Source organism: Ylistrum balloti, unplaced genomic scaffold (genome assembly GCF_031769215.1).
Source record: "Ylistrum balloti isolate Yb309-2 unplaced genomic scaffold, AGI_CSIRO_Ybal_v1 Utg370910, whole genome shotgun sequence".
Taxonomy (NCBI): Eukaryota; Metazoa; Mollusca; class Bivalvia; order Pectinida; family Pectinidae; genus Ylistrum; species Ylistrum balloti.
In genome coordinates this window covers 104,272-248,450 of record NW_026782516.1, presented here as the reverse complement: position 1 = coordinate 248,450, position 144,179 = coordinate 104,272, and the positions used below count along the sequence as shown (strand labels likewise).

General features: G+C 36.4%; 6 protein-coding genes across 6 annotated transcripts; all 6 read left to right on the top strand.

The window, feature by feature from the left end:
- Positions 1 to 8,060: 8,060 nt before the first annotated feature.
- On the top strand, positions 8,061 to 27,805 carry LOC132559420 (tripartite motif-containing protein 2-like). Its single transcript, XM_060224033.1, has 5 exons — positions 8,061 to 8,088; positions 8,226 to 8,367; positions 9,932 to 10,175; positions 22,679 to 24,883; positions 27,653 to 27,805. The coding sequence occupies exons 1-5, from the start codon at positions 8,061 to 8,063 to the stop codon at positions 27,803 to 27,805; spliced, it is 2,772 nt and encodes a 923-aa protein (XP_060080016.1).
- A 4,427-nt stretch (positions 27,806 to 32,232) lies between these two features.
- LOC132559419 (uncharacterized) lies at positions 32,233 to 41,791 on the top strand. The gene is made up of 10 exons (XM_060224032.1): positions 32,233 to 32,269; positions 32,545 to 32,676; positions 35,099 to 35,293; positions 36,041 to 36,092; positions 36,694 to 36,784; positions 36,970 to 37,360; positions 37,922 to 38,200; positions 38,426 to 38,520; positions 40,626 to 40,700; positions 41,750 to 41,791. The coding sequence occupies exons 1-10, from the start codon at positions 32,233 to 32,235 to the stop codon at positions 41,789 to 41,791; spliced, it is 1,389 nt and encodes a 462-aa protein (XP_060080015.1).
- A 10,498-nt stretch (positions 41,792 to 52,289) lies between these two features.
- LOC132559428 (inverted formin-2-like) lies at positions 52,290 to 101,131 on the top strand. The gene is made up of 14 exons (XM_060224042.1): positions 52,290 to 53,013; positions 89,553 to 89,668; positions 90,642 to 90,801; positions 91,218 to 91,396; positions 92,342 to 92,421; positions 93,072 to 94,120; positions 95,420 to 95,559; positions 95,689 to 95,853; positions 96,073 to 96,330; positions 96,742 to 96,923; positions 97,374 to 97,494; positions 98,775 to 98,939; positions 100,195 to 100,279; positions 100,427 to 101,131. The coding sequence occupies exons 1-14, from the start codon at positions 52,290 to 52,292 to the stop codon at positions 100,867 to 100,869; spliced, it is 3,867 nt and encodes a 1,288-aa protein (XP_060080025.1). The 3' UTR covers positions 100,870 to 101,131.
- A 5,369-nt stretch (positions 101,132 to 106,500) lies between these two features.
- Positions 106,501 to 108,264, top strand: LOC132559434 (uncharacterized). Its single transcript, XM_060224049.1, has one exon. The coding sequence runs from the start codon at positions 106,592 to 106,594 to the stop codon at positions 107,735 to 107,737; it is 1,146 nt and encodes a 381-aa protein (XP_060080032.1). The 5' UTR covers positions 106,501 to 106,591; the 3' UTR covers positions 107,738 to 108,264.
- Positions 108,265 to 117,414: 9,150 nt separating this feature from the next.
- Positions 117,415 to 120,076, top strand: LOC132559418 (uncharacterized). The gene has a single exon (XM_060224031.1). The coding sequence runs from the start codon at positions 117,415 to 117,417 to the stop codon at positions 118,660 to 118,662; it is 1,248 nt and encodes a 415-aa protein (XP_060080014.1). The 3' UTR covers positions 118,663 to 120,076.
- A 7,683-nt stretch (positions 120,077 to 127,759) lies between these two features.
- On the top strand, positions 127,760 to 129,334 carry LOC132559426 (uncharacterized). Its single transcript, XM_060224040.1, has 2 exons — positions 127,760 to 128,713; positions 128,780 to 129,334. The coding sequence occupies exons 1-2, from the start codon at positions 127,760 to 127,762 to the stop codon at positions 129,332 to 129,334; spliced, it is 1,509 nt and encodes a 502-aa protein (XP_060080023.1).
- The last annotated feature ends 14,845 nt before the right edge of the window (positions 129,335 to 144,179 follow it).

Sequence of the window (144,179 nt, the reverse complement as noted above, 5' to 3'; positions counted from 1 at the left end):
TTCGAAAATTGGACGGGAAATCATTGACAAGTGAGACACATCAGCTACATGTACTTACTCCTACATTTACTTACATCCACCATCAACAAGGACAGATTCCCGTACATGTGAAACGATCAAATTTCCCCTTAATGTGATCATTTTTCTTCTTTCTTTTTTATTACAGAAACGATCCACCCTGTCGCAACCTGTATTGTTCACATATTGCTGGTGATTGAAAAATTAAAAAAAACAATCGCAGTTCTATATTAGAACTCGACAGCGGTCCAGAAAAACTTACAAGAGAGTTTCAATAGATACAGGTTGATATAGAATACGTGGAAGATGTATAGTTACCGCCATGATTTCACTGAGAAAACTCCACCTCCTTATTCGTTTAAAGTGTTCGACGCTGGTTCTATTACCATTTCCCTTCATTTCTCCATATTTTACATTTTGTCTGCCCAACCCCTATTCCCAGTTTGTATTTGGATTTTATTGGTGTTCTGTTTATCATTATTATTATTACCTTAAACATGTTCTAAGAATATGATTCTAATTCACCTTCCATACTTTTGGTCTGTGATATTACTGAAGTCATAGATTGATAAAACACTATATGAATCAGTTACTATAAGGAGACAGCGTGTTATTTCGGATGTTAGATTTATCAAATGATTAGTATGTTAGTTGTGAAAACCTTATATACCCCGGAAACTGCCACCGGTTCATTTAGATATAACTGTTAAGAGACCAAAGGTGAAATTTGCCAATACTCATCACTCCACAAGCATGCATTAACATTCAAAGGTCCTTCTACATGTATATTGTATTTAATTTCTTAATGTAGAGAGAACTTTGACACGATCGAAACCTCCAGGAGCAAGGTACAATGTATATCTCGATATATGTATGAAAACAACTGTATCATCACATATTAGACCTATGATTCTTTACAGAAGTTTTTGTATCTGAGTGTGATTTTACATATAGAGAACCTGTCCAGAACGACCACCTAACAGAACAATGAATGTATCCAAATTGGATGACATGTCTTCTATCATCACCGGAGGAAATTTGATTTGGGGGAGACATTTCCTCAGAAAAGATGACGATACATCGGAATTACAAGAACAAGGAGAAAAAAAACATACTATAATGACTTGATACACGGTTCAAATACTGTAAACCGAGGACAGGCGACAAGGAGAGGAGGTTTGGTCAGGTAAGTAAAAATATAATTTACAATATGTCACACGCCATGGGTCATTTCGCCTAAATTGTGTAAAAAAAATCACAATAACCGAAAATACTATCAACTAATTAATTGCTTTTGTTGTTATTTCATGTATTGACTAATAAAATATTTTCAATTTCATTTCAAAAGATTTGCAATCCCAATTACAAAACTAATAGCAAAGACAAAAAAAATTCAAAATATCCCGGATATATGAATACTAGTTTTGAATAACATACAGCTCATGTACACGGTATATAGTTATATGAATCATACCACCGTTAAACAAGATTGAAAAGAAGATACATGCACCTGAAACATGACTACTTCTTAAAATATCTTGCTGCCTGACAAAAAGTTGGCAGCCTATGACATTTATTTTACAAAACTGCCACGAATAAAAGAGACCAGGATTGTTATTTTAAAGGAAAATGATATTTATTTCCACTTTTAGACATATTATATGCATGCATCATACAAACAACACGTTCTTAACATGGATACCATGGCTTTTAGACGGCGGCAACAACATGACAGCTGGTATAAAGCTAAGACTGAAACTCATTAAGCATTCATAATGTGTCAAAATTACTCAGCTGGCAAAAAAAAAATTCAATATGAAATGGGACTTGCACTCGAGACATTTAAGACTATTTTACGTGCTTTATTATCCCACATATTAATCGTTTAATTATGTTTACACATCCTCAAATCACTTTGTAGATGAATGAAAAAAACGTTATCAAACAAGCTATAACATACCTATGTAAACATCGCTAGTCAATAGAACCTGCCCTGTGTAATCATTACAGCCGTATTCTCTGTAAGTTGTAAAAAGTCATGTGACGTAATCCAATTCTGCCCGGTAATCGACAATTGTTACGTATGTCAATAAAAAATTCTTATCAATGGTTAGGCAATCGGCTAAAGTCGGTTTAATCCGAGAGTACGAGGTGTCTTATGTTTTACCATGGGTGAGGATTTTAACAGCGTACATGTAGGGCTGTGATGCACCTGTTCTAAAGGAAACATCTGCATGTATAAACCTACAGGTAGGTATGATTTGTTTATTGGTGAAGTTGGTGAAGCTATACTGTTTTATCGACTCTGAAATGTTAACATGTTTATTGATGTAAGAGAGTAAGCGACGTTATCGTGATGTTGAACTGTACATTCCTGGTATGTATAGCATTTTCGGGAAACATTGCATGTTTCGGAAGTTATTATGAGTAACCTTTAAAAACACAATGTTAGACAGGCAAGTGGTTTACCGCTTGTCAAATTCCTTATCAGTCAGAAGTTAACTGAAATAAATACTTATTATAATATTTCTTTATTAGAAGTAAACATGGGCTGGAATATTATCCCGAACGATATTTTAATTTGGGACGCTTCATTCATTATTTAGACAGAAGTTCACTTTTTTGACATCATATATCAAACTTTGGAATGGCTTCCTTCCGATATTAAAAAAACCCTGTTATTTTATCAAGGTGGAATAAGACAAAATGCATTTGCTTAACATTTGTATGAATGAAATCTAGACAAACCACCACTTAGATACAGAGGGCCTATAATGATATTTACAAGGGTATCTCGGTTATCTCCGAGCTTATTGATTGAATATTGTCGCTAAAATTCCATTAATTACAAAAAAAGTTTCTAATCACAATATATTCCGCACGCGGTAACTATGTGTATGTCTTTGTTCTCGTTTCCTATTTTTGTAGTTGTTGTTTTATTTTTCTTATATCATGTATTACGTAACACTGACGTCGGCGGTATAGTTTTTACTAAGAATGGTGATGTTTTTGTGACATTTTAATGTTATAACTGGAGTTAACATTACTATAAGGACAACAGTAGTGCACGGTTTTAGTTACAGATATGCAATGGATGAAGGGACCGCAGGATAGGTGATTGATATCTGATCTAGACACAGTTATATTTTACATTGCCTTGTATGCATGGATGACGAACGATATTTTTCGCCAAACATCGACGTCCGGCGTCCGCTCGTCAACTTTAAATTTGTTTTCTTAACTTTGTTTATAGTAAGAAGACGACCTTCACTCTTTTATCAGTTTGGGATGACATTTTAAAAAATCTTTTAAAACAAACTGAAGGGATAAAAATAAAGAGTACTTAATGCATTGTGGTATGTATCACATAAACACAAGAACCACTGTGTATTGTGTTTCTCCTATAGATTTTCGGTTTATGTAAAGTGTTTATCAACAATTATTGAGAATACGAACACACGACATTATTGTCATAGTGAAATAATGGTTGTTGTAAATATTCTTATCTTTTTAAACTTTCTGATCAATAACACAGAGGGATAGTTGTAAAAGAACTGCTGACCACACATTTTTTATGGTAGCATTTTCGCTAAAAGTTTCATTACGGAGACATATCACATTGTACTTATATTTCTATCATTAAGAGTTGCAGAAAATAGCACGCGCAGCGTTTATACTCAATAACATTGATCCGAGATGAAAGTCGTACTCAAACACGTATTTGCTAATAGATAAATAATCATTAGTGATATTCCGCCTGGGACTAACGATGGAGAACCGGACTTGACCTAAAATCGAAAGTAGGGAAAAGATAGGGACACCAAAACAATGAATCTACAAACCCAGATCAGCATATTGATATTTTCAGTTGGTGAGGACAATTTCTTCCGTCATGATGTTTCGATTCAAATGCAAGAATATACGTGTTTCTTTTTAATTACAATCTGAGACATAATCTACTGAGCTTCACTCAGTTAACAACAGTTTAAACGTTTAAATGGGGTCAAGGTGAGAACCCTGTTTCTCTGTCAGCAAGTCCAAACGAAGACAATTATTATTGAGTAACTGAAAGCGTTTTAGAAATCCGTTTTCTTAGTTGTGTAATCTCCATAAACATAAACGAAATAGTGTTATCAATAAAAAGGCTGTGTAGCGAACCTGCAATCGAACTCTGCATATTTTTTTAATGTTATGATATAGGTCAATGACAAGATGTGAATCGGATGAGGAAAAATCACTGATTTACCTGGTAAAAGTACTTCATAGTTTTAGTGGTATATGTGGCCTTCAGTTGTGGACAACTTATAAACATTTCATTGGAACTATATATCACCTCAGCTTAATTAAATCAATAGTAATCCAATTAAATTTAAATTCAAGGTTTCTTCGGTCAGCCTGTGCATTTCATTGTAATATAAGAAGGTGTTTATTTTTTCATTTTCCTTAGTCGCTTCAAATTTTTCAAATTTTATCGCTGACGAGTCATAGTTTAATCCATTATATGGCTTTACTGTATCTTATCTATATTTGAATTAAATGTTGCTATTTCCATCAATGTCCTTTGTACAGTATCTCTCAGTTTACGCCGGCTTGCCTAGCAGACCCCGTTGTTTTATTTTAAGATGCGATTAACGTGGAATCTTTGTCTTTTCTCTGTAAAAGCTCCTTTCCCTTATGACTTTCTTGAAACGAGCTCTCTTTTGGCTTTTCACGGTGTTAAGGAAACGTTTGGGTTCTGTTCCCATGCTGTGACATACTGTTGTAATTAAAATGATACTTCTTTCACCTTTCCATTCACTCAGCATTTGATTTTATGGAAAGGGTCTGGTTAGCCCATTTGTCACAATAATGTGACTTCGTGGGTTGTATGCATTGCTACAATGGTTATGTTAGGGTAATTCGGTATGACGACACTATAAAAGCTCCCGTTAATAGACACAACACTTGAGAATACCGTCTTCATATATTAACTTGATCCTTGAGAGGAGCGTAAACCACACCAAAGGCAAAAATAATCTGCGTTTCGTATTCTGAAACAGCAGAGACTGAACATTACCTTCTTGATGTCGAGATGGAGGTTTGATTTAGATCGCTTTTATAAAATGTAGTCACAATTGAATTGCTTCATGGAACGTATTAATAGAAGCTGTCGTTTGGTAGCAATGTAATAAAAATGAAGTTTAATTTAAGTTACAGTTTTGCTAGGGAACTTTTTGTCATAACTGATTGTAATAAAAACGCCATTTGTAATACGAGGACTGGTTATCAAGTCAAAATAATTCGTCTTTATGATATTTGTTAGCACTGAAATATCATTAAGTCAATTCATTGTTTTGCGATAAAGATTAATGAAGTTTTGTAATACCCCGAACCAAAATGTCGCGTGGGAACGAACGAGTTTCGTGTGTTACAAACTGAGGTTTTATATTTCTATAGTCTTGTATTCTTTTGTTAGCAATACTGATATCATGTTGGTGTATGATACATGCACTTTAGTAGTTAATGCTTTAATATTTATTTCAAGATGTGGCGAGTATATCAGTAATTACAACTCTTATCATGTAACCATATTTATATATCCACTTCGGCTATTAGAGATTATAAAGTTCCGTGCTTATTTTTTGCGACATGAAGCTGGATGTGTTTGACGCTTGTTAATTTGCCTGGTTATTTTTAGGGTTTTTTCTTGTTGTATACATAGTTTGAGAACCTGACATTACTTACTTGGATTGACCAAGGTTTACATGGCGAGTGTCGTCCTATTTTATTGAATTTGAGTTTCGATTATAGGTATGTTGACATGTTGGTGTTTTCATGGGTTTTTTTCAAACTCCTCCATTGTCCAAAATCTTAATCATAAATATTCCGACTGTGGTAAATTGTATATAACATATATATATAGAATATAAGTCAGTAATTGTCTTAGAAGGTATCACGGTCAACTCTGGAAGAAGTTCTGTCTTGATTATATCAAAGGTCATTTTCAGGAAATATATAGGTATTTTAATACTGACAAATGAGAGAGACAACTACAGTGAAAGGATAACACTTCGATATATTGACATTAATTGTCTCTGCCTACAGTGTTTGATGTTTGGTTAAACTGGTGTCACTGCCTACAGTGTTTGATGTTCGGTTAAACTGGTGTCACTGCCTACAGTGTTTGATGTTCGGTTAAACTGGTGTCACTGCCTACAGTGTTTGATGTTTGGTTAAACTGGTGTCACTGCCTACAGTGTTTGATGTTCGGTTAAACTGGTGTCACTGCCTACAGTGTTTGATGTTCGGTTAAACTGGTGTCACTGCCTACAGTGTTTGATGTTCGGTTAAACTGGTGTCACTGCCTACAGTGTTTGATGTTCGGTTAAACTGGTGTCACTGCCTACAGTGTATGATGTTTGGTTAAACTGGTGTCACTGCCATGAAGACCATGAAGCTAACGATGAAAACATCCTTTATTGATGTGTTTTACACTTCACACTAATGTTAGACTATCGTTAGAGAATGGTCGGTCTTCGATATTTTCGATTGAATTTTATCCAACATGATTAATAATTCATTGGCTGTTCAAGAATTAATTATTTCAAATAAATGTCAACGTGAAAGTAGTTTCCAGTTGACATTTGCAATTTGCTGTATTCGTATTCCTCAGCGTATTTACTATATATCCATTGAAGTACTCCAATTTACTAAACTTATCTTTGTCTTTATATTCCTAATATTATTTTCTATATATATAAATGTCCGAAAGCAGATCATTTTATATCATCAGATTTAACGGACAACTGAACTATTGATTAGTGCGTGGTTTATCGCCAGTTAAATAGATATACAGAACACTGGGCCGTCAAACGAATCTGTATATATTGGTATATATTGGTGTGTACCATCAGGTAGCTGTCTGGCCCCTGTTAAGCATAGTTAGAGTAAGGGTTAGAGGGTAGTGAAAAAGAAATGTTGCCGATGACAAAAATCTGTCAGTAAACAATATCAATCTTCCCAGTCTCAACAAAACTAAAGTTGTGAAATGAAAGAGAATGTTTCCAACTTTGTTAAATTCATATTTGAATATTTTCGCTAACCGCTAGTTATCCCTAAACCAACCTTGGGTAACCGAGACCTGGTGTTCGTAAAGTTTGAGTCTGAGTTTTTTCGTCGGCCTTTGCTCTCTGTATCACTTTCGGATTCGGACAGATTTAGACCCGATGGAAGTCATTTCTGTCATTGGATATTGGTGACCTAAAATGATGTTGCACATTCTAAAAGCAAATACCAGACAACAGTTATATGATACAAAACACACGGATAACGCACTTCCAAAATTCCATTAAGCTAATGACAAATGCAGATATGGGTTTAAATGTGACAAAAAGTGACACATAAAATTTGCATACCAATCGCCATTCACTTATCAAAATATGATATATTCATTTGGTTATGGTATTATCTGGCATACTATAATGTCAGACAAGTGATGATGATCACTGGTATAAATTGGTAAGCACTTTGTGCTTGTCAGATATTATATGAACTTTGTTTACATTACTATTGAAGGGAACACGTGAAAGTGCACATCCATTGACGTAAGCATACGGAATAACATGTATGTGATCAGTACACATTCTGGAATGGGATTATATGTTTCCTTCTGACGCTGTAAAATATTCTGCATGTTACCGACCATGAATTCCATATTGCAACAGACACACACATACATGCTTAATGCTACTATGTAACTGTTATCCCCAAGGGCTTCCAGATATATTGAATGGGACTAATTTACCATTCTTGTTCAAACATATACATGCATAACTCTCTAATTCCAATTATTTGTAACAAAAGCAAAGAGAAATCCAAACCGTTCATATTAGGTCTTACATAATACGTGTACTTTTCATGTGACATGTGCACGTCCGCATGCACGTGGATGCCACGCCAAACTGATATTATTCCTATTGTAAAGCTTTATAATAGTAAATAATAAAGCAACACAACTGCAGCTTACATATATCCCCATTTTGCAGAAATAATCAATAATATGCATGAATCACCCCAATCAGACCGGGTTCGGTATACAGCCCAGCTATAGACCGTAATGGATGTCGCTTATAGAGTCGCCCATTGATTTCTGGGCTTGGCACTGCCAGCTCTGGCGCAGTACCTCCGCCATCGTGCTTTCATTGGTTTGGCTATAAACGTTGTTGCAGAGGATGCCTTCAGAGACAAGTCCTCTTACATAAAACTACTCAAGTGTTTCACTGGTGAGGATTTACAAACTTCCGGCCAGTTCGGCAGTAACGGCCTGACTGCTGATATAGTGACAATCAGATCGGATGTCACCATTATTAGGTAAGTTCGTTAAAAATGATGTAGACCATCACGTGTTTTATAGCATCCCTTTATAGAGACATTTGTTGTTTTATCTTAATGTTGTTATTTATTTGTTTATAAAGCATTTGATTATATAAATTATTGATTATATTGAAAGTATTTAGTTATGTTTTTCATAACACATCACATATGAAGCTTTAAATATTTCTAACATGTCTCAAGTATTATTTCAAATGGTTGTTGTGTAGTTTATCCCTATCGGTTGTTATCAAGTGTGAAATATACCTGTTATAATGGTCAATCAGCACTTTGCTGCATCTAGTCCATAGGGGCGAGAGGCTGACTCTAAAGAACAAGTCTTCCATAATAGGATTTAGCTGGCATACTAGGTGATGGAATATTTGAGTAAAGAGTTTGTACATGTATATTTATATAGCCTTTCCTATTCAGAATTATATGATGTGACAGATAAGGAACACGTTAATCCTGTTGTCTTTATTTTGGAGACTACAGATTCCTGAGGTGAAATATTTCATTTTGTGTCTGTATTTACTTAAAACCCGAAAAAATATTCATCAATATGTTCACACATAGAAAGTTTATTTGCATCTAACAATACTGTGAATGCGACACTTTCACTGTCACCTTATCATGTGTTATGTCTGTATTACCTGGCCAGCTGTTACCTACCTGCGCTTACCTGTGCTTTCCTTAGTCACCACACGTGCTGTTTGTCGCACAAGATCTTGTGTTTACCGAAATAAGTGTTGCTATGAACGGTGTCGTGTATTAAAACATATCTATATGAATTTGCCGTAGTGGTTATCCTAGCAACTTAAGTGGGAGCATTCTCTAACATAGCATAATGTGAATTACACTTCTGTATACCAATTAGTTTAAACTTACCGTTTCATTAGCCAACCATATAATATATAGCCGTCTGTTCAATCTTACCTATATGGTCCTATAAAGATATTCGAGTGAACACGAATTGTATGATCGTGCACTTCTTTCTTAACTATTGCCATGAAGTTCTACTGGAAACAGCATTGACAAGAATTCCTTCCTCGAGAATAATATCATTTCTGGTCATTTTGAATTATTTATTTTATTAAGAAATCTTGATATGCTGTCATTTGGTACAGGGATTTTACACACCAACAAGCTTATCTAAAAAATAAGTTTAAGTGATAATTCACGTATTTCAGCCTTTCCCTCAGTTTTTCGCTACAGCCAAGTAAATCGTTCCCAGAGACCAATAAAACAGTCTTGTTTTGGTGCTAACATAACCTCTAGCCGTGATCACAAATTGAATTTCTAATTGCTCTGAAATGATGTTATTGCCGTCTCACTTACCCTTGCATAGACGAATATGAATTATTGATGAAACTTTATATGACTGTCTCCGGCATAACGTACAGTTAAATACATGATCCTTCTCTGTGTCCAGTATTAATTTCCTGGCTTCACGCTTCTGACCCGGTGTTGATTTCCCGGCTTCACACTACTGACACGGTGTTGATTTCCTCCCTTCAGGCTTCTGTCCCAGTGTTGATTTCTTAACTTCACGCTCTTGTTCCAGTGTTGATTTCCCGGATTCACGCTCCTGTCCCAGTGTTGATTTCCTGGCTTCACGCTCCTGTCCCAGTGTTGATTTCCTGGCTTCAAGCTACTGTTCTGATGTAGACTTCCCGGCTTCACGCTCCTGTCCCAGTGTTGATTTCCTGGCTTCAAGCTACTGTTCTGATGTTGACTTCCCGGCTTCACGCTCCTGTCCCAGTGTTGATTTCCTGGCTTCACGCTCCTGTCCCAGTGTTGATTTCCTGGTTCAAGATACTATTCTGATGTAGACTTCCCGGCTCACGCTCCTGTCCCAGTGTTGATTTCTTGGCTTCAAGCTACTGTTCTGATGTAGACTTCCCGGCTTCACGCTCCTGTCCCAGTGTTGATTTCCTGGCTTCAAGCTACTGTTCTGATGTAGACTTCCCGACTTCACGCTCCTGTCCCAGTGTTGATTTCTTGACTTCACGCTACTGTTCTGATGTAGACTTCCCGGCTTCACGCTCCTGTCCCAGTGTTGATTTCCTGGCTTCAAGCTAATGTTCTGATGTTGACTTCCCGACTTCACGCTCCTGTCCCAGTGTTGATTTCTTGACTTCACGCTCCTGTCCCAGTGTTGATTTGCTGACTTCACGCTTCTTTCCCAATTGAGACTTCTCAATTTCATGCGTCTCTCCCAGTGTGACTTCCCAGTTCCACAATTCTGTCCCAGTATCGATTTCCCGGCTTCACCCTTCTGTCCCTAGGACATGTCCCAGCTTTGAGTTATTGGCTCTTATATCCTACTGCTGATGTATTGGATCCACATTTATGCTCCAGTGTTTGTGACCCATCCCCACAAGACTGTCTGTTGATTTCCTGGCTCCACACTCCTGTTCCAGTGTTGATTTGCTGACTTCACGCTTGAGGCTTCTCAATCTCATCCCCACAAGACTGTCTTAGCGTTGATTGTTAAGCCCCACAAGACTGTCTTAGCGTTGATTGTTAAGCCCCACAAGACTGCCTTAGCGTTGATTGTTAGGCCCCACAAGACTGTCTTAGTGTTGATTGTTAAGTCCCACAAGACTGTCTTAGCGTTGATTGTTAGGCCCCACAAGACTGTCTTAGCGTTGATCGTTAGGCCCCACAAGACTGTCTTAGTGTTGATTGTTAGACCCCACAAGACTCTCTTAGTGTTGGTCGTTAGGCCCCACAAGACTGTCTTAGCGTTGATTGTTAAGCCCCACAAGACTGTCTTAGCGTTGATTGTTAAGCCCCACAAGACTGCCTTAGCGTTGATTGTTAGGCCCCACAAGACTGTCTTAGTGTTGATTGTTAGGCCCCACAAGACTGTCTTAGCGTTGATTGTTAGGCCCCACAAGACTGTCTTAGTGTTGGTCGTTAGGCCCCACAAGACTGTCTTAGCGTTGATCGTTAGGCCCCACAAGACTGTCTTAGTGTTGATCGTTAGGCCCACAAGACTGTCTTAGCGTTGATTGTTAGGCCCCACAAGACTGTCTTAGTGTTGGTCGTTAGGCCCCACAAGACTGTCTTAGCGTTGGTTGTTAGGCCCCACAAGACTGTCTTAGCGTTGATCGTTAGGCCCCACAAGACTGTCTTAGTGTTGATCGTTAGGCCCACAAGACTGTCTTAGCGTTGATTGTTGGGCCCCACAAGACTGTCTTAGCGTTGATTGTTGGGCCCCACAAGACTGTCTTAGCGTTGATTGTTAGGCCCCACAAGACTGTCTTAGCGTTGATTGTTGGGCCCCACAAGACTGTCTTAGCGTTGATTGTTAGGCCCCACAAGACTGTCTTAGCGTTGGTTGTTAGGCCCCACAAGACTGTCTTAGCGTTGATTGTTGGGCCCCACACGTCTGTGTCTGTGTTGATTGTTGGGCCCCACAAGACTGTCTTAGCGTTGATTGTTGGGCCCCACACGTCTGTGTCTGTGTTGATTTAAAGACTCCATACGTTTGTCTAAGTGTTGATTTTTAGGCCCTACACGTCTGTCGTAGTGGTCATTTTTATGTCCCACACCTCTGTCTCAATGTTGATATTTAGGCCCCGCACGTCTGTCTCAAATGTTGATTTCTAGAACCAACATGTTTGCCTCAGTGTTGATTTCTAGACCCCAAATGTCTGTCTCAATGTTGATTTCTAGGTCTCTAACGTCTGTCTCATTGTTTATTTCTAGGTTTCCAAACGTCTGTCTCAGTTTTGATTTCTAAACCCCAAACGTCTGTCGTAGTGTTTATTTCTATGTCCCACACCTCTGTCTCAATGTTGATTTCTAGATCACAAACGTTTGTTTCAACGTTGATTTCTAGGTCCCAAACGTCCGTCTCAATGTTGATTTCTAGGTCCCACACGTCTGTAAGTATTGATTTCTAGGTTCCAAACGTCTGTAAGTATTGATTTCTAGGTCCCACACGTCTGTCTCGGTGTTCATTTCTAGGTCCCAAACGTCCGTCTCAATGTTGATTTCTAGGTTCCAAACGTCTGTAAGTATTGATTTATAGGTCCCAAACGTCTGTCTCAGTTTTGATTTCTAAACCCCACACGTCTGTCTCATTGTTGATTTCTATGCCACACAGATACCAACGAATGAATGTCGTTCAGAATAAATACATGTACTTTACGTTATTCTTAAATTATCAGATATAGGAAAAATATTGAAATCTATTTGATTTTTAAGTTAGTGCACTCCCTGCCTAGATTGAAACATCGGTTTACCTCAGTCGCCTCCTAGGTTACAAAATTTAGACCCTTATCATCACTGACGAGACTTTGAGGGACGAAACAGTTGTATGATGCAGTTAACTTCATTGTCTGGTTCTACAGTATGTAATTCTAAATTCATTTATATCAAAGATAAGATTCACTTGTGTGTCTTTTGTACAATCTTGAAATCCATGTACTTTAACGATAGGAATGAATGTTAAAGGGTGACAGAAAACGTTTGTTTAGAAATTACCTTCTTATAGATATAACACATCATAGTCAGGAACATATTTAAGTAGGGTGTGTAGATAAATCAGGAAAGTCAATTCCATATCCGGCGTAGTATCCATGGAGTAAACATATAGGAAGGACATGATGATGTGGGAAGGGCACGTCTCCCGATGGGATTGTTGATTTAATTTGTTTTGTTCCGGATGTCACATTTAATGAAGTTTGGCGATGTATATTCAGTACATACGTACATGTATTTAAATAGTCAGGGGTATAAATTCTGTAAGACGTGCATTAACAACCAAGAGTTATAAGTACTTAGATATGTCATTACAGAGTTTCTCATATTGTCCTTAATAGTAACAGCTCATTCATACGGTGACACAAAACAAACAGGAGACATTGTGATGAAATGTGCTTCAGTAGTGTTTAAACACCCGTCCCTTACCAGAAACGGAAAACGACTGTAAAAATATTTTCCATTTTTGTAAAGATGAAAATTCAGACTGTAATAATCTAAGCCTCCACGAATTACGTCTTGTGGTAAAAATTCACGTACCATAGCTTTGTAAACAATAAGTATAATGTGTGGTGAAGAAGCTGCAACTTCCGTTCCACACGTTGTGTTTACAAATCTATATAATAGTTTATAGCCGTTACGGTGAACAATGAGGAGGTGAAATATTTGTTTCACGTCCATGTCCTTTAATCGATTCTGGATCCACCCCTCTAGATCCCTTCTGCTTTTAATGCACTTTGTTGTAATATCATTAGAGGCTAAAAGCAAACGGTGACGCCTATGCTGTCAAAAAGAAACAAATATGTAAATAGCTTATTTTAAAATTATTTTTATTTAGAGATATAAAAATAAGATAATAACATAATGAATTAAAATCACACCATAGTTCTGTCTTATTTGATTATCTCTAATTTCATGGGTTAGATGTTTTAAAAGAGCTTGTATGTACAAGCTACAGGTGAATATCCATGCCTGATTTACTTACTTACTTACTTACTTACTTACTTAGTCTTACTCAGTCGTTACTGAACTCAGGACTTTAGACCTCTATATTCAGATCCAAATCATTCGTCTTAATTGTTAGTTTGTATTGGTCGCTTTTGGACGGTACGTAGGATTTATTTATACTGATATTATGAACCCCGTCTCTCCAGTGTTTATCCAGCCTGTTCTCAAAGGTGTTGAATGTTGGTGCCTGCCTATATCCTCTAGTAGTGAGTTCCATTCATTTACAACCCTTTGAGAGAATGCTTAAAATAAGTAACATATACAACTTGTGCAGACAACATGTTGACTCGTTGACTTGTAAGTTTTTATTCATGGAGGGTTCTCATGTGGTCAAACCCAACAAAGTCACAACTAAGAGTTAAAGGTCAATGTGTCACAAGGGTACTATAAAACCGGTAGGCGATTGACGTTTTTCGGAAGATGACTTTATTGATAGTAGAAGGAAGTTAACATCCTGTAACGTATCCTAATAGAATACGTCACAGTATAAATTTAGACACTAACTTATCTATAGATATATGTACTGGTCACCTTTAGATTGAGGACCTCATGTTAACGGTCTCCAAGTGATATCGGCGTCCTACTGACCATGTCTCCTCAGCTACACCGCACCAATGGCCGGTAAGGTTTAAAGTCTGTTATGGATTCCATATTGAGAAGAAATTGACCTATCGTTTACCATTGCCATACATAGCGAATGTTGTTTAATAATAATAATTGGAAAACCAAATTCGACATCCGTTAGAAACATGTTAGAAACATGTTGACACAACTTGTCACGTAAACAGATATTATAAGTTTTTTGTTATCTGGAGATAAGATATGGATATCAATGTTTTCTTGTCACTTATAGATATCATTAACAGTGTGTAGTACGTCATGATAACTAAAGAAAGAACCTCACTAATACGATGTCCCATTCTTTGTCCTCACTAATTCAATATCCCAGTGTTTGTCTTCACTAATTCAATGTCTCAGTCTTTGTCCTCACTAATTCAATGTCCCAGTCTTTGTCCAAACTAATTCAATGTCCAAGTCTTTGTCCACACTAATTCAATGTCCCAGTCTTTGTCATTCTTTCAATGTCATCGTCTTTGTCCTCACTATTTCAATATCCCAGTGTTTGTCCTCACTAATCAAATGTCCCAGTCTTTGTCCACACTAATTCAATGCCCCAGTCTTTGTCCTCACTATTTCAATGTCCCAGTCTTTGTCCAAACTAATTCAATGTCCCAGTCTTTGTCTTTCTGTCAATGTCATCGTCTTTGTCCTCACTATTTCAATATCCCAGTGTTTGTCCTCACTAATCAAATGTCCCAGTCTTTGTCCACACTAATTCAATGTCCCAGTCTTTGTCCTCATTATTTCAATGTCCCAGTCTTTGTCCTCATTATTTCAATGTCCTAGTCTTTGTCCTCACTATTTCAATGTCCCTGTCTTTGTCCTCACTAATCCAATGTCCCAGTCATTGTCCTCACGTATTCAATGTCCCAGTCTTTGTCCTGTCTATTTCAATGTTCCTGTCTTTGTCGCACACTTGTCACAGGGATCATGCATCAATTACGATCCGAATTTTAACTGAGAAGTTTTAATATGAAAGATAATTTGAAAACTTTCTATGGGATTGTGGATTGTCATGAAAACTTCCTGAGGGTATGAACTTCACCTTCCACAATTTAAATGCCTCAGGATCATCAGAGTGTTTGTTCCGTATTCCGGAGTTGAGATTGTTCGTTTCAATTCCTTGTTGATAAAAAGGAAGGAAACAGTTCAACTCCCATGTTCTTTGACTTCCTTACATATAATTCTCCGCCATGATACCTGGGGACCTACTTCACTTTAGAAATTAATAACACAAATGAAAACGTTTTCAGCATAGAATTTTAGCATTATATCTTTAGAATCTATATCTGAAAGATACTGTCAAATGGTGTTGTAATGGTACATCAGATACTGCAGATGCGCGGGTTTGTCATACAATAATAGCGTGGACCTACTGGATGCATGTCCCTGCCCTTCTCGTCATGTCTCCTATCTACTTGGCTACAACGCAGTTTTCCTCTCAAATTCTCTGTAGCATAGCAATAGGTTTCCTCTGAAGAAAACATATTTCAGCCATGCAAAGGAGTGTCGAAAGTTTTGTTTCCTAGGAGATTTGTTACCGAAAGGAAAAAGATTTATCCGTATTTAACTGATATTTGATTCACTAAAATCGGTTTGTCTGAACACTGAACAATATTGAGGGGGTAACGTGAAAAACGGACAGAAATTTAAAAAAAAAAACCACAACTTTCAATCTACAACCACAACTTGTCTGAGGCAGACATGTGTTGAGCATACATAGCATTTTATTAATCGAAACATCAGCTAATTTTCTTTGAAACGTGATTTCCCCTGCGTAGGTATTGTCTAGACAAGATCATAAAAGCTGAAAAAGCAATTTATAATCTGCCATACTGTGGGACAGTTGGGATTGCCAGCTTTACAATACGAATACTTCCGGTTGTTCCATGCAAGATAATCTTTTGATTAAAATTGTGGTTTCCATGATGACAATACAATGATGCCAAAATATCGAGATAGGCCATACGTTTCTCAGATAAGAATGATATATAATAGTCTATCAGTCTCGAGATAAGGATATCAGGTTCCCCTGGAACAAATAGCACAGATTTCGACATTTTGGAGTTCTGGTAAAATTCTGCACAATAGTATGACAGGACTTCACTGCTAAACACACACCGATATTTCTTGATAGTATAGACCATTCACACCACGTGACTGAAACGCTTCTTTGTCAAAGAAAAGACGTCTAGGGAATGAAAGAGTACCAACACTTAAATCAGTAATCTTTGTCTAATTCCTATCGACGTGCAAACAATCCATATAAGAAATGGTCATGGATATCCGTTTATTTCATTATGACATTGTGTCTGCATGAGTCTAGGACGAATGTTGCCTACGATCATATTTGATCCATCTGAAACCAATGAAAATGTCTAGAAAGTGATAAATGCTGCTGACCAGACTTTCTTCAACACTTCCATGAATACAGCTACATTAACGGTTCCCCCAGGAAGGGATTATTATATCGTTATTTGCTCAGAAACAAACTCGCATGTTGTTCCGCAAAGGTCACGCCAACAATATAGTTGTGTTACCTTTTTTGAAACGTAAGCATGTCGCAATCGAACGGCGTCATCGACTTTCTGAGCTGTTGGTGTGGTGTATCATTACAACTCCTAGAATCTAGCGATATGGAAATGTGAATGAAAATTAGTACTAGTCCTCATTGGTGAAGTAAAGGAAATCTCATATCTTGGTTTAAGAAGTTCAACGTTTTGCATAGGTTTGTATAAAACTGGCAGTGGGATGGAATGTCCTCGTCTTCATCACACGTCCTCGTGTATCTGATCTCGGTGTCGTAGTTGACATTAACAAAGCCGAGCGCCTCTTTCAGTGGGCAGGACTAGCAGACATCAATCACGTGTGTTTTTTTCGCTGTTGTGACGGCAAACTTTCGTTAATATTCTTAATTGTGACTTAAACTTCTATGTCCTACTCTTACTGTACTGTACAATGGTGTTATGTATAGATACATTCGTCTGGGTCCCTTGTCCCATAATCACTTGATAATGGCTCCCATAATTCTCCTGCTGCACAGCACGTGTGAACGGGATACCATATACGGATACTGAGTGAGCTCTTCCCAAGTCTTTAGTTTTGCTTTGTTTGTTTGGGTTTTTTTTCAAACTCTGACGATGTCACTTATTTTCCTTTTACTAATACGGCGCACTTTCACTATATTTTGATTTGATAGAAAAGAACACTGATATAATAAAATAAACGGTTTTTGACCTTTACACACTGAGTTATGTCCGTATTCATTGAAAGCTTACATGTAAATCCCCAAAAAATCATAAATAATACATTTTGTAATTAACTGTCATGCAGCAGTGACTTCAATTTTACAGATCCAAGGAATCACTTAAAGTCATTACATTTCACTAACGACTGGGACTTTTAATGTCAGTGAGTCCACTTAGAGCTTCAGATCAGATTGACAGACGTTTTACTGACATTAATAGAAATAGCGTAGGTAAATGGTACATCACTATCGCCGGAGGAAGGATGTGGATACTCTATAGACATGCTTGTCGTACAAATTGGTATATTTAAAAGATATTAATCAATTTAGCATTAAGTGTATACTAATATCAGATACTGGTATCTTTACGAATGGATTGCATTTCTTGATTTTTACCTATATACCTTGTCATGGTCAATTACCTTGGATAGAAGCTATATCGGGGAGACAGGTGACGTGATACCTTAAAATACAAATCGTCAACAACTCTATCGATATGGTGAAATGTATACACAGAAAATAATTTAGAAATGAAAGAGTATGAATTCACATATCTAATACGTATTCAACATTAATGTAAGCTTTGTTCAGCAGTTCTTGTACCATAGTGATCTTTTGCAGAACCGAGCACCTGTAAAGGCAGGCAGTGGTTCAAATTAAATCCGCTGAATCAGGGTATCGATCGATTTTGTACCAGAGATCGATGAATTCCTTCCCTGAATTATTCACGTTGAGAGTGTAGCACGGGATTAAAATATAACATTCCCGCGTAATATTTGTAGATTCTGTGTCTGTCTGAAGATGTTTCGGGATGTTCATACATCGTGTATTTCTACCAGACTGGTGTATTGATCTTAGACAAGAGGACTAAATTCAAGGATTGGTGACGTACTGAGTATTGATTTCTGTCCAAGTTGTTTCGGTGCATGTTCTGAAACCGGCATTCCGAAAGCCCTCCACATGTGTTTTCTAAAATTGATTTTCCGGAATACATATGCACATTAAGGACATTGGCGTGATCATGAATGACATTTCTGATACTGTTTGTGTACCGGTTATTTGTACAAATTGCCTCCAGGCGCCGTTCATGCCATTATAATATTATAATATCTTTGTTTATAATATTATAATATTGGAACGCCAGCTTTACTATAGAATAAAAGACCATTCCAACATGGACGTTTCGGATTTCGGAGACAAAGTCAAAACAAGGTAACTGCTTTCATATTTGATAAAACTGTACTATATAATTTTTTCAGATCATGTCATCGTACACTGACAAAAGCAATGTCGTGAACTGTTCACACATCGCACAGAGAAACGCGAACATGTGGTGGACAGGCTAATCAATACCGTGATTATCCTCCTGTCGTGAAACATGGCTTCACGCACAAAACTCGTGTGTACATGTAGCTATGCGTCAACATGCTTGACGCTAAATAGATATCATAAGGAAAGGAGCATTATGAGAATGACACGAAGGAAAATATACAAACAGATACAAGTATGACACATGTCTCCTACATGGTTTTTTTATGTCGTGCGAAAAGGCTACATATCAAACTACCGAACAGTACTATATATCACTGTAACATACATATTTTTCTGTGATTAGTAACTATTTTCTAGATACAGAATGGATGATTATTATGGATGATTTAGAAGTGCTCTATTAACAGTTAATATCGGCTATCTGCCGCATATATTTATCTTGCCATACTTTTTATATTACCATATTCAAATCACGCGAGATGGAATTGGACCAGATCCTACTTCCGGTTCCGGTAGCAAGTTCAATTACAACATCCATTGATTGTATTCCAACACATTTCCTAAAAGTCTATGTATATATCAGTGAAACACAAAAGGGATATCAGCATACACACATGCAAAACAATAATCTGCCGACGTGTGAAAGGTTCTGCTGCAAACAGGCGTTTTCTTGAGATATGTCTATACAAAATGAATTTCATTTGACATTGGAGTAGCTGGGTCATGTTATCTTTGCTGCAGGCCGAGATATCCAAGCAGAATCTGTTTAGAATGAGGATGATTTAATCACGTTCAATTTCTTTAACCACAACACACACATAGAAAGAGTTTGATATCTGATAAATATAACGTCAATATATTGCGTACAATCTGATAACGCTACAATATGTCTATGCCGGTATTTCAGTCAGACAACCTGACAGCCAACATCTCCTTCAAACTTAATTGTATTTTTTATTTGCCATGTTATAATCTTGATCCATCTTGACATCTAATTCAAGATTTTTAAAGAACAATCGGAAACATTTACAAATAACCTTCTAAATGATGGTAACGGGGAAACATTCATTGCTTTTTATGCAGGTCACGAATTAATGTTTAAATGCTTCGTTTTTACTTTGAAGAATTATCTTCTATTGTTAAGACATAATCGCCTTTGTTCTATTTGAAATCAACAGACATTTCATATTTTTTTCTATCTGTCATTTCTATATATCATTATAGAATTTACAATTTCACCGGTGGATGATGCGATCTGTCTCCAATGTCAAATTAAATGTCCAGTGTTCGTTAATTTATTATTGTCTTTTGATCAACAGGCTGATTATACATGGATATTTGAGTTTTTTCTGGAGATTGTAGACATCTATTGACAGATTACATACAGCTATAATGATGATTGGCTAGCCCATCACAGTTTTAACCGAGAGTAATTAGTCACCGACCAGAATTTGATGTGATCCAGGGCCGGGGGTTACATGTGACTTGACTGATGGCCATCTTATCATGGCGGTCTCTAATATTAGGGGCCATTCGAAAGGATATTTTAAAATCTTAACTTAAAACAACTATTTTATCTTATAATATTTATTGTTTTTTGATTAACTTGTAATATTATAAGAAATTCCGCAAGAATATATAACATTCAAAAATTAACTCCTGCCATCAAACTACCTTTTTCTATTCGTATTTTTTTTTTTTTTTTTAGTTACAAAAAAACTATTAATGAACATTTCAGACATTTTCCCGTGTGAGGCCTCACCAATAAATGTCATCTCATAATGTTTATACCAACAAGTCGACATAGGAAATGCATCAGTATCTACAGAATGAACATGTGTTAAGACCTATATATAACATTATATTGATACGGGATTTCTGTTTTACTGGTGTTTATTATCCTAAGACACAGAATCGACTAGATATTGCGCCCAGTAACCTTTGAACTGACCATGTAATAGACGGTGTCGGCTCTAATTCGTATTGATGTTTAGAGATCTAAGAGCGTATTTACGAGTGTGATTATATGAAACAACCACATTTAAAATGGATACCACTAGGATTCAGCATAAACACAGACATTGCGTATGTATTGATCCCCTATTTCTACACTTGTGTGAAATATAGGTATAAAATAATTATGATATTTACAAATATAATGTAGTATTTCAACAAAAATTGGTTCCTTTTAATAAAAATAGGAATAATTCTTTCTATATGTGTTTTATAAATTTGATGTTATTTGTTCAATTCACTACAAATGTAAGTCATCATTGGATGTGAAAACATACAGTAGAATTTGTAGGGATTTTTTTTGTGTGCGTCTTTCAGGAACACTCAAATGCCCTAAGGTAAATGACAGATAAAAATCTTCATGCATTGTTCAGTAATTAACCATACAACATCAAAGCACAAAGTACATACTGAAAAATTACACCCTATATTTTGATTCTCGAGTTAAACAGAATCTCATTCAAGCATACAAAGTTATCATGATCTGTGACTATACCTCGGTCTTGTTACCCGTTCACTTCCGGTAATATAAAATTACGTTTTTACATGTCTCCTACTCTTTGCATGTTTATGTCAAAAGAAAAAAAATACGTAAATGTACAGGAAGCTATTCCGTATAAAATTTTGACAGACTATAAAAGCAAGTCACTTAATTGAAGTTGATAGAACCATTAGATTAACTAACAATGTCTCAGTGGTGATGTAACGAACTTGGTCACACTCAGATGGCTACACCTTTCTTGGAAGGATGATGATATATCAGTCATCTTACTGTAGACCTATACCGTGGTCATCGGGTAACGATCAGATCAGGTTATCATAATAGATGTCTGAAAGCATTCTGACCTTAAACAATGACCGCTAATTGACCGTTTCCCCGTGGGCTGTGAACAAAGTCAGTGATGATCCACTGGCTGTCATCTAGCACGGTAATAAGAGTATTAAATGCATATTTTTAGGAAATCCCCGGTTTATATTTGCGGACAAAGATGTGTTATTGACAGATTAGAACTTACAGATCACGTTTCCAGCAGATGATAATGTTAGTGCCTTTGTGGGCCTCGATTGCCGCAACGAGAATTATACAAAGATGAATGGTTATTTTCTATAAACAAAACCAATCTTACTGGTTTGTATTAAGTGTAAAGCTGTCGTACATTAATGTGCCCAGAAGCTGATAGTTTAATACAAAGATACATTTTAATTCATATTAATCTTATTGTTACATATCCTTTGTGGAGGACTCCATGACACAATAATTGGACACACACACATTCACACTAATACCGAGGGTAAATAAAGTTAATTAATTCAGATAAATCACTACAATGACTTCCCGTTCAGATTTTTAACTTGATTTTGTAAGCGTCTGAATTGTCACACATTGATACATGTGTACGTAATGACCTTGGTGCACCACACAATCTATCGAGATATAAAGGTATCTCGAAAGCCCATCGATTCTTATAAGATGTCCTCACTTACTCATTAGGCAGACTACATAATATTACCAAATCAGTACAGCTCATCGCTTTTGATGTATACAAGCTTACATTGGTTATTGGATAGTTCAAGTTTCCGATTAATTTTCGTTCCGGCCTTAGATGAGATTCAGCAAAATATACTACAATGTTTTTTTTTTTTTTTTTTTTTCAGTTTCCAAAGGGAGGTAACTCTCGAATCATCATGGCAGAGAGTTTTTCGGTGATGCGTCAGATTGACCAACAGTTACTTAGTTGTGGGATATGTTTGGAGAGATACATATCACCGAAGGTCTTGCCCTGTCTACACACATTCTGTCAGAAGTGTTTGGATAGCTACATCCCACCAGAAAGTCTTTCCATAACCTGTCCCATTTGCCGACAACAGTCTATACTACCACAAGAGGGCGTTGAAGCTCTTCAATCGAACTTCTTCATCACGAATTTGATCGAGGTGATTGAAAACCCTAAGGTGTGTCGGGATTGTGGTAAGGAGAGCGGGACGTCCATGTCTAAATGTGTTGAATGTGGAGATTACTTATGTGAAAAGTGCACCGACTCTCATCAGACCGAGGACCTAACGAAAGAGCACAACGTCATACTGCTAGCTGACGTCACAGGATACGCAGATAAATCGATCGATATGACGCTTGTCTGTCCTAACCATGACGGTAATTCTCTGTTATACTATTGCTGTGCATGTGAAACGGCCGTGTGCAAAGATTGCACAGATGTGGAGCACATTGGTCACAAGACGATGCTTCTTGAGGAGGCCATTTTAGACCAGAAAGGTCAATTAGAGGACTTGGTGACGAAAGCGAGAGACCAGATTCCTAATTTGGAAGCAGCTATCGAAACTGTTGGATCAGTTACAGCAAATCTTCACGAAAATAACTCATTTGCGGAGGATAAAATCAAAACTGCATTTAGCGATCTACGGAAAATGATGGAAGAGAGAGAAACCGCGCTTCTTGGAGAACTAGCGACGATTTACGACCACAAAAGACTTACTCTTGAAGGCCAAAAAGAGCGCCTAGAGAGTATCCTATCTAGAATGTCTAACTGTTGTGATGTGACTGATGAAACCTTAAAAAGTGGAAGTGAAACAGAAATATTGCTTATAAAGAAAGAAATGTCGGAAAAATTGAAAGAACTTCCAGCTCTTAGACTTCAATTTCAGCCCGAGGAGAATGAATGTTTGATTTTTGACCCAAGTCACTTCCAGAGTCTAAAAAAGCTAATGGTTAATGTAGGAAATATTAATAGTAATAGCGCTATAGCGTTTGAGACAGTTGCAAGTGGTGACGGCCTCAAGGTATGTCACATCGGAAGACCCTCTATAATTACCGTAACAACCAAGGACAGGAAAGGGGAGTTAATAAAGATAGGATTTGCATCTCTCTCGGCCGAAATACGTGATGATTCCGGACATTCACAGTCTCCTGCAATTATCGATCACCAGAATGGCACGTACGAAATTTCGTATACTGTTAAAAAAGAGGCTGTCTATGAGCTTGACGTCAAGCTTTATGGTCAACATATTCGGGGCTCCCCATTCAAAATCAGGGCTCTTTCCGGTGCTGATGAAGGATCTGATCATCTTGGTAGTTCGTCAAAAATCCCGAGAACCGTTGTCAAACAAAAGGGTACGAAACGTCTATCAAGTTCAAGGTCACATGGATCAAACCGTCGTAGCAATCCTATCGAAGACGACCTGCTGATGAGGATTGGCATCAAAGGGCGAAATAAGGGTGAGTTTACCAACCCACAAGGTGTGTGTGTGGTGGGAGGAAAGACGCTTGTAGCTGATAGTAACAACCAGTGTGTTCAGGTGTTTAGTGAAATCGGCGATTGTAAACTCAGATTCGGGACTCCAGGTCGCGTGGCAGGAAAGCTCCAAAGACCCACAGGAGTGACTGCCACACTGAACGGTAACTACCTAGTGGCGGACTATGACAACAAGTGGATTAGTGTGTTTTCCCCAGAGGGCAAATACGTTAACAAAATAGGAACCGGGAAACTACTGGGTCCCAAGGGGATCGCCGTGGACAAGAACGGACATATCATTGTCGTGGATAATAAAGGAAGTTGTGTTTTTATATTTCAATCTAACGGTAAACTGATATCAAAGTTCGGATCTCGGGGAAACAATGACTGGCAGTTCGCAGGCCCACACTACGTGGCTGTGAACAAGGATAACGATATACTTATCTCAGATTTCCACAACCACTGCATTAAAGTGTTTGACAGTGAGGGAAACTTCCTCAGTAGCTTCGGATCAAATGGGGAAGGCAACGGTCAATTCAACGCTCCCACCGGATTAGCGGTAGATAGCAATGGAAACATCCTGGTGGCAGATTGGGGAAACTCACGGATCCAGGTAAAGTATAGATAAGAGAATCGTAGGGGAGGCACTGCATAAATACTTGTCTTACCCACGGGGACCTTAGACCGTGGTACAGGTGAATTGGGGCCTGTCTACGTATATAGGAGCATTGGTGGTATACTTAGTTAAACCGAAAAGCAAACAAAACCAACAAACTGCATATGTGATCGCATTGAATAACAGGTCGATTGATCTTTTATTGCAACAAGAAATGAGAACTTCTGACTCGTTGATTGGATAAAAATATCTGGACCGACAAAATGTCCTTTTAAGCCTTTATGTGGAAATAAAAGCAAACTAAATATCTTTAAATGATTCAAGTATATATAACAAACGTATGTATTGATAGTTTGAAATACATCTTGTCAAAAACTTGTTGAAAAAAATCTAACCAATGAAGATAATAGCACATCTGATCTCCTGTTCATATTATTTCAGTCGCAGTTCAGATATAAATGCACTATTGCGATATTTGTTTGAATTTAATCATATCCGAATGTTAACGAATTTTTGTTTAAAACGATGCATAAATAAGGTCAATGAGCCAGGAAGAAGGCAATACACTATGATGTCATACAGTGGATATCTGTAAAGTTCTTCTTATTCATCAAATTGTACCCGCGTTTATGCTATTCCTATTTCACGCTTTCAGACTATTCCTGTTTCAAGCTTTTAGACTATTCCTGTTTCACAATTTTAGGCTATTCCTGTTTCAAGCTTTTTGGCTATTCCTGTTTCACTCTTTTAGGCTTTTCCTGTTTCACGCTTTTAGGATATTCCTGTTTTAAGCTTTTAGGCTATTCCTATTTTACGCTTTCAGACTATTCCTATTTCACGCGTTTAAGCTTTTCCTATTTCACGCTTTAAGTCTATTCCTGTTTCACAATTTTAGGCTTTTCCAGTTTCACGCTTTCAGACTATTCCTATTTCACGCGTTTAAGCTTTTCCTGTTTCACGCTTTTAGTCTATTCCTATTTCACGCTTTAAGGCTATTCCTGTTTCACGCTTTTAGGCTTTTCCTGTTTCACGCTTTTAGGCTATCTCTGTTTCATAACATCATATATGTATGACCATCTCATGTATACTTTTGTAGATGTAAAGTTTTGTATTACTAGTTGAGAACTGCGTTAATTTTGGATGAAAGTACCTTATTTTTGTGACATAGTGTCAATGTTAAGGTTTTCGGACAAAGTACAAGTGCTAGATGATCTATCGTGGGTCAATTATGTGTTATAGCTAGTAAATATCTCACCAACATGCCGATATGGTGATTATGTGCATTTTTTACTTCTTGGTGTGATTTTGGACATAACTGTACAATTTTTGAGATTTTGAGAAATTACAATGATGATGATGATGATTATGATGACGATGATGATGATGATGATGATGATGATGATGATGATGATGATGATGATGATGATGATATCGGGTTTAACACTAGACTACTAGCTATGATATCGCTACAAATGTAACTAAGATAATAAAGTACAGGTGAATAAGATTTATGTTATGATATCAAAGCGATACACTATAAGTATAGACAATAAACCAAGTAACTATAGGTATCAGTACCGGGGATTATTACACGTACATAGGAATATGAAACACGTACTAGGTCAGGGGTCACTTCCTGATAACCTTTCATGTTAGTCTGATCAGCGGTAACCCTTCAAAAGATTTCGAGCGGACAGTGAAGAAACCGTTTGCTGGATAACCAAAATATTTAATAATAAAGCGGACACAAAGCCATTCAACTAGGCATGAAGTAAAGATAAGCATTGCCATGGACGTCTGGGTTGTAGGTAGGATGAGGAATCGGTATATGAAAGCTGATAATGTTTCTTGTCGATATATTGCGACAACAAAAACTAGTATTAATATTCTTTGTAAGCAGGACCTTGGTGACTTAATAGTAGTTAGCTAATATGTCTTAAATATATCACTGCTCTATCTTAAGATGCCAACGTCATAAAATCCTGTAACACTAATCTTATACATGTCGGGATGTAAAAAAAACATAAAACCCTCAAATGATTTGCTTAGTTCGGTATTTGCCGAAAAAATATTAATTATTGACGTACATAAGAAAATTCAACATGACATTTACACAAATGTAAAACACTCTTATATATTAAACTCAAATAAGATATCAACAATATGGCGTCCCTCCAAGTAACGCCCATTGTTTACCCTGCTTTCGTGAGCAGCTAGGCCTGGTTTTGCTGTTACACGCTCGTCTGTAACATTGCATATTCTGTGGTTTACAGTTGTACCAACCTAAGCATTAACTGCCAATAAAACCTTAAATCGATGTTTCTGGAATCTATATAGTAACCCAGAGGGACTGAACAATACCCAAAGGTTGTACAAAGCTGATGGTAGTAAGCATGTTGTTTTGTTATAATATCCCAGAAGGGCTAGGCGATGGAGCTATCTCTGCTTGCGGCTTGTCAATGTGATTACCACAGAAAGTTAGAGAACACAATAAGTACATCCTTTGCGGTAAACGTGTTAGGAAGAGGATTTTAAAGGCTTCACGTTATCCTAAAATCCAAAAGATGAACGGCGACATTGAAAACAGAATACTGTTTTTCTCTGGAAATATAACTTTTCGTCAATAGTTGGATTTTCTGGATAGACCAATTACAAAATACATCAAGTTCACAGGTCTCCATGGTCTTAGTTACAGTTAAAACATGTTTTGTACACGTGCTTGACTTGGGTATGACATTTATCTTTATATCATTTATTATATTTCAGGTTTTCGACAGCACCGGATCTTTCCTCAGTTTTGTCAACTCTTCCGCCGAGCCTCTTTATGGACCGCAGGGACTGGCGGTCACAGACGACGGTCACGTGATTGTAGCCGACTCTGGAAACCACTGTTATAAAGTCTATAAATACCTTCAGTGAAAGAGAGTTCCCAGCTTCTGTATTCTGAAAATATATCGAAACAGATGGCTGTTTCCTTTCTTTGGCATATTTCTTATTAGGAATGCAATCTTTGACCTACATAATCCTATACCACGTGACAATCTAGAATCCGCCAAACAGATTAACTTAATTACTGTTGTTTTTCTAGGATTTTCAATAGTTTACACTTTGTGGTTCGCATTAATCGGAAATAAATACAGCGGTAATTTACGTGACAGGTTTTATTTCCCTGCCCTTTCCAACCACATATGCTTGAAATACTGATTCAAACACGGTGTACTTCAGACTTTCATAGAAATTTAAATAATAACATTTATATTTCAAACGCGAAGAAATTAATTACGAATTTATAATAGCTATTGAAAAAAAAACCGATTAGTGTAGTTTTTAATTTTTTCAATCGTTTGTCAAATGTTAACAATCTTAAATGAAGTTGGACGCCAGACTGTATTTGTCTACAAACCCGTCACACATATATTTAACCCTATACTGATGTTACCATACGTGTTCATGCATGTATGCATACGATTTCATTTCCTGTTTCACTTCAAATATCCAATTTCATTTTAGATTTTCTAATGGACGATAAGGAGGTTTGTTAATAGAATTGAGCACTCAGCTAAAGGGTTTTCAACTCCGCCTAAACGTTGTGAAAACAGTGCCTGAAAGAGAAAGAAAACGCAAACCAAATTCCTAAACATCGGATCTGTACATGATGAAAGACAAAAATATATCACTATTATTATCATCATTCAAAGCTGAGACGGTAGTCAAAGTAAAACCGTTTATCTGCGTCGGTTTTTGAGTATATATGAAAGGAGGCCTTTCATATAAAGTTTAAGTTATGATAAAATAAGAAGATTTTACAAGCTAGATGTGTGATGTCAACATTTTTGTCGCCGTTGAGACTCCAGCCCTATGCCTTACATAACTTAATTAGGGTTCAAATAGATTTAATTTCAAAATAAATCTACATTTCTCATTCCTGGAAAATTAACTATATCTTTATACACTGATAATGTCTTCTTTCTCAAAATGGAAAACGAAAACAAATCTATTTACTTTGAATAGTGGGAACTGATGAAAGCTTGTATTTCTCATCATGTACAGGGACGTATAATGTATTTCTATTTTACGTTCCTGTCACGTGGTATTGTTTTAAAATGTATTTTGATGATATTACCGAGAACAAAAATCTTCATGTAAGTCATACAAACATTAACAAAATTAACAAGTCCTCATAAAGTCGTGATTGCTAACCTTGTGAAGTTTGTTGTGTGGCTAAATGAATGACTCGTGTACTGTTGCATTATGGGTACTGTGACTCAGTGGCGGTTGTGATTTAATGGATGTGTATTGTGATAATGAAGTAAAACGCTGGTATTTCTATAAATATTTAAATTGATGATGTAAGCTGATTTACATCAATGTACACATATTCATGTGTTTATAGTGCTTCATCAATACCACTCTCCTGTCCCTCACTACCTCATCCATAATCCTCCCCTTCCCTTCACCCTGGCTGTCGCGTGGACATTCTAACAAAACCTTTCACCAATCCTTTCTTCTACTTCTATCCCATCGTCACTTCATCTCCTCATCATCTCCGCTTCTGAATTCGCTCCCGATACCTTTATTTACCTATCCTACTCCAAATCTCGTCCCACCCGGTTCCCTCCCTTTGCCCCACCTCACACTCTTGGTGCTTTATAACAGTCAGGAGTTAGTTGTATGGGACACGCTATTCATTTTTTAATCACTTATCGTTATATGTACATAAGAAATTGAATAAAAAATACTCCACTTTATCAAAGAATCCCGGTCACCAGCAAATTACTGTGTTTATAAGGGGAAGGTGATGCATATGTTTTGGGAACATTTGAGATATTATATGGTGCCATACTGTGTGATTTTTTTGTACAGGTAGGATAAAATCTTAGGGAGGTATACTGACATATTGATGATACTCATAAATATCCATATCCTTCGGAGATGAAAATCTTCAGCCGATTGGCTGATTTCAGCTTTTTTCATTCGCAGAAAATAGATAATTCCAAATATGACTTCCGTTAGAAATAAATGAAAATCAGTTTTCGTTAAGATTTCTAATTTTTATTTCTGATCCTGCGGATCTCGTGATGCCATTAATCTCCAAAACGTCAATGAACTGTATGCTGGGAGAGTCTGTTATATTTATTTACTGCGAGACTCGTGAGTATAAATATGCCACAAGACTTGTGAATATCATAACACTATATATCAGAGTCCGTGAATACTATAGTGAAACATATCGTATGCTGTTTGAATGTACTTTAATCATGAATCTCGTTAATATTATTACACCACGAGACTCATGAATATTAATACACCACGAGACTCATGAATATTCATACATCACGAGACTCGTGAAAATTAATATACCACGAGACTCGTGAATATTAATATACCATTATACTCGTGAAAATTAATATACCACGAGACTTGTGAACATAAATACACCTCGAGACTTTTGAATATTAATACACCACGAGACTTGTGGACATTAATACACCATAAGACTCGTGAATATTGATACACCTCGAGACTCGTGAATATTCATACACCACGAGACTCGTGAATATCAATACACCACGGGACTCGTGAATATTTTACATACATAATTCTGGTTGGAAATCTTGATAAGATACACGCTGAAGGTTTTGTTTGTATGTATTTGTTTATGTATTTGATATTATATTACTATATGTGTTTAACATATTATTTATTCCATTATGACATGGTTTAAATCTGTAATGGGAGGTTTACTGTCTCAACCATTCCTTACTGTTTTCAGATATTTGTCCGTCAGCTATATGTTTTGTCAGTGTACGTATGTAAAGGGATGCTATTTGGGAACATAGTTTTCAAATAAAGCCGATGTAAGTATACATTTATAAAAATACCTAAATGGAATCTGTATATCAAATGGATTTCATTTAGGTACAGACGTATCAGAATACTTTACAATGACCGACTTCAATAGTTCCGAGAAGCATTTCCAGGCCAAGTGGGCGTTACCTACCCCTAGCAGTTGTTAAAAAACAATAACAAGAAAATCACTTTTAATATTTTATTCAGAAAAGTCTATGCTATTTGATTCAAGTTTTGAAATGATATGCCACATTACACACATGACACGGGGGAGTTTCCTGTGTTAAGCAAATTTCCGGAAGTTAGATTTTTTTTTCTGTCTCGTCGGATTTGTCTGTGTGACATTTTGTGCCATATGACTTCATTATTGAATAATCTGGAAAGGGGGATTTAGTCAAATTGAAGAATTTGGAAACGAAAACAGATTTAGATTTTTTTTCTTTCTTTTTTGATACGATTGTGTACGGGGAAACACGTCATACCCGTATACAATGTCTGATTAAGATCGATTTATACCAGTCTCGATGAAGTCGGAAATGGTACTCTACATCTTGTGGTCTTGGACTGATATAAACTGATCCCGAACACGTAAAGATATATAGATACGTGTACAGATTCTGAATAGTGCTCTTAGAATATATAGAGGACACGAACCGTCCGGTCTTTGTGAATTATTTTCCATTCGAAGATATAACCATTCCGCTCTCAGCTGTCTAAACTAGCAAACATCCCCATTTTTTCATCCACGATCGAAATTTTGTAGTTTAGGGCGTATCTGATAATAAAAGAGTGGTATTCTCGAAAAGTCATTAAATGTTCTCTGAGTGACTAATATTGGACGTCCTTGGTACACATAGCTTATAGTCTGTTCTCACCTGGTACCTTAGGGCGGGGTGTCAATTTTACATCCCCATTACACAGTATAGAAATGGTTTCTTTACTATCCCGTGCTTGTACTTAATCCTGATAAGGGAATATCTTTGTGACTTTAATGACTGATGTTTGATATATACATTGACTAAGTATGCTTAACTTTGGACGCATTATGTAATTATGAGAGAATATGTATACAATTATAATGAATTATGTTGTATTACCGAATGTATTTGAAATTAAGAGTTTGAAATTAAAGAATGTGAACTGCCGACAAAATTTGTTTTGTGTCGTTTAGATCAACAGCGTTGTTGAAAGAAGGGAGGCTACTCGTACTGAAACTGCAACATTCTGTAATAACACCAATAATGGTGTTATTTTTTATTTAGCTACTAAAATATATTGTGTGTTCTTTTATATCCTTAACCCGAATGTGTCTCGTGTGAAAAGGTAAGACAAGCGCACGAACTTTGACTCGGAAATACAAAAACATTAAACTTTGTTGGCGAGCACACCGTATTGCATGAAAAGCATGCTTTGCTTTCTAACTTTGGGCCACGGGATTAGTCAGATTGGTTCAGTGCCCCGTTTAAGAGTTGTATAAATGACTCCGCTGAGCAACAATGGCGACTGACCGAACGGACCACGACATTGATGACGGTACGTAAAAGTTACTTAGACAGTGTTTCAGTTCTACATGTAATGGGACACAACTTCTGTGTCACATACAATTACATTTATATATACACACGTACGCGCAGGCGTGCATGACGCGTAAATGAATGAGAAACCCTAACCAATAATATTTGTGAAATATTCAAAACGACCTGAAACCCAAAATCGCAAATGTAATCATGTGTTATCTGTATGTTTTAGATATGTTTGGGTAGGGTACGGAGTTTTGTACTAAGGGGATAGATTACCTGTATTTTCAGATATTGTTTGTCGCGTCAACGATTTACTGGATCTTATGGGACCACGATCTACATCGATACAAGATGTGGATGATATTAGTGTGAAACACTTCGCTCTCCTATATCATCACGTGACAGGCCAAGTCGTACCAGGTACCTAGGGAGCCACGATGTCTCCATTACAAATAACTTGTATCAATTAATCAATATTTTTTCTTTATTCCCGCTTTTACTGTTAAAACATTAAAAAAACGTCAATATCTATTTCCATCTCACCATTAACAGATAGTAACTTTCAATACCAATATTGTTTGAATTTTTATGAAAATCAAATCTTTACACATTTATTTTCATTGCTTCGCGCTGTAATACTTTTTAAAGGGTATAGACTATGAATCATTGACAATCTCAACATCCAAACCTTTTCATATCATGAAATAAATTACTGACATAGTAGTGGTTTCCTCATATATAAAAGGTATATGTGAAAGAACAATGAATCGACACATTTCTGCTCCGATCTGGAATCGAACCACATGCCACTGTACTCCTTTTAACAATATGTCCCTTTTTGGCTTGTGATTTCCTGAATCGCAACTCCAGATTCATAATACCGAATCCCATGGGATTTCGTTGGGCGTCAATGTGTTACAAACGTAATAAACACCATTAAGTAATATTACAGCCCGTTATTTATCTATAACTGTATTATAAAAGAGAAAACACGTATTTTTAGCACAAATGTACCAAATTTCTTTATTGAGATGATGAAATATTTCCCCTGGAATCATTGTCCTCTCCGAAATAATACCTATTAGTATTTTATTTTAGTTGATGAAAACGCTCTAAATATCATGACAAAGTCGGAAGTTTTGCTTTCAGTCAGTGGTTTTTAATTATTTTCGCAGTTACAGTAAGTTGATATCGGTCTATCATTGATTTATCGCACCAACCAAAAAATGTATCAACCTCGGCACCTTTTCTCGGTCGATATTGTTCTTGAATGGTGCGATAAAATCGTGTATTGACCTCATCAAAGTACTAAGAACAAAATAGACCATTCTATGAACAAAAGAACAAAATATACAATACTAAGGACACAAGAGACAGTAGTAAGAGCAGTACGAAGTTGAAAAAAAGAGTAACCAATAGAAAAGTCACGACCTACCCAGAGTAACCCCCTATATCAGTAAGAGTAATGAGCACGACTTGTTAATGATAACTCATCGTTTTAACAAATCTCAAGAGAGCATTAAGATCACGTCGTTATAATAGTAATTGTATCGCGAAGATGTGGTGAAACCTTACTAATATCAGGCGAGTATTATCAGTTTATGAATTGCCAGTGGGATAGGAAAATGAAGAGCAATGTAAACAAACTGAGGTACTACTAGAGAGAAATTCACTGCCCTGAAAAAAATCGTCGGTACACGACATCATGTTGTTCAATTTTTACTTCTTTGGTGCCAAAATTATTGCAAATAAATTACCTACATGGAAAACACGACTTAGTACAACAGAATAAATTTACTCGCCTTTCGCTTACTGTGAAAGCGAAACAAGATCGATGAATTCCCCGATGAGCTATGTCTGTCCATTGAAATCCAGGCCAAATAAGGCTTATATCAAGTAAAAACGCACGTATTTAATTCACATTCAGGTAACGTCTTTGTGTTACATATATACGTATACATACCCCGAATCGTATGGCAAGTGTCCAGTAATGTCTTTTCGTGTATTTCGTTTAAATCAAATAAGCTGTCAATGTTGTTAACGTTCCTCAAAATAGGAACGGGGGCAATTTCACTTTTCAAAGGTCTTCTTTGATTGGCTGATTTTATTTTTTGACCAATCAAATATTTCCCTAAATTGCCCCGTCCCTATTTTCGGTAATGCCAATATAGAACACTTCGAGAGAAAAAAGGTAAAAACGATTTAGTTTATAAATGTTATTAGATGAAAAATGAATTGCACTGAGTGAGCGATTATGAATCTTGCGTTTACTCGGATATCCGAGCAATTCTTGTACAATTTGTCAGAGAATAGTTAAAGGCAAAGCTATGTAGACTTCTGTGACTTATGTGAACTGCCAAGGCATCGTTATAATAGTCAGAAGAATAATGGATTTTTGAGGACAAGCGTCGTCACTGGCACATCAAACGTTTGCGTGCTGTAAAAATCGAGAAGTAAAATTTCATATCTGATTTATTCCCCTTATATTCCTATAGATTGTTTGTAGTCTTTGATGTTGATAGGGGAATAGTTCTATTTTATGAAACGTTTGGAAGAATTGTATTACTGTAAATAGATTTCATTGACAGTTAACGTTTAGAAGGTCTTTTTTTATTATTTTGTTCCAAACAGCATATACAAGAAACAGTAGGGAGAAAACAATCAAGAAAGAAATTATTTTTTAAGAATTAAAAAAATCACACAAAAAAAGCAAGAAAAAAAAACAAAACATCCAAATGCATTATGATGATTTACAGTGAAATTTTCCTTTATATCGTAATTATGGCAGCTAAAAGATCAATGTATTGTTTTGTTTTTTATATCGTTACATACGTCTGTCCAGGTTCCAATAATATTTTGTCTAAGCGAGATGGCGCCAAAATCGGCCAGTTCATCGTTGACTCTTTGGCTGACGACATTTTCGGGATCCCGATGGACCACGTGACAGGCGTGGGTATTGTCAACAGGAACAGAAGGATGCTCGCAGATCTGTTAGAGATCTTCGGTAGTATCATACAAACAAAGGACGACGAAATAGGTGGGTCTGACTTATCTTTACTGCGTGGTAAAGTAAATATAGATTGTTAGAAGTACATGCGAGGTCAACAAATTGCAGTTGGCATCTTCTATTTTGATTCTTCGGTGTGAATAGGGCCGTTACCATTTACAACAGACCTGACGTTGCTGTTACTGGTTTCTTCGACAGTAAATAACAGAAAATTCAAGATGTATTAGAGATATGCTTAGAATAGATTGTACATGCTACGGTCTACGCTTGATCAGATCTTCAAGATGGCTGATACAAACTTTAAAATCGTTCATTTATGTTTGAGCTTTGTTATTTCACTTTAAGTGGTGAAAATTAAACAGATGAGTTATAGTCAAGATTTCGTCAAAGGTAAGCCTTATAAGTCACGTGCAACTGTGGTGGCCAACAGTGTGTAGACATTCAGAGAGCTATATTACAGGGAACGTTTGAGGCCCAAGTTTGCCAATGTCTAGGGGTGTCGGTAACGTTCACACAGATAAAGTTCTAAATTTCTTTTCAGTAAAATACTTTAACAAGACTCAATACAGCAAAAGGAAATTATCTTTTTTTGTGATTTGTTTAAATACACTCGAGTGACAGGGGTCAAACTCTGCCTGGTAACACCGAATAATGGCGCGAAATTGTCGTCATGTGAGTGACGGTTATCAAATCAATCGCTCAAAGGTAATGTCTGCTGAAAGCAACTCTGTTCATGACGTTCTTGCGATGAGACAAAATTTCCCTTCTGTTTTTCAGAAATTCCCGATGATGAAACGAATTCGTTGGATAAACTATCTACTCCTATAAGGTATGAGAGTTAAACTACCTCATTCCGCTATGTAGAAATGGAACTTGGTAACTCTATTATACCATCTGGTTCAAATACAGATCTTTATTTACCAATCCAATACTTCCTGTTCCTTAATGAGCGTACAGTATTGGAGTGGTTAATTAAGATTTGTATTTTAATCAGATTGTTATATTTTCTTTTTGAAAACTTTCATGTGTGGCTTGAAACTGATTTTGTTATTAGAACATAAGTGTCAAGTACTAACCATTAAATGTTGGTTGATTAAAAATTTTGTCATTTCTCTTTTTGCACACTAAAAAGAAAGGCAAGCAACGATGACAAAACGATTAAGGTATTGAAGGTAAAATGCTAAACCCAAAAGAGACTTAAAATGGACGGCATATGGCTTGATTCGATTCATGTTTTCTCTTTTCACTTTGGCACCTTTTTCGTTGTTCGTTTTCTCGCTATAGTAGTTTTCGTTTTGCCTGTTTTTGACTGGTCGTCACACGATCTACCATATTGCTGAGATCATCTATTTCTATGTGGTGTCGATAGTCAATCGTCTTTAAATGTAAATGATAGCCATAGTTCAAAACATGTCAGTTTCCTCTTCCAGGGAAGTCTTATTGTCTCTACAAGACGAGGTGGAATCCTTGGCGAGGTCGTCTATGCAAAACACAAAGCGTGCGACAGTACAAAAGGTTAAGGTGAGTTTGTTTGATTGTTGAACTTTGGCAATCCTTCAACACCCTGTTAATGATAAAATCGTGTCATCTATGTACCTTGCAAAGCTTTATACTTTTAGTCGGGACAGAAAACAGTATTTCGTTTAAGAAGTATGGCGATCATAACTGCAATGATTCGTTAATATTTCATTAATATGCATTATCAGGACGTATATACACAGACCACGCCCATTTCCAGGACTACAGCTATCACGAGCCCAGTATTATGGAAACACGTGCTACAAAGGACAGTACAGGGAAGCAGTGCCAAACCTCCAAAGCAAATTAAGCAATTGTCGAGAAGCACCAGTAATTATATGTCACAAAGCTATCGCCCTGTTAAGAAAACTCTGACTTCGAAACTTGGCAACCCTTTGTCGAGGTCTACAAGTTGTCTGTCCAGACGTACATTACAAGAGAACACTCGGCCTGGAACACGACAGTCTGGCGTGTCTAGAACTACATCTACTACTAGCCCAGAAGTACAAAACAAGCTGCGCAGGCAACCGGAACAAATGAAAGGAAGCATTACTCTTACGAAGGAAATAAATACAGAAGGTAATTGTATACTAAGCTGAGAGATAACGCTCAGCCATAGTAGGAAAAATTGCCCAGCAGTAACAACAAGCTCATATCATCCTAAAATAAACATCAGTTTAGTTGTAAAATTTAAGTTTACTTATATGAGCCCGTATACAACATGAGGAATCATAACATCGCCAAAATTAAAAAGAATTAACGTCAAACAACATGATTCTCATCGCCCAATCATTTAGAATGACGATAACCTTTGTTTTCAATAGTTACCTCTACATGCAGCTTGCTTCCCTGATCTAATACTTTTGAAAGGTTGTAAAGTGAAATTTCAAAGTGCACGGTAAATCCATAGTTGCAATTATATAAACTTTATAAAAAAGGGACGCAAAATGCACGTTTCTTTCAGGGATGTGATGCTAGTCAAATCATGTGCTGAAATTATTGTTTTAGTATCGTGTGACATAAACACGTATACTTCAGTAAGTAAAGTCCATGTCTCGAAGGAAACCTCTGTTTCCATCAATGAAAACAAGATAAGAATTCCTTTCTTTTTTTTTTTTTTTTTTTTGCTAATGTTCCTAGGCGGGACTCGGCCACCTTTCCTGACCCAAGGGCTTGGACAGCAGCAGAGGAAGATTTTCTCAACTGACGATAACAACAATTTGCAGTTAATTGATCTATGTCCGTCCAGAAGGACACGGACGTCTGTTTCCGAAAGTCGTGATTTGAAACCGCAGAACCAACGACCAATGAAAAAAATGATAAAACCGAAGCCCGTTATCAGTACGAAATTACGCCGAAAAAAATCAACCGGAAGTGTATCATCCTTTCCGCCGAACGACATGTTCATGCCTTTTAAGGGCATACCCGACAACTGGAATACAGGTTTGTTATATAACACTATCAAGTCTTACACAACATTACTTATGATTAACAGAAGATACATGTAGTGTTTATAAGGACGCGCACATCTACAGATTTTCTCTTTACTTTTCTTTCTGTTTCAAAATCAATATTGGCAATACAGCTGTTTCATTCTTGGTTGAATTTCATTTAAAACACGATCATCTGTATTCTTTATTGTAGCCAACATGTGTTACAACGAAAAGATGGCGAAGCTAACGGATCAAGTGAAATCTATACGAGAGCGTCGACAGGAAACAGCCAGACAAATTACTCAGGTTTGTATTTCTGTTGGATGAGCCATGGATGTGAAGATATTTACTTGTATTTGGATAAGTCTCTGTGTCCCTTCTGGTAGTTATAGGTGTGTTTTTATATTGGCAAAATATCGAACCTTCTTCTAGTGTACGTCGTTACTTGTTACAATATCTGCCCTAGTGGTAGGTGCATTACAAAGCCCCGATGGTCAGTATAATACAAAGCCCTGATGGTCATTATAATACAGTGTCCTGATGGTCAGTATATTACAATGTCCTGGTGGTCAGTATATAACGATGTCCTGGTGGTCAGTATATTACAATGTCCTGGTGGTCAGTATATTACAATGTCCTGGTGGTCAGTATATTACAATGTCCTGGTGGACAGTATATTACAATGTCCTGGTGGTCAGTATATTACAATGTCCGGTGGTCAGTATATTACAATGTCCTGGTGGTCAGTATATTACAATTTCCTGATGGTCAGTATGTTACAATGTCCTGGTGGTCAGTATATTCCAATTTCCTGGTGGTCAGTATATTACAATGTCCTTGTGGTCAGTATATTACAATGTCCGATGGTCAGTATATTACAATGTCCTGGTGGTCAGTATATTACAATGTCCTGATGGTCAGTATATTACAATGTCCTGGTGGTCAGTATATTACGATGTCCTGATGGTCAGTATATTACGATGTCCTGATGGTTAGTATATTACGATGTCCTGTTGGTCAGTATATTACAATGTCCAGTGGTCAGTATATTACAATGTCCTGGTGGTCAGTATATTACAATGTCCTGGTGGTCAGTATATTACAATGTCCTGGTGGTCAGTATATTACAATGTCCTGGTGGTCAGTATATTACAATGTCCTGGTGGTCAGTATATAACTATGTCCTAGTGGTCAGTATATTACAATGTCCTGGTGGTCAGTATATTACAATGTCCGGTGGTCAGTATATTACAATGTCCTGGTGGTCAGTATATTACAATGTCTTGGTGGTCAGTATAATACAATGTCTATCTTGGTGGTCAGTATATTACAATGTCCTGGTGGTCAGTATATTACAATGTCCTGGTGGTCAGTATAATACAATGTCTATCTTGGTGGTCAGTATATTACAATGTCCTGGTGGTCAGTATATAACTATGTCCTAGTGGTCAGTATATTTCAATGTCCGGTGGTCAGTATATTACAATGTCCGGTGGTCAGTATATTACAATGTCCTGGTGGTCAGTATATTACAATGTCCTGGTGGTCAGTATAATACAATGTCTATCTTGGTGGTCAGTATATTACAATGTCCTGGTGGTCAGTATATTACAATGTCCTGGTGGTCAGTATATTACAATGTCCTGATGGTCAGTATATTACAATGTCAGTCATGGTGGCCAGTATGTTGCAATATACAGTGTCAAGCCTGTGGGCAGAATGTTTAGAATATTTTCCTTACGATTAGTATGTTGGACTGTCCAGCCTGGCGTGGCCAGTATTGCAATGTACTTTCTGTTGTCGTCAATATGTAACTGTGCAGTCTGTTGATCAAGGTATAACAATACCTGTATATCTTTACGTCTGTCTGTCCTGATCGTCAGTATGTTACGATGTCCAGTCTGATGGTCTGTATAGCATTACGTCTGTCTGTCCTGATCGTCAGTATGTTACGATGTCCAGTCTGATGGTCTGTATAGCATTACGTCTGTCTGACCTGATCGTCAGTATGTTACGATGTCCAGTCTGATGGTCTGTATAGCATTACGTCTGTCTGTCCTGATCGCAAGTATGTTACGATGTCCAGTCTGATGGTCTGTATAGCATTACGTCTGTCTGACCTGATCGTCTGTATGTTTCGATGCCCAGTCTGATGGTCTGTATAGCATTACGTCTGTCTGTCCTGATCGTCAGTATGTTACGATGCCTATTCTGATGGTCTGTATATCATAACATGTATGTCTGTCCTGATCGTCAGTATGTTACGATGTCTATTCTGATGGTCTGTATATCATAACATGTATGTCTGTCCTGATCGTCAGTATGTTACGATGTCTATTCTGATGGTCTGTATATCATTAAATGTCTGTATGTCCTGGTCGTCTGTAAAAAAGTTACACATTCTTTGTTAGTTACAGGAGGAAAGTAAAAGCCTACAGCTATTGGAGAGTCTTATCATCAAGGAGATCAAGCTGACCAAAGTCATTGTGAGTTTATTTTGGGAAATTGTCTCCTGTCTTTATGGTCCTGTCATTGCTCTAATTAGTAAATACATTGTCGAAGCTACGTTGTGATTTTGTTGACATCACAACAATCATGATTTATCTGAAATTGAACATGACAACAATCATGATTTATCTGAAATTGAACATGACAACAATCATGATTTATCTGAAATTGAACATGACAACAATCATGATTTATCTGAAATTTGACATGACAACAATCATGATTTATATGAAATTGAACATGACAACAATCATGATTTATCTGAAATTTGACATGACAACAATCATGATTTATATGAAATTGTACATGACAACAATCATGATTTATCTGAAATTGAACATGACAACAATCATGATTTATCTGAAATTGAACATGACAACAATCATGATTTATCTGAAATTGAACATGACAACAATCATGATTTATCTGAAATTGAACATGACAACAATCATGATTTATCTGAAATTGAACATGACAACAATCATGATTTATCTGAAATTGAACATGACAACAATCATGATTTATCTGAAATTGAACATGACAACAATCATGATTTATCTGAAATTGAACATGACAACAATCATGATTTATCTGAAATTGAACATGACAACAATCATGATTTATCTGAAATTGAACATGACAACAATCATGATTTATCTGAAATTGAACATGACAACAATCATGATTTATCTGAAATTTGACATGACAACAATCATGATTTATATGAAATTGTACATGACAACAATCATGATTTATTTGAGCTTGCAATGCTGGCTTTAAGTATTTGACCGATATTTGGTGTATATAGTATGCCAAGAATAAAAGGAAATATGATGCCACGTGTGATTATAGCTAGACAAGGTAACAGCTATGATAGAGACAGTATTGAACTTCGCCACAAATTGTTGTTTTCCAACATGACGATACTTCAATCTTTGTATATAAAACCGCCTATAGGTTTCTAGCACCTATCAGTTTCTGAAAAAAAAAATCAATAACCATGTTTATTATACCTTTGACAATTTAGGAGGACAGAAGAAGCCGACCACGGGATGTATATGTCATGTAATGATGCTGTATGGACACCCTCAACAATCTTTAGTCGTTCCTTGTTATTGCTGATTCTCGAGACGATCCAGGGAGAACAAGATGGCCGCCGCATAGCGATGTGCTTATTTTACTGTTCAAGTTCGAAATTGTTATTTTCTATATCAAATATATATTCTTTTTAAGTCATATTCTGAATATCAACATGAATTATATTTTTCTATCAACTTTATATGAATCATAATCTACTGTCCACATCACTACTGAAATTCATGCTTTTTGATAAAGCGTTGATCACATTGCGTTTAGATTCATTCCTTTATTTTATTCATAAATATGGAATGTTTAAAAATTGTTATAATTCAACGTAAAATTAACGTTTAAATGTGATGTAGGATTATTAGTAATAGACGTGATGTTTTCTTTCATCGACCAGCGTAATTATTTTTGAACATCGCAAATGTTATACTGGTAAACTGTTACAAATAACCATACTTTTATAACTCGTGTAAAACAAGACAAAAATACCCTAAGTTAGCTAATTAAATTTAAGGTTTTTTATGTATTGCTTATTGAATACTTAAACTTTAACACGCTGTATGAATACTTTTCAATATGACACATCATAGTTTTCAAATTCATATGGCTCAAACGATTTGATCAGGGAGAGTTGCATTAAAGTTTTTTTTTCAAGAATACATCGTCAAAGTAATGAGGCTCTCTACTGATGTACGGTTCAAGATTTGATATGGAGTTATTTTTATAATATGCTACGCGAGTCTTGATTAAGCTTTTCAGAATGGCCGATATGAAAATCAATTATTTAAACATAGTGCTATAAGGACATTGGAGTATATATATCTTCATAACATTTCACCTCGTCATGTAATCTTGGTAGTTTGGCAATTATTGTACAGTTGATGGGAGTTACCTCCCTTATAACATACAAATTAAAGTACTGTGACGAAATTCATCTGTCGCTAAACATAACGGTGTGATTTCATCTAGGGAGACACTTTTTACGGTCCTGAAATTAAAACACCGTTATTTGAAATACAGAAACCAAAGCATATTGATAACGTTATCGGTTTCACTGCACTTTGGACCTGGACATCTGTAAATGATCAGTCAGTGTGGAACGTGTATTTCTAAAGTGCAGTTTTAGATTTAATTAAATACAACTTTGGGAAGGAAATCGTGCCGACTAGTTCAATAATCTGCTCTATTTAGAAAATTGTCTTCATAGCAAATTGGACGGTGAGTGTATAACACGATATCTAATCATCTAATTTAATAGCCGTTCTTGTAATAGAACTATAATTTCCGTCCGCTTAGAAAGGAAAATCGATGAGGAGAGAACCGAAATGGCCTTTTCTCCAAATTAGCACGTTTTAACTTGGCGTACTCTGTAACTTTCTGTCTCGTTAGCTAACGGAAGCTGGAAGCGAATTATATCGATTACCTCGGCCATTTTTGGTAGTATATGATATCAAGGGACCATTAATTTGGGGAAAGGGTGGTTTCATTAATGTTGTAGGGTGCCTGAGAGGTCGTATTTATGTTCACGAGATTATGCGGGGTTCGAATACTCTGTTTAACTTCTATACCCAATTAGCATGCCTTATTATATATCTCTATTCTTACTTGGAAAAGATTTTTGAGACGAATAGAATTCTGGTTACCCCCTCCCCCACCCCCAGCTCCCCCTAAAATTCCCCAACGTATATAATTTAATGTTTTGGTTATTTAACGACTGAATAGCCTTAATTACTGTTCACGTTGCGTTCCTGATTACTCCAATTTGACATTTCACACTTCAATGGTCAGGCCTCAACTCAAATATTACCTAAAATAAATGCATGGAAGAAATAACTCGTTCTGTTGTGCATCACTCCATGGTTTTATTTATCTGAAATCGATCACTCCAAACTAAAGAAATAGCAAATGTGTATGTCTTTTTCCCTGTGGGCCCCATCCCTCTACCAACCATTTATAAAAGTCTCCTTGACCAATCATGCTTCCCACCAAATTGTGACAGAATCCTTCAATGCATTGAGAAGGAGAATATTTTCAAAAAATGAACAATTATCCCTATTAGGCTCCGTAACTCCGATTCCAGGGGCTTGCTTCCACTGTGTTTACAAAATTGATTTCCCTTCCCACAATGAAGCTTCATTCCTATTTTGGACAGAATCCTGACATTCCTACACAGGAAGGATTTTAAGCTATTTGTCTCCATTCCCCCAAGTGGAGTACGCCTCTTGGCTCAGGGGACCGAGACCCACTATTTGTACTAAACTGATTCCACTTCAACAGATATAAGAATGTTTTAGACCAATCTATCATTTCTACAGGAAAGAATTTGCTAAAGCTCACCATTCAAGCCCGCCCCTCGGGACCCATGGGCTGTGTTCAGGACCACCATTTATACATTTGAGTGCCCTTGGACTAGTAGCGATTTTTAGAGAGAGAAAAAGGGTCGATGGATGGACGCATGGACGGACGCCGCGGAATGTCAAAAGCTCAACGCCATATGAGCTTAAATCAGTGATCATGGGTTGACAACCCCGGGTCTTTTTATCTAAAAGGTGGTCAAGAGTGACCATTGGATGACCACTGAAACATCACTCCGACCTATCATAACTATTATCTTATCATGTGTCGAGTTCGATAGTGTGAGGATATGATGTGAACATAAACTCTGTGTTACGGACGACAGAGATTTGTGCATAAGCAAGAACGCAACCCTGTATTTGCGTGAGGCTTTCAAGATGAGCTCAGGTTCTTTTGATGGCAATTATGTAGCATATAACTCAATCAGTCTTTCTACCATAGGAAAACTTTAGGGTTTTAAGTTCTGTGATCATGTAACGTTGAATTTCCATGCTGTCTAGTCAGATAACACAATTTATTGTCCTTATCGCCAACAGAACACTCGTCATTACTGACTTTTGGAATTATAGCTCACGATATTCTGTGATAGTCTATATTACGAAAAGTACATCTGTATGTCACAATGAGCTAGACGGTGAAAAAAGAGGATTTCCGGAATTTTCTTACGTGACCACAACAAATGGAATTTGCAAAATCAATTCAATACAATTCTGTTTGTATTTTTTTATTCAGTAAAAAAATAAATATATCTCTTTTTAAAAAGTTTACATAAAAAGTGTGTGTGTGGGAGGGGGGAGGTGTATGTTTGCCCCCATCCCCACTAAAAAAGTGTCCCCTCCCCCTCGCCCGCCTCGCTTCCTACGTCACTGATGTGTATCGTTGTTGATTATGTTATGTGTAGATGTTGGTTAACTTCACATATATGTATATCGCACATTTAAAACTTACTGTGCATATTTCTGGATTTTATCTACACTAACCGAGGCTTTCCGTGTCGTGTATAGGAGCTTGGAGATCACAGGGTTAGAATACCTTACTTCACAGCCCATAACATCTTAAACAGTGACACAGTTCTAAGATAAGACATGTACATTCGCACAGGACAATCTCTGGGAAATTTCCGGTGGACTTCAGATATCAACACCAGCATCCTTAATTAAAAATTTCCCCGAGATGTTGCGACAACTCTGGACAGATTTGTGCCGTGTAAGGATCTATGAAGTGTTCAACGATATGACAGACGGATCTTTTCTCTTCCTAATCAGGTCTGGCCCGATATGACTCTTATCGTCGAATGGCCATAAAAATGATCCCAGTGGGATCTCCGCCATTGTTTGATCTTTATCATACTCCTGCAAGAAAGTTGAGGGAAGAGGTAACTGGAATTATCATCTCTGGATTTTAGAAACTTATGCAACTTATGATGTTTTAATTAAACTACACGGAAATTTTAGACCATGCATAGATGTGCAGTTTTTTTCCCCAAAAGTTTGGTGCATGGTATTCAGGTCACTATACACAAGAAATTTGTGTCTTGACCCTAGCTCATCAGTCCTTTCGGCTAAGTGTATTGTTGATTACGTATTATCAACAGCCAATGTCATTTAAGGACGTGACAGGTTTAGTTGGTAGAGGGAAAACGGAGTTCCCTGAGAAAAACTACAAACCTGCGGCCAGTAGCTGGCGACTGCCCAATTACAATGTAGGCCTCGAACAAGTGACCAAATGCCTTGAACACGTGACCAAGGGGTGCTAGTGATAAAACGGTGAGACGCCTTAGCCAGTCCTTTTATCAACCCTAATGAAATAAAATAGTGTAAGTTATCAAAGCCTGTAATTTGACACATCCTGTTTTTCAAAACAATAGTTAATATGGAAACATAAAAGGGGGTTTCTCATTGATCGAAATTGAGACATTGAAAATATGTAAATGAAAGGCTTAGCAGGATGGTAATTACAGCAGTACTATTTTCCAAAACATCCGATGTTATTTAGTTGCCATGGTAGTCACATAAGAACTATAAATACAGTGATCTTTTCCAGACTTCTACTAAATATGGGAACACATTTCAACGAAACTATACAGAAATGTTAGGGGTCATATTCAAATGTGCAGACGTTTTTCCTTTTTTTCCCCTTGAAACAATTTGTTGAATTGTGTAGCTTATCATAGCCTTTAATATGACACATCACATGTCTCCAGAATTGTTGCTATGGAAATGGATATACATTGGTACCATTTTCCAAAACAATGGTTCTTCTTTGCTTGCCATAGTAACCAAAAGGATGTCTTTATTTGGACAAAATCTTTCCCAAACTGCTACTTCTAACCTTTATGTTGTGAGCTGAATTCAGTGAAACTACACACAATGTACTAAATAGTGAAACTACAGGTAGGTGTGTATGTATTTGTGGATTTCAACTTCAAAGTCAGTGTATATATGTATGGTTGGTTCATTTACAAATTTTTTTTTTCAACTGCGGAGACCGGGGAGGGGATATTAGTTACTTGCGGGGATGTTAGTTACGGGGCGGGGATGTTAGTTACGGGGCGGGGATGTAAGTTACGGGGCGGGGATGTTAGTTACGGGGCGGGGATGTTAGTTACGGGGCGGAGATATTAGTTACTTGCGGGGATGTAAGTTACGGGGCGGAGATATTAGTTACTTGCGGGGATGTAAGTTACGGGGCGGAGATATTAGTTACTTGCGGGGATGTAAGTTACGGGGCGGAGATATTAGTTACTTGCGGGGATGTAAGTTACGGGGCGGAGATATTAGTTACGGGGCGGGGATGTTAGTTTCGGGGCAGGGATGTTAGTTACGGGGCAGGGATATTAGCTCTACTGTCAAATTCACTATGATCTCCTGTTGGAACCATTAAGCCATTCTAAAGAAATATTATCAAACTTTCGTTGTCAAAATCAAAGATAGACATCTGTAGGTCATTTTAGCTTTTTTGTCAGTAACGAAATCAAAACGGCACATCTAGGGGACCAGGTAAACATAGATATGAAATCTGAGAAAGGTTCATGCAGTCCCCAACATATAACAATAACAATATCAAAGTCCAAGTCGTTGATCGAGTCAATAGCGCACAGCTAACGACGAGGACTATGTGTAGGAAAACTGAGTGACCCATCGTGTACTTCTCAACACACGAAATCATTAGAACAACCCACCAGTGGAATAAAGATACAGGACACAAAACCAGTGAAACCCGATATGACCTGGAGAGGTTGACAACAATAACACAGTATGTCTTCCTGTTTACACTTAGACATCACTTTCAAGTAAAAATTAATGTACTTAAAACAGGTTTTATTGTCGTAAAAAGCAAAAGGATTGTGCAAAAGAGATAAATAGAATTTCCATAAAAATATGACGTTATGATAAACACATACACTTACATCATATACACTAATATATTACAACTCATTTTTATTAATAGTAAGTTTATTAGTGTTGGTCGTGTCAATAGTCAGCCCACTGCTTCACAACACTCTCACTCTCTCGACTGTTCCAAAGTCCTTCTCTCGACTGTTCCACATACGTGCGTACCATGACCTATCTGAAGAAAAGACAGAGGACTCGAGGGGATTGTCCTTAAAGTGTTTTCTTGGAGAAAAAAAGTCGCCTTTCTGATATAACAGAAGAGTGATTACGTAAAGTGTCATTTTCCATACCTCAAAAGATCTGATTTGATCAAAGAAAGGTCAACGAACTGAAACGTCGGTACGATTAAAATCGATGAAACGATTTACGACTTCGAAACACTCTACATATTCCATCACAGTTTCAAAGAATGAGTAAACACAGGCATTGATAATCGCTTTTGAAATGTCTACACAGACAATAATTTACAATTATTTAGACATCAGAGATAGCGTTTCGTCTGTAGTAGTTCCAAGCTATTAAACATCGCGAAGACAGTGGCACCGAAACTAATATCCCTCAAAGTTCGCAACACATTGGTGAATGCTTTGTAAACTAAACGTTGAGGTAACGGGTATGTTTTTACAAATAGAAAGTAAAAAAAATACTCTGTATTGTTCAATTATTTAACCACTAAAATCAGAATGATTTAGCTGCGATGATGAAGACCTAGATTTATCCCAGCAAAATATTATTATTATTATTACGTTCTTAACATCCCGTCAACACATAAAAGGTCATAAGAGTCATCAACCAGTGAAACACACAGCTATCCAAAACGGAAATAATCTTAAACAAACTATACGGTAGAAGACAAATACTAAAACTCTTAAATGGTTTAATATCACAAAAGATTATAATGGTAACCCAGCAAACTAGGATTAAGTGATTAACCTTGTAACAATGTATATACAAGTTAATCTGACTTATATGTATATTCTTAGAACGACGCCATCAATTTTCTTAACCCTCTACATGTATATGGGATTACGTGAGCTTAGCAACAGTTTTCTTGGACACAATAGAAAATGTATGGACCAATGATGATAAGTCAAGTGTGATATGTTACATGACGGGGACATCCAGACAATTTAGTTCCAGCCATTACAAATCGCGACAACCCTGGTTCCCAGTTCACAGCAAACGATGTGGTGACAAATTCCCTGTTATCGGCTTGCTTCCGACCGGCGACTGGGAGTGTCCTCTGTCGGATAAAAACAGAATTCGCTTATTTAACGTTATATGTAGCGTGGAGTGAAGCCATCAGATAGTTTAAGCGCGTGTGGCTATGTGCTGAGTAACGCACTGAGATGACATGAGGTTTGATATACTTGAAGCACCCCATCAGCGACCATACCAGTAAGGATATCTTAAACCTCGTCCACGAAGACGGATAGCATGTCTGCAGATATGTCAGGTAAGTGTTTAGTCGCCGTGTACTCTTTGTATAGATGTTCACAACATGAAGGAGAGAGACAGAGAGCAAGAGGGAAAAAACGATATGTTTAGTACGTTATCTAGTTTTTTTGCACAAGGTAGGCCCGTGTTTCTGTCTACAAATGTCATTGCCCCGTAGGCATCTGTATCGATACGACAGATACACATATACTTAACACATGTCAAGTGCTCGGTGAATTAGCAATTAATTTACTAAGATAGTAGATAGCTCGCATATTTCTGGTAGATCGTTTCCATCTGTTTCCTGTTTATTGTCCTACAGATTAAAACACTCTATATCCCTAGCTTTATTTTACCTGTTCTTCGTTATTGATCTGTGACGTATCCAACACATTTGTTTACATTCTACCGTTGGTTTGGTTAACCCGCCACTATTTTGTTTATTAATGAGATGCTGTATATCGTCCTTCCCGCTTCTCCTTAATAGTCCAGTTTGAAAGGAAATATTGTATCCTTTACATACTCAATGACGCCTCAGAATTAAGTTGGAAAATAAAAAGGTAATTAAAATCCGGTAAGAGTTATGAATTATAGAAAACATTGTGTGGGCGTTGAAACATATGGAACCTGTCATTTGTGTCAATTTATACGTCATCAATATCTTGTGATGAACATATTAATTATTCACAAGTATAAAGTAGATTACTTTTTATTTTACATAAGATATGTCTGATCGCCATCACATGTATCATAGTTATCTGTACGTACTCAGAAAAACACCACAGATGCATTAACATGTAGTTATGGCTGTCACAAGGAATGTTACAAACGCGCCAAACGACACCCGATGCATGTAATATTGTGTCACGGCATAAAAATGACCTCGAGGTATAACTGATTATACCGAAGTGTTCCACGATTTAACACATAACCGTAAATCAAATTTGGCAGATCCAGTTTCTAAGTCCTAAAGCTTTTTACACCTAATGTTGTGGTTCCTTAATTCGATCTAAAAAGATTTGCGTTATAGCGTTATAATTCGGAAATCTTTAAGACTGACTAAGTAAATCACAAAAGTAATGTACTTTAAAATTCAAAACGATTTTATGGAAAACTCGAAATTCTTAAATTCTTTAAACGAAGGTGTATGCATATTTCATGATGTTCTGTCTAGACATTTGAGTTTGGACTCTTCCAAAAATAAATCACAAAAGAAATTTTCTCGTAAAGGCTTGAAACCTAGTGCAACTTTATCGATAATGATTTTTTCTCTAACACATTCCTGACAAAACAAAACAAAAAAAACCCCAAACAAATGGTACGTTAGACCATGTTAGAAATACTGATTTCCAAATATATGTTATGTACATAACGATTTATTCAATTGCTTCCGGGTGTGTATATGTACTTGTACCTTGTATGATATGTTGGTTACGCTTATTTCCGGGATATATGTTTATGATGTATCGGTAATACTTATTTCAGGGTGTATGTATGATGTATCGGTAATACTTATTTCAGGGTGTATGTATGATGTGTCGGTAAAACTTATTCCATGGTGTGTGTATGATGTTTCGGTAATACTTATTCCATGGTGTATGTATGATGTATCGGTAATACTTATTTCACGGTGTATGTATGATGTGTCGGTAATACTTATTCCATGGTGTATGTATGATGTATCGGTAACACTTATTTCATGGTGTATGTATGATGTGTCGGTAACACTTATTTTAGGGTGTATGTATGATGTGTCGGTAAAACTTATTCCATGGTGTGTGTATGATGTGTCGGTAATACTTTTTTTGGGGTGTATGTATGATGTATCGGTATGTATGATGTGTCGGTGAAACTTATTCCATGATGTGTGTATGATGTGTCGGTAAAACTTATTCCATGGTGTGTGTATGATGTGTCGGTAATACTTTTTTTGGGGTGTATGTATGATGTATCGGTAATACTTCTTTCATGGTGTATGTATGATGTGTTTGTGATACTTATTTCCGGTGTGTTTATTTAATGTGTTTATTATACTTATTTCCGGGGTGTTTATTTGATGTGTTTGTTTGACTTATTTCGGGTGTGTGGGATGTGATTGCTGTATATATCTCCTTATGTATACAAAGTAACACTGACAAGCTTCCTGCAGTTCTGATAACAGTTATGGAATTGATTGAGGGGTTTATTAATCGTTGAAAGTTTTTTAAGTCCCAAGAACGACATGGTACATATACTACACCATGTTTGTAGTGTGACTTGTAGGTTTGTCTCTCGGGAATAAATGAAACCTTGAGCCACGGACTAGAACCAGAGTTTACATACATTGATTAAGGTTGAATTATTGAAAAAATTAAACACATAATCATATCAAGACTTGTTGTTAGGTCCTATCCCCGCCACCCCCACCCCTCGTATCAAATGACGAAGAGTTCAGTGACTTTTACACGTGAAGGTAATATTCTCTACTCATTCCGTGATTCTTTTAACACGTGTGTGACATTTTAACACGTGTGTGACATTTAAACCCCTGTGTGACGTTTAAACCCGTTGCCACTGGTCATTTCCGGGTAGACCATTCGGGTCATACCTTAGGTTAACAGTAATCTTACTTCTCCGCACACCTGAGACGGCCAAGTAGGCCAAGACAGGTGTGTTGTATATGTACATTTAACTTTGTTTACTTTCGTGTCGTAAATTTCACACTGTAATATTTGTGTGTAGATGGTATTGTATGAAACAGCACTGTTATATAGTTGGAACCGCCTGGAATAGCAAGGTAAAGTCAATACTGGAAATACTGCAAATTACTATTAATAACTTTATATGATTCATAATCAAAGATTCATTCAAGCCGGTCAGAATATGTTGAACTTGTTTTAAAGGGTGTGGCCAATAGATAGATAACTGCATGGGCGTTTAATATGAAAATGGACGCCTACAAATCTGTATGATTCAGTATATCTTAATAATTATGTTTTATACGCCACATGTACAGACAGAAAAGGCGAGATTTTACTTATATGTTTATATAGACATCCGGTATGTGTATGTACATACTGTAGCTGGTAGTTGTTGTGCATGCTGGTGACCCTTACATTCCAGAATATAAACCTTGAGGTTGCGATAAGTAGTTATGTCACTAGAAACAAAACAAGGCTCTGTCATGGTCGAATGCATAAGTAGATTGTATAAAGGATTGTAGATTATGAACATAAAACTAAGGAAAAACATGTATCATGTGTAAAAAGACGCTTCATTTTGTTTCGTCATGGTTCGTTTATTTCAGACGAAAACATGTCCTCGTTTCTCCGATCAATCCGGCGAACGGCCTCGCGGCTGACTGGATGGAAAAGAAAGAAGCGTTCCAAACGACGGCAAAAAATGGAAGAGGAAGCTATGGCAGATCTAGAGAGTTCCGAACAGAAACCGCAGACGACACAAGCGTCAGATATCATCAATGAATGCAAGCCAGGCATTGATAGTCAGGACGGGAATGCGCTCGAGGGTGACACAACTGTTGAAATCCATACTTCGGTGCGGCGAGGAGCAGACGACTTACAGCAATACAAAGACTCCGATAACAGTGAAATGGAGGGATTAGACAGCTCAAACGATTCCGAAAAAGACACCGAAATTACTGGAAATAAAAAGTCTGCAAAACAATGGAAACTGCGCAAGAAAATAAGCGAGACTCTTTTACATCCAGACTTGGAGAATTGTGATCCCGAGATATGTGTGGAAATCATAACTTTACCTACTTTCAGCATGAAGTCTTTGAGTTCGTTAAAAAAGAAGATTGAGCACAGTAAGGCGGATTGGATCCAGGGATTTTTGGATAACGGCGGATTGGATCGTTTGTTTGATATCGTTGACAATGTTGGGAGTAAGAGAGTAAACCAATTGTCAGACGCCATGCTCCTACTGGAATGCGTAGCTTGCATCAAGAGTGTTTTAAACTCCAGACTCGGCTTGGATTACCTGGTACTGAACGGAGCTTACACCAAAAAGCTTGTCAAAGGTGAGTAAGTTTTTCCCACAGGTACCAGTCACTATGTATGGCTGACTATATATCACAGTAAAAATCAACCAAGACCGGTACATTCGCTTTAAAAAGTCACGTAAAAACATGGTTCTTGATTTCCGACTGTAGGACCACATATTAGTTAGTCAGTCTAGGCTATGCCTGTTGGCTGTCAATTTAATTTACCAGAAATAGTGGTGTGCCCATAGAGGGAAATCTTCATTCTTCTACAAGACTGTTGTAGCATAAAAAATGACCCTTAAAACACGATATGGAACGACATGCTAATATAAGGTAGTATAGTCACCGCGCTTTCTATTGATTAAAAGACCATTTCTTTCCTTCAGCATAATTGATCCCAATATACAAGTTTCAAAACAAATAAATGCATTCGAACTGTTAAGAATATTCATGCTACTTATTTATATTTGATCAGTAAATGAAATGAGATTTAAATCGTTTTTGCAAAAAATATCAAAGACGCTTATAACACACTCACCGAAAAACGTCTCTGTCTGTTATGTCCTGTACAAGACAGGTAACATCCTTACCATAGAACGGTAGAACGGAAAAGTTGATAGATACAGTTCACAAACCTTCAACACATAAATGAGTACACTATTCGGATTTCAACTGACGACATTTTTAGTGTAGTAAACAGCATTGAAGATGTAAAACAAAACAAAAATTCGTGACTAGACTTCATTTAAAACAAAGAGACTTTGATATCAAAATACTTAACAGCTTTATACGCTGCACGTATTATTCAACTGTGTGGTTTACATGTACTGCTGTTGCGTAGTAGAGCTGGGAGTCCGTGGTGACTTTTCTGATCGACACGCTAATGTAATTGTTTTAAACTGGACAGTGGAGTCCATCCGTAGGGATCATCCGTTTGTTTGCTGTACGTGTTTTCTTGACTAAACCCTAACACGTTTTGTGGGGTGACCCCTACATTACCTGCTTTATCACATTCAACCCTTTAAACATGCATTTATCAAGTACACCACACCACGTGACAAGAACCATGACTATAATGGACAAATCAACCAGCACTATTACGAAACCCGCGGTAAGAAACCGGTTTATGTAGACAAGTTATCTGTAAAACCGCAGAAATGAATCACCCCGAGCTGTGTGTAAATTTTACAAATAAAGCATTCTTGTGAATGTGCGACCGTATGAAACCTCAGTATGTTATTGTTGTAAATATGTTAGTGTTAGGTTTTTTTTCTTTTGACACTTTGAAAGCCATTCATGAACCCAAGTCAAGATAAAATGCATTTCGTGGTAACTAGGATTTTTAAATTGTAAGGAGTGTGAGTGTGGGCGACTGCACCTTTACTTTATCCGGTAACCTGCCCCTATCCTGACTTTGATAATAATGACATCGGATATGTTAATTATGTAATTTGTCTTGTCAGCAGATTGGATTTGTCAACTTTTGATTTTCGATCTAAGACACCTCATTAATATTCTCAATTTAATTTTTCATGTTCTGGCTAGCCCATCTACATTGGCGAAAATTAATTACAACTGTATCCGTCTTTGTGTTATCACACGCCTAATATAATATAAAATAATATAATATAATATAGATACAATATAATGTAATACAATATAATATAATATAAATGTAATATAATATAACAATTAAATGGTCAATGTATCGTTTAATATCGAAATAGAAATTAAAATTGATTGTTCATTATCAATTACATGATAAGAACAGCTGTATTCTGGACACTAGTTCCAGCTAATGATTTGTAAATACTATATTGTGTAGATACAATCTCATATGATAAACTTTCCTATTGCCTAAAATCCTTTATTCTGTATATCAATAAAACGGATGGCCTCAGACCGCCGTTACCAGACGAATGTGCAGTGGTTAGATCTGAAATGTTAACAACACCAGCCATCAGATTCTCATGTCTGTATCCGTTATGAGGTAGGTGTGATAACTGATAAAACACTACAAACATCACCCCACGTGCGTTACCTAATCCATTTAGCATTTAAATTTTTGTTTTTAATTCTAGATTTTCAGTTGTTGGTTGCAGAGTTTACTTTAAAAAAAGACCATAATCTGTTGAAAATGGCATCAGGTTGAGAACACCAATGAAATCTACTCCATGAATTTAATTTGAAGTTCGTGACAAATCTGATGTTGTCATCACTAGGGAGAATTCAATATATCTATTGTTTTACAGCTATTTCACTCGACCGATCATATGTTATTCATGAACATAGAGACAGGCACCATGAAAAATTAAACATGAAAATCAATGATAGTTTGAAGTTCTATATGAAATAATAGTTATATCACATTGTATCTGTTACAGTGTTTGCGCATGTCACTGACATGTGAATGTTGTCCAGGTAATATTGTACATATCACGTGCTCATTAGATTTTATGTGACTTAGGGATACATTTACCTGTTCCTTAATAAGTATTTACAGCATATAGATAACTGATAAGCGGAAATAATATATATTAATAACCAAGAGAACGACAGGTTGCCGAGGTTACTAATAAGCTAAGATGTGATTTGGCAACTCAAAAGCAAAAATACGAGAAAATGTATACAGATGAATGGAAAACGTGTTACATTTTGAAGGCAATTAGTAAGCGAATAGATAGTCGTTTTTTTCGGCGATTAATTAATAATTAACGAGCTATTTCAATGAAGTCAATACTATATTTCAAATAAATGGAGACGTTTACTTCATGCACGTTTCAATAATAACGCTGTAATATGATATTTTGCAATTTGACAATGTTATCATTATCATTATACGGCCAGTCAATATACAGACACGCTATGTCGAAAACAGGAACGTTATGTCAATATACAGTTACATTATGTCGAAAACAGGAACGTTATGTCAATGTACAGTTACATTATGTCGAAAACAGGAACGTTATGTCAATGTACAGTTACATTATGTCGAAAACAGGAACGTTATGTCAATGTACAATTACATTATGTCAATATACAGTTACACTATATTGATGTACAGGTACGTTATATCAGTGTACAGGAACGTTATATCTATGTACAGGTACGTTATATCAGTGTACAGGTACGTTATGTCAATATACAGTTACATTATGTCGATGTACAGGTACGTTATATCGATGTACATGTACGTTATATCAGTGTACAGGTACGTTATATCAGTGTACAGGAACGTTATATCTATGTACAGGTACGTTATATCACTGTACAGGTAAGTTATATCAGTGTACAGGAACGTTATATCTATGTACAGGTACGTTATATCTATGTACAAGTACGTTATATCAGTGTACAGGTACGTTATATCAGTGTACAGGAACGTTATATCTATGTACAAGTACGTTATATCAGTGTACAGGAACGTTATATCTATGTACAGGTACGTTATATCAGTGTACAGGTACGTTATATCAGTGTACAGGTACGTTATATCAGTGTACAGGAACGTTATATCTATGTACAGGTACGTTATATCAGTGTACAGGTACGTTATATCAGTGTACAGGAACGTTATATCTATGTACAGATACGTTATATCAGTGTACAGGTACGTTATATCAGTGTACAGAAACGTTATATCAGTGTACAGGAACGTTATATCAGTGTACAGGTACGTTATATCTATGTACAGATACGTTATATCAGTGTACAGGAACGTTATATCAGTGTACAGGAACGTTATATCAGTGTACAGGAACGTTATATCAGTGTACAGGTACGTTATATCAGTGTACAGGTACGTTATATCAGTGTACAGGAACGTTATATCTATGTACAGGTACGTTATATCAGTGTACAGGAACGTTATATCAGTGTACAGGAACGTTATATCAGTGTACAGGTACGTTATATCAGTGTACATGTACCTTATATCACTGTACAGGTACGTTATATCACTGTACAGGTACGTTATATCAGTGTACAGGAACGTTATATCAGTGTACAGGTACGTTATATCAGTGTACAGGTACGTTATATCTATGAACAGGTACGTTATATCAGTGTACAGGTACGTTATATCACTGTACAGGTACGTTATATCAGTGTACATTTACCTTATATCACTGTACTGGTACTTTATGTCTATGTATATATAGACACATTATATTAATGTATAGGTGTACGTACAGTTGGTACATTATAAATGGAAGGTATGATAGAATGATGGCTGTTTTGTTTACAGTGTGTATTTCGGTATTTGTTTTCCAGCACACTTGAGTGTAAAATTGGATTAAATAATGATTTGCTATCGGCTACAGCCAACAATAACAAGTATATATGTGTAAGTACACATATGTTGTATACAGGATATGACATGGACTGGTAGTTTTATCTGAATAACACTTTATTTATACAATCACTATTTCTGTCACGCTTCTCTTAGTTTTCCCGGGAGATTGGTGCAATAAAATTGCCTGTGACAAGGTTTTGATATTAATAATAGTTTGATATTTGTTCCCAGGCAATTTTATCCAGTTATTGCTCTGTGATAGCATCCGATGTGGATGAATGCTTAATGTTGATTAACGACGTCCGATCTGTATGTGTAAAACATACTACAACTAATTCCCCCGGGGAAACTTAGTTTTTTTCTTATCAAATCATTATACCACAAGGTTTAGTTTTGAAACCCTGAAGAAAATAAACATTCTAAATGTATTAAAATATTGATCAGGCTCCCGAATTGCCACAAGAAATAAAGGACACTTGTTATGATAATCGACAATGGTCGGTCACGATACAGTCTCCTCATCCTGAAAAAAATGGTAGAGGTGTCCGAGAAATTATTACTAAAGAGCACTACCGGATGTCGTAAGGTGCTAGGTAGAATTTTTGCAACATCGACAAATTACGGAATAGGAATGTGGTACCTCATGATGATGGAAATATTTAGGTTGTTTGCCACCAAATAAGGAGAATTAAAAGTGACCGCTTGAGGAAGTATTACGGAACAGTAACCATTTATCACATAATTTCATGAAAGGTCGGTCTTTCTGTAAGATTTTTCTTAAATAGTCAAAATTCCTAGTTATGAACTATAATAATGATGAACGAGAACATATATATAAATTTATATTTTGCAAATGTTCTCGATACGTTCCAAAACCTATTGTTGTCTATGGCATCTATGGCCATATCGCCATATATAGACATTGCCCAGTAAATCCTTGCAGTGTACCCACATGTATCTTAGTGATTGCACGTGGAATGAGTATGGTTAGGATTTAAATACCTGTCTGAAAAATTGCAATGTCTATCCGGAGACTTTCCGAAACATGAGATATTAGATTTCCGAGACGGGACTCCGTTCTGGGCTGTTGATTGCACCACACCGGTATAGAATGTAGAATTAATTGGCATTGTGATGCGTTGACATGCTGGTGTAAGAACGAACGGATTGATTCAGGAAGAAAGACACCACGTCACGGGGGTGATGGATAGTTGATAAATCAGAGGGATTGTAGACATGATGGTTTTCTAAACAATAATTTGCTCTATAACGAGATTAGTTGACAGAAACGAAAGGTTGCTATTCCGGTTCTTGACTCTAAAACTGATACGTGTAAGAATTCCACAAGAATAAGTTAATCTGATATTAATGGTGTGCTTAGCGTTCTCAAACTCGGCAAGGCCACAGGTTGGGATAGGATCAGTCACTATATGTTGTAAAATAAAACAGACACTGTCTCCATTCCGCTTGAAATACTTTTTAGTATATATGTATATCTTGACAGACAAGGATTTATGCTGATTAGTGGAAACCTAGCCCATGTTATGCCATTTTTTAAAAACAAATGCTCAGCATTTCAAGAGAAAAAACATATTTTTACAATATATCTGAAACCACGACAGAGATTTGCATAAATGTTTGTTAATACATTGAAATTGTATGGTATATCGGGCGAAATATATACTTAATTAGAAAACTATTTAATTTATAGACATGATAAGGTATTTCTATATGAGTCTTATCCCCTTTTGTATATACCATGGAAGCTGGGGTTCCACAAGGGTCAATTCTTAGACCGCTTCTATATCTGATTTTCATCAATACACATTTTCGAATATGCCGCTCGTCTATATGCAGATGGCACCTCGCTCTTATGCTCATCATTTTAGTGTTTTGCACTCCTAATAAAATTAAAAGAGATTTAAACAGTGAAATCTGGCATCATACCAATCATTATTAACTGTTGCAATATATAAGATAATTTATTAAAGTTACTTCTTTAAAAAGTCCATATCATCTGACATGCCTTTTACCCCTTCCATGTATTACGGACTTGGAAAACAAAATAAAATATTCTGAATACAAAATCGAGACAGTAGCGTAGTTCTTCTAATTATGATATCTTTTGAGTTAGCCTTACTAATAATGCAGTTAGTAGTTGTGGTAATCCTTGATTCTCCTTTTTTGAGAATGTCTCCATTTTACAACAGAATTGAGAAAAATATTCTAATACAAAATTTTCAATTTTTATACGTTAAACTCAATTTAGAAACCATTTTGTTCGCAAATCCACAAGTTGCCTTGGGGCTTAATGTAAAAATCTTTAATTTACAAAATCCAGCAAAAGATTTTGATCAAGTTTTAAAACAAGTGAAGCGTTTCCACATCTTTATTGTAAATCGTACGATGAATTGCTTATCTGTTTGGAGAAGGCGATGGGAAGTTGATGCACTTGTGTCTGATGGTACATCTTCGATTGACAATAATATTATGTTTAAATTTGACAAGAATGTGACGGCAATCACCATGTACAATAATAAAGTGAATTATAACTTCTAAAAAAAGCAATCCTATATGTTATTGTAAATGGATTGGCATAATATTGTACAAATAACGTGAAAATATGTGATAATGCTACGAGTGTAGGGGGATGGGGGGGGCAGTTTGGGACGAGGTACAGGGTATTACCGGGCTTGTGGGAAAATAATGCTCTTCTTTATCATATGGATAAATAATTACCAGATAGTGATTTATGACGAGGGAAACAATATAAATGGCTTTAGCGTAGATTTTATCTGCACTTTACCGGATAAATTTGACATAAATTCCAATTAACATTCACTTCTAGCTGTCTTTTGCATCTTCAAGGATTACAATGTCGCCTCATCACCTGGCGAGACCTAAATCGATACACCTGCTAAAAAACGGTAAGAACTGCTCGGAGAGCTTGTAATGAAGATTTATCGTTGTAGAAGTTCCTAGTCTATTGATTTCTGTTATTCTTGGACTTATCCAAATTGACAGTTTAATATCCGCAGATTCGCAGACAAAGGAAGAGGTCTTCCTCTGTAATCATGGTGTTGTCATCCTTACACATTACGCTGTGGACAGACGCCGTGCGACTTCACTCACCGTCTATCACAGTAACACGCGCGCTTCATAAATTGATAAATTACCAGATATCCTTTAAACAACCCTAACCCAAATTTGATATAACCAACGATAAAAGTGTGTATCTGACAGAATATTTACGAACAATTGCACTTTCTAGCCGGTCATGCATATAACTAGTATGTGACATTACAAATTAAGACACAACAAAATCCCGTCATAAAAGTTAAAAAACATCTATTTTATTGCTTCACAAATTGACTTGGACACCAGTGCACACTTTTCCTCTAATACTAATAACTATTTTTATCGTTATTGTATATTTTTAGTTAGATTTGTAGCGAATTATTGTGCTAACATGTGTAATCTGGATTATAATATATATGTACACACACGTACATACATAATAGTAATTCGATGTGAAAACATACTTCGAATTTTCCTTTGTCTACACTTGTAATTCGTTGTAAAACATAAACACATGTAATTCGGTGTAAATCTTATACACGTGTAATAAATGTAATTCGTTGGAAATGTATACACATGCAAATAAATGTGTAAAACATAGACATGTAATTCAATGTGTAAAACATATGTTTCATGTAATTCGGTGGGAACGTGTGCACATGTAATTCAGTGGAAATGTGTACACATGTAATTCGATGTGTAAAACATAGACATGTAATTCAATGTGTAAAACATATGTTTCATGTAATTCGGTGGAAACGTGTACACATGTAATTCGGTGGAAATGTATACACATGTAATTCGATGTGTAAAGCACATACACACGTAATTGATGTAATTCGGTGGAAACATGTACACATGTAATTCGGTGGAAATGTATACTCATGTAATTCGATGTGTAAAGCACATACACACGTAATTGATGTAATTCGGTGGAAACGTGTACACATGTGTTTCGGTGGAAACGTGTACACATGTAATTCGATAGAAAACTGTACGCTACACATGTAATTCAGTGTAAAAAGTACACTGTATATTTAATTTGGTGTAAATCGTATACATGTATTTCGACGTAAAATGTGTATGCTTGTAATTCGGTGTAAAACATAAATACACGTGTAATTCGTTGTAAAACGCATATAAATATCCTTAGAATTTAAAATATATTATCTCAAAGATACCTCAACGAGACCAGCTTTACAGCTAACTAACAGATTTAGAGGGATGTTTTGTAACTAATCTGTCTGATCTATAAAGTTAATCAGATATGGCTCTCGGAAGCAGCCTTAAACAATAGGTTTATTATAAAGTGTTCAGCACATTTCCTTGTAATATTGAATGTACACTGTTTTCTAGATATCTTAAATATCATTGCGTGATATGTATTCTGTTTCCTGATGTTTCGTTCTTGTTGTCAATATAGATGTCACTCATGATTTTTTTGTTATGTTTTTATTTTCCACATTTAAACCTAAAAAAAAGTGTCATATTAATACAAAACAAAACACACGGATTATTTTCTCCTGGCAACCACATGTGTCAAGTTACGTGGTCACAAATTCTGTTTAAAGGATAACAAAGATAAACACTATACCAAAAAACTAGACAGCACAGTAAAGTAAAATCTTCATCGGTCTGGATGGTAGTGAGTGTAACTTGGGGCTAAACGTCTAGGTTGTTACGAGCTGCTGTCTAGCTGGAGCAGAGTCACTTGCGTCTTTCGTCAGAACCGAAGCGGCCCCGTAGCTGTTTTCTTCTTATCACTGTCTGCTAATGTTGATACCCATTTTCTTCCGGTCACTAACCTGTTCGAATTGTACTCCGTTTCTTCAAGCTTATTTAAGCAATATTCATCTCTGTGAACTGCCAGCGTCAGCAACTTGTTTTTATCAATAAACTACAACTAAGTAATTGTGCATGCTCTTATTAAAATTGCAGGCGGGATTTACCTTTGTGGTTTTAGGCGGATTAGGAATTTCAAACTTTGTTTTATTTAAGAACTTTCGTTGACATTTGGACCTTAATTGCAGCATTCAGTGTAGTCATTTTCACTACTTAAATAAGTTAAAATAGTTTCAGAAACGTACTTTTTTAATACTCATTACAATTTATTCGTGCAGAAAAATGCCACGAACAAGTTTTTTCTTGACATCTAAAAGCACGTGACAATGAAGGCAGGGATTGGTTAGACAATTACAGGTTGTTTACGGGCAGTATTCTAGCTGTGTGAGCATTCACACCTTGATTACATGACCGTGTTAGAACAAATAGCTCTAGTCTGTCAACATTCCACCTAGGTGACCTTGTTGACACTTTGATAAAATTTTGCTCAAGTCGGGGTCTTCCTTTGCGCTCAATCCAATAGATGATTCAATTAAAATGATTATAAATAAATCAAATTCTAACATTGGTTTTATCTTAGGACCGGAAGTTGTTATAATGAGAAGGTAACTAGGATTACAAAATGTACCACGAATCAAACCGAACCAACTAACTAGTTCTAAAAATATCCCTCGGAGTTTTCATTTCTGTGTCTTATCGATTTCAAATTCATTAATTGATGACGATGCGGATAAATAGAACTTAAACCACAAATTCATTACTGTGCGAATTCGTTATCACACCTTATATATTGATTTTTTACCGATCACGTGATTGTGTTTAATTTCTGCACTCCATTTTCATACAATCATTCTTTTTTATATTTTGGACACCACCTCTTTGCATTTCCCATCGTCACTACTTGTATATTTTGTAGTTTTGTGTAAGTCTGATAGCACGATAATCTGCATTAGTGTATTATCCATTTCACATTTTAAAACGGCAGCTTTATTGACAATGTTTCCACATAACATTCATTTTATTTGACAAATCCAAGTTTTCAATATTTTTTTTACCATGATACATAGCATGGAAAAAGATGGTTTCAGAAAAGGCCCTTTTCAATCGATATTTGGATTAAATTACGAGAAATCGATCGGAATTTAAATTTTCTTTAAGACGTTTAAACTACTTTCGCCAGACATTACATGCCATTGTGTCATCTGACTCTCTGTACAATTTCTGAACGTGATATGTTTTTATCATTCTCAAAGCTCTCCTGTTTGAACTTAAAATGTAATCAATCTCTTATCAATTTAGAGTCAACCCGCGTTTGAGACAGATAAATAAATGTAAGGTATATGATACATCACGTCCATGGTTTGTAAACAGAATTAAATTTCATATTGAACCGCTGACCTAGCTAGGTCGCCTGTTGAAGTGTGGTGAGAATCTCGTTCTGTATGGCGGATACACAGGTGACTCCGACAACCTTTATTCTTTAATTAACAATTTGACAGTGTGAAATTTAAATATTACTTCACCACATGGGAATCTAGATAAACATGGTATAAATTTAGGTCATGCAGTGAAAAAAACATAAGTTAAAAATCCGTGCGTTGAAATTTGAGTATAACTCAGACACAATGTTGATGTTATTCTGATCTTAATTTCATAACCGCAGGCATATAGCATACATTATACCTTTGTCCGTCATCCCGTCATTCTCTCTGATTATTTAAGAAATAATTTTAATTTTTTGTTGTTTACTGGTGTGTAACTGCACACCAGTAAACAACAAAAAATTTAAATTATTTCTTATATTTACATTTTTTTGGTTTCCTCTTTGAGAATACCGCATTAAAAAATTCCGGTTTCAATTGTTTGGACATTACGCGCTTAGGCGAGAATACCCGACATCTGATGGAATAGCCGAACAGTTGACTCCAATTTGGCGGGAACAATTGTCATACACAAGACGTAAGCAAATATAGTTCCACAATATAGCATCATTTATTTGAATTATTTCCTATCTAAATTTACATTTTTTTTTCCTTTTATCATTATACTTATATTTATTTAACATATTTAATTTAATAATGGTTTATTAAATGTTAGAACTCTGAAGAAAAAATCACTGCGCATTGACATTAATTGCTTAAGAGTGTTACAGTGATGCGGCTACTTTGAAGGGGAAGATCACGGTTACCAATAATGTATTCATACGCGTAAGGTTTACCGAAGTGTAAACGTCAATTTCGTTGGTAGGTCTATATAGAGGATACACATCGGAAAGGAAAATATTAACTGTTTAACGGAGACAGAAACAGAACTGTATTTGCATGTACTTATATAATAATAATATACAGATCTAGCTATGATTTGGTTACGATCAATTCTTGTTTTACAGAGTTATGAGCATGTCAGTTTAAGGATTTTATTTAATTCATAAAAAGGTAAGACCCTTATAGTAGAGCAGTGGTAATCAAACATGACACTAAAGAAATGCAATAATCTACCGACAGAACTTCACTTTAATTTCATTGACCATGAATACATTTCTGAAAGTGAAGGAGTACCAACAACAACTACAGCCAAGCGAGGGAGTACCAACAACAGCCAAGTGATGCAGTACCAATACCAACTACAGCCAAGCGAGGGAGTACCAACAACATCCAAGTGATGGAGTACCAACAACAACAACAGCCAAGTGATGGAGTACCAACAACAACTACAGCCAAGCGAGGAAGTAACAACAACAGCCAAGTGAGGGAGTACTAACAACAACAGCCAAGTGATGGAGTACCAACAACAGCCAAGTGATGGAGTACCAACAACAACTACAGCCTAGTGAGGGAGTACCAACAACAACAACAACAGCCAAGTGAGGGAGTACCAACAACAACAACAGCCAAGTGATGGAGTACCAACAACAACAACAGCCAAGTAAGGGAGTACCAACAACAACAGCCAAGTGATGGAGTACCAACAACAGCCAAGTGAGGGAGTACCAACAACAACCACAGCCAAGTGAGGGAGTACCAACATTAACCACAGCCAAGTGAAGGAGTACCAACAACAACCACAGCCAAGTGAGGGAGTACCAACAACAACTACAGCCAAGATTTTACGTCGTGTTTTTATATCGATCCTGTGATTAAGTAATACCGGCTCATTGATCTGAATTTTTACCTCATTATATCCAAAATGTTAAAAAGAAGGGGACAACACTAACCCATTCTGCTGAGAGGACAATCCGACATAGCCGTGATTAGAAAACTAAATTTTGCATTGGGAATGATTTAATGTTATACTGTTGCTATTTTCACAAAAATATAAATGTATTGGATGTCCTGTGGTGAAATGGATGGTGAAGGGGGAGTATTTGATGATGACGACAGCCCTATTCAGCATAAGCTTCTGATGCCGTTGTAAAAGAATCGTGTGATTACGTACTTCTCTGTTTACCGTACTCCCCTGTTTACCGTACTCCTCTGTTTACCGTACTCCCCTGTTTACCGTACTCCCTTGTTTACCGTACTCCCCTGTTTACCGTACTCCTTTGTTTACCGTACTCCTCTGTTTACCGTACTCCCCTGTTTACCGTTCTCCTCTGTTTACCGTACTCCCCTGTTTACCGTACTCCTCTGTTTACCGTACTCCTCTGTTTACCAGATTTAGTGTTACATGTGAAATCTATCTTATACAGAAAATGTATTGTATAATCCTCGCAATACTGAGCAGATCCTTCAGGCAGATATATATTACAATTTTAATGTCATCAAATTCGTAGTAGTACATAACCAGCTGCGCTTAAGTATTACATATTATCGCAATTTTATGATTCAGCTGTCGTCAAACCTGCTTTATTTTCTCTGTATTCTATTTCCTCGAAAAATAAACTGACATGTAACGATAAAATACATAAATGGGTTGCTACACAACAAGAAGGATGGAAAGACAACGCAGTGATTTTTAGACTCATTTAGTTGAAAATAGATAATAAATGATTGATTATTGATAGACATATGAAGTAGTAACTGATAATGTTAAACGAAGGTATTGGTTTGTTTGTGAATTTCCCATTACGAGTAGGAAACATCTATGTCGAAAACGTTGGTGTTGAGAATAATCAACAAATTTTTACCATCTTGAATAATTCGACAGATCTTTACAATGTATGATACGACCAAACAGCAACAACCGGAACAGCTTCCTGGCTTCCGGTTTAGTTCAACGCACCGAGCTGAATACACTTTAGATAAAAATCTGTTTCCGGTTTACACACGACATGACCAATCAACACACTTACTTACTACTATATACTTTTTATTGGCATACTGATTTCTTACTGTCGATATCATTAGCAAAACGGCAATGACCTGCTCGTAAGACGACTGGTAAACATGGCGTAGAGAAGTAATTTGTCAAGTGCAGTACTTCCTGCGGATGTTTATTTCGTGTCGCTCAGACACGTATTGATTTTTTTTGACAGATCTTACCTACTTTTGCATGAAATAACTCACGTGCGCGCTCTAAGACCATCCAAAATGTGATATCTTTATTGCCTAAAGGTAAAGGTAGTGTCCGACTTATGGAAATGCTTTTAAACACTGAAATCGACGTGTTGTGAAATGCACGAGACAGATCTTACCTACTTTCGCATGAATTAACTCACGTGCGCACTCTAAATAAAAGACCATCCAAAATGTGATATCTTTATTGCCTAAAGGTAAAGGTAGTATCCGACTTATGGAAATGCTTAAACACTGAAATCGACGTGTTGTGAAATGCACGAGAGGCGTTAAAATTCACCACATTGCACCACATAGACCACGGGAAGACTAGGAAATTGCTTATGCAAGGGGAAATCAGTGTATTGTCTGATGATAGTGATGGTGGCATATACAATATCAGTTACGATTAACGTTAAATGAACTATATTTTATCTGATGTTATGTAAAACTTTATCGTAATGTAATCTACAGGGTATGTACTTGTGCTTAAATATGTAATATGTGTACCCTGACAAGGGGCCAGTTGTATAATTATCAGTTACCTTGTTCGCTGGGTTTATCGCCCGTGGATGGCCAAGTTCATTGTGAGCCATGTTGCTGGTGATTATCTCACCGAGCAACATACGGGATACCCGTCGCACACCACCCACAGAAATGAAGTATGTTGCCTTAAATACATATCCACGACAGCACAAACAATGCCTCTAACACATGTACCGACATTGCCAGTACGACCACTACAAATAGTGGTTGAAGCTCAAGTGGTTAAAACCTTACCACTTTGGTCTGAGTATCACTTGTTATTTACCTCGCATGAAGTCATGCACTAGGAAACTATTGTTTTGTTATGTTTAGAAGGATGCCCAATTACCAGTACGCAATCTGCATGTTTTTAATTGACCTAGGAGGTCGGGTACACGTGTACACATCGACCCATTAGATACATAATTATAAAACAATTTACGTTGAAAGTCGCATTGATATATTGGTTTTGATAATCATTATCAACGTAATTCGAAGCTCTATTAGAATTATGTTGCGTTTATCGAAACTGTGACAGTAAACAATCATTACTTTGAGTTTGGAATGGCAGGGAGAGACACAGTTTCTTTTTCTATCATCCACGTACACTGCCAGAGTGGTCGTGACTAAGGAAATATAAAAGGGTCGAGTTTGAGAAGTAAGTCCGATCTACACTGATACTGACAGGTTTAGATAGCCGCAGACCAAGGTCACACTGTAGACGCTGGACGCTGTCTGACATGTGACTATAAAACCTGTTATTTATCCACCATATATAAACGACGATCTGCGTTCATATGTTTATACTGCACTCCACGACGCGTACAGCCCTCTCCAGACACTTCAAACATATCTCTAAATGATCTCCGTGTTCATTACAACAACTGGTAATAACTAGGTAATGACAGTTATGGTGAAGTCCTGAACGTCTCCGTATACTCTGGTGTGTCTCAAGGACGTAATATCATTAATCTAATTAACTTATTGAAGAAACCTCATTATATAAATTGTCTGTTGTGTTTCTTGTACACGTAACATGTATAGATTCGAGGTTTACTGGAGGTTTACTGGAGAAACCAAATGTCCTCTAAAATTCTATATCAGTACAGTGATGTATTAGTGCAATACTTCAATATCGATGCAGGAAAATGTATTTTACACAAACTAGCAGATACAAAGCAAATAAAATTCTCATTGGATCAAATAAATATATGGTCTTTATTATTTTCTGATAGTTTCTCTTCTGAAACCAGACGTAAGAATTGGCATTCGAATTCGCATTGGATTATTTCTATCCGTGACTTGATATGTGATCAGCGACTTTAGTGGCAGGCCTGAAGCTTCATGGCGCGGATACTATTTTGCTATGGTCAATTAATGGACGACACTGTCACCCACGTAATATCAGTGTCGGGAGATAAAGGTTGTGTGCCTCAGGTGTACAACACAAATAAACGGAGTTTTGTATAAAGAATCCATAATTCCAATACTGTACACGTTGATACGGAATTGCTTGTTCTCCATGACCCATGTCTTATTCCTAACGTGTAAAATACATGGTTATGGACGGTGTTCTTGTTTTCGCAATTTACTGCCAGTCCCTATAGATTGTCCCTTTACTGCCAGTCCCTATAGATTGTCCCTTTACCACCAGTCCCTATAGATTGTCCCTTTACTGCCAGTCCCTATAGATTGTCCCTTTACTGCCAGTCCCTATAGATTGTCCCTTTACTGCCAGTCCCTATAGATTGTCCCTTTTACTGCCAGTCCCTAGATTGTCCCTTTACCACCCTATAGTTGTCCCTTTATGCCAGTCCCTATAGATTGTCCCTTTACTGCCAGTCCCTATAGATTGTCCCTTTACTGCCAGTCCCTATAGATTGTCCCTTTACTGCCAGTCCCTATAGATTGTCCCTTTACTGCCAGTCCCTATAGATTGTCCCTTTACTGCCAGTCCCTATAGATTGTCCCTTTACCACCAGTCCCTATAGATTGTTCCTTTTACTGCCAGTCCCTATAGATTGTCCCTTTACCACCAGTCCCTATAGATTATCCCTTTTACTGCCAGTCCCTATAGATTGTCCCTTTTACTGCCAGTCCCTATAGATTGTCCCTTTTACTGCCAGTCCCAATAGATTGTCCCTTTTACTGCCAGTCCCTATAGATTGTCCCTTTACTGCCAGTCCCTATAGATTGTCCCTTTTACTGCCAGTCCCTATAGATTGTCCCTTTACTGCCAGTCCCTATAGATTGTCCCCTTACTGCCAGTCCCTGTAGATTATCCCTTTTACTGCCAGTCCCTATAGATTGTCCCTTTACTGCCAGTCCCTATAGATTGTTGTTTTACTGCCAGTCCCTATACATTGTCCCTTTTACTGCCAGTCCCTATAGATTGTCTCTTTACTGCCAGTCCCTATATATTGTCCCTTTACTGCCAGTCCCTATAGATTGTCCCTTTACCACCAGTCCCTATATATTGTCCCTTTACTGTCAGTCCCTATACATTGTCCCTTTTACTGCCAGTCCCTATAGATTGTCTCTTTACTGCCAGTCCCTATAGATTGTCCCTTTACTGCCAGTCCCTATAGATTGTCCCTTTTACTGCCAGTTCCTATAGATTGTTCCTTTACTGCCAGTCCCTACAGATTGTCCCTTTACCACCAGTCCCTATAGATTGTCCCTTTACTGTCAGTCCCTATAGATTGTCCTTTTACTGCCACGCCCAATAGATTGTTCCTTTTACTGCCACACCCTATAGATTGTCCCTTTACCACCAGTCCCTATAGATTGTCCCTTTACCACCAGTCCCTATAGATTGTCCCTTTACTGCCAGTCCCTATAGATTGTCCTTTTACTGCCAGTCCCTATAGATTGTTCCTTTTACTGCCAGTCCCTATAGATTGTTGTTTTACTGCCAGTCCCTATAGATTGTCCCTTTACTGCCAGTCCCTATAGATTGTCCCTTTACTGCCAGTCCCTATAGATTGTCCCTTTACTGCCAGTCCCTATAGATTGTCCCTTTACTGCCAGTCCCTATAGATTGTCCCTTTACTGCCAGTCCCTATAGATTGTCCCTTTACTGCGAGTCCCTATAGGTTGTCCCTTTACTGCCAGTCCCTATAGATTGTCCCTTTACTGCGAGTCCCTATAGATTGTCCCTTTTACTGCCAGTCCCTATAGATTGTCCCTTTTACTGCCAGTCCCTATAGATTGTCCCTTTACTGCCAGTCCCTATAGATTGTCCCTTTTACTGCCAGTCCCTATAGATTGTCCCTTTACTGCCAGTCCCTATAGATTGTCCCTTTACCACCAGTCCCTATAGATTGTCCCTTTACTGCCAGTCCCTATAGATTGTCCTTTTACTGCCACGCCCAATAGATTGTTCCTTTTACTGCCAGTCCCTATAGATTGTTGTTTTACTGCCAGTCCCTATAGATTGTCCCTTTACTGCCAGTCCCTATAGATTGTCCCTTTACTGCCAGTCCCTATATATTGTCCTTTTACTGCCACGCCCAATAGATTGTCCCTTTTACTGCCAGTCCCTATAGATTGTCCCTTTACTGCCAGTCCCTATAGATTGTCCTTTTACTGCCAGTCCCTATATATTGTTCCTTTTACTGCCAGTCCCTATAGATTGTCCCTTTACCACCAGTCCCTATATATTGTCCCTTTTATTGCCAGTCCCTATAGATTGTCCCTTTTACTGCCAGTCCCCATAGATCGTTCCTTTACTACCAGTCCCTATAGATCGATCCTTTACTGCCAGTCCCTATAGATTGTCCCTTTACTGCCAGTCCCTATAGATTGTCCATTTACTGTCAGTCCCTATAGATTGTCCCTTTACCACCAGTCCCTATAGATTGACCCTTTACCACTAGTCCCTATAGATTGTTCCTTTTACTGCCAGTCCCCATAGATTGTCCCTTTTACTGCCAGTCCCTATATATTGTTCCTTTTACTGCCAGTCCCTATAGATTGTCCCTTTTATGCCTGTCCCTATATATTGTCCCTTTTACTGCCAGTCCCTACAGATTGTCCCTTTACTGCCAGTCCCTATAGATTGTTCCTTTACTGCCAGTCCCTATAGATTGTCCCTTTACTGTCAGTCCCTATAGATTGTTCCTTTACTGCCAGTCCCTATAGATTGTCCTTTTACTGCCAGTCCCTATAGATTGTCCCTTTACTGCCAGTCCCTATAGATTGTCCTTTTACTGCCAGTCCCTATATATTGTTCCTTTTACTGCCAGTCCCTATAGATTGTCCCTTTTATGCCTGTCCCTATATATTGTCCCTTTTACTGCCAGTCCCTACAGATTGTTCCTTTACTGCCAGTCCCTATAGATTGTCCTTTTACTGCCAGTCCCTATATATTGTTCCTTTTACTGCCAGTCCCTATAGATTGTCCCTTTTATGCCTGTCCCTATATATTGTCCCATTTACTGCCAGTCCCTATAGATTGTCCCTTTACTGCCAGTCCCTATAGATTGTCCTTTTACTGCCAGTCCCTATATATTGTTCCTTTTACTGCCAATCCCTATAGATTGTCCCTTTTATGCCTGTCCCTATATATTGTCCCTTTTACTGCCAGTCCCTATAGATTGTCCCTTTACCACCAGTCCCTATATATTGTCCCTTTTATTGCCAGTCCCTATAGATTGTCCCTTTACTGCCAGTCCCTATAGATTGTTCCTTTTACTGCCAGTCCCTATAAATTGTCCCTTTTACTGCCAGTCCCCATAGATCGTTCCTTTACTGCCAGTCCCTATAGATCGATCCTTTACTGCCAGTCCCTATAGATTGTCCCTTTACTGCCAGTCCCTATAGATTGTCCCTTTACCACCAGTCCCTATAGATTGTCCCTTTACCACCAGTCCCTATAGATTGTCCCTTTACCACTAGTCCCTATAAATTGTTCCTTTTACTGCCAGTCCCCATAGATCGTTCCTTTACTGCCAGTCCCTATAGATTGTCCCTTTACCACCAGTCCCTATAGATTGTCCCTTTACCACCAGTCCCTATAGATTGTTCCTTTTACTGCCAGTCCCTATAGATTGTCCCTTTACTGTCAGTCCCTATAGATTGTCCCTTTTACTGCCAGTCCCTATAGATTGTCCCTTTACTACCAGTCCCTATAGATTGTCCCTTTTACTGCCAGTCCCTATAGATTGTTCCTTTACCACCAGTCCCTATAGATTGTCCCTTTACCATCAGTCCCTATAGATTGTTCCTTTTACTGCCAGTCCCTATAAATTGTCCCTTTTACTGCCAGTCCCCATAGATCGTTCCTTTACTGCCAGTCCCTATAGATTGTTCCTTTACTGCCAGTCCCTATAGATTGTCCCTTTACTGCCAGTCCCTATAGATTGTCCTTCTACTGCCAGTCCCTATAGATTGTCCCTTTACTGCCAGTCCCTATAGATTATCCCATTTACTGCCAGTCCCTATAGATTGTCCCTTTACCACCAGTCCCTAGAGATTGTCCCTTTACCACCAGTCCCTATAGATTATCCCATTTACTGCCAGTCCCTATAGATTGTCCCTTTACTGTCAGTCCCTATAGATTTTCCCTTTACCACCAGTCCCTATAGATTGTCCCTTTACTGTCAGTCCCTATAGATTGTCTCTTTACTGCCAGTCCCTATATATTGTACCTTTTCCTATCATTCTTTACATACCTGTGCCTCTTTCCCTACAAGTTGTACAGTATCCATCCTAACAGATAGATGTATGCCCTCTTAATCTGATTTAGTTTCCACCGATACTGAACAAGTATAGGTGATTTTGTTAATGAAAATAAAACTTCACTCTTCGTTACCTGTTTATTGAATTTGTATTGATGGCGTCGACTGTCGGCATGATAATGTAAAGATGGATGTTTGATTTCAACCACGACGGCTCGTCCATGCTATCAGGTTCACAAAGGTTGTGTTTACTGGTGAAAAGCACAAAACGTGATTTAACTGATTTTAACTCGTTGCCGTTATCTTAAGTTGACATTGAGCATATCATGGTAAAAAGACAAAAAAAACCCTCAAAAACGACAAAATACAATGTCTTGTTAATCAAAACCCTCAAATACTTTTCTACAAACTGCCAGAAGACAATTAGATTGTTTATCAAATTTCGAGGACAAATCAATCACGTGGAAAGGTTGAAAGTGATAAATATTCATTATCCTTGCTAGTCATGCTGTCTCCTATACTGTAGTACCACAAAGATAAGTCTTTCGGTGACGTTACTTCGATAGCAAATTGATCCAACCAGCCAGCAATAAAAATCAAACACAATCCAATCGTAAATACCAAATTTAATAGACATTTCAATACATATCAGAGTATAAAGACTATTTTACGTCAGAACATGTATATTTTATCACTTTTAAAACTTTAGAAATATTACTAACGTGATCGATCTCCATATGAATTGCCCCCCCAAAAAATGACAAAGAATGTGCAGGATAAAAATTTAAATATTTGTAAAAATCTTCAAATTTCTTTGATAACTGGAAGCGAGGAAATCCGAAAAGCACTTTACTAGATCGCTTTCGATGAAATACAAACCATTCCTTTTAACACATTTAAACAGTGAGATGCATTTTTTTCAGTCCACATAGAATGAACCACAGTTTCGTAAGAACTTCCCGGTGTTTTGGTAGATTGATGTCGCTTCTGTTTGGAGTTACATTCTTTAATTAAATGAATTATTAGTCTATTAAATAGCACAGAGGACTGAGTAAGGGTGTCTGATGTGCCATGTAACAATGTTACCGTCTCAGCGACAATCCAGTGCGGTGTAATGTGGAAACTTAGCAGGGATTTCGAAGCATCTTCCTGAAAATTTCAGAACATTTTCTTCGGGTTGGTAATGTCATTAACATAAATGTTCTTATAACACACAGCAGGAGATTAGTGTGATGTTTCGATGAGTACATGGTCACCTTCATCTTATAACACAACCAGAAGAAGATTTCTTTCTGAAAATCCTCACTTGATTGTAACTGTCATTTTTATTTTCAACACCCAACATGGAGATCCCAAACTTTAATGACACTAATTATTTATTTAAACTACATATTTGTACTTAACAAATCTGTACATGATTATCAAACTTGACCGATGGCCACCTAAATCTCATCAGATTTATGATATTTCTTTAGCAGCGACCTACCGACTCCAAAAAACATGTTCCCGTCTGAAATAATTTAGCACTGAATACCATATCTATTAACTTTTTACAATCACGATATGTGGTTGTTATCTAGTTAATTCACCCGTGTGATAATTGTTGTATATTTCACTAATGTAGCGATTTTTTATTATCTGCGCCAGTCAGAAAACGATTGTGATGTAATTCGGGCAATTACGTTACGTCAAAATTTTGTTTTTAAAACCTATCAAAATGTAACTTTTCGGAGTAAATATATTACTTTTCATTTATACGCGATTTTACGAAAGTTTCAGTTCCTTCCTCTTCAATGCTTGTAGAAATGAAGAAAAAAAATCTGAGACTCATTCAAGATCCTATAAAAGATATGGAGAATGTCGGTTGCAGAATGATCTCCACTCTCCAGGCTTTACATATTTAGGACTTTTTCTATTACAATATCATATACTGTAAAACCCTGCTTTTTCGTTGCGCTCAAACGTGGCAAAATGTATATTTTCTTTGGCATTTGATTTCGAGTATTGATCTTGCTCACGAAATCAACAATCACTATACGTCTTTTCTCATGGACATAGAAATTCATTTATTAAGAGTAACCACAAAATCAACGAAAATATAGTAAAACACAAAATCGATTATCTTTTAACACCATTAAAATAACCTAAGGCCATCCCTAAAATACTCTCTGTTTTGTATTGATTGGCTCATATATTTGTTTTTCTCACGGTAAAATATTTTCCTGTTTACCGACCCAAGTTCTCCAAGGATGAGCCCATCAATACAAAACAGAGAGTATTTTAAGGATGGCCTTAGGTTTAGGAAGTGATATTGTGATACTTTGTCGTATATGTACACTGGTTATTGATTGTGGTATATTGTATATTTAGGGGAATATGTACCCCCAGTCTGCAAGGTATACGTTTCATCAAATCGGATATCAGATATGTGTGTTGTGCCTTTTTTTTAATTGAATGGAGATGCTACGTATAGTTAAGGACGCTACCATATATGGAAAGGTTTTTATTCCTTCATCTGTGCCATACCATTCACGGAATAAAGTTGCTGAAAGTGTTGATGACTGAGACTGAAGAAATATACTGACAGTCTTTCAAGTCCCTTATACTTCGAACAGTAGATCCGACAAGACGCGAGGGATCGAGGTTGCTTACAAAAGATTTAAAGGCTTTTTGGGAACTGACTCTTTATATTGTTCCAGTAAACTTTTTTTTTCTATAACATTTATCAATACACCATTCTTTATCAAGATTTTCTAAAACCAGGGACGTGCATACATATATGATTGTATATCTGAAATGAATGTCCGAGTATTTACACGTTTTCGTTGATGAGTAAATTAAAATTATGAATTAAGTTATGCACAAAGATTTTGGTATGATAAACAATATTTGGTTGGTCAAATGCTTTCCGAAACAGATTTCATCAATATCACCATTACGACGTTTTACCGTTTTCTCGCCTTACATGAATGGTGGTGTATGTACGGATTATCTCCCTTGCCACGAACGTTTAGCACAGGGTCGCTTCGATATTGGTCACAGCAATACTCTGATTGTAAAACGCTTTGTTTCTTTAAACGCCCAGTTTTGTCTATTTCTAGAGGTCGACTGATTTGATTTTAACTCCGTTTATCGCGACTAACATCATTCGCAAATGTTTTCTTTGATAGTATACCTAACCTGCTTCCTAATATCAAAAAGAGAATTATTCAAACTACTGGTTTCGGTGTTTAGAAGTATACATCGATATACAAAAACTGTAGCGGAGGCGTTTGAAGCAAAACATTCATAACAGTCTTTTTACCAATGACTTACATATTTAGAAATAACTTTCATTTATTGTATAATTGCACTATTTTTGTCATTTAGGAACGAATTCCGTCTCAAGATGTGTCTGTTATACTTTTTAAATCCACTTTCACTAAAGATTCTGAGAGAAAATGTTTTAGTTACATAGATATGCTAACAATGAACTCATCTTAAATACATTCAAGACGATATTATGTTTTACATAAAAACCGTTAATATTCACCTTTTGTAAACTTGTCTCCATTTACGATCTTTGCCGAACCGAAATCGGAAAATCTTGAAGATATTTCCGTGTGACGTCGGTATTCACTATGAACACATAGACGCCCTGTTCAGACTAGACAAGGAGCACTTGAGTTACTGCGCACCTACTTGTGCATGTACTTTCTACCTGTGATGACGTGAAGTATAGCGAGCATCAAGTGCGACATCGCACTTTACCTGTAAACGTGCCTACTACAGCTGTACATTCGAGTATACAGAATGGTCGCATTTTTCGTGACGGCCTTCTGAGCTTCGTGTAACATCAGCTGGTATTATAAGCGGGATCTAATTTTATCATCTTTTACTTGTTTTCATATCCCAACAAACATCATTGTCATCATTATCGTTATCATCGTCTACATCACAATCACGATGCGTAATAATTGATTTACAAAATCTAAATCTTAAACCCCATTCATACGCCGAAAATTTACTTATAATATGCAAATTAACACATGAGTAAATTTACACACATAAGTAAAAGTTAATTTGCTATACGTTCTATAGTTCTAGGTGGCAGTTAAAGTAACATGACAAATTAATTTAAACTTGTATGACCCATGTTGATTATAATTCATGTTATACAGTGTTAATTGTCCAGTATATTTGACGTCACAGTATTCCAGTTGGAGCTTGACTCTCTTGTTCTGCAGATAGCAGAGTGTCAAATACAAGTACCAATTGTGATGTCCGACTTTATATAGAGTTATCGTCCTTTAATCGATTTTAAAACTTTTGTCAAGGCAAACCGTCATTGCTGTTTCACTCATGTTTACCACATTTTGAAAGCTGATAAGAGTATCTCGTACTATGTGAGTATATTGTATATAGAATAGTTGCATTATAGCGAGGTTCAGGAAGATGTAACTCCCGTTTAAGAAAATGTGAAAGTAAACAATTACTGTAGACCAATTACATTTTATGTAATCGTTGTCATTATCATGGCTCTGTAGTGTCACAATTTTATATTTGAATAAAATTTATGCATCGCATTGAATAGTTGACGTAATGCGTTATAACTATCTATACATTTGTTGATTGGTTGCCGTACATCACCTTTACACGCATTTCATTGTGTTTTGTTAATGAATGGTAAAAGCCAATGGTTGTTCCGAATTAATATTTTTCATTATACCCACCCTTCTGTTTGCAATTTGTTATCAGATCAGACGCTGTTCTGGTTAGCCTGGCTAACACGGCGAGTGAGCTCTCGTGACATTTGTGTGCAGACGTCTATTCTCGTTGCTGCAATGTATATCGTATTTGAACTTTAAACATCTGTTCATTACTCATTAAGAAGAAATAAATATGACCCGGTCAGGAAATATTGAGTAACACTACAGTAGATGTAAGATAAAATCTTCAGCCAGTCCACAAAACTAATGCACGAAATTACACGAAAAATAAACTTGAGTTCGATCAATCCTAAAGTTGAAATCACACCACAATATTAATTTGGTAACTGTCGGTACCATAGGTACTCACAAATATGTCAATATATAATGACCTTATAACATGTTTAAATCTATATATGTATGTACATTGTTTAATGTCCCCTGACTTAACACAAACATTTTTCTGTTGCCATGTCACTATCCGATAGCAGAAGAACCTCGCAACGTCTACATCTCAGTTACGTTTTCACTCTATGAGATATCCTTCTTACTGTCTACTTCGTCACATTGAGAACGAGCTCCTGCCCCTCCAGACATTGTTAGACTTTAACACGCCGGTATTGGACTTGTATCGCTAACAGGAGAATGGTGATGCATTGTGTTAATAAGGCATTCGTGTGGTGATTTCTGATCGTAGCGTTATTATTCCACCCAAGAGAGTATTTCCTGTCGACAGAAGACAAGGCTGAGTCGTGAGCTGTAGCAATGTATAGTGCTTGACTAACCCGGTGTAACAACCTTTTGATATTTCATCTGAAGCTATAAAAACTTATCACAATTTGAAGATGAAAAGCCTTCCTGTAAATGTTAACTAAACTGTTAACAAAATGGTACACAAATGACCGCCATTGCTTATTGGTAATCGTCCTTGTTGCTGTGAGAAGAATAAAAAGCCTTGCTCAAACGATCGTATCAAATTTCCCCATCTTTTGTCCAGAATAATGCTAAACCTTTTGACCAAATTATAATTACCTAAAATTATGCATATTTTCATTAATTCATACAACTAGACATTACGTACACTTCACTTCTTTCCTGTTTTCATTTTTGTGGTTTTATTTTTTATTTTTTTGGTAGGAGGTGGGAGGGGGTATTAAGGCTACGTAAGTGTCTTGCTTGTATAAAATCAATCCAGTACGACAGCAGTGTTTTTTCGACAGACCTGTCAGTGTCATTGAGGGTCCTGTTTTCACTCCATCCGATTTACGTACGTATATCTCCCAGAGGGCATTGGAACCTCTACGTACCTCCGTCTAGTCAAGTTAGTCACACGGAGGGAATCATTTTTAGATTCATTGGCGTGTCCTGTTTCGTGCAGATAAGAGAAGCAGTTCCGGTTTACAACACGAAAAGGCTAGGCGTAAATGTTGGTCGCTAACTTAGCACGGGTGTACACAACCACGGTTAAATCATCAGAATGGAAGAGAACATCAACGTCACTGTGTTCGTGACATGGTGAATATATTGAAGCTGATGTTATGTACTTACTAAATTTTTATTGATTTTTTTATCTGATTTTATATGTTTACACAAGCAAACCCTTAAGGCAATGTTCATGTTCGATCAAATAAATAATAATGAAATTTATGTTAGAAAGGCTGCTTCATAACTAAAATTTTGTTACGAAATTGCTTTCATGTGTAATCTAGTGTAACAGCCTCACCCCGCCCCCTTAATGTTGAAAAGATGTTATATTGTATCTATGTATGTCGCACCAGCTGGATCTATATTGGTTATTTAATTTTGTCTTGATGGATCCAGATAACGGATTAGTATTGACTGTTTCTATAGTTTCAGATGAACTGCGATGTTAGATAATAATTTAGAATGGAATGCGTTTACTTATATGGGTAGTATTACTGGAGATTTTCTCCTCCAAACAGTTGCGACCACGTTCTTGCTCCTCACCTGTGGTACGAACTCGCCGTATAGCAGCGCCGAAGACAGAGCGGGAAAGTGTAGGTCTCTTTAATAATGCAAGCATCGGTATGGTTCAGGGCGTTACAGAATATAATTCAAGTAACATAAGAAACGGGATATCGAGATGTCTTCATGATCATCCGGATTCACGTCAAAATCCGAGGAAAGATTATCCAACACTGATGCACATGTATGAGTGACCTAGTTTTAATCTATACTAACATAATTGCCATACAAACAGTGCTAGCCTCTGTGTGAACGACACCATTTTCCTTTCACAGAAGGAGAGTCACACTGGCACCAACTCATCTTTACAGATAATACTTTACCAGTGATGCTGCAGTGCGACGCTCTTTCTGAAGAGACTGGTCCGTCATGTGCGGAATATCTGCTATCATATTGATGTGTTTGTAGACTTAGACAGCTCAGACGGAGTATATCATCGGAGAAACCGAATACACGGATGAAACATTGCTTTGAACATGTCTCTTTCTGACATAGAAATCGAAATCGACGAACCGGATGTTAATCCTCGGAAGTTCTTTCGTCAGAGGTCAAGGTCAGACGTTTCTTTGGTGACAGTTTTCCGTTCAGTTCATATGACCAAGAAACCATGCGTATATTTATTGAAAAATCCATCAGTAATTAATTTCTCGCGATTGAGAAAAGTTTTAAAAAATACAAAAAGTAAGTCTATTGAAGAGTTCCTACAACATGACGGCTTGGAATTGCTTTTTGAGTGTTTGAGTAATCTGGGACGTTACTCTGGGAGATTCGCTAATTTGGTCCTAATGCTGGAATGTGTGATGTGTATCCGAACTGTGATGAATTCTTCTCTAGGACTGGAGTGTCTCATTGGCCGTCAGTGTCACCACAGGTTTGCTAAAGGTACGGAACACATCGCTTAATGCATGGTCCTATACATATAATTTTATAGTTTCTTTAACCCAAAATTTCAAGAATTGATCAAGATCTTTTAAGAGTCCATATAAAAAAATGATATTCTTTGAAGTCTGGTATCATTTATAAAGCAATACACGTATCGAGACGTATATAACTGATCTACTGTGATATAGAATTGTCGCATGAGTCATTGGGGATCTATTTATACCTCTCTGATATTCATTATATCTTAACGCCACACTGATAAGTTTCATAAAACTAGGACGTATCCTGACAACAGCAAAATATATTCACGACTAATACTGCATGCAAGTAAAAAAAATCTCAACCTAAGGTAAAAGATTCTTAAATATCATATAACTTTACACTAACTGGGGAGGATCTTTCTCGATCCATTACTACCTTAAGTCGTGTCATCAAGTATTTCTAATTTCAAGTCTCTACACAAAATATTTTCACTGCTGTATTGAGCTGGATATAACTATTTACATTGAAGACCAGACATACATAGTTCATAAATCAAATACCTATTCATTATCCCAAACTTTGCCCAACCTTGTATCATTTTTCAACAACTTAAATGTTGAATCAGCTTGCTGACCGGCTAGATAAGGAGATGAATTTCAATATGGATTTGTTTTGTGGAATCAATGAATAAATTTGTAATGTAAAAAACTACACGTTCATGTATGCAGCATTATGAAGTGTGCAGGGTTTCTCTATCACGACATCTAGTGTGGGTATGTTTGTATGGTGACTCGCGTGCTGTGTGTTACTAGAAGCTCACGTGATTCGTTACAAAATATTTCATACTGAAGTATTCTCTGCTAAGTCTAACGTGATGTCTGGCGTGCTGGTTTAATTATCGTCAAAACGGCATGTAAAGATGAAAATGGATCTGCTGTTCGTTTTAAAGGTTTGTATAGATCCCAAGTGATATTCTTTTAACTTCGTGCGAAAGCGTCTATCTGTTGCTGTAGATAATACCATCCACAATGGTAATATGTGAAAATGCAACTAATGATATACTCACGAATATGCTTGTAATCAGTAGTGACAGATTTCTCGGATCGAAAAAAAAAAAGAAAAAAAAGTTGTTTTTTTTTTCGATCCGAGAAAATCAATGTCCGTTTCAAACGCGTCCGTCACAAGGTGCGCGTCCTCTCGGTCAAAAGGAACACGTGCTCTGTTTGAAGGTAGGGCGCGTTATATGTTACAAGGAACATGTCGTTTGGCACACACAAAAAACGCGACAGAAGGTATGCGTCGTCTCGGCTATAAGAAATGCGTTACAAGAAAGGACACATAATATACATTCTGATTTCCCAGAGTTACTGCCCTTTGTTTCAATCTTCCAGTAACGTGATAAGCTTGGCAGTCGACTGGGGCAGAGAATGATAAAAAAAAAAACATTGCCTATGACTTTGTCATACGAAACGCGACTCTAGGAACGATAACAAAGAGCACGTGATCACAGTCTCAATGCACGCATATCCACGGTTAATATAAGGAAACCATTTTAATGTATCTGGTAAAGGACCTGCATTTGACTTCCGCTTTACATGCAAGTAGAAAGTAATGCTTTGCAACATATTAGGTGTGTGTGGGATGTGTGGGGTGGTGGTAATATTTCAGATTTTAAAACATGTCGGCATAGGTCATGCATTTTCTGGCTTGATGACAAAATAAATCATGATATTCTAAGTATCACAATGCTCTTAATGATCAACCATGCTAAGAGAGAGGATTTAGCTTGGTAAAAGACAGGTCTTTAGGGGTTATTTATAGTCATGTTCAATCTTAAAAAGTTTGTAAACTTACAAACAACTTCTTAGTGACCTTTAGTATGTCAAGTTGTTCAAAGAGTTAATTCGATCTTGTATTTGATCAAAGTATATTGTATAGTATAGAATATGTTATAACATTACGGTAAAGTGTGTGATATATCGTATGTAAAACTTATGTCATGTTGGAGCTTACCTAGAATAAGTATATAAGATGTCACATATCCTATACACAACAAAACAAGAAACGAATAAAGCAGTACACCTTAGCTGTAAGGAAATAACGGAATATTAGCTGAGGTTTTACATCAAGAATGATCTCCCTTCTTGACAACCTACCCTAAGATCAGCCAAGCATGACGATGGCATTGTCTTACTCTGTGAGTTTCTTTAGTTCAAATCACGCAGCGTTATCAAGCAAAGCCGGATTTTTTTTCAAACGAATAATTTCAACCACTACTCTAAGTTCAGCCACATTAATTTTCCGCGTTGGCATTTTGATTTCGCCATTGACCGAGATGCCACGCTTAACGCAAATTCAGTGAGGTAGAGCCATTGCGATGTTGATGGATGGTCACATGGCAGTTTGGCGTTGCTACGTGTACAATTAACCATCTCTATACACTTTTCCGTGCTACCGGGTTAGTTTCCGATCGTCCCAGAAGTGGTCGTCCGCGTGTAACGACCACACGACAAGACAGGGCGATTCGATAGTCGCACTTCCGCAACAGATTCAAGACTGGTGTAGAGACTGCGTCACATACCTCATGGCAGGCCCATTAGTGCTCAAACTGCCAGGAACCGCTTGTGTGCCGAGAGAATCATTCCGGCCATCAGTCGGGCCATCTCTGACACCTCGAAGGCGGCAAGTGCGTCTTGACTGGGTGCGCAGACATGGCCCGAGTAGGTTTGGGATGCGCCTGTGGAGGCGCGTGATATTCATTGATAAGTCTAGATTCTGTCTATATTACTCAGACAGAAGTAAAAGGTATATCGCAGAAGCGGTTTCGCGGACGCATGTGTGGTTGAACGCGATAGATTCGGAGGGGCTTCTGTAATGGTTCAGGGAGGTATTTCCTATGGAGTAAAAAAAAACCCTTAGGGATCCTTGATCCAAACCTCAATGATGTTCGATACACAGACCAACCACATGTCCTTCCACTTCTCAGACGTCATAACCTAATTTTCCAGCAAGACAATGCTCGACCGTTGCCAGAATCTGTCGTGATTGATGCCCAGCATTAACGCAAGAATGGAACAACATTCCCTTAATTAATGTTCTCATGAATTTAAGGCATAGGAGACTCTGTGCAAGGATTCGAGCAAGAATCCCACACCAGGTACTGAAATGTCATTTTGTTTTTCGCGGGTAACCCGCTTTAAATAACTGAGTGACGTCGCACAGACTTTTCTTCTACAGTATTGTAAAGAGAAGACTTGTCCCTTCAGACTGATATAAAATTTTTGTACAGATTTCCCAAAATATCATAGGCTATTGATTGCATAATTTAATTGTGCGTTTCTTTTTTTGTTGAATATATAAGATTTCATTTTGCTAATATGCATGAACAATCTTATATTACGAAAATATAGCACTTCAGGGAGATTCGACCTCATTCGATATATTTTCTTGTGTCGATAATAAAGCGAAGTTACCTTGCTGTTTATTTGGGGTATTACTTTTCTTGCTTCCTGATTTTATTGGAGATTGGGGAATTTAATGTGTAGCGAAATACGCAACAGCTCGTTCAATTTTCTGTAAGTTATATGTTATATAAGATATCTATTATACTTAAGAAACTATCGTAAACATTTAAGTTATTACCAACATTGCTCCTTGAATATGTGTTAAATTGGCTTGTCTTACACAACACGTTAATTGTTATATACCTAGTGATGTCTAGCCTAAGGCTTAAGGAATCAGAGAGCTAAATAACTATTTTTATTAAATCTAAATTACCATGGCTGGCCATAAGTTACCTGTGTTTAAATATGCATCATTTAAATAGCAATAAGATTGGATGTGAGCAATATATGTTTACTGTCCTCGCTGTAATGAAATGGATGTACATGTTTTGCGTGTGCAATATGGGCTTTGGAATTATTTCATGGATAAAACACTAAATACGAAAAACATCCGCGTAACGTGTTACTTCCTGCTTCGTTAAAGCACACGATGTAGGCACAGGCGAATTAAACTGACAGAATCTACCACGTCGGGATAATCTATTGACTACAATGGTTGTTATAAGACCAGTCAACGAAAACCCTGACGATTGAAACCCGAGATAAAGTGTCTTGTTTGCGTTTCTAGAAAGATCAATAACCAACAGATTTATAACACACATTACGATTTATATGAGTTTTATATCTCTTTCCGTTAGAATATTTTTTTCCGATTTGTTGCAATATCATGAAAGAATGTATACAAAAAGAACCGGCAGATATAAATATTTGTTGATCAAAGATGATGACTTTTATTGGTTCTCGTAGCTTAATGCCTGATATATTTTTTACTTGTGTGGGAAGTATTGACAGGGAGTTACAGTGCATCACTTACTCGTTCGTCCGTCCTGTCGTTCGTCCATGTTTTTCGATGCCAAATTAAGAAAGGAGACGGGAGATACAGCTGAAATTACAACGGGAGTCAATTATTCTTCAAACAAAACATATTAATTTTCTTTTGATGTGATGTGCGTGGGTGTGAAATACAGGACTCATTTGGATAACAAATATCTATAAAATGGTGGAACCTCGTGACACTTTTATTAATGAAAACGTGTATGAGGGATTTAACTTCTCCAGAAATAGACATAAGGCATGGCTTTGATGAATAACATGATAGGTTTCCTACAATTTTCCCCCAGGTATTGATTTGTACCATTCTATTTTCCACTCAAATCATGTCTATCGCTACTGCTGCAGCTACAGAATGTAAGCTCTCTTCGGATGTCCTCTGCTATCACTACAGAGAGCAGTGGCTCAAAACATCAAACATACCTATAATGTATTTTCGGATGTCCTCTGCCGCTATCTCAAACTGTAATGACGTTCTACTATTTCATGGATAAAAAGATGTAAAAAGTAAGCGTTTTCTATCTCCGGAAGAGTTAAGCGCTAGTTTATAGACTCTATTCAGTTTTAACACTGACCGCTTTAGTCGTTTATTTTCTATGCTGTTAACTTTTCTACGTTAAAATGATTTAGTCATGACGTCATCTAAGCACAGTTTTTTTTAAGTACTACTTTCATTTATATCATTTCATTCATGAAATATCTCAAATCATGACCAATCAGAACGCTGTGTATTCATTACTGCAATAGCAAACATAGAATATCATGTTATGAAATATTGAATAAAATATGGAAGAATGATCTGTTTAACTGATCGGTAAACACTTCTGTTTAGTCCTTGAATACTTTCGTTTTAGACACAAATGACTCTCTGCTGATTCCTCTATTTGGTGCATTTGATTTGAGCCATGACGACATTTATCAAGAGAGTTGGGAACTAAGCTTTACCATTTTCATTCATAAAACTCGCATGTACATTTGACCAATAAGAACACTGCATGTTCATTACTGTTATAGCGACTCTCAGCATCAGCCTGGAAAACAAGAAATAATTATCATCTCAGAATCGAAATGATCATTACGTTTCGACTTCTTTTCAAATTATGTCCTTTTTGCATGAATATAACATTTTGAAAATCATAACCACGTTTATTTTTCTTAGATTGGCGAGAGGCATACACTGTACGTAAAGGTTCTCGTCGGAATTTTTCATCGTTCTTCGTCCTTTTTTGTCACAAATTCATGAAATATCAACAGATAGGACCACTAATCGTGATTTCAAAATATCAAAGAATGATGTGTAACACGATTAAATTTTGAATTACCGATGATACAATGAACAAAATCGCAGGAAGTGGTGCTTTCAGCGAGATTCGAGGACTTCTCTAATAAAAGCGACATACTGGAATTACACGGACCTCATAAATTAAGAGAGGCTATGAACATAAAAGAAAAAAAGCAACGACAATCTGTACTTCAGATTTTGAGCATGGTTTATCAGAGTGCATCGCATTTTTTATTCATTTCCATTTCATGTTTGTAAAATCCTTCGTATAATCTAAATTTTGTAATCCAAACTAAATCTTTTTAATGCTTCGAAAGTATTTCGTAGAAATTTCTACAATTGAATTACTGAAGTAAAACGTGTACAGGAAAGCGAAGCTCTTCATTTTCACTTACCAGATGTTAACAACATTTGCATGTTTTCAGTCTGCTTGTTGACAACCTTTAACTTCTGTCTCGCCATTACAAGAGGTAGATGGTTCACTTTGCCCATCTCTTTTCAAGCGATATTTGAAATTATAGTGGAACTTCAAATAGTTTTTAAAAAGAATATCACAAACATGTTTGTTTGATATCAGTTTATATTTGCTGAACGTTTCGAACATTTAAAAGTCAACGGCTATGAAAGTTCAGTTGTAACAGAGTCCGGTGGTTGAAGCTTAATCAAGTACACCCGAAACATTTCGGCCAAAACAAGCCAATCGGCTAGGCGGATTAAGGTCACGTGACAAAAAAATATCTTACAAGGTGGAAATTTGGTGGCGGAACTGGTTTGGCCCACCATCCCACGCTTTATCCTTTAGGCTTTGACACATTTCCTTCCTAGTCATTTAATGTTCTACCTTTTTGAATATATCAAAATTATGACATTGTTCATATTGTAATACATGTTTGTACAACGCGATGAATGCTCGGCGTATGTCATGCTCCATCTTTGTGGCTATATTAAGATTATGATATTGTTTATACTGTAAATATGTTTGTACAACATGTTTAACTTTGTTATTACCATGTCTGCCATGTTATTCATCATTTTATAAAATTACATTACTGGATATGCTTCTGTCTTTGTTGTTATTGATATATAAAGTACCCCAAAAACATAGCTCATGTCGTGACTCAATTATCGGGATGGAATTTTTTTTTACAAAAATAGATATTTCCCATTTATTTATTGTAATAGATATTCATGTATTTTTTTGGCTGAATGTGTATTTGTTAAAACAGTGACGAGAGGATTGGGCACAAGTTGAAATGAACCAGACATGATAAAAAACGTGAACAGCCTCACAAATAAAACTATTAAATATTGCGGATTGAAAACAACAAAGACAATGCGGACTTATTAAAGGACACGAAATTCCGGTTATTGTCAAGACCGTTTATTTGTTGTCAGTTGAAAGGCTACGTTAGTTGATTTATTTCGGAACACTCTTTGAAATATATACGGGAGTCTAGTCTAATTAAGTGTCTATACCGATAATTTACAAAGTATACTCAGTAATGAAGTATTCAATATAGATGTAAATGTACCTCTATCCGCAATTTAAAGAAAAGTGCTCAGGGGACTTTCTTAGAAATTGCACACAGCATAAACATGTTTGATCTTTTGTAATTATAGGACAAGATGGTTGGCAGGAAATATTTTATATTGATTTTACATTGGAATTGTATTACTCATTCACAGCAAGTAATGAATGAGTCAGTTATATGATTATCAGCTAAAACTAATTAATAAGGATTGTTTGGTGACAAAAACAAGATTTTCTGAGATCTTTGATCATATCAAAATATTAAAAGGCAGATAGATCAAATTCCAAAGTCCAACATGGAATGCCATATATAACCAGCATGTGGCAATCAGACAAAGGTGTTGGTTAAGAGATAAAAATGTTTCAAAATATCTAAATATGCAAAAAGATAACAGGTTCGGAAAAAATGACATTTTATTACTTCTGTGTCATCGAGCTTTGATCCCACGACTTTGAAACTAAAATTTTCACATCATTTTCTAGCAGTGCTATTTGTGACCTATACAAAAAAATCATGGAAAAAAATGTTGCTGACCCTCGACCATATTATCTTACAACTTGGAGAGCAATATCTTTGCTCTTTCTATAATTTTCAAACGAATGCCAATACAAAATGTTGACGGTTTATCAAACGAACTGAAAAATTCTCCATCTCTGGAGGCTTAATGGTACATTAAGAGACCACAAATTTGGCTAGTTTGCTGGAGCTACTCTTTGACATCATAACCATTTTAAGTGTTTTATAGAGAAATTCTTTGTCTCAAGTAGAGGTTAGTCAAAATAACATGTTTTCACTGTATTAGCCATATGCCGTAAACCCTAGAGGATGGGGAACAAAACTTTTGGTTCCTTTCTATATTGATACCAGTGATCACTTTGGTTTAAATCAGCTCAGCTGTTCTTGAGGAGAAGATAAAAATGTGAAAAGTTAACGCATGATGAATAAAAGACTGAATTAAACTAAAATGTTGTTTTGTATGGCGTCCTGGTGTTGTATCCAGACTATGACCAGGTGATGAAACTTCGAAAAAAGACTTACTATACTTTCTCCATGTTATAGGAAAACATACAACAGGAGCATATTTTACACATAGTCATTCATAGATTGTGGACAACACTTTTCCTACTGTTATCAAAGCAATTAGTTCCATTATTTCTATCGCCATCATCATCACATTGCACTGGTTTAAACCTACGCCAACAAATTATCAATATTTATTGTTTGTGATATAATGAGTATTTGATGCATATTCCAAATATTCAGTTACGTGTACATAATTTCAATTTTATCATTGTAACACTTGCTTTTGTCTGATTTAATTGATGTTTGAACTCTTTATTTTGTGTAAAGTTACGTCCTATCCAGCGTTCACATGTTTTTTCTGTCGTTTGTATCCTTAGTACTTACAGTACTTTGATCATTAGTACTTCTACCACGCTGTTGATGGTTGGTTTCCCGTGGGTTCTGGCAAAGCATCCCCCTTACAACCGCCCAGTTCGGGGAGAATGCGCATTAATTAAGTTACAAAAGTCTATTATTACTTTTACATGTATATAATTATTATGTACTCTGAAATTGAAATGTTTAATCAGTTAATGCTGAATGAAGCTTCTAAAAGACGAATGGGTGTTTCAGAGACGATTCCAGAACTTTGATGAACGTTTGCCGCTGTAAAGTCAGTAAACGTGGCCAACATTGAATTCCCGGCACGAGCATGCTATTTAAAACAGAATAAAATCGAAAGATAACTACTGTTCAAAAGTCATTCAACTTTGTAAATAAGTAAAAACCACAACTAGGGTCAGAAACGAATATAAATAGACTTGTAAGATTCTGTATGTTTAGATATATCTAATATTTAGATTTGATGATGTTAAACAATATTTTACAACAGATTATGGTTTACCTCTTTCCAGCATTGGATACAAACAACGTTATGGTGAAGAAACAAGTGTTTGAGTTACTGTCCGCCTTATGTGTGTACTCGACCGATGGTTACGTGTTGGCTTTGGACGCGCTGGAGTCCTACAAGGTAAAGCAAAATTGGTCAAACTTACGACAGCCCAAAATCTGGTAGGAACTTCAAATAAAAGCGGTTGTTTGAATTTTGAATCATTAAATCGGGTCTTAAATATAAGTTTCTTTTTTTAATACAAATGAAATAGTAAATTGTGGCTTCGATAGCGTGATGATAAGGAAAGTGAAAAGGATATTTGATTAATAACAAAGGTACTTTGTACTTTGAACCGTTTTTATGGAAAGCTGAGAGATCATTAATGATTGTCATACAAATTTCGCGGAGGCGTCATCGCCTCAAAAAAAGCTTGATGGCAATGTATTGTCACGCTTTGACTGAACAAACACTTCATAAATTCATCACAGCGACATTTAGACTTGGTCTTAATTATTTTTTATCATGAAGGGAAGACTCTCCCGAGATTCGATGGCATACAGCTTATAAAATTACCATAAGCGATTCTGGAGATATATACGAAGGGTGCCTGGATTAAATCCATTTTGTAGTTCAAATGTAATATAATGGCTGGGTTATTTATGGTGAGTGTGTAGTAGTGTCCACCACATGTGGACAATGGTTGATGTCGTCCCTGTGGATCGATTATCGCTCGAACAAATATATCGATCTGATTCCCCAATACATGAAGATTTGGACCGAGGTTTCTAGACACCTTTCATAAAAAAAGTCGGCCACACTTACTGTTGGAGACACTCACTATTGCCTTGTTTTATTGTGTAGCATAGCGCTCGGGGTCCCCTGAGTAATATTTGTTCTGCTACAGGTACCACTAATAAGGCTATCAGTAACACAACCTTATGTCATTTTAATATTCATGATAATACTGCATCAGTCTTCATCCTCCACCCGAGCACCTTTATTGACATTAATTGGTAATTTCGCCCTCTAGATAGGTTCTGGAGCAAAAATGATACAGTAAACATTAGCCGGTGTTGTTGAAAAATCCTCCATCTTTCTTTATCTGTTGTAGTCGTTGAAGAAACAGCGGTACCGTTTTAGTCTCATAGTCAATGAACTCCGCATGGCAGAACTGGTCCCATACAAAACCACCATATTGGGATTCATCAATTGTATTCTTGTTGCTACGGAAACGTTGGACGATCGCATCTGCGTACGCAACGAATTTATAGGTAAATGATGAGTTTTATTATGAAAGTAGGATATTTCTCACATTTATTCTTAAAACACACTCTAACCTTTCTTCGTCGAATCCCGTAAACCATACACACTGTGATAGTCCAAAGATCTTCTGTTGCTTATGGTAAGGATAAACTTATGTACGATAGTTATAAGATTACATGACAATTACTGGGTTGGTACTTAATGATAATTAAAATGTGTTTATTGTTGAAATTGCATTTTCAGGTTTGTTGGCTTTGAAATAGTTTATGGACATCAAATAATGAAATGTATTGTTGACCTTTACCTTTAGTTTTTTTACACAAACAGATATGCGTATATTATAAACACGTGATAACCGAATATATAAAACATGTATTCCGATGTCCTTGATCTCATTTTTCGGACTTTTTCAACATCTTCACAGGTTTGAACTTGCTAGATATCATCAACAACTTACGTAACGAGGACGACGACGACTTGGTGATCCAGTGCGATGTGTTCGACGAGGAAAAACAGTCCGATGATGATGAATACGCCGAACTCAACCCCGAAATTGTCAATCTAAATGACCATAGGGACGTGTTCAATGCTGTTTTCCAGAAGGTACGCCAACGCGTGGTTGAGAATTTCAATAGGATAGATAGGGAAAATCTTGGCAGCATCTAGTCGCATAAGAGCAGCGTTCAATACAAATTTATAATTGGATAAGTATAGCCTAATAATGATTTAAACTGCATCATCCAGGTGTTTCGTTATTATAGGACTCGTCAATGATGGTTTAAGAGCCTAAGTTGTTGAAGTATAGATGTAGGAGTTGGAAGAATAACAGAGGGACAGAAATGTGAAAAAACAGAACGGGAGGAGCATCAACCCAAATGCTCATTGAATGTCATAGTTTTCAGTGTTGAATAATAATTTCAAAAGCACATCAAGTATGTTGAACCGTGCCACTAGAAGATGAAAAGTTACCGTATCTCAGGTCATGATTCAACCTTATCATGAATGCTTGCCCCATTTAAGCTGTAAAGTTCTGTATTATCTGCTTGTTACAACGAAAGAGAGAGTTAAATCGATTAGGATACATACATATTTTTTGTTATATGAATTTTTCGAAGCCTCCGGTATTGTTATGATGGTTTTCATAAGTTAGATAAATTTTCATTGTGTGGAGTCTGGTAATTAGTTTTTTCTGAAGGAATTATAATTGCGAGATCTTTATTTTCTTCATATTTATAAATCTTTAAAATGAAATGGCATTTCTCAGGCTGTGAAGATAATTTTTCCAATGGTCATTATGACCTCATTCATCAGATAGAAATCATAGTGACGGTCAAATGATCTCCTTATATTGTCTATCAAATAATTTCTTACCCTCTCCCCATCCTCAGTACAAATATATTTGAATGGAATAAGTTTCAATAAAGCAACACAGAATTAATTATATATGATCAGTACATACATTAGCCGTTGGTATGCGAAGATATGACATTTACGTCAAATCGTATCAAATGGATGTCTATTAAACGTCGATTTACATCATATTAACAGGTGTACAACACTCCGCAGTCGGATGTGTTCATGAACGTGTTGCAGGCGCTCCTACAGATCGATCCCAAAAGCCCGATCAGGTAGATATTTCTTGACATCACAAATTATTTAGGTACTTTGTCGTAAAGAGCTCGGCAGCTATGAGATTATAAATCCATATAACTCATATTGTTACCATTTTAGGATGTTTTAATCAAATTAATCATTTACTGTTTTCAGAGAATTCTAGTTACTCTGAGTATCACATGGCAAGGGAAATTCCCCATCTGTCAAAACAAAGCCATATAATAAAAAAACCTGAATATTTTAAGAAACATATCAGTGAAACGTCACCTATTAACCATACAATCAGAAACATTTCATTAGGAAAATGATAATTTGCTTAAACTAAGATATTAAAGACGCCTTGAATATAACATATTTGCGTTCTATATATAAATAGGTAAAATTATAAACGATATGCAAATCATCATCCCCAGGTTAAAAAACAAGCTCATTTATGTCTCAAAGTTATTGCATGATAATTCACTGACAAGATTATTACTTAAAACTACTCCAGTTTTTAACGGTCTCGTTAAGGGGATTATTAGATTTAATGACATTTTTGCTACAAATATTCAAATAAATTAACAGCAAAAAGAGTGATGTGACTTGAAAACATTCGACAATTTCAAATGACAAACATGGCTGGTATTTAGACCTTTAACTTTTTGCTTTTGCTCCTTTCTAGCGACCTACAATGGAACTTCGTGGAGTCCACGGTTAGAAAAGCTATTCTAGTGGACACCGTCTCCGATGGCAGACGTTCATTTTCAGTCCTCGTGGGGTCAATGTTTCCTTCTATAATGAAAGTCCCTACAATGTCGACTGGGATACAGACCGATCAGGTTAAATGTCAGGTGATACCAGAAGTTGAAATGGACAAAAGTGCAATATCTCCGTCTACTGGCGAATCTATGCAATCTATAGACGCAGAAAATAAAAAACTTGTTATTGAGGAATCTGTACTGACCAGTACAGTTTCCCCATTGTCCAGAACGCCTCTGACAAGCGTTCAAGCTCCTCTGCCAAGTACACAGAACGTTCCACACCAATGTGTGTTGTGTGGAAGTAATACTCCATCCAAATTAACATATCAACAAAAACAACATATCAAGAGAATAATGATGAATGATAATCCAGATGCCTTAATTTCCAAAAATTCCCTGTCGCCATCTCACCAGGATATTACAGGACCCCCTCCTCCGCCCCCACCTCCTCCGCTTCCAGGTGGCTGCGCACCTCCCTTATCTCCTATGCCAGGTATATTGGGTGCAGCTCCACCCCCACCTCCGCCTCCACCACTGCCAGGGATGAGTGGAGCCGCTCCAACTCCACCACCACCACCACCACCACCACCACCATTGCCAGGCATTGGAGGATACGTTCCACCTCCGCCAGCGCCACCGCTATTGTCAGGAATGGGTGGAGCCGCTCCACCCCCACCTCCACCTCCACCTCCACCAATGCCAGGAATGGGTGGAGCCGCTCCACCCCCACCTCCACCCCCTCCAATGCCAGGAATGGGTGGAGCCGCTCCACCCCCACCTCCACCAATGCCAGGAATGGGTGGCGTGCCGCCACCGCCTCCACCACCTGGAATGGGAAAGATTCGACCTGTGCCTGCTAATTTGACTTTCTATGCTTACCAACAACCTGCAAAAGCTCTTTGGACACCTAAACCAAAACACAAGATGAAGGTTTTCAACTGGACCAAAGTACCACCCCAGACTGTTAGTGGTAAGTATGTGACGTCAGGCTGCACTATGATCGTGCATACCTGTATTTTTTCTGATGCACAGACCTTTTGGTACACTATGTACTCTTTTTCAATCCACTATTTCTTTTCTGGTATTTTCTCTTTATAATTCCCTTATACTCTTTCCTTTCGGACATTTTTTTTTTCTTTTGTCGTCCGTTATTTGTATTCAACCATTCGTCCTATGTCGTCAGTTTGCGTTTTAAACGCCTGTCTAATTTTTTATCGACGTCTAATGGTATGGCGTTGTCCGTCCGTTCGTCGAAAACTTTTACTTGTTCGGATATCTCCTTCCACAATTCTAAACCGACCTCTTTTAAACTTGATCTGCTTAATCACCATGGTATGAAGTTGTGATTCTTGGAAACCAAAGCGATTGTTTGGTTGTTGTAGGCCACTAAAGCGATTGTTTGGTTGTTATAGGCCACTAAAGCGATTGTTTGGTTGTTGTAGGCCACCAAAGCCATTGTTTGGTTTATGTAGGTAATGACATGGTCTATTGCATTATTGTAGGTCATGACTGTGATTGTTGGATTGTTGTAGGTCATGACTATGATTGTTGGATTGTTGTAGGTCATGACTATGATTGTTGGATTGTTGTAGGTCATGACTATGATTGTTGGATTGTTGTAGGTCATGACTGTGATTGTTGGATTGTTTTAGGTCATGACTATGATTGTTGGATTGTTTTAAGTCATGACTATGATTGTTGGATTGTTTTAAGTCATGACTGTGATTGTTGGATTGTTGTAGGTCATGACTATGATTGTTGGATTGTTTTAAGTCATGACTATGATTGTTGGATTGTTTTAAGTCATGACTGTGATTGTTGGATTGTTGTAGGTCATGACTATGATTGTTGGATTGTTTTAGGTCATGACTATGATTGTTGGATTGTTTTAAGTCATGACTATGATTGTTGGATTGTTGTAGGTCATCACCATGACTGTTGAGTTCTATGTCATCTCGATGATTGTTGTAGGTCATGACTGTGATTGTTGGATTGTTTTAAGTCATGACTATGATTGTTGGATTGTTGTAAGTCATGACTATGATTGTTAGATTATTGTAGGTCATGACTGTGATTGTTGGATTGTTTTAAGTCATGACTATGATTGTTGGATTGTTGTAAGTCATGACTATGATTGTTAGATTATTGTAGGTCTTGACTGAATTTTGGGTTTTTGTAGTTCATGAAAATGATTGTTGGATTGTTGTATGTCATAACAGTGATTATTGGATTTTTGTATGTCATGTCAATGATTGTTGGGTTTTTGTAGGTCATGACAGCGTATGGAAGGACGTTCTGGATATGGAAGATGCCATTAAAGTACAGTACGATAAGATAGAACAGCTTTTCTGTCAGAAGTCAAAGACAGTTAAAGTTGTCGAACAGAAAAAAGTCAACATCCCTAAAGAGGTATGTACGAGTTACATACCCTGCTTTGTACTTTTACCTATTTGTTCCGTTCACTTTTTAAATTACATGTTATTTATACTTATATACATTCTTAGAAATAGTAATGATGTTTTCGTTTGAACATTGTAGGTGCTCATTTTGGATATGAAGAGGAGTATGAATGTGAATATCTTCCTGAAGCAGTTTAAGTGTAGTCACAAAGAGATCATAGATATGTTAGCTGAAGCAGACGTGGAAACAATGGGGCAAGAAAGGCTTAGAGGACTGCAAAAAATTCTTCCAGCGGCCGATGAGGTAAGTCAGTAACATTAAAAACGTGCAACTTCGGTAAGGCATTACTTCTTTAAAACTTAAATAATTGAAAATGATGAATGTATAAAATAAATGTGACTGTTATAACTATATGTATCATATGTAAGTATTGATACATATGCTAATAATTTTAAAGGATGAAAAATACGATTGTTCATCGTTTTTTGTGTGACTACATCTACCTCATCTTTAAATGGACAGATAACCAGTATCAAAGCTTTTGACGGTGATAAAAGTAAACTTGGCAACGCAGAGAAGTTTTACCTGACTCTCGCTGGGCTTCCCGCCTTCCGCCAGCGTATCGATGGCATGGTATTGAAGGACGACTTTAAGCTCGCCACTGACATGCTTCGACCAAACATCGAGACTTACATCCGAGCTTGCGAGCACGTCCTTGACAACGAGTCTTTCAAAGTCTTCTTAAGGTTTATCCTTCACACTGGCAACTTCCTCAATGCAGTGAGTTCTGTCAAATATGCTATACTTACATTTTTTTAAAAAATTCTTGATGATTGTTACGAAATAATTTGCAAATTCATTTTGATAATATACATATTTAAGAAAACAGAAATATGAAGAAAAGACTATTAAACAATTATATTACAAGAAAAAAACACCTCTTGAATTTCAAAATCTGCGAGTGGAATAATCCAACAGTTAATGGTCATATACATCACCTAAATGAAATTTAATATGGCGATAACACTGCTCAACTCTACACCTAAACACATTTGGACTTATTCAGATTCGTAAAACGATACGGTCAACTCAGACATCCCTCTGTATTGATACGATAAGGCAAATCCAATCTACACGAGCGGTACTTATATTTTGAAGCAGAAGTATGAAATATATATCATTTGTCTAAAGGGAGGCTATGCCGGTAATGCAGTTGGCTTTAAAATCAGTTCTCTGACCAAGTTGATGGACACCCGAGCTAATAAGCCCCGAGTTACACTATTGCATTACCTGGTGGGAGAGGCTCTCAAGGAAAAGAAGGACTATCTCAACTTCGTGGACGAAATGTGGCCGGATTTGTCTGCCGCTTCTAGGTAGGTTTAAGAACAATGTTAACTGTCGATTCACACTTGATGTTATTTTATTTTATCTTGTTACGTGACGTAACTAAAGGAAACTCCTTAAATATTGCCATAAGAAAGGGTTACAGTGTTTAGGTATTCTCTTTATAGAAAAATGATCTAAACTGAAGCTTTCTGAAAAGTAACAAAATATAGTTAAGGTATTAGTTCAAGTAACTATCATTTGTAGTTACACCTGAGCAGTTTTATTTAAGGAAGTGATTAACACTAATTCCTTTTCAGTGACAATGATAAGAGCTAGGGCTATATTACAAGTATTATTTAATATTGACAATGTATGTAAAAGTAGATAATTTTCTTTTGAATAGATATACATGTGTTTAAACTTATTCAAGTTTTCAATCCACAAAAAAAATCGTATTTTCTGTTGTAGTTGATACAAAATAATGTCATATGTTACAGGTACACAACAGAAGCCATGGCAGCTGAGTTAAAACAAACCTCGAAAAATATTAATAACTTTGCAAACCTGCTGAAAACCTGTCCGGATGACGTCAGGAACCAACTTCAAACATTTGTTGGCGTAAGTGATTTTTAAGTGATCAATTGAACTTGAATATGTGTGGTTTGTAAACATAATTTCATTTTTCATTTTGGTAACCTGATAATCTGATTTGTCACTTTCTTTTGCTACTTCCAAATCGCAGATCTCTACTAAAGCTGTCAAACAAGTAGCTTATTATCAATGGTCCCAACTTATCCCTATTATATCTATCTCTATGTTAGTAATAATGGATACAATAATCAATTTGAATTACAGAGATCGTCGATCCAATATTTATGAAATTCTTCGACTGTCTCAAGAACATAAACCTAGTGTAATTTGTCTCCAAGAAACGGTCACCATAGCTGAAACAAATATCAATTTCAGAAAATATCCATTGTTTGATTGCTTCGGTCCTGTTAGCAGCAAAGCAACCGCTGGAGTTGCTCTTCTGGTTAACAACCAAGTTGCTTACAGAAATTTACCGTTAAATACAGACCTCCAGGCAATTGATGTTAGTGTTACGCTCCTTAGAACGCTTACAGTATGCTCTATCTCCCTCAACACTCTTGATTATACGAACAACCACCTAAACGAACTCCTATCGCAACTGCCTCCCCGATTCATACTTATGGGTGACTTTAATGGTCATAAAAACATTTGGGGTTCATCCTACACTTATGAGAGAAGAACTGAAATTGAAAAAATTGAATTGGAAAATAAACTTTGTTTTCACAATTATAAATCTCCAACTTACTGGCATTACTCTCCCGGAACATTATCGTTCCTTGATTTAACTTTGTCACCAATCGTTGTTACTCGATTTCAATGGACGGTGCATGGCGATCTCTGTGGAAGCGACCACTTTCCAATATCTCTAAGGAATTGCGAATTCTCAGAGAACGATCATGTACCCCATTAGAAATTATATAAAGCAGGTAGGAGTAAATTTGAACATTTCAGTTCCAAAATTCTCAACAGCAGTGATTTCCTGAATTCAGAAGACCCGTAGAATCCTTTACTACCGAACTTCTTGAGATAGCCGAAGAATGTATACCAAAAGTCCAAATGAAATCACAACAAAAATCTTGGATTAATGAAGATTGTGTTTCACCGGTTGATGGCCCTAATGACCTCTTAGTGTTTACGGGCCATTAAGAATGTAATAATAATAACAATAATATTTAGATATTTATTATTATTTTTTCATGTCATCATGTGATCTTTCTTAATTATGTGCTTCCATGTAAGGAAATATTTTTAGCTTATTACTGGTTCAAAATGAAGTATTTGTATGTATGTACCAATTATATGAAAAGGATGCCAAATCGGAGATTAAAGAACTGAATGCTGGCCTTGAGAAGATCACAACCCTCGGAAAGAAATTAGCAGAACATTTCTGTGAAAATGAACAAAGTTTCAAAATAGAGGAATGTGTTGCTACTATGACAACATTTTGTGAGAAAGTGCAGCAATGTGAGAAGGTATGTATTAGGATAAACTGTCAGATGATTTACTGATTTGTAGAACATGCACTATTGTATTGATTCAGCACTATAAATGACGTCTCATAAACGTAGACATTGTTGCATTGTAGATCAACATTTTCATTAAAATCATTGGTTTATTTGAAATATGATAGGAAAAACCTTGATGCAAATAAGAATTATTTTTCTCTCATATCCCGCCATATTGGATAGAGTTTGCCCATGTAAGATAGCTATGTAAGAAAATTCTATCTTACATTGGCAAACACGTGCGCGTAGTAATCTGTGTCCAGGGGAGACAACTCTCACAGCGTCGTCTGCTTGTTTACGTCGATCTGTCAGCTGTCATCTGTCATCGTCATGTCAACAAACAACATTTAATTGAGATTTAAAAAGTTAGAGGTTCAGACATTTATAGAGGACCAGGAAAATGTAAATATCACCACAAATGTTCCACCACCCAACGTAGTCGAATCATGGTGATCGAGAGCGACAGCGACTCGGAATAGGAGATCGTGTGACGTCACGCCTTGAATTTATGAATGGAATTCCTTTGACTATGGTGACGTCATGTCAACGTCACATTATTTTGGGAAAAAAATGTTAAAACAGTAAAACGATACATTGATGTATTTCTTAAAATGATCAAATATGTGATTTTGATGATAAAACTATATGTTGAATTATAAAAATCCGTTCCTTGTTGATTTCTTTGAAGTATTTGACGGAACAATTTCTTTTCGCGGATTTTTACCTACGCATACTATATAATCACACAGAGATCATTTTTGGTTTTTTTTCATCTGCGAATAATACATTCATCCTGCAATATACCGAAAAATGGTTTGAAATTTGACAGCAAACTGAAAGTGTGCTAAATATGGGTATGATCGTTATGAATATCCAGTTCGTCTTCTATAAAAACCTCGGATTAAAAAAAATGAAAAAAATGAAGATAATGGCCGACCGACTGTGCTTTTCCCAAAATTTTGGTAAAGATATGAGAGAAAAAGACTCTTTCATTATGTGTGTATGTAGGATAGGGATATTCCACCCGAGAGGTTACAAAATATGGTTAAACCCTCAGAGGAGCCGAGGGTTTTACCATATTTTGTAACCCCTCGGGTGGAATATCCCTATCCTACATACACGCATATGAAAGAGTCTTATAATATTTTTATATAATACTTCTGTTCTTCTGCCGTTATGGTTGTATCGTTTTCTACAGATTATTGTTACGTGTTATGTTTAGGAAAATGAACAAAGACGCATCCAAGAGGAAAAGGCAGAGAGGCGACGAAAACAACAAGCAGAAATGAAATCAAACCCTAAGCACTGTAGGTAGACACCGGTAAAGACACGACAGAATTTGTATATATATTTCGAAATTAAATTGATATCATTATTGTTGTTGTAGCTTTGTTCATAAAGCATTTGTACAATGATGACATGACAAGGTATTGAAATTCATGTTCTGTTTGTAGCCAAGAAGAACGTTCCCGATAGCGATGATGGTTGCATTATCGACAAATTACTAAATGATATCAGGAAAGGATACAAACTGCGAAAAGCAACTACACCATTGCCTTCTCCTGATAAGCAAGAGAAAGTGGACAAAAAGTCAGCTAACACTTCAACTTCGGCATCAGATGAAAGTTCGTCCACGGAAGCTATTCCAGCTTTAAAGGGCAATGTGACAGACTCTGTTACCAATGAAAAAGAGGTTCATGTTGCTGAAAAGAATGACGTCGTTGAATCCAAAGCCGATGATGTAGCAGAACCAGCTGTCAATGGCAATCATGTAACAGCTTCTGAAACGAAAAACGTGGCACAGGAAGAAGAAATTAAAATGAAAAAGGATGCCTTGCAAGTTCTAAATACTGATAATGTTGAAAACAAAGAAAATGTGTCGGAAACAAACTGTTAATATGACCACACTTTTATGAATCGTTCGTTCCTAAGTAATTTTGCTTAGATTTTAAATAGCCCAAAGGAAAGCATTACATAACTTAAGGAAAAATAAGTTTTTCCTTACCTTAACTAATGTTTTCCCTAAGTTAAGGAAGACACGTGAAACTGGGGCCCGGTCTTAAATGATCTGTTGGCAAGATTTTAGATTTCGTTTGAAATGTACCTTTAGTATAGAAATATTCAATTAATCAAATCATCCAAACACAAAGAAGCAGCGAATTATCATTATTATTATCATCGTATTTGTGTAAATACAATGTAGTATATGTTAAGAGTGATTCAGTTTAGGATTACAATTAGTGTATGACGAACTTGTGATTATGTTTTTCATAGAAATTCTACAATGCAGCTAGACGATGTAAGGCGACATACTATCCTGTGTATTTGTACACGTTACCTTTCATTTCATTGGATATTATGGATAAAAATTTGCGTAAAATCTACGCAAGCTCATCTCGATACGTCTTAAAAGCATAAAATGCAAAGTTTTAACCGTGATCAGAAACATGCAAAGTTTACAAATAACATCACATTGAAAGTTCTTTTTGTAGCGATTAACTATACATCAACCGGATCCTTCTGGAAAATTCTGATTAATTCCTTTCAACGTTGCATGCAAAGACAGACAACCTAACTTCATTTACACCTATATTTCTCCTCGCTGTTTTACGTTTCGCACTAAGCTCCATGTGTTTAATATTGCATATGAAGTATGAGTCGTTACAGATAGGAAAACATAATTACCATAGGTATAAATGAATTATTATTATATAAATATAAATCATTCTGCCTTATTAAGGTACCATCGACCCAAGTTTCTGCAACAATGAGCATAACATTTTGTTTACATTGTTAAATTTTTACTAGTTCTTGTATTGTCGAAACATGGTGACATAAATTATACACGTAGTTCTGTATCACATTCAAAATGAATTTGTTATAAAAGCTTAATATTTGCATCAGTTAGTGTTGTTAACAAAGAAGAAAATCTTTTATCACTCGCAATTTAATGATGACCGAACGCCAGCATTAGGAATCGCAGGATATCACAGGATCGTTTCAGTAATGTCTTCATTGTCATCAAGCAGAATTACCACTGAAGGAAAACGATATTTTATTCCTTTGCTTATATTCTTCGGTAAAACAATATGTATCAACTTCTTCAATGTCATCTGATAACGGCAACATGTTATTCATCATGTACAGACCAAGGAATAAGTTTGGTACCAATGGTTTGAAACATTTTGTGGTAGCTGCATTCCAAAGGCTTTATACGTAGGTCTTTACAAGATACTTGCTGAGTTTTTAAGCCTGCAGTTGTGAATTGATACATGTATTAACTGCTTTCTGCATCAAATGATAAATGCTTTAACATAATCTGTTTAGTGCTGGAATGAATCCAGTTTTGTCGCTTTTCCGATTGCTTAATTAGCCCTGTAGAGTATGGCATGGTGTTGAGATGGGATTCCTGTTTTTAAAGGACTTTTTTTCCTGTATTGATAATTTTTGTCTAAATATGCTTTTTACGCGGAAGTCACACACTTGATCTAGTCACTAAGAACAGTACCGGAAAAGAAAATAAACTGTTCCTCTTAAATAGTTTTAACAGTACGGCAAGTGTTAAAGAATCATATATGGATTTAGAAGGGTATCTGTCCAACTAGATACCTTTTATATCTAAGGTTGATGACCATAAATGTAACTTAAGGGCATAATCTAGCTGGTATGTCATTCATAAAGTTTTAATGACTACTGTATGTGGTATATATATTGTCATAAAAGAAGATATGTTACCTGCCTGCTGATATGAATCACAAATACATATGTAACTTAATGAGAAACGAAATGATGAGTAAACCTGCCCCTGTAAATAACAAGAGAATACGACCATATTTGTGACTAACTTTGTGCTGATTGTAACTTGTAATACTGAAAAATTGGCTTACTGTTCGACAGCATACAACACATTCACAGCATTTTTATGACTTGTATAATATTCACATGTTGATCCTTACTCAGTATTACTGTATAACATACGTACCGTTTCTCTAATTTATGAAAGACATTTGTTATTCATCTGTAATGATCAAAATGGTTCATATTATCTTTGTTGGACTTGATACACGTAGATACTATGATTACTATTATAACGTGTTACCTGTATATTTTATTACCTAACTTAAGCTTGCCTTATGTATTAAGTGTCATGGAATTATAATAAACGTTTCATGTCGAGATATTCCTTATCGTTTTGATTTACAGTGTATAAACTAGGGAAGGAAATAAATTGATTAAGACCAACAGAATGCCATTAATATATTACAAATATCCATGGAAAAGACTCAAGTGATCGTCGAAGAGAAAAATATTTTTGATAGTGATTTGAAAATTCAACTATTGAACTACAGAAAATCAAGGACAGATGAACGTAAGAGTGTTTCCGGCACTTTCACATTTTAGAAATGTCAAGGCGCAGAAACCTGTGGAAATGAAGCACTGTTTAGGGTGACAGATTCCAAATCAAATTCATATCAATCTTTACGAAAGGGCACGACCTCAAAACTTGAGATATCCTAAATGTCACGTTTTGAAAAACCGAATTTATCTTACTGTAGATAAGATATACATAAATCAGATAAAAGTTAATATTATAACGTTTTGTATAATGTATCAGATACATGTAAAATTGTAATTCCGATATCGTAAACGCCAGACATTGCATAAAGCAAAAGATAAATTAATACAATCCCACTTTGAAAATATAAAGGGTATGTAACGTAGGACGAGCGGCGAGAAGCTATCAGGAAAATGAAACACAATACCATTATAAAGATTACAATTTATTTACAACATGAACGTAAACAAAGCACACTCACACATTCCCTCAGATTCACACAAAAGATTACACTTCAGTATTACACAAAGTCTCTGTTGATCACCCCTCAACGGTCCTTCACACCAGGAATGAAAAGTTCAAGAAAACCCCCAAATACTGGATTCAATGGAGACAGAGGATTCCTATCCAGACAACTGACGATCTACTACCGCAGTAGTACTCTGGCGCTGTGCGTGCCACACAAAATCTCAAGCAGAGTAGAGCTCACAGTTATAGATGCCATATCTGTACCGCTATGCTCCTCGGAACGTGTACCCCAATGCCAAACCTGTAGTTCCCGTGATTGGCTGACCTAACTGTCTGCTAAGGCCCTGGTGCCGACTCTCACTGATAAAACCGTCGTGGCCTTGATGAGGTAGCTGGTGTCGTTGTGACCGGTGGGAAAAGCTTAAAAGAATAGTAACGAAGATTGACTCGCATACAACACTTGCACATTATTATGACACAATCAACTACTATTATAAATGAAATTATCCCCAGAAATACTCATAAATTACACAGTACATGATACATTTCGAAGAGTTATAAAGGTAATAACATAATGAACGACTAATGCAGGCTCAGAATAACATAACGACCATCTAGCAAACAATGTATGAGACATTATACGGCAACTCACGGCTTCCATACTTTTTTCAAACACGCATACGTTCTCACCTGAATATTCTATACGCTTATAAAATACATATAACTTATAATAACTGGAAGAAGTTATAGAAACAGCTACAATAATAACATTCCTAGCAAATACTAAGATACAATCTAAGAAAGGACACCCTAGTGTAGCCTTATACATAAAAACAACAATGCTACGCATGACTGAGCCGCACAAACAACGAGTGTTTATCAAAGATATTTATTAAGAAAAAGGCTAAGAAAGCAACAATGCGAAGAAAGAGATATTAAGATAGACTTACCACAGTCTGCAATCTGTGCCTGTATATTTTCCTTGTAGTGGTTACATCGGGTAAATAACCCGTAAACAACCCCTGCGGAATTCACGCGACCTCCATGAACTCCCACTCACCTGGTCACACGCACAAGTACGGTCGCTCGACAGGGATAACGAAAATACCGAACGTAGACAACAACATATACATACATACGACGTGACAGGGTATGCTCCTTGAACAAAGTACCATTTTTCCTTAAATCATCCAAGATTTTCTACATTTTTTCCTATATTCTGTAGGCTGGTAAAATGTGCCACACCTAGTATACATTGTCTTGGCTGCTAGTTTCATTAATAACATTGTTAACAGCAATTTTGTACTCGGAAAACTTTATTTGACTGACAAAAAATGTAAAAATGGACAATATCAAAGTTTCTAGTTTTTACTGGCTAATGCCGAAAAGGTTGGATCGCGGGAATTAATATTTATAAGGGTCTTCCCCTTGTTCTATAAGTATCAACACTGAGTGAAGAAATTCCAGCGATGTAGAGATTAGAAGACGAACCCTGTTCGGGACTACCATCACCAAATGTTAGCCCAGAAACCAGAGATACTGTTCACAAATTGAGGATGTAGTTAGTAGAGGAAAGTTTCTGTGATATGGATTTATACACCGCCTACTTCATAACAACTAGATATGTCCAAGGTATGAGAAAGTGGGGTTATAAGAATGGTTTCGGATGACATAAAGCAATAAAGCGTCGTCATCATTGTAGCCTTGCGAAGTTGAAACATCGACAACCTGTATGATTATCATTTTAGGGTTGTAACGTGCGATGAAACCTGCGTGTTCCAATATGATCCGTAGAGAACACAAACATAAATAGAAATGGATAACAACACGAGGCACTCCAAGCCATCTGAGTTAATGATGGAAGCTGCGAGCGAATTTGGCAATTGCATTAATCACCCTATCCTAGCCTTGAGTGACTTTCAGGGGTTTCTTTTCATTATTATCATTATTTTTGTTTTTTTTTTTTTTTGGGAGGGGGGGTGTCGTTTGTTTGTTTTATTATTATTATTATTATTAATCTGAAAAAAACATTTTCGGGAAGATTCTAAGATGGTGATGAGCCAAGTGCTGCTGTGGAGTGGAGCAAAAGACGTTGAGTTTTATTGACTGGGTTTTGATGACTTGCAAACTAGATGGAACAAATGAGCGGAGTTGAACGGGATCTCTGTGAAAAATAAAATAACTTACTCTTGCTGTGAGCGGCTCATTTTTTTTCAAATATCGTAGCTGATATTGATGGATTAATATTTGAAAAAGTCGGAAACACAAAGTTCAATACAAGAATTTCGGGGTATATAGATATATATTACTTGATTATTAATATGTGACAGTGAAACGATCATGACAGACAATAACTTTATCTGATTATGTAAATAACGATTTATAACGATTTTAATGAAGTCATTTCCTACCAAGAAAAATCATATGGTATAACTTTAAGTTATATTACAAACATGTATTACAGAATCCTCTCGACAGTTTATATTTATTTGAAAATAAATATGATCACTTCTTCATTATCTAATCTTAACATCTTAGCATTTCATCTTTGTATGGATGTTGAAACGGAAGTATGACGTCATACATCGGCCCCTTGACTTTAACATCCGGATGAGTGAGCAACTTATATCTAATAACATAACAGACACAGCAGATATATATATATTCTTACGTTCATGCTATATTTGTTTAAACAACCATGGTGAGTTCAGTCGTAGGTTTGTGTTTAATTTATGTGATTAATGTTGCACTTACCGATGCCTTAGTTTGGACCACAGTCAATGTGTCTCTTATACCGAGAACCTGGCAAGAAGGAATGGTGGACTCGAACTGTCATTTACTTGGACGTGAATTCATTACAGAAAAAATGGAAGATATCCGAGTACGAGGGATTACTGAAAATGAACGATTAAGAAAGTATTGGATTGGTGCATATGTCCAATACACAAAATGGATACGATTTAGTGGTTGCTTCCATACATATACCCAGCATATGACCTCGACGTTAGGAAGTCTAAGTATCTTAGAATGTTACAAGTTATGTGGTGAAACTCGCTTCGGATTATCAAATAACCGTTGTGCTTGCTTTAACACGTCAGAACCGAACATACAAAATGAATACTGTGATGCCATACCATGCCCTTTGAACACCGAAGACATTTGCGGTTATGATGATAGAATTCTGACACAAAGTTGTCTTTGTTGGTATGAAGTAGTTGATTTACACAGTGATAACGGAATTGGAAACTGCAAAACAATCTTTTCTTCCTCGGGAAGAAGGGAACAATTATTGACAACATTATGTCACGAAGATTATAAATATATCTGCGAAGGATTGGACTGGTTTGTAAATGAAAACGTGAACTGGACTGAAGCAGCTTTATTTTGTCAACGACGCAAAGGCCGTTTTTATAGCGGACTTTCCAGAGCAAAAAAAAGGATAAGTAGTAATGTTTATTATTGGGTAGGGTTATTTCGTAAACAGATAGACAATTGGACAAACAACATAACATCGAGAACAAAATTTGATTGCTTGTCAGCATCCATCAGGAAAGACGGAAGACTACATACCTTTGTGACAGAATGTCATACCCAGCTACCTTTATTATGTGACCAGACAGAAAGACAAGCTACTAGAAATGCCAATTCAGCACCTTCAAACAAAGAAGCAGATCAGTCGAGTGTTTGTGATTCGGGAGGAATCAATGTTAAATCACTGTTAATCGGGGTAGTGTGTGGTATAGGAGTCATGTTATTAGCTTTAGCAATTTTCGTGATTACATTCCGATACAGGAAAATCAGAATTGACTGTCACACTTCCAATACCACACAGGCGGTTGGTGCCCCTGATGCTGCTGCTGTACGTTATGAAGGCATCAGGCATGAAAGTCGAGACAACCACTTATACGAAGAATGTGGGCAGTCCTCCGTCTCATACGAAAATATTGCAACATCAGGATGAATAGCCAATGCATCTAATTATAGACCATATATCTTAGATCAAAACTATTAGTTTGCCACTTAGTCATTTATTTGACAAACATAATAGCTTGAACATAAGTAAGATTAATAATGGATGAAAATACTGGTTCACTTTGATATATGGAGACATTTTTTGTGGTACATTGCCTTATTGTCATTGGTTTAATTAAAACCGTGATATGTATGAAATTCGTGAGAATTTCAAAAGAAAAATGCCATATAAATAGGAAGTATTACTCGATAGCTGCAATCCATATTTACATTATAAGATCACAAATCTTGCTACACTGTCTAACATCCATTTTGATTTAATGATAAATGGACAGAAGAACCTTTCAAATCAGAGAAATGGACTTGGCCTTGTATACAGTCATGGAGGTAGACTTTGCCAATCAACTTTTTGTTATCGTACGCTTATGCTATTCATACCTTCATACCCACGCATGTGTTGTACATAGAAAAATACGTAATCTCTCATGTTGGCTTTAAGAGTGTACATGTATACATCTATCATGATATCATTGCTGATGAATCACAACAGTAAAAGGAAACATTTACTTGTGAGAAAATAAACAGTATTGAGAAAAATAACTAGATTGTTTTTTGTTTTTGTTTTTTGTTTTTGTTTTTTGTTTTACTTTCGGTTAGGTGTGATTCCAGTTGTCTCCTGGATTTTAAGTTTTAGGCCCGCAGTATCACTCCTATGAGGAATAAACATCTGTATGATGCAGTTTAATTGTTTCTAATTCCAGTTTTGTTTAAAACTTGCAACTTACTTTTGTGTCTTTTGTATTTGTACAATATTCGAGATTCCCATAAAATAACTTAATACTATAGACTTTTGCATATTGATATGTTTTGCAGCCAATTGCTGCCAGAGGCACAACACTTAATATGACGTGATATAGATTTTTTCCTGTGGACTTTATTTTGTAACTGGATTATTGACGTCGTGATACGGATTTAGTGTCAACCATTTTAATTTCATTGTTTTGTATACTAGGATGCTTCTGTCTAGTATAACTAAATTTGGGCGGAATTCCACAAAATTTTATATGTATAATATATGTTCCTTTAACACGACTACTAAAATATTTGAACATGACGTTTCCATGACTACATTGTAAACTTTACCAGACATCAGACATCACATCGTTACAATCCTGTGAAAATGTTTCTATAATCAGTTAACCATCTCGTCACACTATTTTCAACCTTATTGTACGTAGGAATATAGTACAGTCGAAAACGTTGTTCGATTCCTTACCATCTCGTACACTACGTAAGTTGGTGCCATTATGCTTTACACTGGTCATTTGTATAACTTTTGTTTAATTTTTGAACCCAAGAAGTGTTATTTCCGTTTGAAATAAAGACATTTGTGTGAAAAAATAAGAAGAGCGAACCCCTGTGTGAAACAATTCCAAATCATTTGTATATCAAAACGAAATGTCTTGAAAAAAAATTAATTTCAGAACATTGCCAAATGGAGGATTTAAACAGTTTTTCTAATTTTATCATTTTCCGGTTGCTTTTGAAATTTGCGACTGTAAAATTAAATTTAGAATGAACATTTTCAGTTAATTTTTTTTTATTATCCCAGTATTATTCTATTGCATTTTAATGAAAAAAAGGAAATTTGCTGGAAACAAAGATCACCTCGTATACCTTTACAATACTTATTATTCACGAAACAATTAAGATAAATAAGCTAAGATGCATATTTCCTATGACACGTGATGGTAAAGAAATGCACCAACATATTATTTTTATAGCTCTTAAAATACGTTTACAAAAATCATTACCAGAACAAAATTTTGATTTAAAATGCTTTGAGCGTCTGGTATACTGTGTTCAAAGAGCTGAACCAACTGGAATATTGAGGCAATGTATTTTTGTTTGGTAATGCTTATACAACATATGTACAATCATTGGTCTCAACTAAGACGACAATGACCTTAATAAATGTTATATCGCTAAACCTAAGAAACTCATTGGTTTAGAATTATCAGTGGATGTTTACTGAGAAATTAATGTAGTCGTTAACGTATTATTTAATCTTAACTCTTAACTGTTTGTTCTTCGCCTGAATTAGAAACTGAGGAAGGAAGAAATACTTCAAGCACATATGTGAGTTATACTATTGGTTGAATCATCGGCCATACGGATGAATGACTAAAAATGAATGACGTAATTTATAGCCGTTAATTGTGCAATCACTGGCGACTTCTTCGTTTGAACAGCTGCATTGGTGAACCCTACCCACAAAACTTGGCAAGAAGCAATGGATGGACAGTACATATAAATCAGACTGTCATTTACGTGGGCGTAAGAATTGATCTCTGAAAGCGGAAAACAACCGAATGTGAGACGAGCATGTCAGAGTACCGGATAGGAGCTTTTGTCTAGTACACAAACTGTATACAATTCAGTTGATGTTCTAAACAGATATTCAGTTTGATGACCTCATCGCTAGAAATCCATTGCATTTTGAAATGTTAGTCTTAGGAAGTTTTGTCGTGGAACAATCCTTGTGTTATGAAATTACCGCTGTATTTGTTTGGATACATTCCTCGCCACGTCCAGCTTTATATCGCACAAAGAAATTCATGTATGATATTTCTCAATGAGATCACTATGACGACCTAAAACTTCCTCATAATTTTCATCAACTTGATCTTTTGAAATCCTGTGTTATGAGTTTGTCCATCAGTTGACGACTTCTCGCACGAAAATCGGGAATGAATCCTTGAATATAGAATACACAATGGTTTGGGGATGCAGGAATGTTTCTGTCCAGAAATGTAACATTCACAAGAGGGAACCTGAAATCATCAAGCTTGTACAGCTTGGTGGACAGTTGCCCATGTTGGTTTCGTTGTATTAAAAGATTATGATAAGAGGCAGATATAGAAGTTTCTGTCATGTCTGGTGGGTATATACGATGGACGTGTTCAATAAATATCTGGTTATTTAAAGACAATGCGTTAACAATACATCTGAAAGTGAAATTAAACGACTTTTGATGAGCTCTTTAAAAAAGTCAGCCTACAGTTAGTTCCCATAGATGTGCTAATAGTCTGTTGGAAATCTTACCATCACACGCGACGAAGATGTTGCCAACTCGATCAATTTTACGATTACGTCCTCTGTATACTTCTTTAATTTGGAAAAGTGAAGTTCACAATCAAAAACTTGTACCTCCAAGTTCACGAACATTCCCATTACTCGAGAACAAGGGCGTTCTTTCATTTTAAATGGAGTATGGGGTAAACAGAGTTGAAAAATCAAATGTGCTTATAGAAATATTTTTTAGAGAAGGGTAATGAAGATTGGTCAAATCTCTTTGGAGTTCCACATACAATTAATTCCACTTCTTCAGTAACCTCGAGTGACTCTGTTAATCGGAGATGCCAATGCATTGACAATAAAACCCTTTGAAAGCACCGGTAATAGACATAGGTAATGTTTTCCCGATCGTAAGGTAACTGATGCTTTCAGTTTGATGTGGTTGGTCTTTTCTGAAAGTAAGGTGTAATGTCTCAAGCATTTAATAAAGAGTTTCAAGAAAAGTTGCCATTAATGACAAGTATGTTGAAAATTTGGACTATTTTTTTATATCTGTAATCTTCATTTTAGGTCCGTAATTGTACCTTTAGGTTACAGATTATATTCCATATCGTGAGAAACGATCAACGAAAACCTTAAATCATATAAAAAAAAAAAGCCGACTACATTCATCATTGCTCCTCCATACCGAAGTAATACTAAGTTTATATGATATTCGTGTAATAAATATCTGCAAACTAACGATGCTAAGGTATAATCGGAAAAATTTTTTAAAGGTATAATCGGAAATCCTTTTGCCTTCTTTTTTCAATTGTTGATCCTTAGGTATTGATTTATCGATCTTTTGTGATATTGTATGGCATTGCATTACCGCGGCGAGAATAATTCGTGTAAGGATGTTTATTGCTGTAATACATTTTTTTTATTAAAATATCAAGGAATGAGCCTCCAAAATAGTAGGAAATATCCTCATAAACCTATTATTATATATGTAAAAGGATTTAACCGAACATTATGGATCTCACCATTAATTACTTTCAATGAACGAAAACAATAGTATACCGTATCCTTAAACTTCAGACATATACATACGTAGTTATATTACGTAAATTGCTTAAATACATTACTACTTCACAGTAGTCTATGGCGTCATAACAAATGCGATTATATACATATATAAAATGATAAGGATAGGATTCATACAAGTTGTTCAATATTAGTATCTGATGAAAGCTTACTTTATACCTTTTGGTTACCATTAATGAACGTGGTTTTGATATATATATTTAGTATATATACTAAATCATTTGATCACGTCCTAAAATACTATGTATTAATGAAGCAGAACTAGTTAAGATTCAATAACAATCCTAAATATCCAGATTTAAATGAAATAACATTAAACCTATGTAATAATGAGTTGTAGCGAGGTACAAACAAATAAAGCTTATCTACAAATAAATAAGAAAGACGTGTTGATATATAAATCTAATTCAATTGTACATTGAAAGCATAATTTAATTGAACCTATGTATAATTATTTAAACCCAGATAGAATTGAATAAAGCCCACGCACAATTATATTATACATGTACCAAGATTAAATACTTGTTGTAGGTTTAATATAATTGTTTTATGGACTGAATCATTCTGTTATTTGAAAATGATCACAAATAATGTATTGTATATAAAACGGCGTTCCTTCATTTCACGGTATACTAATACATTGAAGCCAACTAGCTTCGGAATGTTCATACATCTTTATGTTATTTTACCTGTTGTTAAAGTAGAGTTACATCTAGGTATGATTACGCCATCTAACGGTGGAAGGCGTGTTATCTAATACATGTCAAATCACAGACAAATCCGTACGTGACATACTAGGACTTGCATTAACAACAAAACAACGACAGAGGCACAACAGCAACAGTACGAGAGGTAACAATAAGAAGAAGAAAACGCCGTCCATGATAAGGTCACCGCTGGTGGACTTTTAATTCACCGAGGTTTACCGTGAAACCAGCATGCCGGGTTTTAATTCATTCGAATAGTGGCACGGTTCAGAATATACACATGCACTCGACGTTGTTCTAAAATTATCTGTTATACAAAAATCTATTTAGATAAGGGGCTGCTGCACTTCCCCGTCTAGATTTTGATTTCTTTCTATCACATTGGATTTTCCTCAGTCGCCTTATAGACTACAGAATTTAGGCTCTTAGCATCACTGACGAGACCTAGAAAGACGAAACAGCTGTATGATGTAGCATCACTGAGGAGTCCTAGAAAGACGAAACAGCTGTATGATTCCGTTTGATTTATTGTTTAAATCTAATGTATGTAACTCTAAATTACCAAAAGGTAATATTCACTTGTGTGTCTTTTGTACACATTTATTTTGGTGAAATTGCGCAGCTCTGTTAGGGATTAAAACTGTAATTTGAGAGTTGTCTTTATGTTACGCAACTTGTACATTCCTGGCAAAGAAATTATTTAGTATTTATCTAATAGATCATTGGTGAAATCCACCAGTTGTTTTACATCATGGGAAAGGAACATGATGGTTGCTTCACCGTATATGCATTTTCCTTGAACATTTTGCTAAACATGTTTTAATTAACTATAGACCTCTGGTTAATACGTAACTTCAGCGGTCTGACATCATCTCATTTCAGCCCTTTGTATAGGTCATACTGTGGTGGTAATGAAATTGCTGATGAATCTTACACAACAGTAGACTTAACAATACAATACATTTACGTTTGTGCCATGGCTTAGAGTAAGTGGGCTATCAATAAAAGAAAAATATTAGCTTAGAGAAAATCATCTGTATGTGTAGTTGATCAACTCAAGTATACATACAATGCAACGTGAAAGTTATGATGAGACATACATCCGAATCATGTTTAAAGTTTTCACCAGTTTTAGACACACGGTCATGCTTTATCTGAGTAACAGGATGTGCAAAGTATCTGATAACTGTAAGAACACTCATCAGTTCCGTTCACACTAAATTATCAGAAACAATAAAAATATCTACATTTAAATTTGGATTGCAAGTGCCTTTGTTGCAATATATTATAAATTAGACCCAACATAATAACCAAGAAGAAAGCGAGTCTCGGTCAAACAATTAGAGGAATGCAAATTTCACACACCGAGCACTTATTTACATTTCGATTATATTTATACCTTTTTATAAAATACAAAACAAAAAATAAATGATTAAATAAAATAGTTAGCTAGTCTTCTCTTGGTAAAGTATTTGACAAGTGTTATATAATTACTTCTAGCAGTGAATTTTATCAGGATTCACAAGAGACAAGGACCTTATATTATGTAGTAAAACAGAAAACAGACGTTGTCATACCCTGTGTCATGCTATTGTTTAGATGTTAAAGAAAACAACTTACTTGAATCAAATGAATGAAGGACAATCTACCAAAGCTAAAACTTTTGATAAAAAAGCTGCAGCTAGAACTTCCGCTGGATTTGGACACACGAAATAGCATCACTTCGAAAGATGAATGCTGCTGTTCATGTTTCCAAAGAAATATTAACGTCATGCGGAGTTCGAATTGTAAATGATTTCCCAAATGGATTTGTCTGGTAATAAATGGTGTTTCTCTTGTGTATAGCCTATAATTTTAATGAGCTAAACACGGTTAAGAAAATACTCATGCACTTGACGTTTTTCCTGAAATTATCAGACATATGAAAATTAGGAAATTTATTACCATATTTTCCATCATTTTGGATTTTATTCAGTCGCATTATAGGTTTAACACTTAGGCCCTTGGAATCACTGACGAGTCCTTGGGCCACATTGGCTAAATGATGCATGCGCGTTCACTGTTTGGATCTGCTGTATCTTATCTAAAGTCACTATTCACTTGTCTGTGACACAATTTTCTTTATGTAATAGGATTCGCAGATATACACGGTCATTCAGTTCTTCCTTATCGTATTGATACGATTAAGCAAAAATCAAATCTAGACGGAAAGTATTTACATTTCGAAGCAGAAGTGGGCTTTATAAACGGTTCCCGAAACAAGTTGTTGTACACACGAACCAATTAGCCGGGGTTGCGCTGCTTCATTACCTGGTGGGTGGGGCTCTCAATGAAAAGAAGGCTACGTGGACGAAGATTGGTTAGTTTGTTTGTCGCTACTAGGTATAACTAGGAACACTATTTTAACATGGTATTATTTTCTTTATTGCTACTTATTTTAGATGCTGTCGAAGATAAAAAAAAACATTCATGTTGTCGAAAAGAATGACGTCATCCAATCTTAATTCAATGGAGTAGCAGTGACATACAGGAAACGTTGCACAGGAAGAAGAAATTGCAACGAACAAGGAAGCTGTTAAGACTGATAATGTTGAAAACAAAGAAAATGTATCGGGGAAAAACCCGTTAATTGAATTACCTGGTCTTGAACGTTCGTTTAAAACATACCTTTAGTATCTAAAGCTTATTAAGTCATCAACTTGATCAATCATAACTTCTAAAGCTAGGCTTTCTCTTTAGTTATTTTATCTCATTTTTACTGAAAGACAAATTAGGAAGTTATCTGATGTTACTAATTATAAGTGTGATTCAGAATAAAACAAACAGTTAATAATTACAATGTGCAAGCTGTGTAACAAACTTACCTTTTGCCAGGAAACTCATATAGCAGGTTCACCATAGAAGACAACGCGTCTCCCCACTTTTTTTCTGATAGGATTTTACCGATACAGATTTGTATTAAATCTATTCACGATCAACATAAAACGTCTGAAATATGTAGCATGCAAAAATCGTTTTAAAAACTCGGTTAACAATGTATTCAATGAAACTTCTGGTGTCAAAACTGCATCCACAGTCAAGGTGATCTAATTTCATTCATCAGTCTCTGCAGGTATCAATCATACACATGTTTCTATATATCTAAAAATGTATCAAGAGAAGGGAGATAACTCTGATCTGTTTAATAAGTTTGATAAGCAACTCTTAAGTGAGGAAAGAAAAAGATTTCGACGGGAAAAAATGGGGGATATATTTTAGTGTTTGTACGCTCAACCCCAACACAGGTAGCTATTTTATCTTTCATACTAAACGTCATGTGTTTGATATTGTAAATTGTAAATTTTTAAACAGGTAAAAGTCCGTTATGATTTTTTTTATCATGTGCCTTTCGGATTAGCTTTTTTTCGTTGAATTTTTGCGTGTGAATAAAGAAATATACAGAAAATAACATTATATTAACTAAATATAATGACGTTAAGAATACATATGTAGTTCTGTATCACAATTGAAATCGAATTGTTATAGTTTTTATAATAAAGCATTGCATCAGTTATTGCTCTTATATTGAAAGTGTTGAATGGATTGAAATGAAATATAAGGATTAACTTTCTAATTTGTTCAGATAATTAGGGATACCTAGAGTAGAACCCGAGTAAATTACACAATATCAGCTTCGCCACTTATTCAATATACCCTAGTGCAGCTGTAGTTTTCTCTCGATGAAAAAATAGAAGACAAAGATAATACTTGTAACTTCATGAGAAAAGAAAATGTCATGGTTTCCAAACGTTTGCTATGTTGCTATAATTGAAAAAGTTATGAAAAAAACCCTTGCCAGAACCTCGGGTTTCAACCTGTTTTATGACCCTTGGATGAGGCCTCGGCAGATTGTCGGATTTCAACATATTTTGTGACCCTCGGATAGAGCCTCGGCAAACCCTCGGTTCCACTATATTTTGTGACCCTCAAGTGGAACATCCATATCCTACGAACACGATAGAAACATATCTTACACTCGTTCATCTATACATGTCCAAGGCATGTGAAAGATGGATCGCAAGAAAGCATCAATGGAGACTTGCTAACTTAGAGCATCAACGACCTACATAACTTCCATTTTTGGGGTGTTACCTATGATGACACCTTGCTTTATCATTAAACATATCATTACCATTATCATGAAACCTCCAAATCAGTTCACATCAGCCGCGTTAGGATTGAAGATTGGCGCTATGAACTCCCTCACCAACACTATTCTCGGGCTGATTATTTATAGCGATGATAGGTTTCAGGTCTGCTTTGGAGGGCTTGTTAGTTGGCCAAGATGTTGAATACTGTCCCTATTAGTGACTGGCAAACTACTGTGCGGAAATGGAAGACGGAAAATTAAAGCAGTATAAATGCAAATATCTTACTTTTTCTTTGTGAGGCTCAAACTTTTTGATGTCCTTTCGTAACTGATATGATGGTTTTGTACTTGAAAATTTAGTATAGTATTTGGTTATCAATCTGAGACAGTACTTTATTACTTTTTTTATCTAATGAAGTAGATTTTGAGGAAATCATTTTCTACGAAGAAAATAGTTCTCTCATAATCATATCCTAAATTTGAACATTTTCTGTCTTTGCGAGGATGTCGAACCGGACGTATGAAGTGGTACTTCGACCACTTGTGAATCATGTATCATTGGCTGTGTCATCAACCGGATGGGCGAATAGCTTCAATGACGTAACAGACAAAATAAGTATATATACATTCATTCTTAAGTTCATGTAATAATTTGTATAAACCACTATGGTGAGTTCAGTCGTAGGTTTGTGTTTGGTTTATATGATGAATGTTGCACTGACCGGTGCCTTAGTTTTGATCACCGGCAATGTGTCTCCCATACCGAGAACCTGGCAGGAAGGAATGCGCAAATCAGACTGTCATTTACTTGGACGTGAATTCATCACAGAAAAAGTGGAAGACATCCGAGTACGAGGGATTACTGATAATAAACGGTATTGGATTGGGGCATATGTCAACTACACAAAGTGGATGCATTTAAGGGGATGTTTTCAAACAAATATTCAAGGATTGTTCTCGAAATTAGGAAGCCATAGCGTCTCTGAATGTTTCAAGTTTTGTGGTAAACATAGCGTTGGATTATCAAGGGATCGTTGTGTTTGTTTGAATAGGGGATTTCCGCCCAGAGGGAGTGAATATTGTGCTGCAACACCATGCCCTTTGAACACCGGAGAATTTTGCGGTAGTGATGGTGCGTTAGGGACACGTACTTGTCTTTGCTGGTATACGACCATTAACAACCATGAAGATAGTGATAGCAAAATTGGAAATTGCAAAACAGTTACACATCCTAATGGCATAAGTCTACTTGAGACAACAAACTGTAGTGAAAAACATATGTATCTTTGCGAAAAGGAAAGAGACGGGACACCAAAATTGGTTGAGCGCCATGAATACAAGAATTGGACAGAAGCGGGGTTTTCATGTCATCAGAACGGACAACAATTTTATGACGGACGACTCGTGAATAGACCAATAAGACCTCCGAAGTTTTGGGTAGGTATATTTCGTAAACAGATATTTAATTGGGCAACCGACACATCACCAAGAGCACACGATGACTGTTTATCAGCATCCGTCAACAAGGAGGGCAAACTTACTCCATTGGTGGAGAAGTGCGATTCTCCGTTACCTCTATTATGCCAGCTAAACTACAGCGATTTGACACCTTCCAATGAAGAAACAACCCCACCGACAGGCAATGGCGGATCAGAGGGATATGAAGTCACCCAATGGTTGATCGGGCTAGTATGTGGTATAGTGTTTACAGCATTGGCTTCAATAACATCAGTAGTTATATTCCGATACTGGAAGAAGAACGTCGACCACCAGACTTCAAACAATGGACAAGAGGTTGTTGATACAGCCTCTGCACATTATGAACAAATCAGTGTTGGAAACAGCGAAAGTTACATTTACGACGTATCCTGGCGTTCCGCCAACACGCATGACTATGCAACAATACTGAGATGAAGTAGCTAAATCCCCGAGAAATAAAGAGATACTTTCTGTTCATGTTCAATGAAGACATTGATTATTTACTATCAATTAAATCCTTCGTTAGCTAAAGTAAAGGGCAATTAGATAGTCATGAACAATTGTGTTACTAAGGGAGAAAAAGCATTGATAGCTGTAACCTTCATTTCATATATCTACGTATTCTTTAGTTTACTTCTTACATCGTGCGAAGTGGTCCATGTTAACCTTATGTTTATTAAGAATAATATTTCCCATCATTGCTACTCCAATTTGAAGTTAAAAGGCCTTAACGACATCAGCATTCAGCAGAATATTTTCAAACGTGAAATATAAATTAAAGATATACCTGTTGTGAAAAACGTATAAAGAAAATTTAGCTCGAAAGCATGTTAAGTAGTTTATGTCTATCTACACAATTGCTATTTCATGCATATTACCATATAGAATTTTAGTACTTGTGGATCATGACTGGTCAACCTGGATGAAACTTGAGCTTAGCTAGTTGATATTAGAATATGTGTAGTTGTTGATATATATTTTGCCATCCATAGAAAAGTTTATAGCGAGCATTATGCGGTATTGTGTGTAGTATTTCTAAACCAACAAACTGCACACATGTGATCCACTTTAAACGAAAGTGTTGTGAAACATCTTTACCCTCAATAAACTTACCGCAACACGAAAAATGGAAAATATCTTGACCGACAAAATATCTTCTCGAGCTTTCAGTTGGAATCAAAATCATACTAAAACTCCGATATAGATTTGTTCTAAAATAGATTTGACACTTTCAATTTTTTTCTGGATCTTGTTCGCTGTTTGGGTCGAGTATAGATAAAGGTTTCTGTATTTTCGAATAAAAATCTTGCATATTTTCCAATTTGGAATTGTATTGCTTTGTCGCAGTAGCGAAATGTATTTCTTATTAAGTGATAGACTTAAACATATGCCAAAAAAGAAAGTGGCAGGATTTTTCCAGAACAACATTATTTGTGAGAAAAACTGAATTTATAAAGCATGTCAAAAGTGATATACTATGTGTACAATCCCGAAAAAAGTTATATTGTTTCAGGTGCCTCAGTACAAAAGCTATACTCCTGATGTGCTAAACTTTTTCGTTCATATAACATTGAATTTGTAAAAAAAATATTCTGTGAGTAATTCTGTATTGAAAACTTTTTATGTCACTAGTTTTGAGTCATTTGCCTCACGAAATGGAAGAGTATAAATGTCTTTCCAGTTGTGATGCCTTAGAAAATTATCCACAATAGTGTACCGCCTTTCATGAGAATGTTGAAGAAAGGTCAATACAGTTGATAATAGTTTGTGACAGAAATACTTTGACGGTTGCCTCAAATTATTACGCTAAACGTGATCAATATTTTTCCATAATTAGTTATCATTCTCTCCCAGCCTTTCAGTATTACACTTATAATACTATTAAAATTTATGAAATTAATATTTATTTGGTTTTTCTTAATAAAACTGTTCAAAGACATATTCCATGCTTGTCTACTACGTTTTAAACATTTAGAAGATTACTTCACTACACAGATTTTTGAAGAAGATTTATGTAGTTTTTCCATAAGCTTTAATTTCTTTATTGAACCACTGAGGCTGAGAGAGAAAGTTTTCTGTGGCTGCCGGGTAGGGTTCGTAAAGGTTTCCCCAAATAGACGTAATTTCCTTCTAGAGTTTTCCAAAATTGTACCTATTTTCTACCTCTCATAGTCCATCTTTAAAACCACCCACTAAAATATTCCTGTTGAGTTTATCAATTTAAAATTTGGATTTTTTTGGATTTCAACATGTGGACTAGGTATATCAGTTAGTATTTGTATAATGATAGGAAATACTAACGTCTTGATAACAGTCACTCTGCTAATTATAGGGAAATTCCTGAAAAACCAGTCTTGGAGAAGTGACATGATTGACTTTAGGTTATAAATTGACAACTATCATTGAAAAAGTTTCCAGGTGAACATCATTTAACATTGTTCCCTTCGTATTGTAGAAAAGTTGATTTGTTCAATAAACATCATTAAACAACATGGAACCACATTGACGATCAACACACCTCGAATAACACCTCTGGCCATGATGAGATTTCACAGAATATCAGTACCCCGCATGAACAAGAAAAAATCCAGCAGGCGCGCGCCGTCCTTGTCACGCTTACTGGCCGTCACGCAACAAAAACAAAAAATAATGTTGGCTTCGTGCTACCTTGCGTATCCACATCTAGTGTAATACAACCAGTTCTTTTTGGTAAGATCAATAATAATAACGTTCCATTAAATACAGTTGAATTTATTGACTTATAAGACGAGCATAATGAACTGCAGATGAAACATAAAACTTACGCAATATTATTACGCATTTATCTATATTTTATATCTTTGATAATGATAAGTCGAAACTTGTAGTAAAGGAGAGATATATAAAGTTATTTTTGTTAGAACAGAAGAAATCGAAAAAATAAAAATTGTACAAATTACGGAATAGTACATTCTATCTATAGTTATATATATTAACTACATGATGCCCGTCACTATACTTCCCTTGTCTGTCTTCATGTTAATCTTCATGATGATGTTTATGAACACATTGATATTGCGTAATATGGATGTGTTGGAGTGTGAGTCCTGTTAATATGGATGTGTTTGAGCGTGTGTCCTGTTAAAATGGATGTGTTGGATTGTGTGTCCGGTTAATATGGACGTATTGAGGGGTGTGTTCGGCTAGTATGGATGGGTTGGAGTGTGTGTCCGGTTGATATGTGTGTGTTGGAGTGTGTGTCCTGTTAATATGGATGTGTTGGAGTGTGTGTCCGGTTAATATGGATATGTTGGAGTGTGTTCAGTTAATATGGATGTGTTGGAGTGTGTTCGGTTAATATGGATATGTTTAAGTGTGTGTCCGGTTAATACGGATTTGTTTGAGTGTGTGTCCGGTTAATATGGATGTGTTTGAGTGTGTGTCCGGTTAATATGGATGTGTTGGAGTGTGTGTCCGGTTAATATGGATGTATTGAAGGGTGTGTCCGGTTTGTATGGATGTGTTTGAGTGTGTGTCCGGTTAATATGGATGTGTTTAAGTGTGTGTCCTGTTAAAATGGATGTGTTGGAGTGTGTGTCCGGTTAATATGGACGTATTGAAGGGTGTGTCCGGTTAGTATGGATGGGTTGGAGTGTGTGTCCGGTTGATATGGATGTGTTGGAGTGTGTGTCCTGTTAATATGGATGTGTTGGAGTGTGTGTCCGGTTAATATGGATGTTTGAGTGTGTGTCCGGGTAATATGGATGTGTTGGAGTGTGTTCAGTTAATATGGGTATGTTTGAGTGTGTGTCCGGTTAATACGGATATGTTTGAGTGTGTGTCCGGTTAATATGGATGTGTTTGAGTGTGTGTCCGGTTAATATGGATATGTTGGAGTGTGTGTCCGGTTAATATGGATGTGTTGGAGTGTGTTCAGTTAATATGGATATGTTTAAGTGTGTGCCCGGTTAATACGGATTTGTTTGAGTGTGTGTCCGGTTAATACGGATGTATTGAAGGGTGTGTCCGGTTAATATGGATGTGTTGGAGTGTGTGTCCGGTTAATATGGATGTATTGAAGGGTGTGTCCGGTTAATACGGATGTATTGAAGGGTGTGTCCGGTTAATATGGATGTGTTGGAGTGTGTGTCCGGTTAATATGGATATGTTTGAGTGTGTGTCCGGTTAATATGGATGTGTTGGAGTGTGTGTCCTGTTAATATGGACGTGTTGGAGTGTGTGTCCGGTTAATATGGATGTATTGAAGGGTTTGTCCGGTTAGTATGGATGGGTTGGATTTTTTTTGTCCGGTTAATATGGATATGTTTGAGTGTGTGTCCGGTTAATATGGATGTGTTGGACTTTGTTCGGTTAATATGGATATGTTTGAGTGTGTGCCCGGTTTATATGTATATGTTTGAGTGTGTGTCCGGTTAATATGGATGTGTTGGAGTGTGTGTCCGGTTAATATGGATGTGTTGGAGTGTGTGTCCGGTTGATATGGATGTATTGAAGGGTGTGTCCGGTTTGTATGGATGTGCTGGAGTGTGTGTCCGGTTAATATGGATGTGCTTGAGCGTGTGTCCTGTTAAAATGGATGTGTTGGAGTGTGTGTCCGGTTAATATGGACGTATTGAAGGGTGTGTCCGGTTAGTATGGTTGGGTTGGAGTGTGTGTCCGGTTAATATGGATGTTTTGGAGTGTGTGTCCTGTTAATATGGATGTGTTGGAGTGTGTGTCCGGTTAATATGTATGTTTGAGTGTGTGTCCGGGTAATATGGATGTGTTGGAGTGTGTTCAGTTAATATGGATATGTTTGAGTGTGTGTCCGGTTAATACGGATATGTTTGAGTGTGTGTCCGGTTAATATGGATGTGTTTGAGTGTGTGTCCGGTTAATATGGATGTATTGAAGGGTGTGTCCGGTTTGTATGGATGGGTTGGAGTGTGTGTCCGGGTAATATGGATGTGTTGGAGTGTGTTCAGTTAATATGGATATGTTTGAGTGTGTGTCCGGTTAATACGGATATGTTTGAGTGTGTGTCCGGTTAATATGGATGTGTTTGAGTGTGTGTCCGGTTAATATGGATGTGTTGGAGTGTGTTCAGTTAATATGGATATGTTTAAGTGTGTGCCCGGTTAATACGGATTTGTTTGAGTGTGTGTCCGGTTAATATGGATGTGTTGGAGTGTGTGTCCGGTTAATATGGATGTGTTGGAGTGTGTGTCCGGTTAATATGGATGTATTGAAGTGTGTGTCCGGTTAGTATGGATGGGTTGGAGTGTGTGTCCGGTTAATATGGATGTGTTGGAGTGTGTGTCCGGTTGATATGGATGTATTGAAGGGTGTGTCCGGTTTGTATGGATGGGTTGGAGTGTGTGTCCGGTTAATATGGATGTGTTGGAGTGTGTATCCGGTTAATATGGATGTGTTGGAGTGTGTGTCCGGTTGATATGGATGTATTGAAGGGTGTGTCCGGTTAGTATGGATGGGTTGGAGTGTGTGTCCGGTTAATATGGATGTGTTGGAGTGTGTGTCCGGTTAATATGGATGTATTGAAGGGTGTGTCCGGTTAGTATGGATGTGTTTGAGTGTGTGTCCGGTTAATATGGATATGTTGGAGTGTGTATCTTGTTTAATGTATACATTAAAATCTTGCAAAAGACAACAAGTAAAACACACGCTTCAGTGAAGCTAAAATCAGTCAGTTCAAAATGTGCATTTTTCTATACAACTTCGTTTTCAGGAACATTCATATTACTGAGCAATAGTGGATTTGCATTCAGAAATTTAGAAAAAAAAGAATACCTTACTGCTCATGGAATTTAACCTTGCATTATGAGTAATACCAATCATTTAATTGAATCCCTATGTACAGCGCATGCTGTTTCGGTAATAACATTACTTATAAAATTTTGCCCAGCTATCCAATTAAACAACACGATACACACACCATTGCGTAATGGCCATCAGTAAGAGAGCATTATTTAAGTGGATTGGCAATGTATCAACACAAGTATTTATACACTACAACGTAAAAGTCATCTTGATGAGACATACATCTGTATCGTGTTAAAGTTGTCGCCTGTTTTAGACACACAGTCATGTTTATGGAGGAGTAACAGGATGTATCTAAGAAGATAAAGATATTCACTTGGAGCGCAAGTATCTATGTCAAGACATGTCACGAAATTGTGTATCAAAGTTCGAGTACGTCACGATGTAACACTATGTTTAGACATTGAAATATAGATAATAATATTGATGTGCTCGCCTCTTATTTTAATTTCGATTATGTTATCTTAAAAATAAAAACGAATGAACTGATCTTTGCGAGATATCATACAGATTTCAAATAAATAAGATGGATTATTCCTTGTGTTTGAACTTTTACGCACCAGTCTCGGCCACTTCTAGTCAGCTAATCTTCTCTTGGTAAATCAATTGATTACTGGGGATATTCCTCAGCTATATCATCAATAAATGGTGTCTATACGAGTTAAACAAGAAAAAGGTTGTAAAACAGGTTTTACTTATGTCATATTTTGTTCATGTTCATGAAAAAATGAATGACATTGACAACCTAAAACCTCATCATCGACAATGTAAGACCTCGCCATTGACAATCTAAGACCTAATCATCGACAATCTAAGACCTCGCCATTGACAATCTAAGACCTCATCATTGACAATCTAAGACCTCACCATTGACAACATAAGACCTCACTTTCGACAATCTAAGACCTAATCATTGACAATCTAAGACCTCGCCATTGACAATCTAAGACCTCATTATTGACAATGTAAGACCTCGCCATTGACAATCTAAGACCTAATCATCGACAATCTAAGACCTCGCCATTGACAATCTAAGACCTCATTATTGACAATCTAAGACCTCACCATTGACTATCTAAGACCTCATTATTGACAATCTAAGACCTCACTTTCGACAATCTAAGACCTAATCATTGACAATCTAAGACCTCGCCATTGACAATCTAAGACCTCATCATTGACAATCTAAGACCTAATCATTGACAATCTAAGACCTCACCATTGACAACATAAGATCTCACTTTCAACAATCTAAGACCTAATCATCGACAATCTAAGACCTCGCCATTGACAATCTAAGACCTCATCATTGACAATCTAAGACCTAATCATTGACAATCTAAGACCTCACCATTGACAACATAAGACCTCACTTTCGACAATCTAAGACCTAATCATTGACAACCTAAGATCTCACTTTCAACAATGTAAGACCTCACCATTGACAATCTAAGACCTCGCCATTGACAATCTAAGACCTCATCATTGACAATCTAAGACCTCACCATTGACAACCTAAGACCTCACTTTCGACAATCTAAGACCTAATCATCGACAATCTAAGACCTCGCCATTGACAATCTAAGACCTCATCATTGACAATCTAAGACCTCACCATTGACAACATAAGACCTCACTTTCGACAATCTAAGACCTAATCATTGACAATCTAATACCTCATCATTGACATTCTAAGACCTCATCATCAACAATCTAAGACCTCACTATTGACATTCTAAGACCTAATCATTGACAATCTAAGACCTAATCATTGACAATCTAAGACCACACCATTGACAATCTAAGACTTCACCATTGACAATCTAAGACCTCGCCATTGACAATCTAAGACCTCATCATTGACAATCTAAGACCTCACCATTGACAACCTAAGACCTCACTTTCGACAATCTAAGACCTAATCATCGACAATCTAAGACCTCGCCATTGACAATCTAAGACCTCATCATTGACAATCTAAGACCTCATCATTGACAACATAAGACCTCATCATTGACAATCTAAGACCTCACCATTGACAACATAAGACCTCACTTTCGACAATCTAAGACCTAATCATTGACAACCTAAGATATCACTTTCAACAATCTAAGACCTCATCATTGACAATCTAAGACCTCACCATTGACAATTTAAGACAAGATCATTCACAATCTAAAAATCATCATTGACAATCTAAAACATCATCATTGACAATCTAAGACCTCACTATCGACAATCTAAGACCTCATCATTGACAATTTAAGACAAGTTCATTGACAATCTAAAACATCATCATTGACAATCTAAGACCTCACCATTGACAATCTAAGACCTCACCATTGACAATTTAAGACAAGATCATTGACAATCTAAGACCTCATCATTGACAATCTAATACCTCATCATTGACAATCTAAGTCCTCACCATTGACAATCTAAGACCTCATCATTGACAACATATCGACGTTTAACCTTTTATTCAAAGACTCCGTGTAGCTATAACTTCCAAGTTAAGACACGAAAAAACGTCACACCGGAAGATGGGTAGTGCTGTTTTAACTATCCTAACAAATTTCCAAACGATTTATATATATACATGTGACTTTGTTTGAGCATTCCTTTGTCCCATCGCGAGTATACAACATTTTTGGCTTGAACTTGGCACAGGTATTAGCCAATTTCTTTTTTGTAATGGAATAGCTCTGATTGCCTTAAAGCAATTCTCTAGAAATTGATATATCTTTCATGTTCTATTAGATATAGGCATGCTTTCTATCGTCACAAGGTGATTAAACAGATTTTGATTGGACAAAGCGGCGTTATTTCGAATATTTGGCTGTAACGAAAACTATGCGGATTCTGCATAAGAGAAGGTTTTGTGTTGTTATATGTCGACCGTGGATATATCACGTATGATAATCAGGCTATATATCGAGTAAATACAAATAGTTAATATGGAGAGTCAACGGTGGCAGTAAAGGAATGTTTATGACGATACAACTGTGTACGTTAGAAATCAGGAAAAACGTCTCCTTCTTGTCAACAACGGTGCGCATCTTATGGAGGCGTGTGACATAAATAATTATAGATTCTAATATTTTGATATTAATATTATATATTATATATTAATATTTTAAAATCAATACATCTCCTGCCAATTAAGAAGTTATAATTGTAGTCAGCAAGACGAAAATGTCGCATTTTGCGCATTAAAGTGTGATAGTTTTTAAAATTGTCATAAATCATTTATCAAATGGAAGCTCGTGATATATTACAATGCAATCTGTGCCTGTGTGACGTCAGTTCATCATGGAAACTTGGGGCCATAATGGGTTATATTACACGTGTAATACGCAAAAATTTAATATTCACTGAATCAAAAGGCAGTCATAGGCTTAACATAAAGTGCATGTAGTCCTACTTGTGTCAATGCGGTTTGTTATGAAACGAGACCATGGAATTCACACCCTCAGAAGCTTCATATATTGATATAAGGGCAAGGTGCATGTCTGGTGTAAACCTAAATCGAATGCAAGCGGATTTCCTTGTCTTTTCTATATAACCTTACTATAATATTCAGGCAATATCAAATCTGAGTAGACGATAGCGGTATTGATATGTGTTCTTAAACTGTCAGCACAGTGTTATCTTTGTACTGATATATATATATATATATATATATATATGATTTCCTGGTAGCTGTACAAATAGAATGGCGTGCTGCAGGTATATATCCCTTCTGATCAAGGTATTGGGATTTTTATGTTGTGGTAATTGTATGGACGTGACAATGAGTGACTCTAACGTTACATGGGAACATGCCAACCAAGTGTCTGGTTGTAGACTTGCCGGACTGGACGAGACCGGGAAGTTCAACATCACCAACAAACATGTCTTAAATCAGACGGGTCCGTTAGACGCTTGGATCGGAGTGCACGTGCGTTCACCTCAGTGGGTCAACATTACAGGCTGTTTTCATTATAATGCCAGTTTCAAAAATGGGATTAGAAATGAAAGTATTGACATATCAAACGATCTAAATCCTGTAAAGGCTTGCTTGGGAAAATGTTCTTCAAGTGAGTTTGCGATAACGAAGACGACGTGTTATTGCTTGGGTGGTAGGACTTACACACGTGGTCATTCCTGCCCTGGACATGTGTGCGGGCATCGTAACGACAGTCTCTGTGGTAATAACACGTGTGTGTGTGGATATAGACAATTTAACCCGGGTAATGATTTAAGCAACAATGGGAATTGTATGACACTTACTAAAAATAACAACAGGTATGAATTTATTCCCAAACATTGTTCTTCTAATCATACGTTCGTGTGCAGTAACACAAATCAAAACAATCTAGTTGTTTACGGGACAGGGAATTACGGAAATTGGAACAATGCTCTTGCAGTGTGTGCCCACAATAAACAGTTACTTTCGGGATTAGATAAAAACAATACCGATATATTCACAACCACAAGAACTGTTATACAGAACAATACTTCCTACTGGATAGGCATGTATAAACTTCAACGTTTCGATTGGAGATATAACAACATTGGTCACGGACAATGTCCAGCTCTACATATTTCCTCAGAAAAGACGTTGTGGAAACTACGACTAAGAAATTGCTCTACTCGATTGCCAGTCCTCTGTGAACAGAATGACAATGTTATCAGTACAACACAATCAGAATACAATACAATGACAATTATTGATAAACTGAGTACACCGAAGAATAACTTTTCTAAAGAACCCTTTTCACCGGATCAAACCTCTTCAAATCTATCTCTTCGAACAACACCGCTCTCTGTTACTGATATAGCGCGGTCGTCTTCTATCCTACTTCCTATAATCGGTACTTCTGTAACTCTAGTTATCGCCGTCGTTATCATTGCCGTCATATGTCTGATAAAACGTCACCGCGAACGAGAAAATGAGCGTTCTGACAATTCCGTTTCACACAAGAGAGAGAACATGTCTCCCAAGTATGATGAAATCGATGTGAGTCAAATCAATGCTATGTGCTCGGATGTGTTGGATAATGTTGGCAAAACCGAAGCTAATGGTTCGTATACATACAATCATTTAAATAGTGTGAGGCATGTTAAGGATTCGGTCAACGATGTGTACGATCACACCGGTGACTTTTGTTCGCAATATGATTCTTTTGGGAAAGAGGATATTAAAGACGATCAGGCTTACTTTGAGTATGATCACATTAAGACCACATCAGCACATGATGGTGCAGCCTGCTACAGTAGCTATGACACTTTGGAACAGCTTAGATAAGACCAAAACTGCCTGTCTGTCAGTGGACGAAAAGTATGATCATTTGTGATCTTTAAGTCGGGATTAGTGAGTTTTTTTTTGTTTTTTGTTTTTGTTGTTTTTGTTTTTTTGGTCTGGTCATCGTGAATCATTGTTTTGATTCCATCTGTATTTCACATAGGATACGCCGATAAACTGCTTACATTAAATAGTCCTCACATTGTTAATATGATAGTGAGTACAAATATTTACCTAACTGTCAATCTTAGGAAAATTTTGAAATAAAACATTCGACATTAAACAGGCACAGGAACTATAATTTACTGAATATGTAATTCATTGTATTCAAGAACCAATAATATAATCAAATAAGTATCACAAATTTTATTAAAAATGATCGGACGACGAGATTTTGACATCATTCGAAATGTCTCGTCTTCATAAAAAATGTTTTATATATAATCGTCTATTTTTTAAATGAAGCATCATTATTAGGTATAATTTTTCTAACGACTTATTAAGTGATAAGTTATGGTATCATTTTGATCTATCTAATCACTATGTCAATACCTCGTATGGGGAAGCATTACAACGACTGTTTCATATCTCATAACCTGTACGTTTAAGTTGCTTTACACATATAAATATTGATTTTTTGATACACAAGCAACTACGGAGAAAAATAAATTGATATATATAAAGCATTGTCTATAAACATATTTTGATTGACAGAGGTCTGGACAATTACAGAACGGTGTGCCTAAGAAAAACGTAGAGGTGGCTAAAATAGAACACATTCTCGTTTTACTACCAATGAAGGGAAGGTGTGAACGTTTCAAGTACTGTAGTACTGAACAAAGTATTGATAGTATTGTACTGAAGTACTTCACCCAATCGAATTCCTTAAATTTATGCAACAAGCTCTCTGATTGGCAGAGCCAAGTCTAGATCGATTGTGGGTGGAGCCAGGTGAAAAAATACTGTGCAGACATCGGCATTTTACAAACACTCGACTGTCGCGAGAGGTTAATTGGAAGAGTCCAAGTCAAGGGTGGCTTCAGATCAGATCTAATTGGGTTGTCCCATTTGTTTCGTTCTACACCCAATGATACCTTGCTTTTCCATCGATGGTACAACGAGAAAACGAAAGTTACTCAGTACTAAACTAATTTACGTACAAAATATATACCAACAGGTTAGATCACTGGGACCGGAGAATTCATAACATCTTAACAGTGAATATAGTCATATAGTCATTCTGTACTAGTTTTATTTATTTATTTATTTTTTTGAAAGGGGGGAGGGGGGGAGGGTTGGCTCAAAATATTTCGGTTTAAGCCCAAGCTCTATTATATGTAACAAAGAATTACGATTTACCTGGGACCTCCTGATATATGCCGATAATTCATACTGCATTAAAAAATAAAGGAATTCTGTGGTCCCATATATTTTTTATTTTATTTTTTATCTTTCCATCGAAAATTATACATATCCGCAACATGTGAAAAAACTTTGAAGTTGTTTGGGCGGAATATCTAGAGCATTTACTACTGCAAGTTCCAGAAATTCTGACACAAGTCGGGTATTTGCCCGCAGCCTCTGTCTCATGACATTGAATACATATTCAGTTACGTTGTATTCCGGGGAATAAGGCGGCTGAAAAACCAGGGACACGCCATATTCTTTCAGCATATTTCTTAAAATGCGCTCTCCCTGTCTATGGTGATGAAATCCACAATTATCCATCACAACCACATCGCCTTGTACAAAAACAGGATTCCCCATATCGTTCGTATCGGACATAATTTCGTCGAAGAAAATTTTGCGTACTGTTGCCGTCGTCGGACATTTTTCCAGCGATTACTTAGTAATTGTTATGTAACTGATAGTGTACATTAACAGGAGAGGTCAAGGTCACGCCGACCTGGACAGTCGACTTTCATATCGCTCCGTAAAAACGCCGAATTTTCTCTACAGAAACAGAGTATAACAACCTTATATTTGGATATGGGCTAGTTGATAGCTTTATCTATCGGAGTGAAAGTGACGATCTTGTGTATTTTCACTAGAAAATACATATTATGTGTTAATTAATAGTTATCATGGACTGACCGGCAGAACTTGACCACTACTCAGCACTACTGGTCTCATACGTAGCGCCTTTATGTAGCACGCTTGCCTGGTACGCCTTTGTGTGTGTAACCAACTTACATAGTCGGACGTTGAAATTATATATATAATATCTGTTTATTCCATCTGGACGTTATTCACGATGCCTCCGAGTAAGACTCGTACCCAGAGTGCCACCAACAGAAGCAGCGGTATTGGATCTAATCCTACCGAAAAATCTACGGACGAGAGACTTGATGAAATTTCTATGATTCTCAGGACACTTATTACTGAGGATATTCTAGACGCAAAACTCGAGAAACTAAAGATTGAGATACAGAGAGAGCACGCGGAGAGAATCGAGCTACTGGAGAACAGAGTCTCAGATCTTGAGGATGAGAATACGGATCTCAGACTCACAGTGTCGAAATTGGAGGAACAGTGTGAAAAAGTCAAGGAAAAGCATAGTGAAATGATTGGCAAATACAATGGCCTTGAGCAACAGGGACGAAAGAATTCTTTGAGGATTGTTGGGATCCAAGATGAAAACACGAAAGAAACTGTAGAGGACTGTGTTCGCTCGGTTGTTACATTTGTCCGTGATACTTTGAAGGTTCCTGTGCAGGAGAGAGATATTGACATCGCCCATAGGCTGGGTAAATTTAGTGCCTCCAAATCACGGAACATTATTGTAAAGTTTACACATAGATGGAAAAAACAGGAAATTCTTCGTGCCCGCAAGAAGCTGAAAGGAACTAACTTTGTGGTGTTTGAGGATCTTACGCGATTAAATTAGCAGATACTCAAGGACGCATACAGAATGAACTGTGTAAAGAACTCCTACAGTTCTGACGGAAAACTGTTCGTGGTTCTTACTAATGGGAAAAGACGAAGACTCATGTTTGACACGCCACTGGAGGAATCATTCCTATTAAACGATGACAACTTCAGGAACTAACTGTGCCATAATAGAGATCGGTAAGGACTTTACACCAGTCATGTGAACTGGTGCCGATCTCTCAGACAAGCTAGTGTCTCAAAGACCGACGTTGTCTGGGGTTTTTTTCTCTCGTATATATAATATAATGGTTGTGGCATACATGTATGTGCGATGTGAGTGTATAGAATTCATGGGATGTAATGGATTAAGGACTTCCTATTGCTTATAGGGTGAGTTGCTTTCGTTTGCTTATGGTGATCTAATTTTTCCCCATGTACTTATATTATGATCTATTTATTTATCTATTACCTTATATATATCCCATTCATTATTATTTGATTTAGTATTTTTACAGATATATAGATATATATATATTCTCTATTTGAATGATGCCATAATAGCCGTATTCATTTTCCTTGTAATACCATGTATTTCCGGAAAATTTGATCCGGTCCGGTTTTTACCCTTATGTTTAGTCTGTACATTTGACTTCCGGCTATCCGTGATAACAACAAGCAGGCCTGCTCTCAGCTGGATTTTGTAAGTGCTCAGTGGTGGTCCAGTGTGTCTTGGCCACTCAAAAATGCTTTTACTTACACCTCTTTCATTTCTTCTCTGCAGAACTTTAATGCTCCTTTTTCTTCTACCTCATCTGGATCTAGAGATGGTTCTCTCGACTACTAGCTTTCTCTCTGCCGCTTTCCTGTTTCTCGCAAGTTTTTTTATGGTGAAGCTTTTTCCTACTGGTGATCACATATATCACTTCGATTATGGATGAATTAAATATTCTATCGGCTAACTGTCAGGGACTGGGGGATCATATCAAACGAAAAGATGTGTTTTCTTATTTAAGACAGAAACATTATAATATCTATTGTATACAAGATACCCATTTCATCAGGGAAAAGGAAGGCATGATTCGTAGTGAGTGGGGATATGAATGCTATTTTAATTCTTTTAAATCGAATTCTAGGGGTGTTGCTATTCTATTTAATAATAATTTTGAATTTAAAGTAACTAAGGAAAAGAAGGATATGACTGGGAATTTTCTGGCAGTTGAAGTTCAACTGAAAGATATGTGTATTACGCTTATTAACTTGTATGGGCCCAACTTAGATGATCCATTTTTTTACAATACATTGTCTGACACAATTGATAGTTTTGGAAATGATAAGGTAATGATATGTGGAGATTTTAATCTTGTTCTAGATCAAAATAAAGATTACGATAATAGTTACACCACTGTGAATAACCCAAAAGCTAGAGATAAAGTTTTAGATATTATTAAAAATTATAATCTAGTTGATATTTTTAGAGAGTATTACCCTGATTACCAAAGGTATACTTGGAGGAAAAAAAATCCATTGAAACAGTCAAGATTAGATTTCTTTTTAATTTCAGAAAATTTATTAGGTAGTGTGAAAGGGCCATCTATAGAGGCAGGTTATCGTTCTGATCACTCTTTTCCGAAACTTACAGTTAAACTTCAGGAATTTAAAAAAGGTAAAGGATTATGGAAATTTAATAACTCTCTTTTATATGATACAGAATATATAGACGTTGTTAAAAATGTAATTAATGAAACAAAAGTGCAATACTGTCTTCCTGTTTACAATTTGGAAAATCTTGATCTTATTGCGGATGATGAATTACAATTGAAAATCAATGATCAGTTATTTCTTGAAACTTTGTTGATGAATATTAGAGGTAAAACTATATCGTATGCTGCTTACAAAAAGAAATTACAAAATATACAGGAAAATGAGCTTAATAAGTCTATTGAGGCATTGGAAAAAGAAGAGATTATTGATGTAGCAGAAATAGATAGAAAGAAGAGGGAACTGGAGGAAATCAGAGTTAAAAAAATTAAGGGAAGTATAGTGAGATCAAGAGCTAAATGGGAAGAGGAAGGAGAAAAGCCAACTAGTTACTTTTTTAATCTAGAAAATAGAAATTTCACTTCTAAAATTATCCCTAAAGTACAGCTTAGTAATGGTAGTTTTGTAACAAAACAAGAAGATATTTTGAATGAAATAAGGTATTTTTATGAAAAACTTTATGACTCAAATAATAATTTAGATGATATAACTCTCGAAACTTTTCTTGATTTTGAAAACATTCCAAAACTTAATGAAGCTGAGTCTAGAAATTTAGAAGGATTAGTAACTATTAAAGAAGCATATAATATTCTAAAAAATATGAAAAATAACAAAAGTCCTGGTTCAGATGGTTATACGGCTGAATTTTTCAAGTTTTTCTGGAAACAACTTGGTCTTTTTATTGTTAGGTCTTTAAACTATGGATACATTACAGGGGAATTATCAATCACACAACGTTATGGGATTATTACTTGCATTCCAAAGAAAGGTAAGCCACGCCATTTTATTAAAAACTGGAGACCAATAACTCTATTGAACATTGTATATAAAATAGCTTCAGGGGTAATTGCAAAAAGGATAAAATCCGTACTTGATAAACTCATAAATAAGGATCAGACGGGGTTTTTAGCGGGTCGATACATTGGTGAAAACACTAGGCTACTATATGATGTTATGAAATTCACAGAAGATAATGACATTCCTGGTATGATTCTTATGGTAGATTTTGAAAAGGCATTTGACTCAGTGTCCTGGAAATTCATAGAAAAGGTATTGATTTATTTTGGCTTTGGAAATAGTATACGTAACTGGATAAAACTTTTTCATAGAAATGTAGGGGCTTCAGTAAATCAAGGGGGTAATCTGTCATCATTCTTTTCTATTAAAAGAGGCTGTCGTCAGGGCGATCCGGTAGCACCATACATCTTTATTCTCTGTGCAGAAATTCTTGCAATTAGATTCAGAAACAATAAAAATATACATGGCATCCAAGTTGATGATACAGACATTCTAGTTTCTCAGTATGCAGATGATACTTATTTGACTTTAGATGGTACGGAACACTCCCTAAGAGAATCAATAAGTGAATTACAAACATTTGCAGATATCTCAGGCTTAAAAATGAATACCGATAAAACAGAAGTCATTTGGATCGGTAGCAAGAAACACAGTCAAGATAAATTTTTACCAGAATTAGACTTACAATGGGGAAAAGAAACATTTTGTTTATTGGGTATTGATTTCAGTGTTAATCTCCATGAAATGGTCAGAATGAACTTTGATAAGAAAATAGTAAAACTAAAAAGCCTTATAAATACTTGGAGTAGACGCAATTTAACTCCCATAGGAAAAATCCACTTAATTAAATCTTTGATGATTTCACAGTTTAATCATTTATTTATTTCCCTGCCCAATCCAGATGGTAAAACAATCCAGACAATTAACTCTATATTATTTGAATTTCTATGGCACAGTAAAGTTGATAAAGTTAAAAGAGAAACTATAGTTCAGGATTATACAGTTGGTGGGTTAAAAATGCTGCATGTTGCTAATTTTATCGATTCATTGAAATTGAGTTGGATCAAACGGTTATATCAGTCTTCTGGAAAATGGAAATGTATTCTGATAAAATCCGTAGACATTAATAGGCTTTTAGATATTGGTGGCACTTTTATTCAGGTAAGTACAGATATATGTGATAATTTGTTTTGGAAATATGTATTAAAAGCTTGGGGGAGATTAGAAAATTCAGAAAATATGAAAACAATCAAAGGGAAATCACTCTTGCTAACACCTGTATGGTATAATTGTAATATTACCATTGGAGGTAAAACAATCTTCTACCCACACTGGTATGAAAAAGGTGTTTATCTAATTGGTGATTTTGTTAAGGATTTTAGTAATAACACTTTGTTTTCATATGAGGAATTTATTCAGAAATTTAACATAAACACTGATTTTTTGAAATATTATGCAATAATTTCAGAAATAAGGAAAAGCTTGCAGAATTATAATATTGTTGAGTATAAATTTATACGTCCTACTCTACCAGTCCACATATCTATTTTTTTAGATATCAATAAAGGTTCAAAGAGATTTTATGGAATACTTAACAATATTAAATCACTTGTGTCCAAGGGAAGGGAAAAGTGGGGGGAACATTTTGATTTCACAAATGATGACTGGCTAGCTATATATACATTACCTTTTCAAGTCACTAAAAGTTCCAAATTTCAATGGCTACAGTTTAGAATTTCCCACAACATCTTAACTACAAACTCATTTCTTTTTAAAGTAAGGATATTAGATAGTCCTTTATGTACTCTCTGTAATGCTGAGACAGAAACAATTGTACACCTGTTTTGGGAATGTGATGAAGTCCAGAATCTTTTGCAAAGTCTAGATAGATTACTAGATGCTTTATATATTCCTTTTACTGTTAACAAACAAACAATACTTTTTGGCAAGATAGATAATGGGACCAACCTAATATATAGTGTTGATAACCAAATTATTTTACTCATAAAACAATATATTTACAGAACTAGATGTTTACATAAGTCCCTCAGCATTAATGCTCTAACCTGTGCCATCCATGATTATTATAAGGTTCAAAAATATATCACGTATACTAAAGGGGAAAGGGTTAAAGACAAATTTGCACTAGGGTGGAAAAAATGGGAGAAATTTATAAAAATCATGAACGACTAATATTACTACCACTCTGTTACTATATCGATATATGATTTTTTTACGCAAACATAATTAAGATACTCAATACTTAATTTTGAATATGAATCAATAAACCTGATATGGTTACCAGTCCCTGACAATGGCCATCATCTGTACCAACAAATTTTCAGTTTGGTAAATTATTTAAAATCACCATCTGCTTTATATAGTTTTATTTAAGTCTTGAATTCCTTCCTGTTTCCTTCCCTATCTGCTTTCTTTCTCTCTTCCTCTCTCTAGCCATCTGCCTTCTTTCTCTCCTCTATCTAACCATTTTCTATCATAATCTGTCTCTTCTCTCCTTTTTTCTTATATGTATGTATGTATGTATGTATGTATGTAAGGGCGTGTGTGTGTGAACTTCTTTGTGTACATACAATGAAAAAATGCAAAAAATAAAATAAATATAAAAAAGTTGATTATTTATGCTGTACATTAGATATATGATGAACACTCACAATTTGACAAATCCGTAGATGATGATGAAGATGATGATGATGATGATGATGATGCATGTTAGTGATGATGTGTATGATGATGCATGCTAATGATGATATATATGTGTATTAGGATGATGTGTATGATAATACATGTTAATGGTGATGTGTTGTATGATGATGATATGTATGATGATACACGTTAATTGTGATGTGTATGGTGATGATGTGTATGATAATACATGTTTAATGATGATGTGTGTGACGATACATGTTAATGATGATGTGTATGATGATGATGTGTATGAGAATATATGTTTAATGATGATGTGTATGATGGTACATGTTAAATGATGATGTGTATGATGATGATGTGTATGATGATACATGTTTAATGATGATGTGTGTGATGATAATGTGTATGATGATACATGTTGGACATATGTATGTATGTATGTAAGGGCGTGTGTGTGTGAACTTCTTTGTGTACATACAATGAAAAAATGCAAAAATAAAATAAATATAAAAAAAAAAAAATAAATAAAGGAATTCTGTGGTCCCATATATTTTTTATTTTATTTTTTATCTTTCCATCGAAAATTATACATATCCGCAACATGTGAAAAAACTTTGAAGTTGTTTGGGCGGAATATCTAGAGCATTTACTACTGCAAGTTCCAGAAATTCTGACACAAGTCGGGTATTTGCCCGCAGCCTCTGTCTCATGACATTGAATACATATTCAGTTACGTTGGAATAAGGCGGCTGAAAAACCAGGGACACGCCATATTCTTTCAGCATATTTCTTAAAATGCGCTCTCCCTGTCTATGGTGATGAAATCCACAATTATCCATCACAACCACATCGCCTTGTACAAAAACAGGATTCCCCATATCGTTCGTATCGGACATAATTTCGTCGAAGAAAATTTTGCGTACTGTTGCCGTCGTCGGACATTTTTCCAGCGATTACTTAGTAATTGTTATGTAACTGATAGTGTACATTAACTCCGCCTACCGGAACAAATTGGGTGTCAGATCAACTATTCAGGTTGTCTAAACTCCGCCCCCGACCAATCACAGAGGTCGTTGTATACTTGACTCGATTATTTGAATACTTCAATACAATAGTATCAATACTTTGTTCAATACTATAGTAAGTGTGTCGTTCACACCTTCCCTTCATCGGTAGTAAATGTAAATTAACATACCAATCGTACCGCTATACATTTGATTTTAAAATGCAGTTCATTGATGACTGTTTCACATTACATTGTTTTATATTCGTACTTATATCTGATTATCATTAGAGTGTAAAATTACAAAATGTTTTATTTATTCATAACTAATTCTTATGTAACACCATCCTATGAGACACGTATCCGGTCAACAACCGATAAAAATAGGGTCTATATTCGATACAAAATATCTCAGTTCATAAAAACACGGCTAAGTCAAACCATTGGGTAGGTCGAATATTTCATTTGGCCCCGTCGATTTCAAGCTTCGTATATTTACGTAAGATAAATTATCTCTTGTATCAACAAAAACATCCATGGTCATTTGGTAATTATCTATAGGTGTTTTAAAGTTTTATTACGTCACCGATATTTCACGTTATCTTACATCCCTGGTAAGAATCGGCTACAACTGATATAAATTTTCTACCTAACCAGGAAGAAGTGCGTTATCAAAAATATAAATTTAGACCACGTGATTTTGTAACTGTAATGCTGATCGATCAATGTTATCTATTAAAAATGTGCACACCTTCTTCATATCTCATGTGTAATTTGAATTTGGAAAGCAAGTCTATTTCGACACAAGTAAGATGTGCTCCACTTCCATTTTCTCTTTTCTTTTACTGACATTGATAGTGTCTGTCGACTGTTCAGCTTTAAATGTATATTTGTCGACCACAAACCACACCTGGAATGAAACACGTCAGACAAACCATTGTTCACTTGTGGAGTTTAATGAAGATTTCAATATAAACAGTGATGAAATTGTTGGGCCACCTTTAGCTTGGGTTCGTAACACAAACTGTTCCAATGAGAGTACCTGGATAAACATGACTGGGTGTTTTAATGTGGATATAACTACTGCTGAAAGAGCATGTATTCAGATCAATGAAAACGAGGACCCCGTTGTTTACTGTCTGCAGCAGTGTAACACTAAACAGGTGTACCTGACTTCTAAGGAATGTTACTGTGGGAGTGATGTAAATGTATCAAATGCCAGTTTGTGTCAAGGAAGTACCTGTGGTAGACATTCCAATAGACTGTGTGGTAATTACACCACTACAAATACCCCTACAAAATGTGTTTGTGGTTATGAGAAAACCAACATTACATCAAATTATTCCGGAAACTGTATGTCTACAAAGGTTTCTGGGAGTAGTTATCAAAATATCGTAGAGAATTGCAATCAGAGTAAGCCTGTGTTGTGTATGAATGCCTTCTTTCCCGATGTAATGAAAAATTGGACAAGTGCCTTGATGGCATGCGAGGTTTTCGTTGGAGTAAAAAACAACAGTACAGCGATTGGTATTAACACTCAAAACACTACACTTTGGATAGGAATGTTTCGCGTCGAATTACCAAAACTAGTATGCTTTGCGATAAACATAACCAATACGCAGTTAATTATAAAGAATTGCTCAGAGCGATTGCCATCTCTGTGTATTAACAAAACAGATACCGGTACAAACAACACACAAATGCAGCAAACCATTACGTCTGTTTCTACCTTCCCGATCTCCAGCTCAAACCTGGTTACCGGGCATCCTTTATCGTCTCGTTCTAGTCAAACAACAAATCAAATGACCAAAACGTCATCTGTGACGTCATCGCAAAGCACGTCTGTTTCTACATTCCCGATCTCCAGCTCAAACCTGGTTACCGGGCATCCTTTATCGTCTCGTTCTAGTCAAACAACAAATCAAATGACCAAAACGTCATCTGTGACGTCATCGCAAAGCACGTCTGTTTCTACCTTCCCGATCTCCAGCTCAAACCTGGTTACCGGGCATCATTTATCGTCTCGTTCTAGTCAAACAACAAATCAAATGACCAAAACGTCATCTGTGACGTCATCGCAAAGCACGTCTGTTTCTACATTCCCGATCTCCAGCTCAAACCTGGTTACCGGGCATCCTTTATCGTCTCGTTCTAGTCAAACAACAAATCAAATGACCAAAACGTCATCTGTGACGTCATCGCAAAGCACGTCTGTTTCTACATTCCCGATCTCCAGCTCAAACCTGGTTACCGGGCATCCTTTATCGTCTCGTTCTAGTCAAACAGCAAATCAAATTACCAAAACGTCATCTGTGACGTCATCACAAAGCATCATTACAACACAAGAAAGGAAAACATGTGAAACGCCGTCGAGTTCTGTTAACTTCAATGTTCCTACAACTGACCGCATAGAAGTAACGACAGCAACGACTCGGAGATCTACACTAAATGCAAATAATAGCCAAAAATCGACATCGGGATTCCCTATACTTCCGGTATGGATTGGAGCTGCCGGGGTTGTTCTGGCTATCGTAGTGTTGTCAGTAGTGATAGTTTGTTTCAGGAGGCGAAAACAGCATAAATCAAGCAAATCAAATGGGAATTATTCTTATGAATCACGTGATGAAAATTATACCAGCACGCAACAGACTAACATGAAAATAAAAATGAACACTAATAATGCAGACGACAGAATGGTATCCAATGTGCAGCATAATGATCGACGAGAAAATGATGAAGATTACGACCATCTCGAAAAGTACGGAAACCGAATCTCGCCAGCGGCACTCTTCAACGACACATATTATCACGTGAGAGACAACTCGATGACGTTACACAGTGATCTTGAGGGGAGTACATATGACCAAATATCCAGAAAGAATAAAATAAGATATTTTTCTGACGAAAACTATGATCATATTGTACGAAATGGCGACACGTATGACCATATCGGAATGAAACACGTTACAACATCTCCAAATTCGGATTATGATCACATCACAGGCCCATTGAAGTGTAATTCGTGTCATTGACTAGGAAAACAACGGCAACGTGTGTTACTGTATCACGTACTGGTCGCAGGTCGATGGTCTTTCGTCGTGCTACTATACAAGAACACTATGCTATCGTTTGCACATTAGATTTCCATAGTTGCCATTTCTGGATACTGTAAGCAACGACAATTCAAACAGCAGAATTTGCGCCAACATTGTGGTGATATTTCAGATTCATTTTGAGATGTCGCTGTAACGAATTGGTAACATCACAATATTATGTGATAAGTATCGCCTTGTTGTTTTAGTGATGTAATAAACAGTACAATATCATCCCATATTACAAAGTCTTGAATGTTCTCTGATGAGCTTATGGAGTATTGGAGTTTGACTTATTTTATCTTTACATGTTGTCGTGGAGTTGAGTCACTAAAGGTAGATAGTTATTTCATCTTTACAAGTTAACGTGGAGTTGAGTCACTAAAGGTAGATAGTTATTTCATCTTTACAAGTTAACGTGGAGTTGAGTCGTTGGAGGTAGATAATTATTTCATCTTTACAAGTTAACATGGAGTTGAGTCGTTGGAGGTAGAAACTTATTTCATCTTTACAAGTTAACATGGAGTTGAGTCGTTGGAGGTAGAAACTTATTTCATCTTTACATTTTAACGTGGAGTTGAGTCGTTGGAGGTAGAAACTTATTTCATCTTAACAAGTTAACATGGAGTTGAGTCGTTGGAGGTAGATAATTATTTCATCTTTGCAAGTTAACGTGGAGTTGAGTCGTTGGAGGTAGATAATTATTTCATCTTTACAAGTTAACGTGGAGTTGAGTCGTTGGAGGTAGAAACTTATTTCATCTTTACAAGTTAACCTGGAGTTGAGTCGTTGGAGGTAGAAACTTATTTCATCTTTACAAGTTAACATGGAGTTGAGTCGTTGGAGGTAGATACTTATTTCATCTTTACAAGTTAACATGGAGTTGAGTCGTTTGAGGTAGAAACTTATTTCATCTTTACAAGTTAACGTGGAGTTGAGTCGTTGGAGGTAGATAATTATTTCATCTTTACAAGTTAACGTGGAGTTGAGTCGTTGGAGGTAGAAACTTATTTCATCTTTACAATTTAACATGGAGTTGAGTCGTTTGAGGTAGATAATTATTTCATCTTTACAAGTTAACGTGGAGTTGAGTCGTTGGAGGTAGATAGTTATTTCATCTTTACAAGTTAACGTGGAGTTGAGTCGTTGGAGGTAGAAACTTATTTCATCTTTACAAGTTAACGTGGAGTTGAGTCGTTGGAGGTAGAAACTTATTTCATCTTTACAAGTTAACATGGAGTTGAGTCGTTGGAGGTAGATAATTATTTCATCTTTACAAGTTAACGTGGAGTTGAGTCGTTGGAGGTAGAAACTTATTTCATCTTTACAAGTTAACGTGGAGTTGAGTCGTTGGAGGTAGATATTTATTCTATCTTTACAAGTTAACGTGGAGTTGAGTCGTTGGAGGTAGAAACTTATTTCATCTTTACAAGTTAACGTGGAGTTGAGTCGTTGGAGGTAGAAACTTATTTCATCTTTACAAGTTAACATGGAGTTGAGTCGTTGGAGGTAGATAATTATTTCATCTTTACAAGTTAACGTGGAGTTGAGTCGTTGGAGGTAGAAACTTATTTCATCTTTACAAGTTAACGTGGAGTTGAGTCGTTGGAGGTAGAAACTTATTTCATCTTTACAAGTTAACATGGAGTTGAGTCGTTGGAGGTAGATAATTATTTCATCTTTACAAGTTAACGTGGAGTTGAGTCGTTGGAGGTAGAAACTTATTTCATCTTTACAAGTTAACGTGGAGTTGAGTCGTTTGAGGTAGAAACTTATTTCATCTTTACATTTTAACATGGAGTTGAGTCGTTGGAGGTAGATATTTATTCTATCTTTAAATGTTAACGTGAAAATGGAGAATCACCTTTTTTTAATTTCCAATTCTTAGCTCCTCTTTTCATGTCCTGTTCACGACATCACGTTTACAATTCCATAATGAAAGGAGAGCAAAATGTCTCAATCTTGACTATGTAACCTTTATCATTGTCCATTGTAAACAAATGCCGTTTTTGTCATTCCCGTGCTTATTAGATCATTTTGAAATTAATTTTGTTACAATTATATTGTATGAATGTTTTGTCAATACAGGCTTAAAACCCTTTCTAACTGTTCGAATACTTCAACCATGCTAGTTAGTATTGAATTTGATATCAGTCTATATGTGTTTATCCAACAATATGGGCTCGGTTCATTTAATTACCTCATCACTATATATTTAGTATTTATATAATTTCTAAAACCTTATTAAGAATCGGAGTATTGGCGTTCACTTTTTTTCCCCATCGATACCCCACCCCAACTATTTATTGTATTTATGGCGTTTTTGTATTACCTTATGTCATACATTACTCAAAATCCCGAAACCGAGCCCCTGTGAATGTGAACCCAACATTTCTCCTTAATTGAACAGGAAGTTGACATATAACAGTAATTAAGGAGACTAGTCATATGTGTTTATGATACAACAATAAAAAACAACACACTCATTATATACCTGTACAGTAAGACCTAATGGTACTTATACATATAGTTTGAAACATTTCAATGTATACAATGAATTGATTTGCACATATCATCTATCAGAATCAGATTTCCATATGTATATCAGTATAAGATTTCCATATATATATCAGAATCAGATTTCCATATATGTATCAGA

Bases quoted from the DNA above. Each gene is read 5' to 3' on its own strand.
- LOC132559420 (XM_060224033.1), top strand. From the start codon at position 8,061: ATGAATCACCCCAATCAGACCGGGTTCG. The intron at 8,089-8,225 runs GTATACAGCCCA...ACGTTGTTGCAG, and splicing joins CCCCAATCAGACCGGGTTCG to AGGATGCCTTCAGAGACAAG. The intron at 8,368-9,931 runs GTAAGTTCGTTA...CTCTTGTTCCAG, and splicing joins TCGGATGTCACCATTATTAG to TGTTGATTTCCCGGATTCAC.
- LOC132559419 (XM_060224032.1), top strand. From the start codon at position 32,233: ATGGCGACTGACCGAACGGACCACGACATTGATGACG. The intron at 36,785-36,969 runs GTGAGTTTGTTT...ATGCATTATCAG, and splicing joins CGACAGTACAAAAGGTTAAG to GACGTATATACACAGACCAC. The intron at 40,701-41,749 runs GTGAGTTTATTT...TTGACAATTTAG, and splicing joins TCAAGCTGACCAAAGTCATT to GAGGACAGAAGAAGCCGACC.
- LOC132559428 (XM_060224042.1), top strand. From the start codon at position 52,290: ATGTCCTCGTTTCTCCGATCAATCCGGCGAACGGCCTCGCGGCTGACT. The intron at 89,669-90,641 runs GTAAAGCAAAAT...TATCTGTTGTAG, and splicing joins ACGCGCTGGAGTCCTACAAG to TCGTTGAAGAAACAGCGGTA. The intron at 90,802-91,217 runs GTAAATGATGAG...ACATCTTCACAG, and splicing joins CGTACGCAACGAATTTATAG to GTTTGAACTTGCTAGATATC.
- LOC132559434 (XM_060224049.1), top strand. From the start codon at position 106,592: ATGGTGGACTCGAACTGTCATTTACTTGGACGTGAATTCATTACAGAA.
- LOC132559418 (XM_060224031.1), top strand. From the start codon at position 117,415: ATGGTGAGTTCAGTCGTAGGTTTGTGTTTGGTTTATATGATGAATGTT.
- LOC132559426 (XM_060224040.1), top strand. From the start codon at position 127,760: ATGGCGTGCTGCAGGTATATATCCCTTCTGATCAAGGTATTGGGATTT. The intron at 128,714-128,779 runs GTTATCAGTACA...AGTACACCGAAG, and splicing joins TCTGTGAACAGAATGACAAT to AATAACTTTTCTAAAGAACC.